This window comes from Ovis canadensis, chromosome 18 (genome assembly GCF_042477335.2).
Source record: "Ovis canadensis isolate MfBH-ARS-UI-01 breed Bighorn chromosome 18, ARS-UI_OviCan_v2, whole genome shotgun sequence".
Taxonomy (NCBI): Eukaryota; Metazoa; Chordata; class Mammalia; order Artiodactyla; family Bovidae; genus Ovis; species Ovis canadensis.
In genome coordinates, this window is record NC_091262.1 from 33,313,870 (window position 1) to 33,428,648 (window position 114,779).

The window sequence follows — 114,779 nt, forward strand, 5'->3', positions numbered from 1 at the left end:
GTATGGGCACAGAACCAGCACTCAAATAATCTGGGAAGGATGAAGGAAGGGGTGAGTAATATTCTTTGAGCACCTACTGTGTGCCAGGCACTGTTCTGGGTGCTAGAATATAACAGTGAGCAGAAGAGGTAAATCCCTGCCCTCATGGAACTTGCATTTGGGGTCTGGGGGGTTGTTGACAAAAGCAAACACAATATGGGAATAGAATCTAAAAAAGAGTGGGCATATGTATATGTATAACTGATACACTTTGCTGTACAGCAGGTCATTACAGAGTATTGAGTAGAGTTCCCTGTGCAAGGTAATTCCACTAAAGTATGTCAGCAGGCAATTTCTGACCTGTTTAGATTATTTAACTTATCTGCTGTTCCTGTTTAGTCACTAAGTCATCTCCAACTCTTTTGCGACTGTAGCCTGCCAGGTTCCTCTGTCCATGCAATTTCCCAGGCAAGAACACTGGAGTGGTTTGCCATCTCCTTCTGCAGGGGATCTTCCCAACCCAGGGATCAAATCCATGTCTCCTTGTCTGAAAGATATCAATTAAAGATCTAGGGAAGGGCTGAACGTTTTGATCCTGTATAGTATCATAATATTTAACAAATCACTAAAGCTTTATGTATTAGATACATTGAATGCTGAGCTCCTTCCTACGACCCTTGCTACGACCATTGTCACATCATGGTAAACTGGCCCCCTCGTTACTGAGTAACAAAAATTTAATTTTAAAAAAGCAAGAACACAATAGATAAGTAAACTATATGGTGTGTTAGAAGGTAATAAGTGCCACAGAGAAAAATAAAACGGGAAGTGGAAGAGAGAAGGCTGGGAGTGTAATATGCACAGTGGCCAGGGAAGGGCACACTGAGGGCGGGAGGGAGAAGGAAGGGAGGGACAGAAGGAAGGAAGAAGATTCTTCTGCTGCCTCTAGTCCCAGCTCAGCCCTGGCCTTGGGGAACACGGCCTCCTCAGCAGCATTTTGCTGCTGCTGCACTTTTCTGAATGTCCCAGGGCAGCTGACCCCTTCACTGGCTGCCCTTGGTCTTAGTGGTGGACTGAGTTCTGGTTTTCCTTTGGGAGGCCAGCAGTTTCATTTCTGGCACCTCTGGGCGGGGGTGGAGGTGGGTGATGGCCAGTGCTCTAAAACCCTAGAGTAAATATCTCCTCCTGGAATATCTTCTCTCGGGCTGACATAAGGCCAAGTCAACAGGCTGCCCCAGCTCCGGCGAGAGCAGACGCTGCATAGTGCCCGTCCTCCTGGGTGACGGCAGGAGGATGGGAATTCCCTCCCTGAGCCTTTCATCCACTTTCTCCTCTCCTCCATCGACAACTCATTCACTCACTCACTCATTCTTTCTTCCTAGAGCTGGCCTCGCGTTATCTGCTGATTTATCTGTCTGTGATCCGTCTCTCTGCACTAAAATGTCAGTCCCCGAGGGCGAGGGCCCTTAGAAGAGATTCTAGCTCAGAGGAGTTGCTTGTTTAATGATGTTAATGATTTTTTTTGAGTGAATGAATGGATGAATAGTCTTTCATTTTATTTAGCTAATAAAATGTGCTGAGTAATGGAAGCTGGAGTCTTGCCTACAAAAACAGGGGGACAAAAAGGCCTCCATATCCAGCAGCCCCACAGGGTCGTGCCCAGCATTAATCATCCCTTTTCTTTTCTTTCTTTGTTGAACTATCACATTTGTTTCTTTTTAAAAAAGATTGATATACGCATTTCTTTTTGGCTGCTCTGGGTCTTTGTTGCGGCGAGCGGGGGCTGCCCTTTAGTTGCGGTGTGCAGACTTCTCACTGCAGTGGCTGCTCTTGTTGCGGAGCTCGGGCTCTGGGGTGCGTGGGCTCAGCAGTGGTGGCTCACGGGCTTACCTGCCCTGCAGCCTCTGGGATATTTCCAGACCAGGGATCCACTGCATTGGCAGAAAGATTCTTAACCACTAGACAACCAGGGAAATTTCTCCCTGCCCCCCACTTTTCTTTGATACCCCTCAGTCTTAAGGAGCATAGGATTCTTTCCCTTTTTCTTCAAGGTGCTGCTCAGGGCATCTCTTTCACACTTTCAGCAGCACCTGGCCACCTGCTTTGAAGGGAGGAAAGAGAGCTTCCAGGTGAGAGGGAGACCTGGCGGAACACAACCTGTTGAATATACTGTAAAATTTTACCTCCTGTGTTAGACATTTTCTCTTTATACTTTTAGGAGCCAAGTGTGCGTGCGTGGTCCGTCACTTCAGTCGTGTCCGACTCTGTGACCCCATGGACTGTAGTCTGCCAGGCTCCTCTGTCCATGGGGATTCTCCAGGCAAGAATACTGGAGTGGGTTGCCATTTCCTCCTCCAGGGGAACTTCCCCACCCAGGGATCGAACAGGGGATCCCCACCCATGTCTCCTGCAGCTCCTGCATTGCAGGCAGATTCTTTACCGCTAAGCCATTGCGGAAGCTCAGGAGCTAAGCATGGTCTCCTATATATCCTTTCATAAGGGCTCATTCCTAGTCCGTTTCTGGGGCCACTGGTATATGCAGAGCAATTTGTAAGACTTTTTTCCATTTTAGGCTTCCCTGATAGTAATTTTAGATGAGTTTTCCAGCATAGCTTGGTGAGAGTTTTCTTAACACTGTCTTTAAGAAGGGCTTTTGTCACTTGGGATGCTTTTTCCATTTTGGCTGAAAAGTCTTCTATTCAACCTTGATCCTTTCAAATCTTTAGCCAAAATCTTGTTGAAGAGGGTCAGGGAATTTTTAAATCCTTGTGGAGTCTGATGTATCTCAGAAAATTCAAGTTTGCCACAATACAGGAATGAATGCATCTGCAACGGCATCTACAATGGTCACCTAGTTTTACAAAACACAAAACAAAAACCCATGCACTGAAAACCTATTGCATACATGACTCAGGATTAGGCCCAAATAGTTGCACAAAGCTGCCCCCCCACCCCCCGCCCGCCGCCAGTTAGTACTATATAAGAGAAAAGTGAAAGTGAAATTCGCCCAGTTGTGTCCAACTTTTTGCAACTCCATGGACTGTCTGGAATGGGTAGCCTTTCGCTTCTCCAGGGGATCTTCTCAACCCAGGGATTGAACCCAGGTCTCCCGCATAATGGAAGCCGAAGAATACTGGAGTGTAGCCTATCCCTTCTCCAGGGGATCTTCTTGACTCAGGAATCGAACTGGGGTCTCCTGCATTGCAGGTGGACTCTTTACCAACTGAGCTATCAGGGAAGCCCAGAAGTAAAAGTCGCTCAGTCATGTATGACTCTGGGAGTTCATGGACTATACAGTCCATGGAATTCTCCAGGCCAGAATACTGGATTGGGTAGCCTTTCCCTTCTCCAGGGGATCTTCCCAACCCAGGGATCGAACCCAGGTCTCCTGCATTGCAGGCAGATTCTTTACCAGCTGAGACAAGGGAAGCCCAAGAATACTGGGGCATGTAGAGGAGACACAGGTACTTTGCCTGATTTGGTTAAAGCAGAATTAAGTACTCTCCCATATAGTTGATGGGGCTTCCCTTGTGGCTCAGATGGTAAAGAATCCATCTGCAATGCAGGAGTCCTGGGTTCAACCCCTGGGTTGGGAAGATCCTCTGGAGGATGGCATGGCAACCCACACCAGTATTCTTGCCTGGAGAATCCCATGGACAGAGGAGCCTGGCAGGCTACAGTTCATGGGATCTCAAAGAGTTGGACATAACTGTTTGGCTAAGTACATATAGTTGAGCAGAGCTTGCTGAGCACCAAGATGATCAAGGTTGGCTTCACGGAAGAGGTGACCCAATCTAGGATTTGTAAAGCAGTAAAGAGGTAGACCTTTTCCCCTTCACCCTCTGGCTTCCCTTGTCTTACCCATATCCTACCAGGTGATTCCAGGCCACCTCCCCATCTTGGCCCAGTATTTCCTCTTGCCTCCAGCAGGTGGGGATTCTGGGCGTCTCCTCTGAGACCAGGGTTCAAAAACCAGCTGCTCAAGTCTATCAGGCTAGGTAGGGGTTTGCCACAGGAACCAGCCATTTCTTCCTAAAACAAGGGTGCCTTGACAAGTGGATGGCTGGCATGGGATGGTTTCCTCCCAGCCAAGGAGAGGCAGGACGAGACAGGCACACAGGCAGGCAGGAGGGGGATTGTGGCTTGGGGGCAAAAGCAGGGAAGATCCCTGCTTCACTCACGGTGGCATGCTGAGGAGGCTGCAGAGGGACACTCACTGCCATTGCCCTGCCCTCCTGCCATCCCTCTTGGCATATCACCATCAGGACCCTTGGCATCTTTGCTTTTTTGTTGTTGTTTTTAAAAAATATTTATTTGACTGGGCCGGGTCTGGGTTGCAGCAGGCAGGATCTTTCGATTGTGGCATGCCGAGATCTATTATTATTATTATTATTTTAGTTGCAGTGTGAGAGATCTAGTTCCTCCCTGACCAGGGATGGAACCCGGGCCCCCTGCACTGGGAGCTCAGAGTAGCCACTGGACCACGAGGGAAGGCCCTCCTTGGTATCTTTGGCCTCAGTCCCAAGAGCAGCCTGAGGCTATGGCAAGGGCACCAGGCCAGGATTCCGAAGTTCTGGGGCCTACTCCCAATTCCACAAATTTGGCCAGAACATACAACTTTTCTGCTTTTATTTCCTCCATCTGCAAACGGGTACCTGCACGTCTTTCCTGCCTGCCACTGGATCTGCTGTGAAGCTCAAAAAAGAACTCAGAGCATGCTGCTTAGAACCTTGGCTAGGGGTTCAAAGGAGCCAGGGTTCGAGTCCCAGCACTACTACTTCCTAGCTGGGTGATCTTGGGCAAGCTGCTTAACCTCTCTGGGACTCCATTCTCCCATCTATCCATTGGGGTGACGGTTATACCCACCTCTCAGGATGAGTGTGAGGAGTAGAGCACTCTGAGGCATATGAAACTTTAACACAGAACACGGTTGGTGATTGAGGAGACTGGCTCTTATTTGCACCTGGAAATGAAGCGGGAAAGTCCTTTGTAAATTGAAAAGTATCATAAACACTGGGGTTGCCTCTGTGATGATGCATAATGACTTTCTCCTCTGGTGCTCTCTGAAAAATCTATTAAGGGGGAGCAGCCAAGAGAGTGAGCCCCTGTGCTCTCCCCGAGAACCCCGGGGCTGAAGGTGGGGTTGGGGAAGGTGCGGTTTGCTTCCACTGGGAAGCAGTTCTGGCCACACTCCATTCCCTTCAGTCCCTCAAAGGCACAGAAGGTGCCACCTCCCCATGCCCATGGGGAGGTCTCCAGTGTGGGTGGCCTGAGGGGCAAGAGCAGAGGTTGCAGGTTCCCGCAAAATTCTCTCCTCTATGACAACCTGTAAGGTCAAAAATAAGGTCACAGATAGTGGGACATAAAACATCTTGTGCTGCCTGGTGGGATGTTCTAAGCGCGTCAAACTTTTCTTCTGTGCTGTTAATGTACTGTGCTTAGTTGCTCAGTCGTGTCCAACTCTTTGTGACCCCATGGACTGTAGCCCGCCAATCAAGAATACTGGAGTGGGGTGCTAGGCCCTCCTCCAGGGGATCTTCCCAACTTAGGGATTGAACCCAGATCTCCCATTGCAGGCGGATTCTTTAATGTCTGCACCACCAGGGAAGTCCCCTGTGCTGTTAATATTCCTACCCAAACCTCACACCCTGAATTTAATCATAAATAACTAGCGTGCACACGTGCTCAGTTGCTAAGCTGTGTCCAACTCTTTTTGACACCATGGACAGTAGCCAGACTATCTCGAATTGAGGGACATTTATGCAAAGCAACTAGTCTAGATTCTTTTTTTTTTTAATATAAGTATCAGGCTTCCCTGGTGGCTCAGTGGTAAAGAATTGTACTGCCAGTGCAGGAGACATGGGTTTGATCCCTGATCCAGGAAGATCCTGAGGAGCAACTAAGCCTAAGTGTATGCATTTTAAGTTGCTTCAGCAGTATCCAACTCTTTGTGACCCTATGAACTGTGGCCCACCAGGTTCCTCTGTCCATGGGATTCTCCAGGCAAGACTACTGACGTGGGTAGGCCATGCCCTCCTCCAGGAGGTCTTTCCAACCCAGGGACTGAACCAGAGTCTCATGTCTCCTGCATTGGCAGGCAGATTCATTTACCCCTAGTGCCATCTGGGAAGCCCAAGTAAGCCCATGCGCCACAACAATTGAGCCAGCTCTCTAGAGCCCAGAAGCCACAAATACTGAGCCCTCGAGCCCTAGAGCCTGTGCTCCACAACAAGAGCAGCCCTCATACCACAACTAGAGAGCAGCCCCTGCTCACTCCAACTAGAGAAAAGCCCGAGCAGTGGTGAAGACCCAGCACAGCCAAAAATAAATAAATTTTAATAATCCTTTTTTTTAAAAAAACGTAAGTGTCCCAGATGACAAAAAAAAAAAAAAGGAGAACTAGGTTAAAAAGACAGGTTGTGCAACCCCATAGATGGCAGCCCACCAGGCTCCGTCGTCCCTGGGATTTTCCAGACAAGAATTCTGGAGTGGGTTGCCGTTTCCTTCTCCAATGCATGCATGCATGCTAAGTCACGTCAGTCGTGTCCGACTCTATGGCCCTATGGACAGCAGCCCACTAGGCTCCTCTGTCCACAGGATTCTCTAGGCAAGAATACTGGAGTGGGTTGACAATTACATACAGTGCTTAGAGAGGTCCTTGATCAGCTCCTGGATCAAAACAAAACAAAACAAAACAATTAAAAAAAATCACAGTTGGGACAACCGGGGAAATCTAAACAAGAACCACAGTTAGATAAGGGATTCATCAGCATCATGTGTTTTGAATATGATCACCGTGTTGTGGTTTTAAAGGAGAATGTCCTTGTTCTGAGAGGCTGCCTGGGGAAACATTTTGAGATCAAGTGTCATGATGTCAACTTTCAAATGGTTCTGAAAAAAGTGTGTGCATGTACACAGACAGGGACTTCTCTGGAGGCCCAGTGGTAAAGAATCTGCCTGCCAACGCAGAAGACATGGGTTCAGTCCTTAGGTCCAGAAGATCCCCTGCAGGAGGAAATGGCAGCCTACTCCAGTACTCTTGCCTGGAAAATCCCATGGACAGAGGAGCCTGGAGGGCTACAGTCCAAGGGGTCGCAGAGCCTGACAGGACTGAGCGACCTAGCACGCAGGCCTGTGTACAGAGAGAGATGAACCGAAAGAGGTGGATCCAGGTGAAGGGTATATGTATGCTCATTGCACCAGACTTGCAACTTTATTGTAGGCTTGAAATTTGCAAACAAAAAGTTTGGGGAAAATCCCTTGGGGAGCCCTGTCACTGGGAGCCTTTGACATCTGAGCGGAACAGTCAGCCTCCACAAGGCCTCGGGCAGAAGGCCCAGAATCGAAGGCTCAAGGAGAGTCCCACCCACACACTCTGCCCGATTACAGTTCAAACTCTGCAGGACCCCCGGGGCTCCCTGCGTTCCTCACAGCACTGGGAACAGCAAGCACCAGGGACTCAGCGCTTGGCACCCACCCCCCGCCAGGCCCCGCTCAGCCCCTGCCTCTCAGTGTGCACACACCCACCCCACGCCAGGCCCCGCTCAGCCCCTGCCCTCTCAGTGTGCACACACCCACCCCCCGACAGGCCCTGCTCAGCCCCTGCGCCCTCAGTGTGCACACACCCACCCCACGCCAGGCCCCGCTCAGCCCCTGCCCTCTCAGTGTGCACACACCCACCCCCCGACAGGCCCTGCTCAGCCCCTGCGCCCTCAGTGTGCACACACCCACCCCACGCCAGGCCCCGATCAGCCCCTGCCCTCTCAGTGTGCACACACCCACCCCCCGACAGGCCCTGCTCAGCCCCTGCCCGCTCAGTGTGCACAGTTCTCATTTCTCTCTGCAGCTCGCGCCGTGGCAGAGTGTGTTCTGCCTGCTGTCCTCGGTCGTGTCCAACTCTTTGCAACCCTGTGGACTGTAGCCCACCAGGCTCCTCTGTCCATGGGATTCTCCAGGCAAGAATCCTGGAGTGGGTTGCCATTTCCTTCTCCAGGGGATTTTCCCAACCCAGGGATTGAACCTGGGTCTCAATCTGACACATCTCCTGCATCACTCGGAGGCGAATTCCTTACCACTGAGCCATGTTCTGGGTATAGGAGTCCCCAGACCCACAGACAGCAGAGGTCTCGGGGAAGAGAGAAGCAGAGATTAGCGACAACAAGCTCTGTGAACTGGGCTCTTCTGGGAGCCAAGTACAGAGCTGGGCCTTCTCTGGGCATCGTTGTGTCTCCTTCTCACAGTGGCTGGCCAGGAAGAGGGAGTTTGTTTTTTTAATTTTTTTTCTAACAAGGTGGAAACTCTGGCTCAGAGAGGTCAAATCACTTGCCTAAAGTCACACAAGGGCTTCCCTGGTAGTTCAGCTCTTAAGGAATCCATCTGCAATGCAGGAGACCCTGGTTTAATTCCTAGGTTGGGAAGACCCCCTGGAGAAGGGATAGGCTTCCTACTCCAGAATTCTTGTGCTTCCCTGGTGGTTCAAATGGTAAAGAATCTGCCTGCACTGTGGGAGACCTGGGTTCAATCCCTGGGTTGGGAAGATCTGCTGGAGGAGGGCATGGCAATCCACTCCAGTATTATTGCCTGGAGAATCCCCACAGACAGAGGAGCCTGGTGGGCTACAGTCCACGGGGTCACAAAGAGTCAGACACAACTGAGTGACTAAGCACACAGCAAAGTCACATAGCTAAAGGATGGCAGATCCGGAAAAGCAGGTGACACGATCTCAGCCTTGAAGACGTTTGACAGGCGGACTTAATTTTTTGCTTGTCAGGCATGAAGTGGAGGGAGGAAGGTGTGGGCAGGGATCCTCAGCCTTGGCCCTGGTGGAATTTGGAGCCAAAGAATCCCTGTTGTGCGGCTTCCTGTTCATTGCAGGATATGGGGCAGCAGTCCTGGCCGACATAAATATTTAAAAAGCCAAACCAAAACAATGGTCGTAGTAGAGAGAGAGGCCTGTGCAGAGTCCCCTGGGGGCATTTTGGAGGGAGGGAAGGTCCGCATGCAGGGGAGTCTCAGAGGACTGGGTCTTGAGGAATAAGTGGAAGGTTGTAGGGAAAGACAAAGGGGGAAGGGAATTCCCAGAAGAGCGACCAGTATGTGCAAAAGAACAGAGGTCATCCATAGGATGTGGAGAGAAAATGTTAGAACTTGTATTTATGTTTGTTTTTTAAAAGGTTTTTATTCCTATTTCTTTATGGCTGCATGGGGGTCTTAGTTGAAGCACACAGGCTTCGCTGCCTTGAGGCATGTTAGGATCTTAGTTCCCCAACCAGGGATAGGACCTCATCCCCTGCATTGGAAGGCGGATTCTTAACCACTGGACCCCCAGGGAAGTTTCTTATATTCATTGTTAGTCTCATGTTTTTATATTTCCTATTTTATAGACATGCTAACACAGTAATACATATAATTTGGAGGGATTTTTTTTTTTGCTGAGCTGCTCAACTTGCAGGCTCTAAGTCCCCCAACTGGGGACTGAACCTGGGCCACAGCAGTGAAAGCCCAGAATCTTAACTACTAAGCCACCAGGAAACTCCCCTGGTTTATTTTTTAATATATGTATTTTGAGGCACACACCCACACATTTTCTACCAACGAATGATCATAACTGTCGCCAAGGGGCTTCCCAGGTGGCACAGTGGATAAGAATCCACCTGCCAGTGAGGAAGATCCCACATGCCCCAGAGCAACTAAGCCCATGCGCCTGCGCTCTAGAGCCCGGGAACTGCAACTACTGAGCCCACATCCTGCAGTTACCGAAGTCCCTGCGCCTAGAACCGGGGCTCCCCAGCAGGAGAGGCCACTGCAGTGAGAAGCCTGTGTACCACAACGAAAAGCAGCCCCAGGTCCCACAAGTAGAGAAAACCTGCACGAAAGCAGTTGAAGACCCAGTATAGTCAAAAAATAATAAACAAACTGTTGCCAAGGTTGGCTTGAGACATGTTGTGTTTGAAGGGCCTGTGAATGTCCAAGAGATAATGTCTAGGCTTGGAGCTAGATATGGGTGTGAGTCAGGGAGACAGCCTGGGGTGCCGGGAGTGAGGAAGAGAGAGGGGTTTAGATTGTGCGAGTCCAGAGAGACAAGGCAGAAAGGAGCAAGTGGTTTTTAGCCTGGCTGTACCTAGGGAGTTTTTAAAAAGTACTCGATCCCAGTGTCTTTGCCATAATCGGCTTGGAGTGAAGCCCAGGCATCGCCGTCTTTTAATCTCCCCAAGTGATTCCAATTGCAGCTAGACTTGAGAACCACTGCTCTAGATAAGTGTTCTTCAAATTTTCATGCTGTGTATCCCCTCAAGGAATTTTGGGAAACTACATACTCTCATATTTTGAAGTTGACATCTAAATTTTTTTTCGTAATTTTAATAGCAGCAAAAAATATAATTTCCTGCATGTTGTATATATTTTCTCAAGAACCTCAGAGTTGCAGATTTGGTTTATTTAATTTATGGGAAATGTCTGCTATATAAGCTAATTGGCAAAGCCAGAATTCATTGTCAAACAGTCAGCCCAATTAGACTTACTCTCTGTCAAAAGAAAAATCTGGATTCATTTTTCAGTTCAGATAAATGTATTAATACATAGCCTCATGACAACCATCTCACTTTCATATTCTAAGCTAAATAGACAATGCACAGAGCCTTGTCACCTAGAATTTGTCCCTTAGATGGAATAAGATGCTGTCCCTTCAGTATTTATAGCTGATGCTGTCTGTGCTTCAGAAGTGTGCACTCTCTAATTGCTCCTTTGTTTGGGTCTATAGTGCTTTGCACTTGTCTAGATGACAAACCATGTTCCCAGGGGAATTGAGTGAAAGGTAAGCCTTACTTGGAAAGTTAAGTGAAGTGGGAAAGAACAATTGGCTTGACGTTTCATTGCATAGGCAAATAGATCCATTTTAGAAAAAAAAAAAAAGACATACAGAAGTTGAGGATCTGGAAACTGATGCCTTTAAAGTTGTTCGTGGGGCTTCCCTGGTGGTCCAGTAGTTAAGAATCCACCTTGCTATTCATGGTACCCTGGTTCAGTCCCTGGTTGGGGAAGACCCCACATGCTGCAGATCAACTAAGCCTGTTGCTCCGCAACTACCGAGGGCTGCAAGCCCTAGAGCCTGTGCTCTGCAATAAGAGAAGCCACCAAAAGGAGAAACTCGTGCACCACAACTAGAGAGTAATCCACACACGACAAAGACCCAGCGCAGCCAAAAATAAATAAATAAATAATCAATAATAAAGTTGATTGTGATAGATCCATACATATATGGTAACTTCATTTACTATAAAGACATTTATGCAATTCTGGGGGAAAACCAATTTTTTTCTATGCATACTCATAAGGGGAAAAAAAATGAACTCTAACCCCTTCCTCACACTGTATAAATTAATTCAAGATGGATCATAAAGGTGACAACTAAACTACTGAAGCCCTGGGAAGAAAACATGGGAGATCTTCATGACCAGGCAAAGATCTTTTAGTGAGTGTTAGTTTCTGAGTCAAGTCCAACTCTTTGCGATCCCATGGACTATAGCCTGCCAAGAATTTGTCCATGGAATTCTCCAGGCAAGAATACTGGAGTGGGTTGCCATTTCCTTCTCCATTAGATCTCCCTGACCCAGGGCTGGAACCCAGGTCTTCTGCCTTGCAGGCAGACTCTTTACCATCTGAGCCACCAGGGAAGCAGCATATGCTAAGTACAAACAGGTGCTACGCCTGTTCCATGACCAACCATCAAAGACCGAAAAGTGGGCAGTGGCTCAATTCCTGGAAATCTCCATCCCTTCCCCCAAATAGTTAGAATAAGCCTCCCACTCATTACCTTATGAAATTATCCAGCCGATAAAAGCTAACCGTACCACATTTCAAGTCTGTATTCGCCCTCTGCGATGGCCCATACTCTGTGGAATGTATATCTCTCTAAATAAATCCACTTCTGACTTATCACTTTGTCTCTCATTGAATCCTTTCTGTAGTGTGACATCAAGAATCTGAGCTTCATTAAGTCCTGAGACTGGGTGTGTAATCTCAGTTGGAAGATCATGGGATGTGGCCAGGTTCAAGGCCCGGACATATGAGTTCAAGTCCCAGTCTGAAGCGAACGGATTCAGTATGACTCTTTTTCCTGAATATAAAGGAAAGAAAGCTCACAATTACCAATACAAATAAAGGAAATAATATAAAAATGGGCTGAAATCCCAGAGATAACTATTGTCAACATATTGCTGCATATCATTCTAGAATTTACATAAATATATTTAAATATTTGTATATGAAAATATGTAATATATTTTTAAAGCAAACAAAAATGGAATAATACTGCACACAGCAGTTTGTAACCTCCTTTTTTCCTTAGGTAATGCCTTAAGGACACTTTTCCTTTATTGAAAGTGAAAATGAGACTTGATGAAAGTGAAAGTTGCTCAGTTGTGGCCGTCTCTTTGCAACCCCATAGACTATACAGTCCATGGAATTCTCCAGGCCAGAATACTGGAGTGGATAGCTATTCCCTTCTCCAGGGGATCTTCCCAGATTTTCGACCTGGGATCAAACCCAGGTCTTCTGCATTGCAGTTGGATTCTTTACCAGCTGAGCCACCAGGGAAGCCCTTTCCTGTATTAGTAAATAAAATTTCACATCATCATAGCTTTTTTTATTTAATCTTTTTGGACATTTAGAGATTTCCCCCTCTTTTTTTTTTTTTTTTTTTACTGTTAAAAATAAGTTTGGGGAAAACTTAGCCCTTACAACATCATTTGAAAAATACACATACACATAGACTATAAAACACAGTTGATTTTGAACCACAAGTTTTAGAAATAACTTTGTAAATTCACAGAAATATCATTCATTAAGTGCAATGTTGTGGGGAAAACAAAGAATTGGGCAATATCTGAGACTGAGATGATTGATAGTAAGCCATGGAAAGGGAGAGGTTTTGTCCTGAAAGGAGCACTGAAGATTTATTTTTCCCCAAAACTAGACCTCTCCAAATATAGTTGTCTTGAACAAGCTGTTGCAGCAGCTGGAGTCAAGGAGTTCCTAGGCTCTGACTCCCTGCTACCCACTCCTTGGGAATGAGATGCTTCTCACAAACAGACCAGGATGCTGGCATCCCCTGCCTCCTCTTGCAGCTCCTCCATGATAGCCTGCCCCTCCCTGAACACCACAGCACAGTACACACACCTTCAGGCGCAAGGTGTCAGGGCTGTTCTTGAATCAGGCAAGTTTTAGATTTGTTTCCATTAGGCTTGAAGACAGCTTAAAGGTCACCTTGGGAGGGATTGGGGGCAGGAGGAGAAGGGGCCAACAGAGGATGAGATGGCTGGATGGTATCACTGACTCAATGGACGTGAGTCTGAGTGAACTCCAGGAGTTGGTGATGGACAGGGAGGCCTGGCGTGCTGCGATTCATGGGATCGAAAGAGTCGGACAGGACTGAGTGACTAAACTGAACTGAACTGAACTGTCTGACTGACCCGGCCCACTGAAGACTGATTCTGCTCTCTGATCCCTCTCCACCCTTTCAGAGGACACTTAAGTGGCAAGAAGCACTTTACCTCTCAGTTCATCACCACCTCCCGGAGTCCACCCAAACTCATGTCCATTGAGTTGGTGATGCCATCCAATCATCTCATCCTCTGTCATCCCCTTCTTCTCCTGTCCCCAATCTTTCCCAGCATCAGGGTCTTTTCAAATGAGGCAGCTCTTCACATCAGGTGGCCAAAGTATTGGAGTTTCAGCTTCAGCATCAGTCCTTCCAATGAACACCCAGGACTGATCTACTTTAGGATGGACTGGTTGAACCTCCTTGCAGTCCAAGGGACTCTCAAGAGTCTTCTCCAACACCACACTTCAGAAGCATCAATTCTTCGGAGCTCAGCTTTCTTTATAGTCCAACTCTCACATCCATATGTGACTATGGGAAAAACCATAGCCTTGACTAGATGGACCTTTGTTGGCAAAGTAATATCTCTGCTTTTCAATATGCTGTCTAGGTTGGTCATAACTTTCCTTTCAAGGAGTAGGCATCTTTTAATTTCATGGCTGCAGTCACCATCTGCAGTGAATTTGGAGTCTCCAAAATTAAAGTCAGCCACTGTTTCTACTGTTTCCCCATCTGTTTGCCATGAAGTGATGGGACCGGATGCCATGATCTGAGTTTTCTGAATGTTGAGCTTCAAGCCAACTTTTTCACTCTCCTCTTTCACTTTCATCAAGAGGCTCTTTAGTTCTTCCACACTTTCTGCCATAAAGGTGGTGTCATCTGCATATCTGAGTTATTGATATTTGTCCCGGCAACCTTGATTCCAGTTTGTGCTTCTTCCAGCCCAGCGTTTCTCATGATGTACTCTGCATATAAGTTAAATAAGCAGGGTGACAATATACAGCCTTGACATACTCCTTTTCCTATTTGGAACCAGTCTGTTGTTCCATGTCCAGTTCTAACTGCTGCTTCCTGACATGCATATAGGTTTCTCAAGAGGCAGGTCAGGTGGTCTGGTATTCCCATCTCTATCAGAATTTTCCACAGTTTATTGTGATCCCCACAGTCAAAGGCTTTGGCATAGTCAATAAAGCAGAAATAGATGTTTTTCTGGAACTCTCTTGCTTTTTCCATGATCCAGCAGATGTTGGCAATTTGACCTCTGGTTCCTCTACCTTTTCTAAAACAAGCTTGAACATCTGGAAGTTCACGGTTCACGTATTGCTGAGGCCTGGCTTGGAGAATTTTGAGCATTACTTTACTAGCGTGTGAGATGAGTACAATTGTGCAGTAGTTTGATCATTCTTTGGCATTGCCTTTCTTTGGGATTGGAATGAAAACTGACCTTTTCCAGTCCTGTGGCCATTGCTGAGTTTTCCCAATTTGCTGGCATATTGAGTGCAGCACTTTCACAGCATCATCTTTTAGGATTTGAAATAGCTCAACTGGAATTTCATCACCTCTACTAGCTTTGTTTGTGATGATGCTTCCTAAGGCCCACTTAACTTGACATTCCAGGATGTCAGGCTTGAGGTGAGTGATCACACCATTGTGATTATTTGGGTTATGAAGATCTTTTTTGTACAGTTCTTCTGTGTATTCTTGCCACCTCTTCTTAATATCTTCTGCTTCTGTTAGATCCATACCATTTCTGTACTTTATTGAGACCATCTTTGCATGAAATGTTCCCTTGGTATCTCTAATTTTCTTGAAGAGATCTCTAGTCTTTCCCATTCTATTGTTTTCCTCTATTTCTTTGCATTGATCACTGAGGAAGGCTTTACCAGTCGCTCATTAGATACTGCTGTTCAGTTATCTATTCAATCAAATGGTCCGTATTGAGTGCTGTGTGCTGAGCACTTACTATGCACTAAGAAATAAATCAGTGAGTAAAACAGACAAAAGTCTCTGCTCCTATGAAGCTGTCATTCTAATGGCATGGAATGGGGAGGACAGACACTACAGAATTATTGCATGCTAGAAGGTAATAAATGCTACAGAAAAAAAAAGTGGGGGGAAGAGTGCTGAAATGGATCAGGATGACAAGGATCAGATTACAATTTTAAATAATATTAAAATGTTAATGTATGGGGAATTGCTGATCAAGAGGCATAAAGTCTCAGTTACTCAAGACAAATAAGATCTAGTAATCTGGATATCTGCTGTACAACATTGCTCTTCTAACAATAAAGTATTTTACACTTTAGATCCAAAAACACAAATAGCTTGAAAGTGAAAGGATATAAAAAGATAATCCGTGCAAATAGTAACCAAATAAATGGGCAGGAGTGGTTATAGTAATATCAGACAAAACGGGCTTTAAATTAAAAACTATTCTAAAAGGCAAAGAAGGAGTTATCAATCAAGAAAAGGCTTAATATAGCAAGAAGATATAATAATTATAAACATATGTATCTAATAACGGATCATCAAAGTATGTAAAGCAATGGAATATTATTCAAGCTTACAAAGGAAGGACATTCTACATAACATGGATGAATCTTGAAGATTCACTGAGTAAAATAAACCAGACACAGAAGAACAAACACTGTTTCACTTGTATGAGGTACCTGAAATAGGCAAATTCACAGAGACAGAAAATAGAATCTTGGTTGCCAAAGGCTTGGAGAAAGGAGGACTGAGAAGTTATTGTTTTAATGGGCACAGATTATTAGTTTGGGAAGATGAAAACCATTCTGGAGATGGATGGTGGCGATGGTTGCACAAGAATATGAATGTGCTTAACGCCGCTGAACTGCACACTTAAAACTGGTTCCAACGGTCAATTTCATGTTATGTGTATTTTACCACAGTTAAGAAAGTAAATTTTAAAAACCTAAAAGGAAATGAAAAACCTATGGCACCATATACAAGGCGCTATTAAGATGAGCTGGAGAAGGAAATGGCAACCTGCTCCAGTATTTTTGCCTGGAAAATCGTATGGACAGAGGAGTCTGGCAGGCTACGGCCCATGGTGTCACAAAGAGTCGGACATGAGCACCTAAACCTCCACTATCATTAAGATGACTGTCTGGAGTGGAGGTGGGGAATGAGCTGGAAAGTAGGCGGATAGGTAACAGGGGTGGGAGCAAGACTTTCACTATGTTCCTTTTAATAGTTTTTCAATTAATGTATTGCCTATTGAAAATATTAAAAATAGAAAAAAAATTTTTAAGTTCTTTTTGATATTGGGCCAAAATATATCCCCCAGCTGTGTTGAACAAATCAAATTCTCCTCTAAGCGACAGCCCCTCAAGTCCTTAAGACAATATCCTGCTCCCTCTGAGAGTCTTCTTCAGCTTTCTATTCTTCCTTTTCAGTACTGGGGGCACCGATAACTGCAGAGGTGTGTCTGAGTCTGTGGGCTCTCTGCTGGACACTTTGGGGATCTCCAGCACCTTCTTCCCCCTGTCCTATAGCACCCTATGTCTGTTTGAGAGAATCTCCCCGCTGCGTTGGAGGCTGGAGCCCCACTGTGTAGTCTTTGTGGAGAACAGCCCAACTTGTCACTAGGAAAGCAAAAGGTACCAATGAATCCTCTCTGTCTACACTGGCCCCACTCAGGAGGAAAGCATGTGACTCAGCCTGTCAACTTGACTTTCCTGGGCTTTGCCCTTTAGAGTGCTGCAAGGAAGCTGAGTGCCAAGGGATTGTATTTATCTGAGCAGTGGTGGGCCAGACTCCTTAGATCGTACAGTTCTTATGTTCCTCCTTTATGTGAATACCTGTTGCCCAGGCCTCCAGACCTCCTTGGTTCTGGCTTATTTGACAATCCTGGCCTTCTAGCCTCCATCAATTCTATAAATCCTAAAGGAGTCCAATTTTTTGCTTAAGCTAACCAGAGCCAGCTCCTGTACTTTGTGACTTGGAACAGCCCTGATTTCCATATGAATTGGGGAGAATGTGGCAGACTGTATTTTCCCAAGATGGCCTCATCAATTTCTCCCAACCCACACACTGATCAATAATGTGTGTGTGTGTGTGTGTGTGTGTGTGTGTGTGTGTGTATGTCAGTTGCTCAGTCATGTCTGACTCTTTGCCACCACATAGACTGTGGCCTGCCAGGCTCCTGTGTCCATGGGATTTCCCAGGAAAGAATACTGGAGTGGGTGATGATCCCTTTTCTGGGGGATCATCCCAACCCAGGGACTGAACCCAGGTCTTCTGTCTTGCAGGCAGCTTCTCTACTGTCTGAGTCACTACAGTACTGACATCTTATACCCTGTGACAGGCGGAGACTCAGTTGCAGGTGATTTAATTGTTTGTCCAAAACATCATATAATAAGGACATGCAGGCTGAAGAAGTGTCCCCCTGGGGTAGAAAGTGGCTGACAGGCAGCAAGACCCTGCTGGCATAGAGCCCTGAGCAGAGACACAAGCCTAGTGCCCTGGGAGCAGGACCTAGAGAAAGAGTTGGCAGAATATGGGGTTCCCAGAGGCCATGGACGTGGCCATACCCTCATCAACCTATTGATGGGGCAGAACCCCCAGGGACCCATGTCTCCCCAGGCTAGAAGAGGCCTGTCTCATTTAACTCCCCCAATTCAGAGGTGAGCAGTGGCAGCCAGAGAGGACTTGCCCAAGGCCCCCCTGCGTGTCAGCAATAGGGCAGGACAAGAGCCCATATTTCTCACTCCTGGACCAGTGCTCTTTCAGGGTCACCTTCCCTTAGTTCTGGGGATCAAGCCTGGGCTCTAAGGTGACCCTAGTTATCATCCAAACCAGAGTGAGAGGGGGCATTATTAATCATTACACCAGGACGGCAGGTGTAAACAGGACTGCCCGGGGCAAGTGGGACATATGATCACCCTAGCATGACAGCTGAATGCCACCCACTTGCCCTCCAGGAAAGCGTCTTTGTAGGCTTATGGCTGAAGGAACCTGAAAACTCGTCATCACCCTCAACACCCGGGGAGGGGCCAGAAGACAAAGCAGGCTTGAGGGTCTGGCCTTCCCACAGATTATCAGGGTGCCCTAGAACTGGCTGCTCCATAACAGGCCTCCTTGCCGCCTGGAGCTGTGTGTGCATAAACAGGCCCCATTTGTAGTGTTCCCACCTACCAGAGATCAAGTGCCTTGCCGAAGCCAGCAGAGTTCTGGTTTCGGGTGCTTCCCTCTGGGTGATGCCCATTGGACCAAAGCCCTTCTCACGGCAGAGTCGTGATCATGGGGCCCTTCAGTGGGGCCCAGGGCAGTGGAGGAAAGGTCTCTTCTGGGCTAGTAGCTAGATCACAGTAGAAATTTTAGAACTGAGGAGCACATCTGAATGTCTTGGGCTAGCTGTGCTATTTCCTTCCCTCTTTCTTACACTTCTACCTTCTCTCTGATAGTCACAAGCTTCTCAAAGATTATAGTGCACACGAATGGCTTGCTGAAATGCAGCTTCAGCAGGCCTAGAACACAGCCCGGGTTGCTGCTTTTCTAACAAATCCCAGGGGATGCTGATGTTGCTAGTCCAGGAACCACTTTGAGCAGCAAGACCCTAGATGTCCTCCTTTCAGTCCTTTCCCTGCATTCATGTGGCTACTCCTTTAGCGCATGCATGCTAAGTCACTTCCGTTGTGTCCAATTCTCTGCAACCCCATGGGCTCTAGCCCACCAGGCTCCTCTGTCCATGGGATTCTCCAGGCAAGAATATTGGAGTGGGTTGCCATGCCCTCCTCCAGGGACTCCTTCCTTACACATCAGTGCAAATGACACTCCTCAGAAAGGCCTGCCCTGATTGTCACCTAAACGTGGTCCTTCCCATGATCCTCTCACAGCATGCTGATCACTTCCTTTAGAGCCGTAATCCAAACCTGTCATTGGTTTATGCATTTGCTACTGATTGCGGGAGATTATTACTGTCTGTCCCCAACTGATCATGTCTCTCCATACCCACATTCTTGGGAAGCCTCTCATTGTAATGATTCTGAGCCTGGCCATGTGATCTGTTTGGGACAATGGCACATTAGCATGATGACACAGTCACAGGCTTGAAAACCACATGCGCTGGACTTCCCTGGTGGCTCAGTGGTTTAAGAGTCTGCCTGCCAATGCAGGGGATACAAGTTCAAACCCTTGTCTAGGAAGATTCCACTTGTCAAGGTGCAACTAAGTTGGTGTCCCACAACTACTGGGTCCGTACTCTAGAGCCCACATGTCACAACTTCTGAAGTTCATACTCCACAACAAAAGAAGCCATTGTAAGAAGAAGCCTGTGCGCCAAGGCTAGAGAGTAGCCCCTGCTCATGCCGCAACTAGAGAAAGCCCGTGGGCAACAGTGAAATTCCATTGCAGCCAAGACTAAATAAATACTAACTTTAAAAAAAAAAAAAAGACAAGCACATGTGCATTGGGCTTGCCTTCTTCAAACGCTGCTGTCAAGTAAAGAAGCCCAGTCTAGCCTGCTGAAGTGCCTGGCCCAGTGAATGACAACGGCCAGACCCGGTAGGAAGGTCACCCTAGATCATCTAGCTCTAGGTGCCCCACAAACTGGCTGAAGACATGGGGGGTGAATCCAGAAGAATCAGTCAACTGAGCCCAGCCCAAACTGCTGACCCACACAATGCTGAGCAACTAAAATGGGTGTAGTTTTCAAGCCACTGAGTTTGGGGTGGTTTGTTACACAGCATTAAATACACTAATTTAGTTTCTCCATTAGGGATGGGACTAGGTCTGTTTTGTTTGGTATTTTCTATCCATTGCTTTGATCCATGAATGAATGAACTAACCAGGATCTGATTCTAAAGCCCATGAGTTTCTGCTCCATCACTTTGTTCCTAGACAAGGCGCTCATCCAGGGACTGGTGGAGTCAAGGATAGAACGTGTAATCTAGCTTAGGTCAGTCAGTGCTTTCTAGCTCACAGTGATTGGTTAAGGGGAGTGTATATGGCCTGCTGCTGCTGCTGCTGCTAAGTCACTTCAGTTGTGTCTGACTCTGTGCAACCCCATAGATGGCAGCCCACCAGGCTCCCCCGTACCTGGGATTCTCCAGGCAAGAACATTGGGGTGGATTGCCATTTCCTTCTCCAATGCATGAAGGTGAAAAGTGAAATTGAAGTCACTCAGTCCTACTCTTAGTCACCGCATGGACTGCAGCCTACCAGGCTCCTCCATCCATGGCATTTTCCAGACAAGAGTACTGGAGTGGGTGTATATGGCCTAAGCGAGTGTAATCAGATTGAGACTCAGGACATTTGCTGAGGATGCTGGGGAAAACACCTTCTCTTTCCCCAGACAATACAGAGAAAGTATAATTAGGGAGAATTTTCAAAATCTGACTAGTCAGAGCAAGCCAGTGCAGGAAGCAAGGGTTTCAAGGCTCTTGGCTACACTGGGCATTAACACTTCAGTCGCATTTTAGGGAGGCTCAGGGTGGCTACATGTATTACTCAGGGCTTTCCAGAGGAAAACAGAACCAATATGATTCATAGATATAAGAAGAGATTTATTATGAGGAATTGTCTCACATAATTAGGGAGGCTGAGATATACCATCTGCAAGCTGGAGACCAGGAAAACCAGAGGAGCCAATAGGACAAATTTCAGTCTAAGAGCGGGAAAAGACTGATGTCCCAGCTCAGACTGGCAAGCGAGAGGCAACAGGGGTGAATTCCTCCTTCTGCCATCATTTTGCTCTACTTAGTCCTTCAATGGATTGGATGATGCCTACCCACATGGGGGAGTGGGGCAGGAAGAAACTGGACTTTACTGAGTCCATCATTTAAACGCTAATCTCATCCACAAACACCCTTACAGACTCACCCATAAATAATGTTTAATCTGGGCACTGCTTGGTCCAGTTAAGTTGAATATAAAATAAACCACCACACATGGGGGTGGGCTTCCTTGGTGGCTCAGCAGTAAAGAATCTGTCAATGTGGGAGGCACAAGAGACATGGGTTTGATTCCTGAGTCGGGAAGATCCCCTGGAGGAGGAAATGGCAACTCACTCCAATATTCTTGCCTGGAAACTTCCACTAACAGAGGAGCCTGGCAGGCTATGGTCCATGAGGTTGCAAAGAGTCAGACACACTGAGTGCATGCACACACACACACGCACACACACACACACACACGGTGCTACTCAGATGGCTTGAGATGGTGCCTATTTATCACTGAGTAGAGAAATGTTCTAAAATTCTGTTTGTATCAATGTAAGCATGTGTAGCGCTGTCAGTTCTGAGAACTGTTGAATCTGTCTGAGTATGAAGCCAACACCCAGGAACTGGTCCTCAAAATGTAGAAAGAAACCAGGCCCTTTTCAGAGCTCTTAAGTCCTAGGTAAAGCCTTGCGTGTGTAGTCACTCAATCATGTCTGGGTTGCCATTTCCTCCTCCATAGGAGCTTCCCAACCCAGGGATCAAACGGAATCTCCTGTGTGTCCTGGGTTGGCAGGTGGATTCTTCACCGCTGAGCCTTCCCGGAAGCCCCAGGTAAAGCCTTGTCTGATCCTAAAACTACCGCTGATCTTTTTTGGTCACAGGAACCCAGAAATGTCATTTTGTTTTAGCCAGTAGGATTAAAGTTTCGGTTGCTTGCAAGTGTTAGGATCCTAACTGACAGGTCCTTTTTCTGGTAATACAGCTCTCTTTGAAGGTCAAGCAGATAATCCAATCCAGATACTTTAAAACTAAGCCCAGTTTAAACCAGATCAAACAGGGGATGAACTCCAGGGCATATACTCCACTCCCTGCAGACTCGCCTTTATTCTGCTTCGCCAAACAGAAATGCTGTATAACACTTGGCCCTGAGTCCATTGTAAAGCTGTTATTGAAGGGGTGGTTCCCTACTTTACACAAGGTCATTCTGGTCTTTTAACTCTGCTTCTGCTAAGTAGTGGATTCATTTTTTTCCCACACCGAACCCTGTGAAGTATGTAAATAACTAGATATCCTTTTTTCTCTTGCCTGCCAGGAAACCCAATACTTGCAGCAAAAAATATAGAACTCCATCGTGTTTTTTTTTTTTTTAATAGTAGCCTTGTTCCTGGTTTAATTTTATGTTCTTATCCTTGTTTTCCCTGTCACATTCTCACTTACTTTTTATTTATACAATCCTGCTGCATTTCATGTACCCCTATATGGAAATAGGAATTATAAATCTAAAAATCATTGCTTTGATTTAGGTTTGGTTAAAATGAAAAGATACTCCAGGGAAGAGTACTGTTGTATCAATTACTTTGAATTTTAGGAAAGGAAAGGGAAGGGGGATGGAAGAATATTTAAATTCCAGGGATCTCAATAACATAAGGAATCAAGACACCAGATAGGTGGGAGGAAGATCCTATTTACATTTTAACCTCTGTCTCATTTACATTCTGCCAAGAAGCAAGAAGTCTCCTGAGCAGACTAATACAGAGTTCCTCCTGAGATGGTTATTTACTGTTAAGTATAGAGTCTCCACTTGGAGTATAGACTTCCACCAGGAAGTATAGACTTCCCTGGTGGCTCAGACGGTAAAGCATCTGTCTACAATGCAGGAGACCCAGGTTTGAGCCCTGGGTTGGGAAGATCCCCTGGAGAAGGAAATGGCAACCCACTCCAGTACTATTGCCTGGAAAATGCCTGGAAAATCCCATGGACAGAGGAGCCTGGTAGGCTACAGTCTATGGGGTCGCAAAGAGTTGGACACGACTAAGCGACTTCACTTCACTTCACTTCACTTCATAGAGTCTCCACAGAGCTTCTCCAGTGGCTCAGCAAAGAATCCACCTGTTAAGACAGGAGACGTGAGAGATGTGAGTTCTACCCCTGGGTCGGGAAGATCCCCTGGAGGAGGGCATGGCAACCCACTCCAGTATTCTTACCTGGGAAATCCCATGGACAGAGGAGCCTGGCGGTCCACAGTCCATGGAATCCCAAAGAATTGGACATGACTGAGAGTGCTTGCACACTTTAGAGTTTATGGAAAATGAGATCCAAAGGAGTCAAAGTTGCCTTGAGAAGTGGATGTCTAGGTGTAAAAATGGGTAAAAGGATTTTGGCTGACACTGGCAACACTGGTTGCCTTGTCCTCCTCCAGGGAATCTTCCCAACCCAGGGACAGAACCTGTATCTTTTATGCCTCCTGCATCAGCAGGCAGATTCTTTACCAGCTGAGCCACAGGGAAGCCCCTAAAATCTATTCTCAAAACACCAGCGGCACCTGGAAGCCTGTTAGACATGTGATATCTTAGGCCCTGTGGTATTCAGGATAATGGCCCCTTAGAGATATCCTCATACAATCCCCAGAACCTGTGAAGAAGTTGCTTTACATAACAAAGGGGATTTTGCTGATTGACACAGGGGGATGATCCTGGATTAGCTGGGTGGGCCCAATATAATCACATCATCACACAGATTCCTTCTGTTTTTAAAAAATGTTTTGTTTTGTTTTGTTTTTTTCAGGCAAGAAAAGGAAATTTATTAGAGGGAAACAGGAAGGTGATTGGCCCTTAAGGAGAACCAGTGTCTTCCCTTTCTGACAGGGTCTTTTGTATACCCCACCAATGAAAAATTCTGAAGGGATGGTTAACTTTTAGCCTGCAGTTGAGTCTTGGGGTCACTTGAGAACGTAGGAGCCCTCAGGAAAACAGAATGTTGTTTGGGCAATTTGGTCAGTCTCAAGGGTCACTGTGATTTTATTCTTTGTTTGTGAGGTCAACATAATGAGCCATTTCTACCATGAGCCCCCATGTGGGCCTGATCAGCTCCCAGGGGCACAGTTTCCTTGTTTAGTGTTTGGATATGACTGACAGTCCATCATATATATGTGCTGAAGCTTTAATCTATCGGTGAGGATTTTGCTGTTTATGGGTGTTGCCTCTTGTAGGTTGTGCTGCAGTGCTTGTTGGGGTGCTTTTAAAAAATGTTTTGACGTGGGCCATTTTTAAAGTATTTATTGAATTTATTACAATATTGCTTCTGTTTTATGTTTTAGTTTTTTGGCCCTGAGGCATGCGTGTGGGTCTCAGCTCTTTGACCAGGTACTGAACCCCCACTCTCTGCATTGGAAGGTGAAGTATTAGCCACTGGACCACCAGGGAAGTCCTTACACATAGTTTCTTTATAAGTGAAAGAGAGAGGCAGGCAAGTCAGGGTCAGAGAAGGAGATATGATGGCGGAAGGTTAGTGTGATGCAGTTCCTGGCTTTGAAGATGGAAGAAGGAGCCTGTCTCCTCCTTTGAAGAAGGAGCCTGAAGCCAAGGAATGTAGATGGACTCTAGAAGCTGGGACAGGCAAGGAGCAGCATTTCCCCTAAAGCCTTCACAGGGAACTCAGCCCTGTTAACATCGTGATTTCAGCCCCATGAGATTCACTTCTAACTTCTGACCTCAAGGGTCTAAGATATTAGATTTGTCTTGTTTAAATCATTGTTTGTGGTGATTTGCTAAAGCAGAAGTAGGGAACGACCACAGGCCACATCCCAGACCTACTGAGTCCAAAACTCTGAGGGTGGGCCCTGCACCTCTGTTATCCACTTCTCCTCCCACCTTCAATCTTTCCCAGCATCAGGGTCTTTTCCAAGTCGGTCCTTCGTAGCAGGTGGCCAGAGGATTGGAGCTTCAGCTTTAGCATCAGTCCTTCCAGAGAATATTCAGGGCTGATTTCATTTAGGAATGACTGGTTTGACCTCCTTGCCGTCCAAGGGACTCTCAAGAGTCTTCTCCAACACCACAGTTCAAAAGCATCAATTCTTCCGCACTCAGCCTTCTTTATGGTCCAACTCTCACATCCGTACATGACTACTGGAAAAACCATAGTTTTGACTATATGGACCACCATCGGCAAAGTGATGTCTCTGCTTTTTAATAAGTTGTTTAGGTTTGTCATAGCTTTCTTTCCAAGTATCAGGTGTCTTTTAATTTCATGGCTGCATCACCATCTGCAGTGATTCTGGAGCCCAAGAACATAAAGCCACTGTTTTCACTTTTCCCCCATCTATTTGCCACGAAGTGATAGGACCAGATGCCATGATCTTAGCTTTTCAAATGTTGAGTTTCAAGGCAGCTTTTTCACTCTCTTCTTTCATCCTCATCAAGAGGCTCTCAGTGCCCTGAGGGCTCAAGAATTCCCATTTGGAGGGCTGGAATCACTGATTATTGTGACATCCATGTTTACAGATATGGTAGGAAATGCTCCATTTCTCACAACAAATAAGGCACAGAGCCTGAGCCTTCTGGTTGGAAGCCACTGTCCTTCACTCCCCCCTACCTCACCCCCTCCACAACCTCTTTCACTCTGACTCTGTTCCTTGGGGTGGAAAGTATCCACAGAAGATTCCAGGAAAGAATCTGGCTCTTTAAAACCATCCCCCACTTCCAGGCAGAAGGGGGCCTGTTCAGTGAGCTAGCACCAAATCCCATGTAGGTGACCTTGGGGGAGGGGAGGGTGCTGAACAGAGAGATTCTGATGGCCAGAGATAAGGGAAACCTGCGGTGGGGGAGGGGAGGCAGCCAGCTGAGACTCATCTGGAAAGCAGAAAGCCCAGAGCCCTGCTCCCCACCACCTACCCACCACCCTAGGTGGGTGGGGAGGGGAAGCTGGTGGGGAGGGGAGGAAGAGACACAGTTCAGGGACTAAGGTAAATAGCTCCATCCCCACTGCAGCCCCATGCCCACCCAGAGCTGCTGGGGAGGGGAGGAAGAGACACAGTTCAAGGACATGAGATAAATAGCCCCAACCCCTCTGCAGGCTCATTGGGAAAGACCCTGATGCTGAAAAGATTGAAGGCAGGAGGAAAAGGGGACAACAGAGGATGAGATGGTTGGATGGCATCATCGACTCAATGGATATGAGTTTGAGCAAACTCCAGGAGATGGTGAAGGACAGGAAAGCCTGGCATGCTGCTGTCCATGGGGTCACAGAGAGTCCGACACAACTTAGCAAAGGAACAAGAACCACTGGGCTGACAGAGGCCTAGTCTGTGCCTCTCTTCTGCTGCTGCTAAGTCACTTCAGTCATGTCCAACTCTGTGCAACCCCATAGACAGCAGCCCACCACGCTCCCCCGTCCCTGGGATTCTCCAGGCAAGAACACTGGAGTGGGTTGCCATTTCCTTCTCCAATGCATGAAAGTGAAAAGTGAAAGTGAAGTCACTGAGTCGTGTCCAACTCTCAGCGACCCCATGGACTGCAGCCTACCAGGCTCCTCCGTCCATGGGATTTTCCAGGCAAGAGTACTGGAGTGGGGTGCCATTGCCTTCTCCGGTGCCTCTCTTCACCCACCCGCTAATACCTGCAGACCCTTCCCTCCCCTAAAGGATGAGTTGAGGGAGGAGGCTTGGGTGGGGAAGGGACTAGGCCTGGCTGCCAAGTGTGCAAGATTGGGAGGAGGGCAGCAGTTTGGTGTCCTGAAAAGCACAGGCAGCATTTGGAGTCACCTAGTGAAAGTAAAAGGAAGAAAATGTTAGTTGCTTAAACTTGTCCTACTCTTTGAGACCCTGTGGACTGTAGCCCACCAGGCTCCTCTGTCCATGGGATTCTCCAGGCAAGAATAATGGAGTGGGTTGCCGTGCCCTTCTCCAGGGAATCTTCCCGACTGAACCCAGGGATCGAACCCAGGTCTCCTGCATTGCAGGCAGATTCTTTACCATCTGAGCTACCAGGGAAGCCCTGGGAATCATGCAGACGCAGATTCAAATCCTAAATCTGCCACCTCTTTCAGCTTGGAGTGTGACCTGGAGAAAGTCTGTGAGCCAGGTTCCCTGGTAAAATAGCAGTAACAATGCCTAGTCCTTGAGAGGATTCTGAGAAAACACACACGCTGTCAGGTGATTCTTCTGCTGCAAAGACCACACTTTGAGTGGCATAATCGGGGAAACTTCACACCGAGCCCCTGAGCTATGCCAGGCATTGCGCTTGCTATTCTCTATACATTTACTAATGGAATAATTTCAACAATCCTCTGAAATGGAACTTACTGCTTGTACTTTCCAGAATAGGGGGCTGAGGGTCAGAAAGATGAAAGAAAAAAGAAATGGGGGTGCCACCTTTCAGCTTGCAGAATCTTTAGCTCCCTGATCAGGCCACCGCAGTGGGAGTACCGTGTCCTAACCACGGGACCACCAGCAAATCCTCAGAAAGATGAAGTATTTTACAAAGTTAGTACGTAGTAGCACTGGGCTTTGAACTTGGGTCTGTCTGACTTTATAGCTCATACTGGGCCTCCCAGTCAGCAGGACTGCTGTGGACTGGACTGTGTCCCCCGCCAAATTCATATACGGAAGCCCTAACTCCCCGTGTGGCTATATGTGGAGTAAGGAAGTAATTGAAGTCATAAGGGTAGTACCCTGATCCAGAAGGATTAGTGTCCCCATGAAAGGAAACATCAGAGAGCTCATTCTCTTTCACTGCCATGTAAGGGCACAGTGAGAAAGGGCCATTAGTCCACACTAGGAACTGAATCAGCTGGCACCTTGATCTTGGACTTCCCAGCCTCCAGAACCATGAGAAATAAATGTCTGCTGTTTAAGCCACCCAGTCTGTGGTATTTTGTTATGGCAGCCCAATTAGACTAAGACAGGAGCTCAGCTGCTGCAGAGCAGCCAAGGATGCTGATGAAAATGAACAGCTCTCCTTCTATGGAACATTGCTCTGCTCAAAAAGAGCAGGACTGAGGGAGAATCAAAATGATGCTCATAATAATTCACACCCAAGCCGAAGCCACCTGTACCATTCACAAGTGAACACACACACACACACACACACACACACACACACACAACAAGCTCAGAACAATAAGACCACCCCAAACCTCACAAACTAAATCCAAACATTTTCCTTGAGAAGACAAGAAGTGGCATAGCAATCAGGTATTTATTACCCACTAATTTGCCGCACATATTGAGATGGCTGAGTCTCAGTCTTATAGAGTGGACAGGTGAAATGAATAAACTAAGCCCTGGCTCTTAAACTTTAGCAGAGCCCCCTGTGCCTGCAGGTCACTGGACAATGTGAGTGTGGTAGATTAGATATCTGAATGATTCTCCCAGTGAGAAAGTGAAAAAACTGAATGCTGAATAAAATATTAAACAAAATATCTTTTTTTTTTTTTTTGGCGGTGCCGCATGGAATGCAGGATCTTAGTTCCCTGATCAGGGGTTGAACCTGTGCCTCCTACAGTGAAAGGACAGAGTCTTAATTTACCACTGGACCACCAGGGAAGTCCTCTAAATATCTTTTAAAATGTATCACTGAACTGACACAAAAATGAGTAATCTATAGATATCAAAACTGGGGGTAAAGGAGTCCCAAGGCCAGCTGGTACTCTGAGGCTTTCTGCTGGACACTGGAGGCTTTGAGCTTGCACTTTGACAGTTGCTTCAGGTGAGAGATCAGAAGACAAATCTTAGGGTCCACCCAGTGATGTGGGAAAAAAATGCATGCATATATATGTACGTAAATTTTACTGACATAAATTGATTTATGGCTCTAATTTACAAATAATAATAAAACACAAAACACCTTATTGTAAATTCTATGTAGAAAATTGATTCCTACAAACACTTGCTGATTTTTGCCAAAATGTTTCATCCATAGCCAACCTATGGTTGTAATTCACTGTAGCTCTAACATGAATGTTGGCTAACACTTCTTTATGTTAAGGAGGAAGATAAAATGAAACAGGACATATGTTGGCACTTTCTTCATTAGCTAATAATGTAACCAACCTCTTTACTCAGTCAGATAATAATTTTAAATACTGGAAGAGTACTTCTTCACTTTTTCTGTGCTAATCTCAACGTAATGGCTACAGACACAACATACTTTTAAGTTTAACTTAAATTATTAATATTTTATCACTTTCTTAAGGATAGACAATTAATAAAACATTAAAGCAAGTCTTCCTTCATAGGATTTGCTGATTTTCAGGTATAAATACTTTCACCATGGCTGATTTCAAGCTACCAATGTGATTTCACTGAACATGAACTTGGGAAGAGATACACAATAATATTATTAATACATAGGCTTTTCAATAGTGAATGGTTTAAATCAGAGGTTAGCAAACTTTTTCTTCAAAGTGCAAGATAACAAATATTTTAGGCTTTGTGGGCTACATAGGTCTGTCAAACAACATTATTTGGTTTTCTCCACAACACACTAAAATATTTCAAAAAAACATTCTTAACTTGAGGACTATATAAAAACAGGCTATGCACCAGATTTGGCATACACGCTATAGTTTGCCAACCTCAATTTCAAATAAAAGATTAGATATAGCATAAGAGAGAATTAGTTAACTAGAGAACTAGTGAATTAGCAACAATTGAAACCTGAAGTTGGAGAAGGCAATGACACCTCACTCCAGTACTCTTGCCTGGCAAATCCCATGGACAGAGGAGCCTGGTGGGCTGCAATCCATGGGGTCGCTAGGAGTTGGACATGACTGAGCGACTTCACTTTCACTTTTCACTTTCATGCATTGGAGAAGGAAATGGCAACCCACTCCACTGTTCTTGCCTGGAGAATCCCAGGGACGGGGGAGCGTGGTGGGCTGCCGTCTATGGGGTCACACAGAGTTGGACACGACTGAAGTGACTTAGCAGAAACCCAAAGTGGGTGAAATGACATCTTTAATTTGCTAACAGAAAATAACTGTTGACCTATAATAATTCTATACCTAGTGAAACTAGCTTTCAAGAAGAAAGATGAAATAAAACCATTTCAAACAAAAGCAGAGTGTGCTGCCAAAATTTTTTCAGTAAAGAAAATCTAAAGAATGTACTTCTGATATCCTGGATAGAAGAACTAAGTTAAAAAAAAAGAAGAAGAAATGGTGAGCAAAGATGTTAGCCAACATGTGTATAAAACTAAACACACATTGTCTGTATAAAAATATTAAATACTGTGAAATTTGTATGTCTGTGAAAAGGGAAACAGGCTAAAATACTGGGTGAGAATATCAAATAAATTAGGAGACTGTGATTGGGATGAAAAAATTCTAAGACCCTTACATATTTGGGAAGAATGCACAGATTCTGATTGGACTTTAGACTTCACTATGTTAGGTATGCTACTGGAGATCAGTGGAGAAATAACTCCAGAAAGAATGAAGGGATGGAGCCAAAGCAAAAACAATACCCAGTTGTGGATGTGACTGGTTGATAGAAGCAAGGTCCGATGCTGTAAAGAGCAATATTGCATAGGAACCTGGAATGTCAGGTCCATGAATCAAGGCAAATTGGAAGTGGTCAAACAGGAGATGGCAAGAGTGAACGTCGACAATTTAGGAATCCACGAACTAAGATGGACTAGACTGGGTGAATTTAACTCAAATGACCATTATATCTAGTACTGTGGGCAGGAATCCCTTAGAAGAAATGGAGTAGCCATCATGGTCAACAAAAGAGTCTGAAATGCAGTACTTGGATGCAATCTCAAAAATGACAGAATGATCTGTTTGTTTCCAAGGCAAACCATTCAATATCACAGTAATCCAAGCCTATGCCCCAACCACTAATGCTGAAGAAGCTGAAGTTGAATGGTTCTATGAAGACCTACAAGACCTTTTAGAACTAACACCCAAAACAGATGTCCTTTTCATTATAGGGGACTGGAATGCAAAAGCAGGAAGTCAAGAAACACCTGGGTTAACAGGCAAATTTGGCCTTGGAATACGGAATGAAGCAGGGCAAAGGCTAATAGAGTTTTGCCAAGAGAATGCACTGGTCATAGCAAACACCCTCTTCCAACAACATAAGAGAAGGCTCTACACATGGACATCACCAGATGGTCAACACCGAAATCAGATTGATCATATTCTTTGCAGCCAAAGATGGAGAAGCTCTAAACAGTCAGCAAAAACAAGACCAGGAGCTGACTGTGGCTCAGATCATGAACTCCTTATTGCCAAATTCAGACTTAAATTGAAGAAAGTAGGGAAAACTGCTAGACCATTCAGGTATGACCTAAATCAAATCCCTTATGGTTATACACTGGAAGTGAGAAATAGATTTAAGGGACTAGATCTGATAGAGTGCCTGATGAACTATGGACGGAGGTTCGTGACATTGTACAGGAGACAGGGATCAAGACCATCCCCATGGAAAAGAAATGCAAAAAAGCAAAATGGATGTCTGAGGAGGCCTTACAAATAGCTGTGAAAAGAAGAGAAGTGAAAAGCAAAGGAGAAAAGGAAAGATATAAGCATCTGAATACAGAGTTCCAAAGAATAGCAAGGAGAGATAAGAAAGCCTTCCTCAGTGATCAATGCAAAGAAATAGAGGAAAACAACAGAATGGGAAAGACTAGAGATCTCTTCAAGAAAATTAGAGTTACCAAGGGAACATTTCATACAAAGATGGGCTCGATAAAGGACAGAAATGGTATGGACCTAACAGATGCAGAAGATGTTAGTTAAGAGGTGGCAAGAATACACAGAAGAACTGTACAAAAAAGATCTTCATGACCCAGATAATTACAATGGTGTGATCACTCACCTAGAGCCAGACATCCTGGAATGTGAAGTCAAGTGGGCCTTAGAAAGCATCACTACGAACAAAGCTAGTGGAGGTGATGGAATTCCAGTTGAGCTATTTCAAATCCTAAAAGATGATGCTATGAAAGTGCTGCATTCAATATACCAGCAAATTTGGAAAACTCAGCAGTGGCCACAGGGCTAGAAAAGGTCAGTTTTCATTCCAATCCCAAAGAAAGGCAATGCCAAAGAATGTTCAAACTACCACACAATTGCACGCATCTCACACGCTAGTAAAGTAATGCTAAAAATTCTCCAAGCCAGGCTTCAGCAATATGTGAACCGTGAACTTCCAGATGTTCAAGTTTGTTTTAGAAAACGCAGAGGAACCAGAGATCAAATTGCCAACATCCTCTGGATCATGGAAAAAGCAAGAGAGTTCCAGAAAAACATCTATTTCTGCTTTATTGACTATGCCAAAGCCTTTGACTGTGGGGATCACAATAAACTGTGGAAAATTCTGAAAGAGATGGGAATACCAGACCACCAGACTTGCCTCTTGAGAAATCTATATGCATGTCAGGAAGCAACAGTTAGAACTGGACATGGAACAACAGACTGGTTCCAAATAGGAAAAGGAGTGCGTCAAGGCTGTATATTGTCACCCTGCTTATTTAACTTATATGCAGAGTACATCATGAGAAACGCTGGGCAGGAAGAAGCACAAGCTGAAATCAAGATTGCCGGGAGAAATATCAATAACCTCAGATATGCAGATGACACCACCCTTATGGCAGAAAGTGAAGAGGAACTAAAAGGCCTCTTGATGAAAGTGAAAGAGGAGAGTGAAAAAGTTGGCTTAAAGCTCAACATTCAGAAAACGAAGATCATGGCATCCAGTCCCATCACTCCATGGGAAATAGATGGGGAAACAGTGGAAACAGTGTCAGACTTTATTTTGGGGGGCTCGAAAATCACTGCAGATGCCTTTTTCAGCCATGAAGTTAAAAGACGCCTACTGCTTGGAAGGAAAGTTATGACCAACCTAGATAGCATATTAAAAAGCAGAGACATTACTTTGCCAACAAAGGTCTGTCTAGGCAAGGCTATCATTTTTCCAGCGGTAATGTATGGATGTGAGTTGGACTGTGAAGAAAGCTGAGCGCCAAAGAATTGATGCTTTTGAACTGTGGTGCTGGAGAAGACTCTTGAGAGTCCCTTGAACTGCAAGGAGATCCAACCAGTCCATCCTGAAGGAGATCAGCCCTGGGTGTTCTTTGGAAGGAATGATGCTAAAGCTGAAACTCCAATACTTTGGCCACCTCATGTGAAGAGTTGACTCACTGGAAAAGACTCTGATGCTGGGAGGGATTGGGCGCAGGAGGAGAAGGGGATGACAGGGGATGAGATGACTGGATGGCATCACCGACTCGATGGACATGAGTTTGAGTGAACTCTAGGAGTTGGTGATGGACAGGGAGGCCTGGTGTGCTGTCATTCATGGGGTCGCAAAGAGTCGGACACCACTGAGCGACTGAACTGAACTGATGCTAGGTATGCATTGTTTTTCAGATGGGTGGTGAGTATATAGATATTCATTCTATTATTTTTCTTTAAAATAGTTCAATTTTTAAATAAACTTCGTACATATTAAATATTTTATAATTATAATTACAATGATAATTTTTTTTCAAGAAAGAAGGAAAAGGTAGTTGTAAAGTCAGTTTAAAAATAGACTCTGCAAAGGACCCCCAGCATGCGGGTGAGCCATGCTGAGTGCCCTGCTTCAGCATCTAGGTCTGAAACTGGAGGAGAATTTAAATGCAGCCTCGTTTGCTGTCCTGTCCACTTCGGTCTCCATAGATGGAGACAGTGTCTTCTCTACTCTCTGACCCCATAGTTCCTTATCCCATGGTCCAGGTGGGGCCATTGCATACCCACTCCCATTCCTTACTGGCTTCTCCTTCTCTCATACTTTTCACTTGTCTTTTGTGATTCCCAACAGCAGGCCAACATTCTGCAAGTGTTTGTTCAAGTTCAGTTCTGTCTGGTGACCTCTGTCTCCCTTAGTCTTTTTTTTTTCTCCTTTAAATATTTATTTATTTGGCAGCTCCAGGTCTTAGTTGCAGCGTGGTGGATCCTCACTGAGGCATGCGGGATCTAGTTCCCTGACCAGGAATTAAACGTGGGCCCCCTGCGTTGGGAGCTCAGCATCTTAGCCACTGGAACACCAAGGAAGTCCCTGCCTTCTCTCAGTTTTTGGTGGTTTCCCAGTCTTTTGTGGGAATAGGAAGAGTTAGGCAGCTCAGAGTCTCTCCACCTGTCCTGTACTCATCACACTGAATGTAACTCTGGGGTGTGGATATGGAGAATAAGGAAGACAATACATCTAATAACTACAGTGAACATTTATTTAATCTGTAAAAGCACTCTGCATGCATTATCTCAATTAATCCTCACAGCAACTCCATGAGCTGAATAGTAGTAGTAGTCCTAATTTAGATAAGGACATGAAGGCTCAAAGAGGTTAAATGAGGCTGCGCAGTTGGTCAGAAGAGAGCCACACAGTCCTACTGAGACGCCACGCTCCTTTGGCTCCTTAGGTGTTCTTGTCCGGGGAACTGACCACCCAGGGGAGCCACTGAAAACCCCTGAGGATCATGAGAAGTGATCCCTCGTGTGTTCACAGAAAGCCTAGAGAGATGGCCTCATCCTCCAGACATTCTCAGCCTCTCAGCCTCAGCCTCAGAAATTAGGGCACCCTTCTAGAAACTCACTTCTCACTCTGCTTCTTTCGCTTGTGAGTAAACAGAGTCTGTGACAGAGATGACGTGCCTTCGGGCAAGTCACTTACCCTCTCTGTGTCCCATTTAAATGGAGAGTATAATGACACTTACCTCATGGAGTTGCGAAAATGAAATATTAATATGTATGTGGTTCTCAGGACGGTGCTTGGCACTTAGTAAGCACTCACTGTTGGCTGTTATTACATTACTAATATCTGCAGTCCAATCATCCAGTCACTCCACCTGAGTTTCGGTGTGGCTGGCCGCCTCATTGTCTCCTCATGTGCCTGCCGAGTTAAGTTCCTGTCTCAAAGGCCAGAGGGAGGCAGGAAGGTGGGCAGACCCAGGAGGTTACCGAAGAGATTGGGTTGGGGCAAACTGAAAAGGCAGGAAGTCATCAGGTGGTGGAAATCTTCCCCTTTAGCTCACTGTATGCAGTGAGGGCAGCCCTGGGTGATGGCTGGGGCCCAGGATGTGCATGGGTCCCGTTCCCACAATGGTACCAGGAGGGCTGAATCAGAGAGCATTGTTTAAATATGGCTGCTCCCAATCATTTGGTGAACTGATCTGGATAATTCTATGTACTGTCTCTCAATATTCTGAATTTATGACTGTGGTTTTCTTTTACTATTCACTGAGCTCTGGGAGCATCTGAAAGAAGTATTCATGATAGGAGATCCTTCCATGTAAAACAGGGCCAAGAGAAAATCTACTAGGCTGGCTTGAAGAAGTTTAGCCTCATCTGATTAGTGACACTAACTCTTCCAAGCCAAGAAACAGGAAATTAGTTGCCAAGGTAGGACAACGCTCTTTTTGGAGACTTCAGCAATGGACAGCGACCCTCCCCCCCCCCCGCTCCCCCCCACCACCCCCGCCGCCGCCCCAAGCCCACCACACTCCCAATGCCCCACCACTGCAGCGCCTCTCTTGCTAATTCTTCCACAGCACCCTGGGACTTCACATCTCATCGGGGGTGAGTGTGGGGGTTGAGGGTCAGGGATGTCTCCCAAAATGACTCAGGGTTTGGGGAACTGGAGGACTTGGATGAAATGGCTCTGACTACATCCCATGCATGCATGCTAAGTTACTTCAGTCGTGTCTGACTCTGTGACCCCGAACTGTAGTCTGCCAGGCTCCTCTGTCCATGGGGTTCTCCAGGCAAGGATATTGGAGTGGGTTGCCATGCCCTCTTCCAGGGGATCTTCCTGACCCAGGGATCAAACCCAAATCTCTTACGTCTCCTGCATCAGCAGGCAGGTTCTTTACCACAAAAGCCACCAGGGAAGTCCCTGACTGCATACCAGGCAATATTATCTCCTTCCCTCTGCAGTCACAAGGGGAAGAATCCGAAGAATCCATTCTGGCCAGCTTAAGCAGAAAAGGCTTAAGATACCTCTAAGAATCTCTTCTCTGATAGCTAAGCTTGTAAAGAATCTGACTGCAATGCAGGAGGCTCCAGTTCAATTCCTGGGTCAGGAAGATCCACTGGAGAAGGGATAGGCTACAGTATTCTTGGGGTTCCCTGGTGGCTCAGCTGGTAAAGAATCTGCCTGCAATGCAGGAGACCTGGGTTCAACCCCTGGGTTAGGGATATGGCTACCCACTCCAGTATTCACAGAGTCAGACATGACTGAGTGCCTTTCACTTTCAACAATCTCTGTGAAGGCTATGTTTGGCAGCTGTAAGGAGATACCATTGCTACCTTGACTGAGTGTGGGCCAGGTGCAATCCCTGGCAGGACTGATGCTGGGCTCACCCTCTGCTGCTGCCACCTCTGGAAGCAGGACACTTTCGGACCACCCATGCCAAACTGGGTGGGGCTCAATTCCCAAACAGGTAGGCTCTGAGGTTGCATCTGATTGGTGGACACCACGTCACATGTGTGGGCCCTAACTGCAAAGGAAGCTGGGAAAGTGCGACAGGGGTTTCTACTTCAGTGGAGGCGAAGAGTGAAAGGGGGGCAGACTTTCTACAAAAGAAGAGTGTTTGGGGATGCAGGAAGAATGATGAACATTCACATATAATCAGGAACTTTAAAATTCACAAGACTAAGAATCCTTCAGAGGTAACCATACTGCTTTGAGAGAGATCTTTGAGCTCTGATCTGCTATGTGGGTGTGAACCCACCCTACACTCCCTCAAATTCTTGCCCTGCTCCAGGAGTCCACAACATATGGGTGGATGCCCCTCCTCACCTGGGGCCTTCTTCCCTGTGTATCTCAGGAGCAATGGTTTAATCCTTGCTGTTTTTATGGTTGGTTGGGCCTTTTTAGGCAAACTCAAATGCCTTCAAGGGCCAGGCAGGTAAATAAATGGGTGAAGTGAGCAGTGGGAAGGGCAGGGAGCCGGCAGGAGTGGAACTGAAAGAATTGCCACTTCCTTGTTTACTGGAATTTCTTTCACTCCCCAAGATGACTTTAGATGGATTGTTCAAGCCAGAATCCAATAGAAGACTAAGAATTGAATTTGGTTGTTCTGGGTCTTAAGTATCTTTAATCTAGAAGAAACCCTGGGCTGTTTGTTTTGCTGTTTTTGTGTGTTTCTGCTGACAATGATTTGAAGAAGCCACGCCAGTGTCTTGTTGCCTGTCTAGATAAACGTGTGTTTCCTTGTGACGTCTGTCACTTTGTTTCCTTAATCCTTGCATTTTCTGAAAACTGAAAGTTAGAGCTAAAGGCTTGATTAAATTTGGCAAGAATATATCCAGGTGATGCTGACTCTGCCTACTTCATCACCTCAGAAAGCAGGGGACAATGTCCTACTAGTAGTGATGAAATGGAATAAGACCTTCTGGTCCTTGCCGCCACCCCCACCCCGCCGCCCCCCGCCCCAACCATGACCTCTGTCTGCCTTTTGTCTGTGAAAAACTTTAATCAAAGAATAAGTTTAATCAGAGAAATGAGACATGTGGAAACAAAGGAGAACAGGCAAAGGAGACTAAATAATAGCAATGTAGTCATTAAGCATAGTCAAGCCCTTTTGTTCTTTCTCAAGGGCTATAGATAATATTCTGAGCCATATCCTGTGAGCTGTCTTTTAAATACTAAAACACCAGATGGAAAAAGTGAACTACGTGATGGCCAGACTGTACCCACGACTTGAGCTGCCACGATTCTGAAGAGTGGCTTCAAAAAAATGGAAACAAACTGACCCTAGAACTGAAGATTAACTGTACCTAAAACAATCAAGATGGTGTTGGTCAGATCACTGATGACCAGTCTGAAGATGACTGTCAGGGCTGACTATGTTGTTTTTATATGCAGCCCCCTCCTTCTGTCTATAAAAGCTCTTGCCCCCCTGGTTGCCATTGTGTGTGGGGGAATTGGCCTTTGGACAGATATCTGCCCTCCCAAGTTGGTGGCATCTGAGATAAAGCAAACTTTCTTTTCCACCAAGCTGGCCTGTTCATTGGCTTTCAAGTGGCAGGCAGCCAGCCCCACACACTCTTTCGGTAACAGTGATGCTAGATGAAGGACTAGGTTTAGAAGACCCCTGCAGTTGTAACTCTGTTTTCTTCCTTAGAAAAATCACTTCCCCAAGAAAGCTTTTACCTAATGATTTTAGCATTCACTGACTCTCCTTTCCTGAATTAATTATTTCAGTAGGGATTGCAAGAGGGTGTTTTTCTAATGCTATAATTTCTTCGGTATTTATTAGCTGGGATTCCCGGTAGCTCAGCTGGTAAAGAATTTGCCTGCAATGCAGGAGACCCCGGTTCAATTCCTGGGTAGGGACTGATCCCCTGGAGAATGGATAGGCTACCCACTCCAGTATTCTTGGGCTTTCCCAGTGGCTCAGTGAGTAAGGAATCCACCTGAAATGTGGCAGACCTGGGTTCGATCCCTGGGTTGGGAAGATCCCCTGAAGGAGGGCATGGCAACCTACTCCAGTATTCTTGCCTGGAGAATCCCCAAGGACAGAGGAGCCTGGCGGGTTGCAGTCCATGGGGTCACAAAGAGTCCGACACGATTGAGCGACTAAGTACACAGCATGTTCTTCTGTAAATAAGAATTTTCTTAATCAGCTTGAACTATTTGGTGATCCTGAAACAGGAACTACTGGTTCCTAATGGACTGCATTGTCAGGAACCAAATCACAGGCTTCCAAGAGGTTATCTTTGAGTGATTATTTCAATTTATTCAATTTGTTTATCTAAATCTTCTATGCTAAGCAAATATCACTTTTTAATAAGAAATAATATTTAAGGAAAGAAATCAGGATAAATTCACAAGGACACTCAAAGAGTAGCCCTACTAGTAAAGAAAGTAAGAACTGGACTGACCCAGGACCATGCCTTTAAAGTCAGAACTACTTAGACAGGAGGATACCAGGCCTGTAGGTACTTGCAAAGATGTTACACACCTATTCGTCAGCCCTGATGCTTGCAGTATTCACTGTCATCCTCATCACTCACAGCTACCACACTAATCACAGGGTGGGGATGGGCAGGATGGGGTGACCAGGAAGGATGCCATAGGCACTTAGCTGGAAGAGTCAAGTCATCTTTGTCTTTGAGAGCCTTTAGATCATCTGGCCCTTCCCCAAAAGAGGGCCTTTCCCAGCTATTCCTACCCGACTCTAACCCCTGCCAGTTCTGGCAAGAACTACCCAGGCTGGTGCCATTGTTCCTAGGTCAACTGAGCAGTCACCCAATCTAGTAGCAAAGCCAGCAGGCCAGGGAGCAGGATGGTGCCGCAGTGATCTGTGGTTTTCAGTCTAACGATGTGCAAGACTTACATTTGTTAAATTTCGCCTTAAGTATTTTCTGTTTTGTTGTTGCTGTAAATTGGATTGCTTTTTCAATTATCTACTGCTAAAAAATATGGAGGGGCTTCCCTGCTGGCTCAGCAGTAAAGAATCTGCCTGTCAATGCAGGAGAAGCAGGTTTGATCCCTGGGTCAGGAAGATCCCCTGGTGTAGGAAATCGCAACTCACTCCATTATTCTTGCCTGAAAAGTCTTATGGACAGAAGAGCCTGATGGGTTACAGCCTATGAGGTTGCAAAGAGTTGGACGCAACTGAGTGATGAAAACAACAAAAAATATGGACTGCTTCACAAATTTGCACATCATCCTTCTATAAGGACTAGGTTAATCTTCTGTTGTTATAGTTTTGGTATTGAGTGAGTGAGTGAGTGAATTGCTTAGTCATGTCCAACTATTTGCAACCCCATGGACTGTAACCTACCAGGTTCCTTCACCCATGAAAATTTTCAGGCAAGAGTACTGGAGTGCATTGCCATTTCCTTCTCCAGGGTATGTTCCCCGCCCAGGGACTGAACCTGGGTCTCCCACATTGCAGGCAGACGCTTTACCATCTGAGCCACCAGGGAAACCCATGTTTTGGTATTAGGCTCGCCAAAAAGTCATTTCTGTAACATCTTATGGAAAAACCTGAATGACCATTTGGCCAACCCAGCATATGGGCTGTCAAAGTGATGTTATATATGTTTTAAGTAAAAACATAATAAGATCCACTCTTGTGAATTTTTAAGTAAAACTCCAGGCAGGTAAGTCCCTTCTTTCCCGAGGCCTCCTGTGCTCCTGCTCAGTCGCTTCAGTCGTGTCCGACTCTGTGCAACCCCACAGACGGCAGCCCACCAGGCTCCCCCGTCCCTGGAATTCTCCAGGCAAGAGTACTGGAGTGAGGTGCCATTGCCTTCTCTGCCTGTGCTCCAAGGACATTGCAATAGATGGCTACCTGGGGCGCACGGGATCTCAGCTGAGAGTGTACCTTCTGCTGTATCATTATCTGGCTCTTTCAGCTTAAACGCAGCCTGTGTTCCCCACTGCAAACTTCACACACTCACACCAGCTGAGATTCTGTAAAATGGTTCAGCAGTCCTCAAGCAGGCTACAGAAATGCCAGGGCCTGGCTCATTGGCTCAGCTCTCACATTCACCCCCACATATTACTGGAAAGGAGACAATCCCATCTCAAGGATCTAAGGACAGCCAGAACGAGTGAGAAGGGAAGCACCTCTGTCAGGTTTTTAAGAATCCATTTCTAGGGACTTCCCTGGCAGTCCACTGGTTAAGAATTTGCCTGCCAATGTTAGGGGACATGGGTTCGATAACTGACCTGGGAAGATCACACATGCCGTGGGGCAACTAAGCCCATGCATCACAACTACTGAGCTCACGTGCCCTAGAACCCGTGCTCCCCAACAAGAGAAGCCACTGCAAGGAGACGCCTGCGCACAACTGGAGAGTAGCCTCTGATCTTGGCAAATAGAGGAAGCCTGTGCACAGCAACAAAGACCCAGCACAGTCAAAACTAACTAACTAAATAAATAAAAATTAAGAAAAAAAGGAATCCCTTTCTAAACTCATGGGCAGGTCATTTCCAGCCTTGTGGGAAAGACAATGCCTTCCCTGGAACCTGCAGGTGCTTCTGGAAACCTCTCTTGAACCTCAGATGAGACTGGTGCTTTCTGATCTGATGTGCTTTCTAAACTAAACACTGTTTCACCTCCTGTTGTTGTTGCTTAACTGTAATAAGGGCTTCCCTGGTGGCTCAGATGGTAAAGAATCTGCCTGCAATGCAGGAGACCTGGGTTGGATCCCTGAAGAAAGGAATGGCTACCCACTCCAGTATTCTTGCCTGGAGTAAAATACATACAACATAAAATCTACTATTTTAGCCAGTTAAAAGGATAGTTCAGTAGTATTAAGATCGTTTACTTGGTTGTACAACCATCACCACCATCCATCCCCGGAATGAGTTCATCATCCCAAATCAGTTTCCTCTTATTAAAATATTTTTATCTGACCTTAGGCTTTACCTATTTGAATATTTATTTATTTAAGAACGAACTAGGGACTTCCCTGCAGTCTTCCAGTGGTTAAGACTCCACACTTCCAATGCAGGGGGAACAGGTTCGATCCCTGGTTGGGGAACTAAGATTCCATATTAAAAAAAAAAAAAAAGAATGAATTAAAAGCAGGCTCCCCAGCCCTTCACTCGCAAACGACCTGGCAGCCCCGAGATGAAGGTGTGATAGAAATCTCTCCCCTCGTCGCTGCTATTAGCTGGTTCAGGACTCGCTGGCTTAGTCCAGCTTGGGGCTGTGAAAATGCAGCCCCACCCTTCTAAGCAGAAGAGTGGGTGGATGGATCCCCAAGGGGACAGGCCCCTTGGTTAGCTCCAGCCCTCCCCTCTGCTCTGGCCATGGCTCCATCAGAGAGGCTGCAGTCCTGTCCACCCTGTAAATTGTCTGGGGTTTGCGTTACTTCTAGCTGACCATCCCAGACCTCACAGCTTCCCTGAGCCTCTACAAGGCTCTCCAAGAGTTGTTTAGTCACTAAGTCGTGTCTGACTCTTTTGAGACCCCACAGTCTGTAGCCCGCCAGGCTCCTCTGTCCATGGGATTTCCCAGGCAAGAATACTGGAATGAGTTGCAATTTCCTGCTCCAGGGTATCTTCCCGACCCAGGGATTGAACCCACGTCTCCTGCAGTGGCAGGTGGATTCTTTACCACTGAGCCACTTGGGAAGCCCGCCTCCAAGAGCAGGGAGGGGAATGTGTGCTCCTTCCTCAGAAGCCAGGCTATCTGGCCTTGGGCAACCCTGAGGCTGACGGCTGGTCGTCAGGGTAAGGCCTGCCAGAGTCTGTGAGCAGCGGAACTGGCTTCCAAGGAGTTTGATCTTAGGAGTTTCCACTTTGCTCAGTGGTTCCAGAGGCCCCTCATTCGCTTCAGTCCCATCTCTTGACAGGTTTCCCCGAAGTGCCTGGGCTGGCTCCCCTGGGGACCTTCCTTTTGTCCTTGGGTTCTCACCAAAGTGAATGACCCAGTGTTCCAGGCCATTTCCATAGGACTTGAGGGAAGGGTTTGTGGGCTCTGTGTGGTCCTGATAAGGCAGGCCTGGACAGGCTTCGCTGGCTTTAGTCACAGCTAGGCTCACTTTGCCAGAAAAGGGAAGGCCGGTCCCACAGGGCACTGGGATTATACCGACCCTCAGACAGGGTTTGCCCAGGGACCATGGCTGGGTAGGAGTAGGGGCGGCGGTAGAGCAAAGCAGTAGGGGTCCCAGGCCTCAGATTGGCTGGGTTCAGAGAGCATGGGACAGAGGTGGGGGCAAGCCCCACCCAGCCTTGTTGTTCAGTCTGTAAGTTGTGACTTATAGACGCTGCGACTCCATGGACTGCAGCACACCAGGCTCCTCTGTCCTTCACCATCTCCCAGTTTGCTCAAACTCACATTCATTGAGTCGATGACGCCATCCAGCCATCTCATCTTCTGTCGCCCCTTCTCCTCCGGCCCTCCATCTTTCCCAGCATCAGGGCCTTTCTTTCCCACCCAGTGTTACCCCTCCATTTCTGCACTCCACACCCTCCTCCTCCATGTCCCTGAACCGCCATCGCTGCCCCTCCAGTAAGTGGAGGGACCAGTCAATCAGCTGTGTGCTGTCCAGCAACTTATTTAAGTTTTCTAAGCTGTATTGAAAAAAAAGGCGGTGGGGGGCGGGGTGGGGGTGGATTCTAAAAACACTTACCCAGAGGATTTTTGGAAGGTTAAATAGGAATGCTCCTCGTATAACACCAGACACTCAGAGAGTGTGCAATACACATCGCTTTCCTCTCTGCTTTCTTCTGACAGTTTTGTGCCCATTGCTTTGCTCTATCAGGGAAGCTAGGCAAGCTGGCAGTTCCCCACTGTTTTCTCTTTGCGCCCAGAAATACTGCTACCAATGGATGGCTTCCCCCCGCACAGGTAACACTGGAGTATTGTGACCCCGGGCAGAATGGATGGATGGACAAATGCTGTGGAGGAGAAACAATGTCCCCAAAGACCTGCCCTTTACCCAGACCCACCAAGGACACCTATTCTTCATGTCACTGCCAGTAAAAATTTCCAACCTGCAACCTCAATCCAGTTCAGTTAGAATCTGTGGGGGTACGGCCAGCTTTGGGTATTGTTTAAAAGTCCCCAGGTGCTTCTAATGTGTAACCAGGGTTAAGAACTACCGGTCTAGTCCAACCTCCCCATTGCAGAGATAAAAACACACAGGGGGGAGAAAAAAGTAATATCAGAAGAGTTAAAAGTAATAAAATATTTAAAGGGACAGGCAGAATTTAGTATTAAGTAGGACCCCCAAAATCTAGCACATTCGTACTTAGTCATGTCTGACTTTTTGCGACCCCATGAACTGTATGTAGCCCATCAGGCTCCTCTGTCCACAGAATCTTCCAGGCAAGAATACTGAAGTGGCTTGCCATTTCCTCCTCCAGGGAATCTTCCTTACCCAGGGACTGAACCCTGGTCTCTTGCAGCGGGGTTTTTTTTTTTTTTTTTCACCACTAGTGCCACTTGGGAAGCCCACCCCAAAGAGGGAACCAATTATTATTTCATTATTTCTATTATTGCTCTAGATAGAGCTGGCATCAGGGACAAATGACTTGCAAAATCACACAGGCCCTCATGCTTAGAAGGGTCCTGTGTTGGTTTAATGCTCTGTTGTTGCTGTTTTGAATTAAAAAAAATTTTTTAAAGGGGTCCCACATTTTTGCACTTTGCACTGACCCTGGCCCAAGATCATACAGCTCTTAAAAGCAGAGTGGATTATCACCCCATTAAATAAAGAGGAGGAACACACTTGAAGCAAAGAGGCTTGTTGGTGTGGGGCTGGTCTGGGTCCACTGCCCAGGGAGGTTCCTTCTCTTGTTCTTTCCATCACAGGGAGGAGGCTGGCCTTGCCCCTCTTGGAGGAAGTAGGGTAAGAGCTTCAGAACTTCCTCTTACTAGCTGTGAGAGGCCTTCTGAGCCTCAGTTTCTTCATCTATAAAAGGGAGGGAATAATGCCTGTGAAATATTGCGAGGCGTGTCCCTCTAGATGCATGACCGTCCCTCTCAGTTCAGTTGCTCAGTCATGTCCGACTCTTTGGGACCCCATGGACTACAGCACACCAGGCTTCCCTGTCCATCACCAATTCCTGGAGCTTACTCAAACTCAGGGGCTTTTCCAGTGAGTCAGTTCTTCGAATCAGGTGGCCAAAGTATTGGAGTTTCAGTTTCAACATCAGTCTTTCCAATGAATATTCAGGACTGATTTCCTTTAGGATGGACTGGTTGGATCTCCTTGCAGTCCAAGGGACTCTCAAGACTCTTCTCCAACACCGCAGTTTAAAAGCATCAGTTCTTCAGTGCTCAGCTTTCTTTATAGTCCAACTCTTACATCCATACATGACTACTGGAAAAACTATAGCTTTGACTAGTTGGACTTTTGTTGGCAAGATAAGGTCTCTGCTTTTTAATATGTTGTCTAGGTTGGGCATAGCTTTTCTTCCAAGAGCAAGTGTCTTTTAATTTCATGGCTGCAGTCACCATCTGCAGTGATTTTGGAGCCCAAGAAAATAAAGTCTGTCTCTGTTTCCATTGTTTCCCCATCTATTTGCCATGAAATGATGGGACCAGGTGCCATGATCTTAGCTTTTTGAATGTTGAGTTTTAAGCCAGCTTTTCCACTCTCCTTTTTCACTTTCATCAAGAGGCTCTTTAGTTCCTCTTCACTTTCTGTCAACTCTAGATGCTGGAAATATATAACTCCTCCCCATGTGCTCCAAGTGCAGCTTTGTCAGGTCCTTTTCTTTCCCCCTGTGAGGCCCAAGCACATTAAGGTCCCAGACTTCAGCTTTTCTCACACAAACTAAGACAGAAGCAATTGTGGGGAAAGTTTTCATTCTGGAGCAGGGTGTGTAGGCTTCAGAGCCCTTAATGAAGTGTTGCTGCTACTGCCCTCTGGTGGTAATATATCTGTATCTGCACAAATTCGTAACATCCTTTGGGGAAGTACAAAGATGCTTGATAACATACTGCTGCTGCTGCTGCTGCTAAGTTGCTTCAGTCGTGTCCGACTCTGTGCGACCCCATAGATGGCAGCCTACCAGGCTGCAAACTCTGTTTCCATCCACAATCCCATTAAAAAAAAATTGATGTTGATGTTTGGTAGAAACCAACACAATGCTATAAAGCAATAATCCATCAAAAATAAATAAATTTGAAAAATAAAAGGGAATAGCACAGTAAAAAAATAACTGATTGCTACTCTTCTAGACACTAGGGATGCAAAGACAAATGAAACAGTTCTTGCCCTCACCGTAGATGTGAAACAAACTCTGAAAGAGATAGCTTAAATACAGTACAACAGGGCTTCCCTGGTGGCTCAGTGGTAAAGAATCTGCCTGCAATGTGGGAGGCCTGGAGTTAATCCCTGAGTCGGGATGATCCCCTGAAGAAGGGAACGGCAAGCCACTCCAGTTTTCTTGTCTGGAGAATTCCATGGATAGAGGAGCCCAGCTGGCTGCAGTCCATGGGGTCAAAAGGGGTCAGACACAACTGACAGACGAACACTTTCGCTTTTCAAATACAGCACAATGTGATGTTTTAATAAAAACAATGACTCCTGACTTCTGGTTCCAGACAAAATGGAGTAGACATATTTATTCCTAGTCTCTGACTAGTAAAAGCTCAAGTTCCCCTGGACATTCTATATAAACAAACATAAGAATATCCTGAGAGTTTGCAAGAAGAGGCAGACTGGCCAGACCTCTTGAGACCCAAAAAATGACACAGCAGTGTGTACTCTGGGTTTCCTTTATGCCTTTTATATTTAACTGGGTACTGGAGAAGTGGCAATCTAATAGACCAAAGGATGTAGGCCAAAAACCCCCAACAGCAACAAAACCAGCTCTCTCTAGTCAAAAGACCAGGAAAGGGGCAGGCTAGTAAGAGAGAAAACTTTTAGGCAATAATAAATCACTTCTGTCTGGCCAGAATTTAAAAAAAAACAACCACAAAGCAATGGCTTAGCCCCATAAGAAAAGGCTGAGTGGGAGTCTACAATTCCAGACTTGGACATGATGAGGGGGCCCCCTCCTTGGTCAGAATGGCATCAGAGAAGGCCAAGTGGGGAGTGGATTTTTTTTTAAGGGCATGAGAGGATGTTTCTTTATTTACTTAGGGCTGCGCTGGGTCTTTGTCGCTGCATGCAGGCTTTCTCTATCTGCAGCGAGTGGGGACCACTCTGTGTGTGTGGTGCTCAGGCTTCCCATTGTGGTGCACTCTCTAAATATGTGGGCTTCTCTTGCTGCCATATTGTCTTACTATAGAGAGAGGTTGTCTCCCTCCACTTTAGGTCGATATTCAATGCATGTATTACATTCTTCCTGCTTTAAATACCTAGCAGGTTCCTGCACTGAACCCTCAGCCCTTCTTTTTCCAGGCTTCCCAGGTTAACCTTCATCACCTGGGTTTTAACCCCTTACAGCTCCGTATTTCCCCTAAGACCCCATCTTCCACCCTTCCTTGACCCCCTACAGTGTTTGCTGGAATGGCAGTGTACCGTGAACAAACTTCTCTATGTCCTCAGATCTTCACCTTCCTGCTGTTTTAGAAACCCGGCTAATGCCTGCTGACACTATTTCCAATGTAGTTTCCCCAGGTACGGGCCGTTTTCCCTCTCACATCACTCATTCACCTGGCCTGCAGGTGGGGGGAAGCTGTCCTACTTTAACCCCAGGCTTTCTGACATTAAACCATACCCTACCTCCTTGTCACAGTCATCTGTAGATCCTTATCTCGTTCACTGAGCATTTGGGCCACAGGCTCTGTCTCTCTCTACTACTGCCCGTCATCATTCTTGGTAACTTCAGCATCTGTGAAAATGATCCATCCAACACAGACCTCTCAGTTGGTCTTCCCAAGTTCCCCAGGCTCCCTCGCAGCTAGAGGTAGTGCTGTGTGACCCACTGAGATTGAAGTCTAAATCTGATGGTGGGATGGATTCTGTGAAAGCTCTGCTTTCTTGCCTAGGGATCTGCTCTCTTCTTCCGACCTTGAATACAAATGGGGTATATTGGCCAACCCAATAAAATAGTAGAAGACAGGGAGAGAAAGAGAAACAAATATTAAAGAAAGAAACTTTAAGGGAGATTGTTGAATGCAGCGGGGAGAAGAAATGCAGAATAGCCAGATCCCTGTCATTGTTTTAAATGAAGCCCTAACCAATCAACTTTACTCTTAAAAGTATTCTGTAATAAGCCCCTCCTTATGAAGCTGATTTTTCAATCTAGGTTGCAAGTATTGTACCCTGGGAACCTGCTTTTTGGAATCTGAATTTGATCCCATTTGTGATTCTGCTATGTATAAAATCATGGAGACTCTTCAGTTGCTCTGAGCTTCAGTTTCCTATTTGTCAAAGCAAGAGTCTAATAATAACTCTTTAGAAATTAGCTTGGTGAATAGGGAGCAAAATTCTGTCCCAGGACCTTTACACCTGCTCTTCCCTCTTCCTGAAACACTCTGTTCCCCGATGTTCACAGGGCCTCTCTCCCTTTGTGTCCAAGTGGCTTCCCTGACTGCCCCATTTGAAACTGCATACTGCTACCTACTCTATGTTACTTTTTCCTCCTAGTTCTACTAGTTTTTATCACCACCTAACATATATGTTACTTCCTTCTTTGGCTCTCCCTACTGGAATGTAAGCTTCCCAGGGCAAGGACAGTTAGCTCTTTTGTTCCCTGTAATGATTATTTACTGAATGAATGATGAACAGGTGTGCGTACTTTTAGTAAGCAAGATCCTCTACAGAAGTGTTTGGCTACCCACTCCAGTATTCTTGCCTGGAGAATTCCATGGACAGAGGAGCCTGACAGTCTACAGTCCATCCGGCCCCAAAGAGTCAGACAGGACTGACTTTCACTTGACACATTAACAGTAAAAAAATGTTTGTTGCTCTGACAGTTGATGGATCGGGAAATGTCCAGGAATGTATCTACAAAGCATCATTGGTGGTCTTTCTTGAGACAATTGGCTCAGAGACTCTCAGGATTGGAAGACTATTTAAGGTAGCCCAGTTCTAGCTAGAAAGTTTAGATTCTCCTCCGCTGTTAGAACCAGTAATAGGAATCTCTAGGATCTAGAGCCACAACTTTTTTTTACAATTGAGGATTCTGCTATTTGGAACAGAAGAATCCTTTTAAGAATATTCTCCCTGAGAAGGGACATATGTATACCTCTGGCCGACTCATGTTGATGTATGGCAGAAACCAACACAGTATTGTAAAGCAATTATCCTTCAATTTAAAACAAATATATTAAAAAAAAGAATATTCTCCTAGAATGTAAAGGCAAAATAAAAAATATAGAATTGTAGAAACCTTGGAAAATGCAACAAAAAAAGCCAAAACAAACCATTAAAACCATCACCATCTTATTACCAGATACACTTAAATTCTCCCTACACAGTATTAACAGTTTAAAAATATATATGTAGGTAGACAGAAAATTTTGGGATCTCATTGCATGTGTGGTTTTGCGGTCTTTTTCTCCATTTAACATTACGTATAAAAACATTAAAATTTGCATGATGTTCCCCTTGGAAGTGTACCATAACTTAATTAATCATTCTCAAGCTGTTTCCTTTTTTTCCCTCAAGTTAAACTTTTATTCCAATCTTCAATTACCTTCTTCAACAGAAACGCCTAGAAACTAGGGCAAAGAGACTGAACTTTTAATTTATAATATTTTTTCCTGAAATTAGAGAAAGCTTGTTTTCGTCTTCAGATCCCACTCCATAGAAAGTCTAGGTGGCTTACAAATCAGTTCAAACTACCCCAAATTATCTTCCCCTACTATTTTCAAGGTGTTAGTAAATACCTCCCGCAGAAGCACTGCTGCTGCTGCTGCTGCTGCTAAGTCGCTTCAGTCGTGTCCGACTCTGTGCGACCCCAGAGACGGCAGCCCACCAGGCTCCCCCGTTCCTGGGATTATGCAGGTAAGAATACTGGAGTGGGCTGCCATTTCCTTCTCCAATGCATGAAAGTGAAAAGTGAAAGTGAAGTCGCTCAGTCGTGTCCGACTCTTAGCTACCCCATGGACTGCAGCCTACCAGGCTCCTCCATCCATGGGATTTTCCAGGCAAGAGTACTGGAGTGGGATGCCATCGCCTTCTCCGCCCGTACAAGCACAGTGCTGCAGAAAATGGAAACGTAAAGACACAGGCCGCAGGCACCACCTCTTTAAATTTTAAAACGGAGGCTCAGGCCAATGAACTTTAAGATTTTCCCGGAACAAAGAGTCCCGCCCATAGTCCCGCCCTCCACCAATCAAGCCGAGTACTTCTCCATCGCCCTTCCAATCAACGCCAAGGATGAAAGTTACTCACGTAACTTACGTAAGGCAAGCGACCAATTGGAGCTGAGTTTGGGAGTTAGCTCCACCAATGCCAGCGGCCCTTGGAGAGCGCGGGAGCTTTTCGACCAGAGTGCCTGAGAGAAGCGGAGGATGGCGCTGGTTCCCTGAAGCAAGGGCCTAGGAGAGAGCGGCGCAGGTCCGGTCTCGAACCCTGAGGCAGTGGGGCGGGAGACATGGCCTGCTGCCACAACGTAATGCTGCTGCTGGACACCGCGGAAGGCGTCGCTGGTGAGAGCCTGGTCCGGCGAGCCGCCCTGCGCCTTCTCACTTACCTGAGTTGCCGGTTCGGCCTGGCCAGGGTCCGCTGGGCCTTCAGATTCTTTGACTCTCACGGGGCGCGGAGCCGGCCTTCCCGCGTCTCTGACTTCCGAGAGCTGGGGGTCCGCTCCTGGGAGGACTTTGAGGAGGAGCTGGAGGCCCGGCTCGGGGATGGCGCCCAGGGCGCCCACCTGCCCGGCCCGGCGCCCAGGGCCAGCCACACTCACAACGCGCTCATGGAGACGCTGCTAGACTATCAGTGGGACCGGCCCGAGATCACGTCGCCCACCAAGCCGATTCTGCGTAACAGCGGGAGGAGACTGCTGGACGTGGAGGGCGAGGCCAGGGAGGCCGAGTCTGCGCTCGGGGGCTTTGTGAACGCCGTCTTCCTCCTGGCCCCCTGTCCTCACTCTCAGAGAGAGCTGCTGCAGTTCGTGTCCGGTTCCGAGGCCCATGCCCAGCGCCTGCCGCCTACTCCTAAGCAGGTGATGGAGAAGTTGCTGCCCAGGAAAGTCCAGGAAGTCATGAGAACCCGAAAAGTCACCCTCTACTGGGTGGATACCACCGACTGGCCAAAGGTAAGATTAACCGGTGAACTGGTTCTAATGAACCAGAACTTGGCAGTGTCTGCCGAGCAGCCCCTGAACCCAGAAGGAGACTAACATGACCAACAGGTATGCCTTCCGAAGGAAAGTCCTGGAGTCACAACACATCCCTACAGTCATCACACCAGAATAGGTAGGCCCTGAATACCTACCGAGTCAACTCATTTGAGGACCTGCACTATTTAGGTCCTGTCTGTCTTTCTAGACTTCATTTTTTTCTACACAGGACTCATGTTCCAGCCTGTCTGAAACATAATCTAGTTGCCCAACAGATCTTCACAGCTTGTTCTGTCTTAGTCACTTGAAATGCCACTGCTCTTTTGTGCCAGTTTAAAGACCCAGGTTCCATCCCTGGGTCAGGAAATCCCCTGGAGAAGGAGATAGTAACCCACTTCAGTATTTTTGCCGGGAGAATCTGATGGACAGAGGAACCTGGTGGGTTACTGTCTTCTGCTGCTGCTGCTAAGTCGCTTCTGTTGTGTCCGACTCTGTGCGACCCCATAGACGGCAGCCCACCAGGCTCCCCGTCCCTGGGATTCTCCAGGGCAAGAACTCGAGTGGGCTGCCATTTCCTTCTCCAATGCATGAAAGTGAGAAGTGAAAGTGAAGTCGCTTAGTTGTGTCCGACTCTTAGCGACCCCATGGACAGCAGCCCTGGACCAGGCTCCTCCACCCATGGGATTCTCCAGGCAAGAGTGCTGGAGTGGGGTGCCACTGCCTTCTGTCTATGGGGCGTCAATAAGTTGGGCACGACTGAGCGACCAACAGTTTCAGTCTTTCATCCTTTAGGGCCTTTGCCACATGGCAGCTTACTCAATCTCAACTTCTGAATTTCCAAACACTTTTGTGGCACTTACCCTTTCTCTATTATATGTTTGCAGGTCACCCACCTTCCATCGAGTGCAGGTGTGCAGTCACCCACCTTCCATCGAGTTTAAAAATAACCTCAGAGGCAGGCACACATCTCTTTCTTGTCTCCTGTGTTAGAGGTGTTCAGGAAATATTTGTTGGCCAAATGAACAAATTCTTACCTACTTACAGTCCTAAATGGCTAGTTTGAATTTTCGGTGAGGCAGTGGATCCCCTGCCGTAGTTAAGTGCTATGATAAGTATATATTTATATGTCCATCATTTTCTTCCGATCACTTCACGTTGTCAATTAATAATTTAATTTGGGGAGTCCCTACATTGTGTACCCACTACATTGTTTTAGCTGCTGGGCAGGTGGTGGTCAGCCAAGTGGAGTTTACCTTCTAGGGGAAGAAATATTACACAGGGAAGGTTAACAGATGAGCAAGTAAGTGATAGGGTTTCAAATGATGCTCTCAAGAGAATAAAGCTGAGTAAGAGGCTGAGGTAGAAGCTGGAGGCAGTGGTACATAGGTTAGTAGTCAGGGAAGACTTTTTTGAACAGAGAATGGAATGGTGAAGGAGGAGGAATGTGATGTTGGGAAAAAACATTCCTGGCAAAGAGAACATTCCAGTGAAAAGATCTGAGTGGAAAACGAGCCTATTTTGTTTTAGAAACAGGGAATGCCGAAACCTGGTAGGCAAGGGGCAAGCACCAGAGTAGAGGAAGTTAGAAGGTAGCAGAGGCCTATCTGTAGGGCCAAGGTAATAAATTCAGATTTTGTTCTGATTGGGAAAGTGGCTTAATCAGATGAAGGATGTGATTGCATCTATTGGAAACATGTCACTGAGGTAGAAGTGCAAGGCTGCAAATGGGAAATGAGGAGATACTTACCACAAATAATAATATAGTGGGTTAAAATTTCTGAATTACTTTCACATACAAAGCCCAAGAAAGATGTAGCAAATGCCAAATAAGCCAGCAGTGGCTTGTCAAAGAAAAGAAAAAGGCAAAAGTGTTTAAGGGGATGGTAAACATTGATAGAGAAGATGGAATCCTAAAAGTGTTTGTGAAGACAGCAAATTAAGTGTTGGACACAGTACACAACACATTAGTGCTTGATTTGGGATAATTGATACTAAATCACATCAGAGATGAAATTGTATTATATCAGATGTTGGCTAGAAAGAAGTCTTAGCAGAAAGGGCTTGAAGATTCTTTTTCTTTTTTCAGAAATATATTAAAATAAGTAGATTGACAGTGTCTAAATATTTTTCCAGGTTTTACATCCCATCACCTGCAGAGGTGGATCTTCTCTGAGCCTTCTTGCATTTGTTGTTTCCTGTGAGAAAAAGTCCATCAAACAATCTTAAGCTTTTCTGGAATTTTTTTTCTAGTGTAGATTTAGTTTTTCTTATTCAGAAGCCTCTGCTTCGCCATACTGCAGAGGTGAAAGGGAGACTTGCGTTCTGTCCTTGGGGAGCTCGCACAATGAGAGTAGAAAGAAGAGAAATTCCAGGGCCTGCCTTGTGGAGTTTACAGTCTGGGAAGTAAAACTGGGAGAAACAGACTCAGGGAGAAGGGAATCCAAGCACACAGAATCTTGCAAAGACATCAGTTAGAAGGGAGCATGAGAGGCCCTTATCACATTTTCAATGTTATGCTTCTGATTTGCTTAACGCATACCATGCTGGACACAGGAGCCTGGAGGGCTACAGTCCACAGAGTCAGAAGAGTCGGATACAACTCAGTGGCTAAACCATACCACCACCGTATGCTGATATGCTGAATACTAAGTGTACCATTTGTGAACCAGACAGATGTAGTCCCTGCTGTCTTGGAGCTTATAGTCTTGTGCACATTTATAAATTTCTAAGTCTGAAACTGCCACTAGGACTTGTCTGTTACTTAGTCCATAATATGCATAAAAATAAAAAAACATTGCCATATTCTATATGTATACTGGTTGTGTTTTTTCTTTAGTCACGTACATCAGTTCAGTTCAGTTGCTAAGTCATGTCCGACTCTTTGCGACCCCATGAATTGCAGCATGCCAGGCCTCCCTGTCCATCACCAACTCCTGGAGTCTACTCAAACTCACGTCCATTGAGTTGGTGATGCCATCCAGACATCTCATCCTCTGTCATTCCCTTCTCCTGCCCCCAATCCCTCCCAGCATCAGGGTCTTTTCCAGTGAGTCAGCTCTTCGCATGAGGTGGCCAAAGTATTGGAATTTCAGCTTTAGCATCAGTCCTTCCAAGGAACACCAGGACTGATCTCCTTTAGGATGGACTGGTTGAACCTCCTTGCAGTCGAAGGGACTCTTGAGTCTTCTCTAACACCACAGTTCAAAAGCATCAATTCTTTGGCGCTCAGCTTTCTTCACAGTCCAACTCTCACATCCATACATGACTACTGGAAAAACCATAGCCTTGACTAGACGGTGCTTTGTTGGCAAAGTAATGTCTCTGCTTTTGAATATGCTATCTAGGTTGGTCATAACTTTCCCTCCAAGGAGTGTCTTTTAATTTCATGGTTGCGGTCACTATCTGCAGTGATTTCGGAGCCCAAAAAAATAAAGTCAGCCACTGTTTCCCCTGTTTCCCCATCTATTTCCCATGAAGTGATGGGACCAGATGCCATGATCTTTGTTTTCTGAATGTTGAGCTTTAAGCCAACTTTTTCACTCTCCTCTTTCACTTTCATCATTCGGGTATGATCTAAATCAAATCCCTTATGATTATACGGTGGAAGTAAGAAATAGATTTAAGGGACTAGATCTGATAGAGTGCTTGATGAACTATGGACGGAGGTTCATGACATTGTACAGGAGACAAGGATCAAGACTATCCCCATGGAAAAGAAATGCAAAAAAGCAAAATGGCTGTCTGAGGAGGCCTTACAAATAGCTGTGAAAAGAAGAGATATTCTCATTTGAATGCAGAGTTCCAAAGAGTAGCAAGGAGAGGTAAGAAAACCTACCTCAGCGATCAATGCAAAGAAATAGAGGAAAACAACAGAATGGGAAAGACTAGAGATCTCTTCAAGAAAATTAGAGTTACCAAGGGAACATTTCATGCAAAGATGGGCTCGATAAAGGACAGAAATGGTACGGACCTAACAGAAGCAGAAGATATTAAGAAGAGGAGGCAAGAATACACAGAAGAACTGTACAAAAAAGATCTTCACAACCCAGATAATCACGATGGTGTGATCACTCACCTAGAGCCAGACATCCTGGAATGTGAAGTCAAATGGGCCTTAGAAAGCATCACTACGAACAAAGCTAGTGGAAGTGATGGAATTGCAGTTGAGCTATTTCAAATCCTGAAAGATGATGCTGTGAAAGTGCTGCACTCAATATGCCAGCAAATGTGGAAAACTCACCAGTGGCCACAGGACTGGAAAAGGTCAGTTTTCATTCCAATCCCAAAGAAATACAATGCCAAAGAATGCTCAAACTACGCACAATTACACTCATCTCACATGCTAGTAAAGTAATGCTCTAAATTCTCCAAGCTAGGCTTCAGGAATACGTAAACCGTGAACTTCCAGATGTTCAAGCTGGTTTTAGAAAAGGTAGAGGAACCAGAGATCAAATTGCCAACATCCTCTGGATCATGGAAAAAGCAAGAGAGTTCCAGAAAAACATCTAGTTCTGCTTTATGAACTATGCCAAAGCCTTTAACTGTGTGGATCACAATAAATTGTGGAAAATTCTGAAAGAGATGGGAATACCAGATCACCTGACCTGCCTCTTGAGAAACCTATATGCATGTCAGGAAGCAACAGTTAGATCTGGACATGGAACAACAGACTGGTTCCAAATAGGAAAAGAAGTAGGTCAAGGCTGTGTATTGTCACCCTGCTTATTTAACTTCTATGCAGAGTACATCATGAGAAATGCTGGGCTGGAAGAAGCAGAGCTGGAATCAAGATTGCTGGGGGAAATATCAGTAACCTCAAATATGCAGATGACACCACCTTTATGGCAGAAAGTGAAGAGGAACTAAAAAGCCTCTTGAAAGTCATGTACATATATGTGTATATTTTTAGTATTTCTCTATTTATTTTACTGCACATGGTCTTAGTTGTGACATGCAAACTCTTAGCTGTGGCCTGTGGGATCTAGTTCCCTGTCCAAAGATCAAACCTGGGCTCCCTGCTCTGGAAGTGTGGAGTCTTACCCACTGTACCATTGGGGAAGGCCCCATGTACATATATTTTTAACCAAAGCTAATGTCCTTCTGAGCTCCTTTTTAAAGTTTTACTTACTAAAAGTTTTCATTTGCTAAGAAAAAAATTTTTTTTCCTGGCTGGTCTTCTGGCTGAAACAGTTTCAACACATTTTTTGTTTCCCTTTGGCAGAAAATCCTAATCAGAATCTATGATACCTGAACTAGCTAGCACTCTCCCCCTTAGCCAGTGAGCAAGGGTGTGGCTGCCTTGGTGGTAACATTAAATAACAATTGATTAGTCTATCGCAGCATTTTCCAAAGTGACAGGCACAACCAGAGCAAAACATTTGCAGTACATTGCTTAGCTTCACTATATGTGATGTGTTCTGTTGTGCTCTGATTATTTTCTTTCATGGTTTTTTCCCTTTAACTACTGATCCTAAACGGTTCAATCTGTTCGTCCAAGTCCATCAGGGCCATGACCCCTACGTTAAGAGCTCTGTCAGGAGAGTCCTGGGTTCTTGGACTGGAGTGTCGTTGCCTTGCTGTGAACCTGGGCGCCCTTGTGCCCTTCTTTGAACTTTGATATAATGGAAAGTGTGTAGATGACCTGGAAGGCCCTTCTGGTTTTAATTTTTCACATTCACATATCAATTTATGGTTTACAGTTGTTAGCTCATCTGTGGAGTAGGCAAACCAGCATGATCAGTGTATTCTAGGGGAGGTGCTCTTTCATGTAACAATGTGTGTGCTAAGTCGTGTCTGACTCTTTGTGACCCCATGAACTGTAGCCTGCTAGCCTCCTCTGTCCATGGGATTCTCCAGGCAAGAATACTGGAGTGGGTTGCCATTTCCTCCTCCCAGGGATCTTCCTGACCGAGGGATTGAACTTGCATCTCCTGCATTGCCAGACAGCGGATTCTTGCCACCTGGAAAACCTCATAGTGCCTGAATATTGTACCATATATTGTAGTTCTGAGTTAAATTTTACATGTTATTGCTGTTTTACTCACCCCATGCTTGGCTTTAAGATCAACAAAGATAGGATGTTTTGCTAATTCATGGAGTTATCGACCTGGGTCCTTGGACTCTGTAATCACCAGAAATTGGTGAGAGGCCAGATGAGAAATTCAGTCTAGGTTTTGTTGGAACTCGTACTGCTCGAGGGAGCAAGAACAAGAAACAGGTGCCCTTAGGAGACAGGCAGGGATCTGGTTTCTTACATGGGGTGCCGTGGGAGCAGGTGGGTGGGTTGGGTGGAGGTATAGCTTGGGTGGACTGTCCACCCCCCCAGGTGGCGCTGTGTACGGGATCATGGTCAGTACCCTGCTTTTGCTCTCAACACCTCAGAAATGGCAGTTGATTTGTGGCCTTTTTGTATCGTGTTGTTCATAGTTGCCCTGGCTGCATACAGCTCCTTGTAGTCCCTCATAATTTCTCTGAATTCGTCTGTCCAGGTGCACTCACTCTAATAAAGGGTCCCAAGTCCTAGCCGGTCTCAGTGGCACATATGGTGGCTCAATAGAAGTTTGTTAAAGTTGGATGAAGAGTCAGCTATGTGTGATGGAGTAAGGAATGCTTTTACAGCGACAGCGGGGTTTGAGCTAGATGATGAAATATAATGAGCATCCAGTTGGTGAAAATGGAAGGGGAAGACACAGCAAACAGAACCAGCGAAAACATGGAAGCGTTATAAAATATGGCATGTTCAAGAAACAGCAAATGGTTCAGTGTGCCTGGGATGTAGGGACGAGTGAGGGAAGGATAGTGTCTTTGCAAAGGTTGTTTAGAGCTGGGTTTAAAGGGCTCTATCACCATTACCGTAGGGCAGTGGGAAGTCTTGACAGAAGTAGCATGATCGAGTATGTAGTGTTTAGAATACTTCTTAAAGGAGGAAAGATTGGAGGCAGAGTATAGACTCTAGGCTACAGTAAGAGTCCCAGACTTAAGTGAAAACACTGAAGATAGGACTGAGAAGACCTGTTTGTTCTCCACGCAGACCTGTGGGTGGTAACCCTCTAAGGGAGGTGCTCCTGCCTCACTCTGGTGACACTTGACTGTGGTTGTGTGGTGGAGGACATGATTGTTCTCTTTTATTAATGTGTAATGGTTTTGTATTCCTTCTAACATTTTATGATTTGTCCCTAGTGATTTGCATCACTTCTATTCCTTGATAGAAGATAGAACTTGAAGTGCTGTTTTCACTGAATAGGTGCTTTCTTAAAGGCCTATTATACTGCAGTTATTCCTGGGCTGTGTACTAATGGGATGTGTGTATGTTAGTCGCTCAGACGTGTCCAGCTCTTTGCGACTCCCATGGGCTATAGCCCGCCAGCCTCCTCTGTCCATGGGATTCTCCAGCCAAGAATACTAGAGTGGGTTGTCATTTCTTTCTCCAGGGATCTTCCCAACCCAGGGAGCAAACTTGCGTCTCCTGCATTGCAGGCAGATTCTTTACCAGCTGAGCCACAAAGGAAGCCATGGTAATGGGATGCTGGCCATTATTTATGTTTGGTTCAACCAATACATGAATCATATAATTTGATCCTTTAATGTACGTATCTACTTTCTCCCAATTTCCCTTACTTTCATGAATGCCTTTTGTTGTTCAGTCACTCAGTCGTGTCTGACTCTTTGTGACCCCATAGACTGCAGCACACCAGGCTTCCCTGTCCTCCACCATCTCCCAGAGTTTGCTGAAACTCACATCCATTGAGTTGGTGATGCCATCCAACCATCTTATACTCTGTCATCCCCTTCTCCTGCCTCCAATCTTCCCCAGCATCAGGGTTTTTTCCAATGAGTCAGCTCTTTCCATCAGATGACCAAAGTATTGGAGTGTCCGCTGCAGCATCTGTCCTTCCAATGAATATTCAGGGCTGATTTCCTTTATGAAATTGGTTTGATCTCCTTGCTGTCCAAGGGACTGTCAAGAGTCTTCTCCAATACCACAATGAATACCTAATTTACAATAACCCAACATTCTTTGTAATTTTCATTTTAGCTCTTGGAATCCCCAGACCACCTTGGCTACTGGACAGTGTGTGAACTGTTCTACCATGTGGGAGGCACCATCTTGCCATTTGAAAGTTTCAGCCAGGATTTTACCAAAGCTGGGGAAACACTGCTCAGTGGTGAAAGAAAGCTGTCAAGGAAACCTCACCTCTCTTCATGGATTTCAACTCTGCCAACTGATTCCACTTTAAACTGTTTGCTCTATAATTCTCCTGAGTATGAAGCCTCATTTCCACGGATGGAAGGAACATTATTTTTCCCTGTCGAAGGTAAGCAAATACTGTTTGGGGCAGGGGTAGTGTGGGGATGGAGTGGTTGGTCTGGATGTCATTCATTTCTTCAAGGCAGGCTGATGAATTCTTTAGAATTTAGAATTTCTAGCAGCCTAGGCCCTCTGTTAATGCTTGTAATTAAAAGATGTCTAAGCCAAATCAGAGATACCACAGGAAAGGACTGAAGTCTGGTATACTGTAAGCCCATGCAAAAAGGACAACTGAGTGATTTTAAAGAGTTCCAACTTTTTGCAGAGTTGTGAGGTGCCCAAGCAAATGAGTGGTAAGGTTTCACTGTCTCATAGATGAGATTGATAAATTGAAGACCCTAGAAAATCAATAATTGACTAAGAAGACATAACAAATTAGTTGAAGTAGGAAATGGTGTTTATTACCATAAAGAGCCAGCATACAGGAATCTTCATAAATTTGCTTTATTATATGATTTGCTATATAGTGAATTGTAATTTCTGAATCATTATATATTCAAGCAATATTATATAGAGATACACATAAACTGTATTTTACATGATGGGCAATTTAAAGAAATTTCAAGAGTATTATTTAAGCGGGTTTGTCTGACATGGTCTTTAGAATTTAACCTCATAAGATAGGATGTGCTGTGTTTTATGGATTTAAAAAGCAGCAGATTTCGTGTGTGTGTATTGCTTGAATACTTATTTCTAAGTCATAATTATTGAGTTCTGACATTAATCACAGCCTTATAATTCCTGTCACATACAGCTTTTCCTTACAGAATTTACTATGATAGCCTGTTGACGGTAGAGTTGGGGTTGAAGTGTGAACTAAGTGATAATACTGGTACCTTAGCTGGCAGTGTAATTTTTTTCTTCTTAACCTTGAATCTCTTTTTAGGAACTACTTCTTTTATTAGAATTTCAATATCCTTTATTCTTCACAGGCAAAGAGCTTCAGGAAACATGGACAGTCACGCTAGAGCCCTTGGCCATGCATCAGAGACATTTTCAGAAGCCAGTCAGAATTTTTCTAAAGGGCACAGTGACCCAGTGGGCCCTCCCAACAAGTGAAACTTTGGGCACTGATAACTGGATGCTGCAAAGTCCCGATGGAGACAGATCAACTCAGAGGATGTTATTTCAGCAGCTGGTAAATAAGCTGAATGCTGAAGAGTTACATCTGGTAGGTATCTTCCAGGTGGTAAGTTATTCTGGTCTAATAACACGGGTAAAGTGAAATGAGTGCATTTATAAAATGCCAGGGAGCCCCCTACGTAATACAGTATCAATGAAACAGATGCTGTTTTTGCAAGTAATATAGAATCATGACAGTGCTTATTATTAAAGAAACAGCATATAGAACTGCATATAACCTTGAATCCAATTAAACTAAATTATATTCACATAGGGAAAAGGTGGTGGGCCAGATGGAATAATTACATTAGGGAAGTGAAATGATAGGTGGTTTCTCATTGTTTTTAATACATTGTATTATGTATTTATTACTTTTACATAAATTCATTTTTTAAAAAAACTCTACATTGTAAAATTAGATATAATAGTGTCCAGTAGTTATGCAGACTTATTAATGTCTTCTGAAGCATAATTCATGTATACCCAGATTTGATAGAAAGGTGATGGAATTTTTTAACTCTAGCAAATTCCTTACTTTACTTCATGTTTTGCCTTTGTAAGCTCAGAAGGTTTCTATCTTCTGGATTCCATTGTGAAACATTCCAGAGGAAAACTGGGTAGTCGTTTGGACGGGTGGTGTTCTAAGAGTTGTGTGCTCTGACAGAGCACTGGGGTCAGAGTCAGATGACCTGGATTAGATCTCAGCTCGGCTGCCCACCATATGATCTGAATAAATCCCCTCAAGTGATAGGACTGATTTCTGGTTAAGAGCATGAATTTTGAATTCAAACACACTTGACTTCTGCCTTCTATTAACTGGGTGACCTTAAGCAGGTTGCTTATTCTTCAACCGCAATTCCTCCTCTATAAAATGGGGATTAGTTTGTGTTTTTTTTTGACCACACTGTACAGCATGTGGGATGTTAATTCCCAATTCCCGGCCCAGGGATGGAACCCAGGCCGCCTGCAGTAGAGGCTTGGAGGCTTAACCACCAGACCACCAGGGAAGTCCCAATAATCATTTTTACTTCAGTGGTTATGAGGATTCTGTGAGTTGCAGTAAGTACATAGTAAGTGCTTAGTAAATACTCCTGGTAACCTAGGTTTTTGTCTGTAAATTGAGGGATTGGGATTATAGGATCAGTAAGTTCAGCTCCAGCACCAGTATCCCCCAAGTCCCTTTCAGTTTTCTCCTTTATGTTACTCATTGGATGACACGGTCATCCTTTTACTAAACCACATGCTTCTTTAGACACTTGTTAACAGTATTCTCAACTAATTAGAACTTCTCACGTAGGTTGCCAGTGTGGACCCTGGCGAAGGCTGGCCCCCCATCACTGGAGTTATTTCTCCCTTCTCCGTCAGTGCTACAGTTCTCACCTTGTTCCGCACCAGGGAGACTGAATCTCAAAGACATCTTCTCCAGACGGTTGTGGCAGAGAGCCCCCAGGATTCAGCTTCCCTTTTTTCTGAGGTTGTGGATGGTGTACTGAAACAGATTGACAGTTCTCTTGAAGTTCCTGCTACCTCAGGTAAGCTTCTGAACCAGTAACTACCCTACTCCAGGTCAGTGGTTCACCATCATTTCTAGGATCATAACCTTTTTTTCAGTATGCTCTTAGTAGAACTTAGCATCCGTTATAGAACAGGTGAAAGTCAGCTACAGTATTTCTGGCAATTTTAAATCATCATTTATAAAAATCCTGAAGCACTTCTGAGGAGGCCAACGGCTCTGTAAAACATTTTTGAAATTGAAAGTATAAGAGGAAACCTAGTTTTTAATATGTTTAATAAAGTGCATGTAAATCTTAGGGTTCTGTCTGCCTTCTACTTTATTGCATTGTTACTAATAGGGCATAATCCTTTTTTATGCCAAATAGATATAAATAGAATCAGTTTGGTATTTCTTCCATTCATATTTACTCAGTAGATATTTATTGAGTGCCTGCGTGTCAGGCTCTGTTCCAGGTGCTAGGAGAACATCAGAGAACAAAGTAAAGCTCTCTGTTCTCATGAAGCTTACCTAGTCAGGGGAGACAAGGCAGTAAATGCCGTAAGGAAATTATGTAGTGTGTTTGAAAGAGTTAAGTGCTGTAGTAATAAAGCAGAGAAAAAGGAATGGGGAGTCTTAAGGGATGGGAAGAGTTACAGTTTTAAACAGGCCTTGTTGAAAAAATGATATCTGAGCAAAGGCGTTGAAGGAGGTAATAGCAGCAAAAGTCAGTCCTGAGGCTTGTGTGTCCAGTGTGTTTGAGGAACAGTGAGGAAGCCTGTATTTGCACATTGATCATAGACAACAAAGGCCTGTTGGGATTGGGTGTGCAGTTGAAGGAACGTCATTAATGCTGCTGCTTTGGAATTCCTCTGGAAGAACGCAGTCAGTTGAGAGGAGGAGCAAGCACTTGGGAGTCTCTGCTTTCTTCTAATGCCTCTTCTGTTCCATCTGCTCGTTTCTATAGACCTGCCTGTCCCAGAATGGGCCCAGCAGGAGCTTGGCCGCAGTGCTCCCTGGACTTCGGCTGTTGTGGAGAAGTGGTTTCCTTGCTCTAACCTCAGTGGAGCCAGTTCAAGTTTGATGGAGTCATTCTGGTAAAACTTATTTATTTCTCTGGGTTTTGATAATCGAAATCAGCTCTCAGTTGTCTGCATGTAAGTTTGTTGTTGTTTATAACAAGCCACATTGCCTGATTATAGCCCAGTAATTTTAAAAACTAGTTACAGATGGAGAATGTTGTTTACCAGGTACAGAGTTTCAGTTTTACAAGGTGAATTCTGGAGCTGGATGGAGTTGATGGTAGCACATTAGGAATATCCTTAATACCACTGATCTAGGTGGTGATTAAAAGTGATGAAGATGATAAGTTTATGTCGTGTATTTTACCAGAATTAAAAATTTAGAGAAGGTTAATTACAAAAATAAAATACTCTCATAGATGTCAGAAAATATTTAGTATTAAATCTCAACAAAAAAGAAAAACAGCAAACTGGTGTGATGCAGCTAAATTTATACGTAAAAATTTACAGACTTAAAGCATCTTCTGAAGAAGTAAAAACTAGTTAGATGAGACACAAAGTCGAGAGCACACCAAAAATTTAAAAAGCAATACTGAAAATAAATAAAACCCTAGCCATAGACTTGGGTGCCTCTGGGAGAAAGGAATGGGGAGAAGTTGGGTTAGGCTTTCTCTGTGTCTGTCATGATTGATCTTCATTTAAAAAGTAATCTGAAGCTCTGGTAAATTAACAGGGAGAAAGAAAGCAAACCTTTCTCACTATTAAGGAAATACCAACACACTTAGGGAGAATTAGGCTTTTTCGGGCCTGCTGCTTGTATGAACTAATTCAACTAATGACCATAACTTTCTCCTACTTTTAAATCAGATGATATTAGATAATAGAAGATAATGAAATAGAAATTATACATTTCAAAAGTTGTGCTATTTTCATTATTTCCTTAGTGACTATAATTTAGCTCTTGGTGGTAAAGCAGTTAATAGCTAATCTCCGTGCTCTACTTCCTTCCCTGCTCATCAGTCCCAAATTAGTTTACTAGAGTGTGAAAGACTTATTCAAAAGTTACTCTGATACTCACTACACGGTATTATATCATCGTGTACTTTAATGTATGGACACTGGGTAAGGACTATGGAAGCCCAGAAGTGAGTGAATTAGTTGCCATAATTAGACATGAACTCTAGGATATGAAGAATCTTATTAATGAAAGTCAATATTGGGGCTTCCCAGGTGGCTCAGTGGTAAAGAATCCACCTGCCAATGCAGGAAACATGGGTTTGATCCCTGGTTGGGGAAGATCCCTTATGCCATGGAGCAGCTAAGCCTGTGTGCCCGCAACTACTGAGCCTGTGCTCTAGAGCCTGGGAGCTGCAACTACTGAGCCTGTGTGCCGGAACCACTGCAAGCCCAAGCGCCTAGAGCCTGTGCTTCACGGCAAGGGAAGCCACTGCAATGAGAAGCCTGCGTACACAAGTAGAAAAGAACCCACGCAACAACGAAGACCCAGCACAGCCAAAAATAAATAAATAAATTGTGTGTGTGTGTGTGTAAAGTCAATACTGGATGCCCTAATACATTAATGGTTTTGTGAACAGGTAACTTCTGTCCTTGAATTTACTCAAATCATAAATGATAAGAGGTCCCTTGTGGGGACCTCTTTTGAGTAGCTTTTAAAAGGATAATGAATATTGTCGCTTTGTTTTTAAAGCATTTTGGAAAATCAGAATGTTGCCTTTATGCTTGACATCTTAACTTACTCACAGGTTACTACAGGCTGCCTCATCTACTAAGGAAGAGCCTTCCAAAACTGAGAGTGACTTGACACGGGGTCTCTCTGAGCTGTACCAAAGAAAGTCTCGTGAAGAATACAGTGTATCCAAACAGGAAGACAGCAGAAAGAAACGTAAGCATGTAAATAGGCTGTTTCTTACAGTCTTTTTTGGCACTGTATATTGTAAATATTATTTATTTGTCCGAGCCGGCTCTTAGTTGTGGCATGTGGGATCTAGTTCCCTGATCAGGGATGGAACTCGGGCCCCCTGCATTGGGAGTGCCAAGTCTTAGCCACTGGATCACCAGGCAGGTCCCAACACTATATGTTTTAAAAGATTGATATTCCCTAAAATGAAGTTGAAATGGTAACTGAATAAAGGTCAAGTTCTTCTATTTAACATCTGAAAATAATTCCATTAGTACAACAGTGATTTTAAAAGTCACCCACAATCCTACCTTCTTAAGGAGTAAACCATTTTTGGTTTTAGTTGTAACAGAAATTTAAATGCAACTTTGTGTGCTGTGTATACATACTTGCTCCTCTGTTCCTTTGTTTTTTTTAGTTACTATTCTATCTCATTGCTTTAAAAAGTGGCAAATTCCTTATGTTGCTGAACATGTAGATTGTTTTCAGGTTTTACCATTGTAAATACTATAGTGTATATCATGCATGTGATTTATCCTCTGAGTGATTTCCTTGGCATACATTTCCATGAACAAGTTACTGTATCAAAAAGTGTGGAAAAGGGAGCTCTGGGTGTAGACTGCTGGATTGCCTTTCAAAAGAGTTTCATTGCAACTCTGTGACTATTGGGTAACACCAAAATGAGTCTGTTTGGCATTAGAGGTAAAAATCATCCAATTATGTTGAGATATTTAGCTCCTAAACTTCAAAGAGCGCTTTCCACCCTATGTTGTAGCAAGAATTACCCAATTCAGATCATTCTGAAGGGATATACTTCATCTCAGTATTCTTTTGCAGAATATTTAACCTGAATTAAAGTAGTTTTTGATCCCACGGAAGTAAAAGTTATTTTACTTTTCTTCCCATGATTATGTTTTGGTAGGAGGTGTCCCTCGCACTCCAGTGAGGAAGAAGATGAATACCATGTGCCGTTCCTTAAAGATGCTGAATGTTGCAAGACTGAATGTAAAGGCTCAGAAATTACATCCAGATGGCAGTCCAGACACAGCTGGGGAGAAAGGGATTCAAAAGACAGCCAATGGGAGAACAGCGGATAGATTGGAAAACAGAGGAAGAACACTGAGAAGTTCTAAACCTAAAGGTATTCCTTAATTCCATTGGATTTTGATGCCTAAACTCATGTTTACTCTTCCATACGCTCATATTTTTAAGCTGTAATCATATCCTTCACTTAATGAACATTTATTAGATTTCTGCTACATGCCCACAAGTGTGTTATGGGGAGTAGAGTAAATTCTTCTCCTTAGATTTATGATCCTGTTACAAAGAATAATAATGAATTTATATATATATGTGTGTGTGTGTATACATACACACATCTCTCTACACAATGAATTGGTAAAATGAATATAAGAACTAAGAGTCTGCAACTGAAAATACTTCTTCATTTTAGAAGTAAAGGCATACTAGGAGTTGAGAAAGGGAAGGTCATTGTAGGGAAGAACAGGTTGAGAAGGCTTTTAAAAACCCAGTGGAGCCCAGGTTAGACTTTGAAGAATAAGCAGAGATTAGAAGGCAGAAAGATAAAAAAGAAGTGTGTGCCCGATGAAGGATTAGTATAAGCAAAGTCACAAAGGAGGTCTGTGGCCTGGCCATAGGACAAGTGGTTAAATGAGTTTTATATATTTGTGAATAAAGAGAAAGGGAAAGGTTTTGTGAATAATCTAGGGTTGGACTATTGGGGTCTTTCAAAGTTGAGCAGAAGAACTTTGGGCAATAATTGCATGATGTCACCTCTGAGTTCTTTTGAAAATTCTGGGATAAAAGTTATCTGCTTCTTTAAGCAGTTTTTCCCCTATGAAATACTAGATCATAGATGATGGTCAGTTTGAGTGAGATAGAACATCCTTTGTGAGCTATTATGGTATACTGGAATGCAGATGGGAAAGCAAATTAATTGTAATGTAAGGCAATGTGGCATTAGCATAATGTCTGAACTAGATCTTTTTTCCGTAAATAGACTAGCACAGCAGTGCCCCAACAATTCAGCGGGACAAGGATAATCTTCAGTGGGTTTGGAGGTAGTATAGTTTATTTCTTCTCTGTTACTGGTTACCCTTGAATTTATAACATGTACACTTGATGTGCAAACCCTTAAAATTAATCCCTATCTCTGTACTACTTCAGCCTCTGCATTTTTGACAATTTGGACTGGATAATTCTCTGTGAACCATAATATGTTTAACAGCATCCCTGGCCTCCACCCATGAGATGCCAGTGGTATCCTTACTCTCCCCACTAGTCACGGCAGCCCAGACAGAACCAGATGTTCCCTGAGCAGCAAAACCTCCCGGTTGACAACCACTGGCTTAAATAAAAGACAACACCTTCCACTGGGTCTGGTGATCAGTTTCACTTTTTTTCCCCCCACAGATTTTAAAACTGAGGAAGAGCTACTATCTCACATACACGAAAATTACCAGAAGACTGTGGCCGCAGGAGACACCATGCTGTATTCATGTGCTCGGAACACCGTCTCAAACATTAAAGCGTTCCTGAAGTCCAAGGGGACCAAGGAAGTAGAAGAAGCCAGTCTGGAGGTTGTCGTTTGTCATAACTATGTTGCTTACTTGTTGGGTCTGGCTCACGTGTCTTGGAAAATGTCTCTTATGCAGTGCACATTTTAGAAATGATGAGGGAGAAGGGTGAGTCCAGTCAGTTCTAGGTCTTGGAAGGTGGATATGGTCCACTGGGAAGGCGAAAATCAAGGAAAGGGGCCAATTAGGAATAATTACATGTACTTCTCTTCAAATGGAAGCTTTGTCCTCATCCGAGCTGCATGTTAGCTGCATGAATTAAAGCAGTAGCTGTTAACCCTGACTGCACTTTAGAGTCACCTGGAACATTTCTTTAAAATGTTGATGTATTTTGCTTAGACTTCTCAGTCACTACTTAATGAAATCTTCCTTTTATGGAAGTTAAAACATGCAGACTTGCTGTATCCATGCCCACTTGCTCTCAAATGCTTTCAACATTTTAAAAAAATGTTCTTTTAAAATATATAAAAGAAGAATAGTATACTATTTTTCACTCAAATGAAAGAAAGAACATGTACTTCCCTTCTTAGGGCATTAGAAGATTGTGTGAAAATTAGAAATAATGATAAGCATTAATACTAATATTCTCCTATGTAATAATTTTATATTTTCAGATGAACTGCCTGTATCAAGTAAGAAACAACTTCTTGAAAACTAGCAAAAGTCTTCGACAGAACATAGGAAAACTGGATAAAGAAGGCAAAGTCAGAGAGTAATTAACTACCTTTTCTTTTAAACAATTACTCCAAAAACAGAGCTCTCAAGATTTGCTTGTATTGATTTTAATATTTTTTAAAAATTCTTTTTATTATAGGATATTGAATATAGTTCCCTGTGCTACACACTAGGACATAATTGTTTACCTATACATAATAGTTTGTATCTGCTAATCCCAAACTCTCAAATTATCCCTTCCCCACCTCCTCCTCTGGCAACCATGAGTTTTTTATATTTGTGAGTCTTCTCATAGGTAAGTTCATTTTGTGTCATATTTCAGTTTCTACATATATGGGTGATTATGGGATATTTGTTTTTCTTTTCCTGACTTCACTTAGTGTGATAATCTCTCAGTCCATTCATGTTGCTGCAAATAGCATCATTTCTTTTTTTTCTATGGCTGAAAAAGTATCAGTTTAAAATAGATTGCCTACTGCTTGAAGAGGCTTTTGTGGCTGATTCTTTGTAATGTTCTCATGTGCAGTCTTGGAGAAGGAAATGGCAACCCACTCTAGTGTTCTTGCCTGGAGAATCTCATGAACAGAGGAGCCTGGAGGGCTACGATCCATTGGGTCGCAAAGAGTCAGACACGACTGAGCGACTAAACCACCACCACGTGCAGTCTGCACCACCTATTTACCTGATAACCCTATCACTATTTAGAAAGCCATGGCTCGTCTATGTTTTGGTTGTTTCTTCTATAAACAGATCTCTACATAATGAAGGAATTTTCATTTTAGTTAGGTGACTCTCGAAGTAGATATGACTGAGTGTTTTTTTTCTCTCAAGGTGCCAACTTCAGGTGCTTCTTCGTTTGGAGCTGTGTCTGCAGTGCCCTTCAGTGCATGAACGTGGAGAGGATCTGGAGCAAGTAGTGGATGAGGCAAGTGTACTGCTTAGTGCCGCTGGGACATGCTGTATACAGATCGTTTCAGCTTCCCTGAGGAGGCCATGTGGTAATTTTCTAAAATTTTCAGGTGACAGATTTGCTGCGCATGGTGTGTTTAACTGAAGATTCAGCATACCTAGCAAAGTTTCTGGAAGAAATTTTGGAATTGTAAGTTTGATGACTAATTTAAAATTTACATTACTTTACCAAGTACTATATAGGTATTGTCTCAGAGCTGTAGGATTGTAAGGGCTGTTTCTCGTCCTAGGTGAGGGAGGTATTAGAGACGGTGGAATGGTGACTGACTGTTCCACATTTAACCAACCTCTTCCACAGGTATATTGACTCAATCCCAAAGATACTGGGAAATCTTTACGACAGCCTAGGATTTGTGATTCCTCAGAAGCTGGCTGGTGTCCTTCCTGCAGATTTTTTCAGCGATGACTCCATGACCCAGGAGAGCAAATCACCCCTTTCTGTGCCTCTTCCATCAAACGCGCATAGGTCATTGTCTGGCGGCACTGAATCTGACCAACTGGAGGAGCTTCGTACCAGATCAGCTAAGAAGAGAAGGTAGGAGTGCAAGGATTTAAAGGTATTTTCTTGCACTGTTACCGTCCTGGCATAGGGCATGTTTAAGCCCACAGTCCAGTTGTCTTTGTCTATAATTTATTGAATTAATAGTTGCCTTTGTGTCTGAATCACAGAAGCCAATTATTAAGAGTTCTTAGCAAGGAGCATCTGATGTGCTTTATATTATCTTGGGAACATACAGTGCAATATGTATTGTGTAGCCATAGTCTTCTCTTGACTGTCCATATGAGGTCTTCAAGAACTAGGAGCCTTCCATGAGATAAGCTTAGGGTTTTAGCTTTTTATTTTCCATGATGCTATTCACTGTTCTTTACTTAAATTTGTAGTTGTTACTTTTAGAAATCGGGGGTTGACTTGTTTTGCTGTTAAGTTCAGGCCACCCTTAAGATAATTGACTTTTATTTAGATGTTTTATTTTAAACTCTAGTTCCATTCTAATCTAACTAGTTGTCACCTGTATTGAGTGTATATTGACTGTTTCTTTCTATTTTTAAAAGGAGAAATGCAATCAGACATAAAAGCATCACAGAGGTTTCACAAAATCTGCGACAAATTGAAATTCCCAAAGTTGCCAAGAGAGCTACCAAAAATGTAAGTCATTTCCAGGAGATAGAAAGTGGTGCTATGCCAGAGTTGTTCCTTTGGGCATGAATTGATGCAATAAATAAGAATGAAAGGCAGTATCTTCACTTTTAAGAAATGAATGTTAGTGGATACAGAACTAAAATTAGGTATTTTTATGAATGTGTGGTCCACAACCGTGGTCTAAGGAGTAAAGACATATAAATTTGTTAAAGATTAATCATTTTTCCCAAAAGTGAGGTAATATTAAAGGGAGAAAAAAAAACACTAGTAAAGTTAGGGATAAGTTAATTAGAAATCTTTAACATAGTTAAGAAAACTCATGAAATGATAACTAACATAAGCAAAGAGGCCATTGAAAAAGTAATATGCAATCATATTAGGACTCTGTGTACAAGAAAGTACTTTTCAGTGAATATGTGTTACTTCAATAACAAGTTAAAAAAACAAAACATGTGAAGCCAGGTGGTAATTATTTTTCTGTGTCAGTAAATTTAGGACTTGTTGGTTACCAAAAAAAAAAAAAAAGAAATCCAGCTGGAGTCTATTTACTGAATAGAATTAATGTCTAAGAAGAGAGAGACAAAGAATGCATTGAAACTTTTGAACTGCATGAATTATGAGGAGAGTTAGAATTCTAGGAGAACTAGCTTTGAAGCATTAGTTATTACAGTAGTGGTTTGTTTGAGATTTATAGCTGTGCTTTAGAATAGGAAGTGGGGTTTCTTTTGAAGAGTTAATGGTGTTCACTTTGTTGTTGTTTAGGTGCTAAAAATTCATGTCTGACTTTATTGTGATGCCATGGACTATAGCCCTCCATGCTTCTCTGACAGTGGGATTTTCCCGGCAAGAATCCTGGAGTGGGTTGCCATTTTTTCCTCCAAGGGATCTTCCCGACCCAGGGATTAAACTGGCGTCTCCTACATTTGGCAGGCAGGTTTTTTACCACCAAGGAAGTCTGTTCACTTTCTTAGTATACCTTAATACATATAAGTGAATAAGATTCAAATCTTAGATTTTGTTTGGAGAGTGTGAAGTCTGTCAGAAGATTCTATATGATAGGTCTTTCTGAAAACTTTTGTTTCAGATTGGCCTAGAAAGTGTATTTCTTTAAGACCAGGTTTATGTGATCAGGATTTGATTTTGGTTAAAGAGTATCATTTGTTAAGTTTTTGCTCTACTATGACTTTCCTTCTTCAGTGATTACAGTGGCATACTTGAAAAAAGGCAAGAAAATCTTTAAAAACAATTCTCTCATTTAGATGCCATTTGATCTTGGGTACTTGAATCCTCTACTGCAAATAAATAGCAAGAGTTTTTTTTGTTTTTTGGCAACACCACATGGCATGTGGGATCTTGGTTAATTCCCTGACCAGGTATGGAGCCCAAGCCCCCTGCAGTGGAGGCGAGGAGTTGTCTTAACCACTGGACCGCCAGAGAAGTCCTCAAATAGCAGTTTTATATGGAGACGTTCCTCAGAGTATAGCCATCCTCTAATGAGGTTTCCCTTATATTTTAGTTATAAGAGGTATACAGAAACATTATTTCAAAATTGAAATTAGGGACTTCCCTGGTGGTCCAGTTATTCAGACCCCAAACTCCCACCACAGGGACTGCAAGTTCAACCCCTGGTCAGACAGGTAAGATCCCATCTGCCGTGCGGCCAAAATACAAAATAAATGCATTAAAAAAAAAAAAGAAATTATATGAAGTTAAATGTTAGTACTTCACCATCCATTCTTCGGAAGTAGTCACCGATGGCAGTTTGTTGTGTATATTCCCAGACTCTGTTTTTGTCCATTTTACAACTGTTTCTGTTACAGATTCCTACAAGTGAAATTGCAAGGATCAATGGGCTTTTTTTGTGGAATTCCTGTTCTTTTAAATGAGTACCTATTGAAGTTTTCTTATTGGATTTTCTCATCTTTCAGGAGAATTCTCACCCTATCCTTCAGCAGCAGCCTCCTCTCCCAGTGAAAGACACAGTACAAGGTATGCTTTGGTTTCCTTGTCATAGCCAATGACAAGTTTACTTTGATTATATATATTTAAGCAGCTGCATGTAGTATATATAGTTTCGTAGTGTATATAGTATATAGTTTTGCAGTTGCATGTAGTATATATAGTTCTGTAGTATGTATAAGTATATAGCTTTGTAGGTGCATGTTGCAACTACATGTTGCAGTATATGTGATACATAGTTTGGTATAATTATCAGCTAATGAAACATGTCTGTGTGCTAGGAGACTAATGTTCACATGGTCTCAAAATACTGCATTTTGTAAAATAACTGGCTGAAATATACATATATTTGAAAATGCCATTCACATGAAAGCCCAAAAAGAAAAGAGGCATCAGAACTGATTTAGATAAAAGGAGTTCAGGTGTGGCATTCGTGTACCACGTGACCCCTGCTTAGATCTTAAATTTAGGGCAGAAAAGCTGTGAAGGATGTTGCTGTGTGATGAGAGAGGGTGGGTTAGATAGTGTGCCCTTGTTCTTCGGAGATACCTGCTGAAGCACAGGAAGCTTCAGAGTTGTGATGTCTGCAGGTCACCCCACAGCGTTTTGGGATGGGCAATTGGATAAACATAGAGAGAGAGGACGAGGGAGAAAACGAATGTCCACAGTTGATAAATTTTAGTGACGGTTCTGTTTGTTGTATTCCTTTTTGAAATTTTCTATCAATATTTTTCCAAAACTTGGGAAAAACAGAAAGTAATAGATCAAATTTGGCAGTCAGATCATAGATTAGTTTCATAGAATAGCCTAAGGCAGATAACAGAGGCTTTCATAATGGAGATAGAGAAACACTTTTTGGAAACTTTGTGTATTATTGATATTCTTAATGTTTATGTTGTTGATGGGTAAACAAAGAGGCTTCTTCCAGTCTGAATCCTGGTTTGTTTTTTTATTTAAATGACTTGCTCTTAGAAATTTTTTTTAAGATAATTTTATTTTTGGCTGTGCTGCATCTTCGTTGCTGTGCACGGGCTTCCTCTAGTTGTGGCGAGCAGTGTCTACTGTCTAGCTGCTGTGTGCAGGCTTCTCATTGCGGTGGCTTCTCTTGCGGAGCACGGGCTCTAGAGGGCACTTGGGCTTCAGTAGTTGCGGCTGGCAGGCTCTAGAGCACAGACTCAATAGTTGTGGCACAATGTTTTATTTGCTCTACCTCATGTGGGATCTTTGCAGATCAGGTATCAAACCTGTGTCTCCTACATTGGCAGGTGGATTTTTTACTGCTGAGCCACCAGGGAAACCTGATCTTAGAATTTTTTTTACCCTGAGTGAATTTTTGAGTATAACCCACTAGGCCATCTTGCTTAAGTTTAAGATGCCATCCTACTCGCCTTGTCAAGTATTTCTTGACTCTTAAGCTTTTTTTTTTTTTACTAACTTTGGGTTTAGGTGGTTGCAACTCTTATGCTCTGGAGTTAGGAAGAGGATTTCAAATATAGTAGTTCCCCCTTGTCCACCCTGATGGCTCAGACAGTAAAGAATCTGCCTGCAATGCAGGAGACCCAGGTTCGATGCCTGGGTCAGGGAGATCCCCTGGAGAAGGGCATGGCAACCCACTCTAGTATTCTTGCCTGGAGAATCCCTACAGTCCATGGGGTCACAAAGAATTGGACATAACTGAAGCAACTTAGCATGCACATAATACATGCCTAGGATAAAATTTAACTTATAAATTAGCCACGGTAGGAATTAATATCTTATAAACTAGAACAGTCATAACAAAAGTTAACATGCATTTGGTCTCTTGCTCTCAGAATATCTTGTACAGGTTTAATGCCTCTTCGATCCTAACTAAACACTTTCATGCATAATTTTTGCAGTTTGAGATGTGACAGCAAAACTAGCATGAATTTTTCCTTCACCATTTCGCAGATGATTCATTCTTAATCATAAATCGTAGCAACCTCAGCATATAATTTTTTTTTCTTTCCTTAAGTAGAGAAACTTTTCATTTAAAGAAAGCACTTTGCAACTTCTTTTCGGCATATCCCAATTGCCAGCATCACTACTTTGTTCTTTGGGGCTCAAGAGATATTTGGGTAAAATAAGGGTTACTTGAATACAGCACTCCTATATATTGCGATAGTTGATCTGATAACCCAGATGGCTGCTAAGTGACTATTGGAATGATTTATGTTTTCTGTGGGACAGAGCAGAATGGCATGAGATTTTATCATGCTATTCAGAAAGGCACACAACTTTAATCCTTATGAATTGTTTATTTCTAGGATTATTCATTTGATATTTTCAGACCATAATTGGCTGTGGATAACTAGAAACTTGGAAAGTGAAACCGTGAATAGGGTGGGGCTACTGTTACCCAGCAAACTAGTAAAATACTCAAAAGAAGAAAAATGAAATCTTTTCTAATTTAAGTGATGTCGGCCTTCCGTGTATTCCCAGAAGATTGGGTTTAAATTAAATTTATAAGAGTAAATAGTTTTGATATACCATGTGAGTGTACTATTTAAGGAAATCCTGTTACTAAATGTAAATATATAATAGCAGTCAGTCTGTAAAATAGTTTCCTCAAGCAGATTCTCTGTTTTGGATATCTTTCTTTTCTCATATGTGGCATTTATTAATGATAATGTTTGACTTTTTCTTTTTTTAATGCTTTCAGAAGTAACCAAAGTTCGAAGAAATCTCTTCAACCAGGAAATGATTTCTCCTTCAAAGAGATCTGTAAAGAAGGGGTTGCCCAGAAGCCATTCGGTGTCAGCTGTGGAAGGTCTGGAGTATAAATATGACGACTTGAAGAGGACCAAAGGTACCGTGCTGCAGGGCAACCAAGAGAAGGGGTTCTCGATCTCAAGCCAGTCTCCAGGCTCTGCGTTGCAGGAGCTCATTAATCTCATGTTTTCCTCTCCTCTGTGGTTACCGTCAGTTAATTTTCCACTTGGGATCTCTCTTCCTCCAAGCTTAGATGAAGAATTAATCCTGGTATTTTTCTCATTCCTCCCTTCAGAAAGACAACAGACAAATACCTGTTTTATAAAACCAGTTAAACAGAAATGAAAGATGGTGTCTAGCTGTTTTCTAATCTTGCGGTGTGTTTATTTTTGTTGTTGCTTGTTTGTTGTAATTGAGGTAATTCATGTATCATAAAATCAACATTTAGTGGTTTTCAGTATGTTCCCAGAGTTGTGAACATCATGACACATTCCAGAACATTTTCATCATTCCTGAAAGAAACCCTGAACCCGTTACTAACTAGTCACTCTCCATTTCTCCCAGTCCTTCCAGCTGTAGGCAACCACCAGTCTGCTTTGTATTTTTATAGATTTCTTATGGGTATTATAAGAGGAATCATATGGTCTTTGTAACTGGCTTCTTTTACTTTTGCATAATGTTTCCAAGGTTTATACATGGTGTAGTGTGTCTCAGTATTTCATTTCTGTCTGTTGGCAATAATATACCATTGTATGGATAAGCTCCATTTTACCCATCCATTTATCAGTTGGTGGTCATTTAAGTTGTTTCTACCTTTAGCTATTGTGAGTGATGCTACTCTAAACATTCATGGACAAGATTTTGTGTAGACATGTTGTTAATTCTCAGGCATATGCCTAGAAATAAAATTTGCTGGGCCACATGATAGCTCTGTTTAACTTCTGAGCAATTAGCAGACTGTTTTCCAAAGTGGCTATATTCCCACTAACAACGTGTGAGGGTTTTGATTTCTCTACATCCTTACCACTGCCACCCATTGTCCCTTTTTGATTCTACTCATCCAGTGGGTGTAAAGTGGTGTGTAACTGTGATTATGAATTGCATTCCCTTGATGACTAATGTTATTAACCTTCTTTTCTTGTGCTCGCTGGCTACTTGCATAGCCTCTATTTTTTTTTTTGGTCTCACCACTGCACAGCATGCAGGATCTTCGTCTCCTGACCAGGGATCAAACCTGCACCTAGTGCAGTGACAACACAGATTCTTAACCAATGGGCGGCCAGGGAAGTCCCCGTATAGCTTCTTTGGAGAATCTTTGCCCATTTTTAAATTGGGTTGCTTTCCAGTCCTCTATAATGAAAAGGACATCTTTTTTGAGTGTTAGTTCAGGAGGTCTTGAAGGTCTTCATAGAACTGTTCAACTTCAGCTTCTTCAGCATTACTGGTTGGGGCATGCTGCTGCTGCTGCTAAGTCGCTTCAGTCGTGTCTGACTCTGTGCGACCCCTTAGATGGCAGCCCACCAGGCTCCCCCGTCCCTGGGATTCTCCGGGCAAGAACACTGGAGTGGATTGCTATTTCCTTCTCCAACTCATGAAAGGAAAAGTGAAAGTGAAGTCGCTCAGTCATGTCTGACTCTTAGCGATCCCATGGACTGCAGCCTACCAGGCTCCTCTGTCCATGGGATTTTCCAGGTGAGAGTACCGGAGTGGGTTGCCATTGCCTTCTCCAGGTTGGGGCATAGACTTGGATTATTGTGATATTGAATGGTTTGCCTTGGAAACAAACAGAGATCATTCTGTCATTTTTGAGATTGCATCCAAGTACAACATTTCAGACTCTTTTGTTGTCTATGATGGCTACTCCATTTCTTCTAAGGGATTCTTGCCCACAGTAGTACATAAAATGGTCATCTGAGTTAAATTCACCCATTCTAGTCCATTTTAATTCACTGATCCCTAAAATGTCGATGTTCACTCTTGCTGTCTCCTGTTTGACCACTTCCAGTTTGCTTTGATTCATGGACCTAATATTCCAGGTTCCTATGCAATATTGCTGTTTACAGCATCACACTTTACTTCCATCACCAGTCACATCCACAACTGGGTGTTGTTCTTGCTTTGGCTTCGTCTCTTCATTCTTTCTGGAGTTATTTCTCCACTGATCTCCAGTAGCATACTGGGCACCTACCAACCTGGGGAGTTAAAACTCAACATTCAGAAAACTAAGATCGTGGCATCCAGTCTCATCACTTGATGGCAAATAGATGGGGAAACAATGGAAACAGTGAGACTATCTTTTGGCCTCCAAAATCACTGCAGATGGTGACTGCAGCCCTGAAATTAAAAGATGCACTTGCTCCTTGGAAGAAAAGCTATGACCAACCTAGACAGCATATTAAAAAGCAGAGGCATTACTTTGCCAACAAAGGTCCATCTAGTCAAAGCTGTGTTTTTTCCAGTAGTCATATATGGGATGTGAGAGTTGGAGTATAAAGAAAGCTGAGCACTGAAGAATTGATACTTTTGAACTGTGGTATTGGAGAAGACTCTTGAGAGTCCCTTGGACTGCAAGGAGATCCAACCAGTCTACCCTAAAGGAAATCAGTCCTGAATATTCATTGGAAGGACTGATGCTGATGCTGAAACTCCAATACTTTGGCCACCTGATGCGAAGAACTGACTCATTGAAAAAGCCCCTGATGCTGGGAAAGATTGAAGGTGGGAGGAGAAGGGGAGACCACAGAAGATGAAATGGTTGGATGGCATCACCGACTCAATGGACGTGAGTTTGAGCAAACTCTCGGAGTTGGTGATGGGTAGGGAAGCCTGGCGTGCTGCAGTCTGAGTTCACAAAGCGTCAGATGAGACTGAGCGACTGAACAGAACTGAAATTGGATTGTGTGTCTTTTTACTATGAGTTGTAAGAGTTCTTTATATAATAGTCTAGATACTAATCTCTTATCAGATGTGATTTGCAAATATTTTTACCCCAATTTGTTGGGTTTGCTTTTTGTATTCTTGATAGTGTCCTTGATATATAAAGTATTTTTAATCTTGCTGCTATCCAGTTTAACTAACATATTTTTGTTGTTATTTGTGCTTTCGGTGGCATGTCTAAAAATCCATTATTCAACCCAAGTTTTATGGCTTAAAATCTTAAATTAGGTCTTTGACTCATTTCCAGTTAGTTTTTATGTATTGTGTGAGGTGAGCACAGTGTCATTCTTCTGCCTGTGGTTATCCAGCTGTACCAGCCTCATGCGTTGAAAAGACTGTTCTTTCCTCCTTGAGTTGTCTTAGGTGCTTTTTGAATTGCTTAGGTGTTGCTGCTGCTGCTGCTGCTGCTTCTAAGTCTCTTCAGTCGTGTCCGACTCTGTGCGACCCCATAGACCGCAGCCCCCCAGGCTCCCCGTCCCTGGGATTCTCCAGGCAAAAACACTGGAGTGGGTTGCCATTTCCTTCTTCAATGCAGGAAAGTGAAAAGTGAAAGTGAAGTCACTGAGTTGTGTCCAACTCTCAGCGACCCCATGGACTGCAACCTACCAGGCTCCTCCGTCCATGGGATTTTCCAGGCAAGAGTACTGGAGCGGGGTGCCATTGCCTTCTCCGGCTTAGGTGTTAGGGTGTTAATTCTTGTTTTAATGTTAGGTAGAATTCATCAATGAAGCCATCTAATCCTTTTTTTCATTCTGCTCAGATTGGAGGATTTTGGTTGTCTTTAGCTTCAAGTTTATTGATTCTTCTGCCTGCTCAAATCTGAGGGTGAACCCCTCTAGTGAACTTTTCCAGTTATTATACTTTTCAGCTCTGAAGTTTCTGTTTGGTTCCTTTTTATAATTTCTGTTACGTTATTGATATTCTCACTGTGTTTATCCATTGTTTTCCTTATTTCTTCCAGTTCTGTGTTCATTTTTTTTCCTTGAGCTCATGTAACATTTTTAACCAGTGATTCCAATATCTGGGATTTCTCAAGGGTACTTTCTGTCAAATTCTTTTCTTCCTTGACACACTTTCCTGTTTCTTTGTATGCTTTGTAATTCTTTGTTGAGAGTTAGGTATTCTGAATATTATAGTCTGTTGACTCTGGAGATAAGATTCTCCCACTCCTGTGAAATCACTGATCTTTGCTTATTGAGACCCTGTCCATTTGTGCCTTTTCCCAGCTCTTTTTACAAAGCGTGCATTCCCTCTTGTGTGGTCCCTGAAGTTTCTGTTGTGTTGTTTCTGTGATTAGCTGGTAACCTGAGAAAGATTTCCTTACATGTCTGGCTCCAAAAAGGGACAAACAAAAAGGTGTTCCTGTCCTTTTAAGTCACCTGTTGGATGCAGTGGAGGAAAGCTGCTGGCACCCCAGGGCAGAAATCAGGGCAGATGTCTGCTCCGGCCCCACAGAGCTCCACTCTCTAAGCATGCTAACTGAACCTTATAACCCAGAGTTAGAAGACAGGGTCCCCACTGTCTGCTCTGCCACCTGCCAGCTGCTCCTAGGACGTGGGCCACTCCCCCAACAGCTGCAGCAGGGCTGAGGAAAGAGGGCTGGTGGCTGTTCCGGGCACATCATCCCCACTAAATGTCAGGGTCTCCCTTCATTAGGCTCTTGCCTGGTTGCCATTAGTGCCAGTTAGGTTCTAGAAATTCCAAAACAGTTTACTTTGATCATTTTTTTCTAGTTTACTGGTTGTTTTAGGGGAGGGACCAAACCCTAGAGCTTCCTACTTCACTGTTTTGTATGATATTTCTTTCCATGGGGGTTGCAATTAATTTCTTAATTTATCCAGTGGAGGTTAATATCAACTTAATTTCAGGAGTGCAACAAAAACTTTGCTCCTCTGTATAACTATTTTCTACCCCCTTCTGTGTGCTGTCTTGTCATACCAGTTACATCTTGATACATTGTATGCCCATCAGCACATTTATAATCCTTGCTTTATCTTTAAACTCAAAGGAGAAAGATACAGAAATAACAATACTTTTATTCTGTTGTTGGCATTTATTTGTATGATTGCCTTTACCAGTGCCTTTAATTCTTCGTGTGGACTCATGTTACTCTCGCCCCTCCCTTTCCACCTAAAGGTCTCCCTGTAGTATGGGTATTACTTTCAGGGCTGGTCTGCCAGTGTCAGATTCTCTCGGTGTTGCTTTTTGGGTGTATCTTTGAGGGTGGGGAGGATGTGCTCATTTCTCCTTCATGTTTGAGTAATAGTTTACAGGATTTATTGGTGGTGGTGGTTTAGTCCCTAAGTCGTGTCTGACTCTTGGAACCCATGGACAGTAGCCCTCCAGGCTCCTCTGTCCATGGGATTCTCCATGCAAGAATACTTAAGTGGGTTGCCATTTCCTTCTCCAGGGGATCTTCCTGATCCAGATATCAAATCCCCATTTCCTGCTTTGCAGGCAGATTCTTTACTGCTGAGCCATCAGGGATTCCCTTACAGGGTATGTTGGGTGGGCCAAAAAGTTCAGTCGGCTTTTTCTATAAGATGTTATAATAGAATTCTTGATTAAATCTTTTTCTTTCATCCCTGTGCCTTTTATCACCCCGCATTTTTGTCATTCTGTGTTTCTGAGGAGAAATGGGCTGTTAATCTTATCGAGGACTGCTTGTACATGACAGATCACTGCTTTCTTGATTCTTTCAAGAGTCTCTCTTCCCCTTTGACTTCTGACGATTTGATTGTGATTTGTCTGGTGCGGATCTCTGTCTTTATCCTACTTAGGTTTATTCAGCTACTTGGCTATGGAATGTCTTTCATCAGACATCAGAAGTTTTCAACTAGTATTTCTTCAAAGTTTTCCACCTCTTTCTCTGGAACTCCCACTATGTCTTATGTTATTATGCTTGATTGTGTCCCATGGGTGTCTAAGACTGTTTGTTTTTCTTTCTGTCCCTCAGATTGGATAATCTCAATTACCTGTCTTCAACTTTGATTCTTTCTTTTGCCACCTCATATCAACTTCTAGGCCCCTCTAATGAGTTTTTTATTTTAGGTAGTGTACTTTTCGATTTTAGAATTTCTACTTGGTTCTTTTTAACGACATCTCTCTTTATTGATATTCTGTACTTGGCAAGTCATCAGGCTCGTACATTCCTTTAGTTCTTTAGATATTATTTTTTCTTTTTTAGTTCTTTGAACATATTGCAGATAGCTGATTTAAAGTCTTGTGCTAATGAATCCATGTCTGAACTTCTTCAGGAACGCTTTCTGTTGAATGGGTTCCCCCACCCCGCCCGTGTTTATGGGCCATACTTTATTTCTTGTCTCATATTTTTTGTTGACAACTGGACATGTTAAATATTGAGTCAGCTCTGACAATCAGAGTGCCACGGCTCCAGGGCAGAGTTTGTTTTTACTCTTAACTGCTTTTGTTTGTTTACTGAACTAGTTCTTTCAAGTCTGTATTCTGTCATGTGTAGCCACTAAAATCTCTGCTGGTTAGCTTAGTGGTCAGCTAAGGGTTGGACAGAGATTTCCTGCCATGCCTGGAACTAGTAAGTTTCCCAGCTTTTGCTGAGGGGCCCTATGTGTGCATTGGCTCACGTCTTCAATACTTAGCCAGACATTTTACAACTCTTTCTGTTTTCTAGAGCCTTGGGGTCAGCCAAAGGTGACAGCCAAGAGGAAATGTAACCTACTCCAGTATTCTTGCCTGGTGAATTCCATGGACAGGGGAGCCTGAGGGCTGCAGTTCATGGGGTCACAGGGAGTTGGACACGACTGAGCACACTTGCAAGGGCTTTCTTGGGTCCATCCTGGGCGTGCACACAGCCCTCCCACACGTGGACTTGCAGGTTCCCGGAGCGTGCACACAGCCCTACCACACGTGGACTTGCAGGTTCCCGGGAGTGTGTCAGAAGTTAGCAGCGGCCCTTGTGGAGGTCTCATGCCCCAGTTTTCACATCCAGACTTTGGGTTATCTTGTCTGCCCCAAGAGTTATCACCGCCTCAGGCAGCTGATGTTTACAGTTGCTGCGGATTGTTTGTAGTAAATGGCTCCCCGGGAAAAAGTTGTTTGCATTGGACGAATTCTGAGTCAGGTCAGATAGAGACAGGCCAAGTGAGTGGGATTTTCCAGGGAACCACCAAATAGGCCAAATAGACCGTTATCTGGGAATAGGGCTGTAGAGGAGCTTAGACACCATTTGTTCATCCAGGGGCCGCTGGGCTGTTGGTTCTCAAGGCTGCTGTGGGGCCAGGGAGAGGAGGTCGGGGCCAGAGAAGTTAAAGTTGTGCAGGGCTTGCTATTCTTAATGAGATACAGCTGTTTTTGTTGAATAACTACTCCTTGGATTACTCCAAACTGGTTAATTTCCAGAGTTCTGGAGAAGTTGATGTTCACTTTTGGTCAGTGTTCTCATTTCTTTTATGGGGGAGTTTTCTCAGAGGTCCTTACCCCCCATTCTTGCTGACATTAGTCCTCTTCCTAGTCATTTTTGTCTCACTTAAAACCATTCCTCCCATGAGTAACTTGTCTGCCCTACGCTATTAAGAAAATTTATGCCAGAGCATAAATTAGATTTATCTTTGTATTAAATATCTTAACATTGTATGACAGATCAGCATTTTCACATGCCTTATTTAATCATAAATGCAATAATTTAATCATAAATAAAAGAACCACCAACTAGGTGGACAGAAGTATTAGCCCTAATAAGTAAGAACTTTTTTTTCAGGATCATTATTTTAAATTTTCATTATATTTTATATTGGATTATTTATTGTTAAACTCTAATAGTGCTGATAAACTGTAGTTATGTTAAGTCAAATCTTATGATTAGACCTTGGTCCACGAGACCATTAAGAGTCACTCTGGCTAAATGTTAAACCGTATTTAAGTTCAAATTGCTTCCATTGCCTTGCTGTTCCTGCTTGATAAGATTATGTGAAATTTATCCTGTTTACATTTTAGGTTATCGCAAGCTGCTGACCAAGAGTGTGGCCGAGACGCCAGTACACAAGCAAATCTCCGGAAGGCTGCTTCATAGGCAGATCAAGGGCAGGTGAGCAACATCCTTGTCTAGCTTCTTCATGCTCCCACACAGCCCTCCTGATCTTATGGGCCATGCATACCTTCTCATGACATTTGTGACCCGGTCTCAACCGTGTTGCCTGTCACCAAAGAGCATTCTGAAAATTCTGAGGGCTGGAGAACCATACAGAATGCACTCTGGTGTCCAGCCTCTTTCATTTGGCACAGTTATTTTGAGATTTATCTGTGTTGTTGTATATATCAATAGTTCGTTCCATTTTATTGCTGAGTAGTATTCTATTGAATGGATATTGCCTCATTCTATAATCTGTTCATGTGTTGACCTGGGGAAGGAGGGAGTCTCGCTGCCAGGCCTGGGATGATCCCAGCTGGGCCTGTTTAGGCGTGTGGTGAGGCCACAGGTTTCCATGGCAATTGGTTGGAGTAGGGCAGCTCTTGCTGAATGTTTCTGTCTTACTTGGCTGCCCCTTTCCTGGTTCTTTGTCTAAAGAGAACTAACTTTGCTCAGGGCAGTTTTGTCTGCACCTCTTGGTGTACTGGGGTTGTCAGCTTGTTGAGCACCTGATCCAGGATCTATGAAGCACAACAGGGAGTTCCCAGAGCTCACTGCCCTGTGTCTCTTCAGGTCCTGAGGTCGTAAGTCTTCTCTCCACCTTTGAGAGCCTTCTGCTTGCTCTGTATATAACACACCCAGGGTTCTTAACTGTACATGAGAGGATGAATGGCAAGAAGTACATCTACTCCTCCTTGTCAAGGCTACATCTGGACGTTATTTGTGTGTGGATTTTACACACTTGTTCTCATTTATCTACAGGATAAATTGTAAGAAGTGAAATTTGTGGATCAAATGGTATACAAATTTAACTTTGTCAAACTGCTTTCAAAAAAAAAGTTCTTACCCTTTCACTCTTGACAGTAATGTCTGAGAGTGCCTGCCTACAGTGATGTCATCAAGACCATTTGTGGTCTTTGTTACCTTGTGAGGTGAGAACCTGTAGGTCTGTGATGTGCATTATTTATGAGTGATGCTGAATAGTCCTTGTACCTGCTGTTCCTCAAGGTCCTCTGATCCTGGTCCTGATATTGATGTCGTTGAAGAGTCCCCAGAGAAAGGAGAAGATGGTATTACCTACTTTTGTTTGTTTTGGGGTTCTGGGCTTTTGTGTTTTCTCTACTTTCCATGAAAACTTTTCTGGGCCTGTATTCTTGCTCAGCATATCCATTATGACAGCTCTGGGCCCACAGTGTGTATCAGTACATGTTAACTGGTGAATGATCTGTTACACAGAGTGTACTGAGAGTTTCTGGAGAAGAAATATTTTTACATAATAGAAATGGGATTCAGAGTGAACGCTAAACAACTACGTTAATATAAGGTACTATGGGGCTTCCCTGGTGGCTCAGTGGTAAAGAATGTTTACCGCAGGAGACATGGGTTCTATGCCTGATGGGGAAGATCCCACATGCTGCGGAGCAGCTAAGCCACATGCCACAACTATGAGCCTGTGCTCCAGAGCCCGGGAACCACAAGAGAAGCCTGTGCAGCGCAACTAGAGAGTGGCCCCCGCGTGCTGCAACTGGAGAAAAGCACGTGAAGCAGCAAAGACCCAGCTCAGCCAAACATTTAAAAACAAACCAACCTGTGGTTTATTTTTAAAGTATACAGGAAGGAGGGGTTTCCAAAAATATATTTTTTTTAAATCAAGTAGTTTATTCTAGAAAAATTAGAAAATATAGAGAAGCCAAAAAATTAACCCTTGGTAATCCCACAAATCAGAAATACGTTTAGCTTTAATAATACTCTTACAGGTGTTGTTTCTGTACAAATATATGTAACATAAGTATGAAAACCGTGATTTAAAACTTTTTAATCAAAGCCACACTCTACAAACCTTTTTAATCACTCTACATAATGCTTCAAGGTGGCAGTTCATAATACTTATGCAGATTACAGTCTGGAGGGGTCCGGTTTGTTTGTTTTTTGGGGGGAATTTTGCTGGGGCCACATATGATAGCCCTCTTAGCTTTGTCACACTTAAAGGATCTCCAAACCAAGAGCTTGTTGGAAACCAAGTTTCCATCTTGTACGTGAAAGTGTTAGTTGCTCAGTCATGTCCGACTCTCTGCAACCCCACAGACTGTGGCCCACCAGGCTTCTCTGTCCATGGAATTCTTCAGGCAAGAATACTGAAGTGGGTAGCTATTCCTTTCTCTAGGAGGATCTTCCCGACCCAGGGTTGGAACCCAGGTCTCCTGCATTGCAGGCGGATTCTTTACCAACTGAGGCACCAGGGAAGCCGCTCTTGTACATGGTGTCCCATAGATCTTACCCATTTCATACGGGAAACACCGAGCTTGCATTTCTTCTTGGTTACTAACTGTGATTCTGGTCTTACAGTGGTGAGTTTGAGACGAAGTCCTCGAATCAAGCAGTTGGCGTTCAGCAGGACGAACTCTGCTTCCTTCTACTCTGTGTCTCAGCCAAAGTCTCGAAGCATCCAAAGGGTCCACTCATTCCAGCAAGTGAAGTCAGGTAACACATTCTGCCTGCCTGTCTTCAGAGGTTCACACAAACTTGGTGGGAAAAGAATGAAGTTTCTTGGGAAAAGAATGAAAGTTGATATTGGAGAAACAGGCCAGGTACAGTAAGTTGCCTATGTGTGAACCTTCAGACTGTGAGCTTTCAAAGATGCTAACATGCGTTAGAATGTCCAATCATGTAAGTCCACGTGTCTGGTATATGTTGTCATGTGCGTGCATCTTCTACAAGCGGTTGTATTGTATGTACTTTATAGTACTGTATAGGGTGTAATAGTACAGTATCTTTATTTCAAGCCCAGGATGTCTGGAAGCAAGCATAAAAACAGTGGTGATGTAGCTGGTAGTTGTTGCTTGCTGCCAGCTGTTGTACTGTACTTTGCAAGGTACTGTACTCCAAGGCTAAGAATATTTTAATTTTTGTGTGAAAAATATTACAAACCAATTATAATACAGTACCACATAGCCAATTGTGTTAGCTGGGTACCTCGGCTGACTTTGGACTTACGAACAAGTTGGACTTAATGAATGCGCTGTCAGAGTGGAACTCGTTTGTATGCGGGGCACTTAGAGCATAAGTAGGTGAGGTTCAGAGTGATGCCCAGATGAACGGGTGACTGCGGCCACCAGATCAGAGTCACCCCTTTGGCTTTCTCTGGCCGGCTGTCCACACTGTCCTTGTAGGTACTTCCATTCATTCAAGAGGAAATGACCTGTAATTTCCTCCATGCATTCAGATACCATGGGAAGGTATCCCCAGGTTGAAGGTACTGTGTGACCTTCATTCTTCTATCCATTGTGAACTTAGCTCAGATGTATCTTTTTATACTTGTCTTTTCAAATTAGTTGCCCACACCTCCTCACATAGGGTCTGGGCTTGATGATGCAGTCTCACAATGCAACAAAGCAGCACTTGTTACCACTGCTGGCATAACTAGGTGGCATTTCCCCCCATTTGCTCCCAAATTGTCATCTTTCTTATAGAGACTGGCTGTTTTATGAGTATTGGGTGGGGGGTGAGAAGGCAGGAATTGAGAAAGAATTAAATATTGTCACTGTTTTTGACTTGCAGACCAAAGAGAAAATTCTCCAGTCCAAAGTATTCGGTCTCCCAAGAGACTTCTATTCGGAGCAATGTCTGAGATGATCAGTCCCTCAGAGAAGGGCTCAGCACGGATTAAAAGGCCTTCAGGAAACACTCTGGGTTCTGCAATACCTACAGCCTATCAGGTATAAAATTACTATGATGTTTAAAATAGTATAGTTTGGGGAACATGTAGACTTGGGCAAGGAAAGCCACTGAGGCCAGTAAGGAAGAGACGGTAATAATAGAGATTTGAGGTGGTTGAGGCTGACTTGATGAATGATTATTGGGTATATGGGGACTTAAGGTAGCAGCTGGACTGAGCAGATAGATCTCATCTACCTCTTGGGTTATCTCCATTTACATTGGACACTAGGTCTGTCTGTCTGAAATGTGCAGCAGCATTCTCACCTGTTCCATTGATTGCCCACTCGATCCAGTCACCCATGTTAGAAACCTGGAAGTCATCCTGGACTCCCTCTCCTCAGGCCTGGCTAAGCCATCGGTCCTGCCCATTTTATTGGGAGCCTATCTGATACCCATTCCCTCCTTTCCACCCCTTCAGTTCCTACCCCAGTTCACTTCTGCCTGCAACACTTCCGTAGCCTCTTCCCTCTCAAATCCGTCCCACCCCCAGAGGTTGGCGGGACCTCTGTGACCCCCTCGGGTGCTCCTCTGACTACCTCACTGTGCTGGAAGATCTACAGACTTTGCCCCAAAACCACTTAGGGGATTGGGGAGACACAGGAAGCTGTGGGGAAGGGTCCATAGGACCGTGTTCCGTCTCCTCCCTGGACAGGCAAGGACCTCCATGATCTGATCCCTGCTCGCCCATCTCTGCTTCACACTCCACCTTCCCGGCCGCCTTAGGAGGCACGTAGCTGCTGTTTTTCACTTTTGTGCCTTTGCTTACACTGCTGTCTGTGCCTCAAGTTCCCTCTCCCGCACTGTCCACCTTGTCTTCACCTGCCGACACCCATTCTTTTAAGACCTGACTCACTGTCTGTTGCCTCCCCAAGCCCCAGCTGGGTTAGACAGCCAACCCTTCTGTGCTCCCAAGTGTCCCATGCACGCCCCATCATTACATCAGCCCGAGTGTATTATCATCCGTCTATGTGCTAAGTTGCTTGAGTCATGTCTCTTTGCGACCCTATTGACTGTAGCCCACCAGGCTCCTCTGTCCATGAAATTCTCCAGAGAATACTGGAGTGGGTTGCCGTTTCCTCCTCCAGAGACTCTTCCCCTCATCTGTCTATATGCCACATGAAATGCCAACTGGACCAGGACTCTTGAGATAATAAGATTAACTGCAGTTTTTGCAAGAAGGGAAGTTGTTTTGTTGGGAAGGTTCCTCTCTGAGATGTTGTCTTTGTTGCTGTGTATCCATAGGGTCCATGTTTCACCTCCTCCTCCTGCCCACCCCGGCCTTCCGCACACATTTTACCTGACGCACATCAGGCACTTAAAAGCACATATTGAAGGCAGGTGAATAGCAGGTGACGTGGCTCGTAAAGGTTACTTCAGGCAAAGATCAGAAATAGTTTTCTCTTTAGAGGAAAAGACAGCTGTGAGTAGTGAGTGCAGTGATACAGAGGCAAAGCATATTTTCACTGTAGTGTGCAAATTATTAAAACAATTTGTCTTAGAAGAAATGAAGCTTGGATATAGTGCTTAGTGCTAGAAAAAGTTGACAAGTAAAATCTGGGTCATGTTTTGGAACTGGAAACATGTCACTGTATGAAATCCAACTTATCATTCCTTTGGCTGATAAGAAACCTCCCACTGGAGTTTTTAATCTTCTTAGAGATCATTAAAACATTTCCGAGACTATGGGTTATGATGTTCAAAGCACTGAAATAAGCATCTTTCTTTACAGACGCCTGAGAAGAGTTACTGGAAGTCTCCAAGTTCTTATAAAGCCACACCAAGAAAGGTCCCTCGGACACCACAGACTCCACTGCGCACCCCGGAAAGGCTGCAGAAATCCCCTGCGGAAATGACCCCTGCCAAACAGGTCATTTTTAAGGAATTCTCGAAAGACTTCTCTCCACATGGCTGGGATTCACCATCGCAACCAAAAGTCACCCCTCGGAAAGGACACTCCCTGGCAGAAGGTGCCTCTCCTCTTGAAAAGGTACCGAGAACTCCCCAGAGACAAGGTGGCCAGCCCCCCAGATTTTTGCAGAATTCTTCTTGGCCACGCTTGGCGGACTCCAGTCTGGAAAGCACCTCCTGTCCAGCAGCCCTGGTTTCATCAACTGCCCAGACCAGGAGTGTCTGTCTGACCCCTAGCAGATCCTCTGCTCAAGCACCTCCCAGGACAGCAGCCTTGGGGCTCCAGAGACAAGCTGCTTCCGAGGGCACATCTCCAAGTCAGAAACACCAGCTCCCCCGAGGCTCTGGAGCACCCCAGGCAGAGAAGCTGCCGCAGCCTTGCAGTAACAAAGCTGTCAAAACCCCAGAGAGACCAGGGAACGCAGCTCTGACTTTTCCAAAAAAAGCTATTACCTCTCCTTCACGTGGTATTTCCAAAAAGAGTTCACTTGGGGAATTTCCCATGGCATCTCCTTCGTCTGGACAAGTGGGCTGGCAAGAGGTCCAGAAATCACCCAGCATCACCACACCTCCCTCCTGTTCTGCTCCCTTGACACCCCCCAGTGCCTCACAGGTAGCTCCGTCTGACCTCTGGCCCCCTCCGCCCCCTTCCAAACATGGGAAACGGCATAAAAAGACCTCGGGAACAGAACGAGACTTCCTGGAGGGCCAGCCTGACAGCTTGGCTGCTCTGAGGGTTGCCATAACTGACAACCCAGCTGCCATCACAGATGCTGGAAAGAACCAGAAGGCAGCGACCCTCTCTTCTCCAGCTTCGCCTGAACTTCCACCTTACCCTGGAACTGGCTTTGGGAGTGACTGGCATACATCCTCTCCCTTGCTTATTGCAACAGACTCGGACTGTCTCACTCTCCTGGATGAAGCTGAGCACCATGGCCATGATAACTTAAAAAGCAGCATTTCACCCCTGGACGAAGATGAGGGGTTAAGGACGGGTACATGTGAGAAGCCGTCTCCGTGTGACCCCGGGATTCCTCCCACCTCTCCTTCCTCTGAGTCCCGCTCTCCCCTGATGCCCCCCTACGACCTGCACTGCATGGCAGACACAAAGCAGCGCCAGGCGGCCACGCAGCTAGAGGACCAGCAGGCTTCAACCTGGCCCTGTAGAGCCCCTGCCAGCTCGCAGGCCTATGAGGTTGAGCTGGAGATGCAAGCTTCTGGCCTCCCCAAGCTTCGAATTAAAAAGATAGACTCCAGCTCTTTGTCAGAAGCCGAGCCCCCACCAAGGGAGGAGAGCTCCCTCCTGGGTCCCAGTGTGCCCAAGGCCAGCAAGTCCTCAGGCAAACCCGAAGCCACCTGCCTGTCGGCCCCCTGCCTTCGTCCCTCGCACAGCACCCCAGGCAAGAGTGGGGGACAGACCTATATCTGCCAGTCATGCACCCCCACCCGCTGCCCCTGCGGTACCCCCTCTCCGTTCCAGACAGAGGTTGGGGTTCCTTGGACCCCATCCCCCAAGCACAGTGGGAAGACGACTCCTGACACAATTAAAGACTGGCCCCGCAGAAAGAGGGCGGTGGACTGCAGCCTCGGCCCCTCTGCTGGGAGGAGCGAGGTCAGTGCCGACCTTCCCGGGCGACTGTCACCACTGGAGTCAGAGGGCAAGGAGCGAGGCCTGGAACTTGGCATCGGCAGACCCCCCATCCTGGGGGATTTTGAGCTAGAGGGCGTGTGTCAGCTGCCAGACCAGTCGCCTCCCAGGGACAGCGCGCCCAAGGCTGAGGAGGCCTCCTGGGGACAGTTTGGGTTGGGGTCTAGGAAGAGATGCCTCTCTGCTAAGGAGGAGGCTGAACGACAAGTGAAGAGGGCCTGCGACCTGCAGGGAGACTCGGAAGAGCGGTCTCCAGGCACAAGCATTCGCCAGTTGCCCTCTGCGGCAGACGACGAGGCGTCCGTCCCAGGTGAGTTTGCTGTGTCGAGCTGTGTGGGCATGGCGGCACCAAGGGGACGCGGCGGGAAGGCTCGGGCTTCCTTGTCGGGGCCGTGGGCTGCACTGACCGTGCTATCGCTCCAGGTGCCACCCCGCCTCCCGGCTGTGCTATGCGGAGCTGCCTCTCTGCCAGCGGGCTGCAGGCGCTGACCCACTCTCCACTGCTGTTCCAGGGGAAGACACCCTCCTCTCAGCGTAAAGACGCCAGAGGTAATTTGTTGGAGATCTGTCCTTTGGTTAGCTCGATCTCAAGTTACCTCCGGGGTTTTCAGGCAGTTGAATCGCGGAGGGGTCATAGGGTTAGGGTGGTTTTACCCCCCGCGTTGTCATGGGCTCCCAGAGAAGTACCACTTTAGAACTTACGTGCTTTGAAACCACCACCACCAAAAAAACAAACCGTCAAAATCCTACCAGATTCCTTTAGCTTCTTGAAGACAGCGACAGAAGTGGGCGCACAACCACTTTCTGCTCGTCTGGGTCCCTGGGGTCAGAGGGGCGAGCAGCCCAAGTGGCTGTGTGTCGAGCCAGCCAGCCGTTTCTCCTCAGGTTACACCCCTGGGTTTCTGTCCATTTGGTCTGAAAAAGGACTGGCTATTATAATCCCCCTTCAGACTCGAGGACTCCCCTCGACCCCACCTGGGAAGAATGGGATTGAACCTGCTAAGTGCACCGCGTAGCTAGAATTGTTGAGGGGGGTGCAGGAGGCGGGGGTCTTCAATGGTTCTCCTCCCTCAAGACCATGATACAAATCATGCGAAATAGCAAAACCTCCACAACCTGAGACAAAAAGAAGGTGCAGAAAACTGGAGCGCCACAGGTTTTCTGCATTTTCAGTTACTTGTTGCCATTTGCTCAGTGCTTACATTAAGAGTAGAGGGCCTGATGAAACTGTGGGTAACGAATGCTTCCACGGGTGAGAGCGCCTACAAGCAATGTTGGTTTTCTTAAGTCCATCTTCATGCGTAACCCTCTGCAGGTCAAGCCCACTTTGCTCTGTTGTGTTCTCGGTTACGTCCTGCATGCTAAGTCTTTCCACCTTTTTCTAGATGAGGATGTGGATGTATTTTCCCCCACGGCAGAAGACTCTCCTTTCAGCCGAGCATTCTCCAGGAGACGCCCTATTGGCAGAACTTACTCACGGAAGAAGCTGCTTAGCTAGTTAGGATGGAACCGCCTGGGGGATGTATAACTACAAACACTACCGACTTTGCCCAGAGCCACTGCACTTCCTCACAAAAGTGCTCTGAGAGCAGTTTTCTCTGGACACGCACGGAATTCCAGACGTGCAGAATAAACGCATTCTTAGTCATGTACCCAGAAACCTGGTCCATCTGAGCCAGGGCCCTGTGGTCCACTCCTCATATGTAACCCTCAGCTTGCTGCACAAAAACAGGAATAACCAGGGCTTAATGGAACAGAGGAAACTTAAAACATGAAGGTGAGGCCAGCCAGGTCCCCACGGGCAGAAAGAAACTGGTGGCCTGGTCCCAAGCCTCTTTTACCAGGATCAGCTTTCAGAGTCCCAGTAGAATGCCTTCAAGTTTTCAAATCCCCACTTTGGAATCCGCCCAGCCCTAGTCCACCACACCTGCCTGGCCTTAGTGAGGTGGTATGCTGCTGCTAAGTCGCTTCAGTCATGTTCAACTGTGTGACCCCCATAGACAGCAGCCTACCAGGCTCCCCCATCCCTGGGATTCTCCAGGCAAGAACACTGGAGTGGGTTGCCATTTCCTTCTCTAATGCATGAAAGTGAAAAGTGAAATTGAGGTCGCCCAGTCATGTTCGACTCTTAGCGACCTCATGGACTGCAGCCTACCAGGCTCCTCTGTCCATGGGATTTTCCAGGCAAGAGTACTGGAGTGGGGTGCCATTGCCTTCTCCATATGAGGTGGTATAGCTGGTAGTATAACTCAGTGGCAGCCTGGGTGTCCAGAATCAGACAAGGAACTGTAAGGCAGGATCCCATTCCAGCCCCATGTCAACAGTGACCATGGCAAATTCAGAACACTCTGTCACCTGCAAAATGGGAGAAGGACCCCTACGTCAGTCCCTCCAGTTGCTATAAGGCCAGGATCCCAAGACAGAGGCAGCACTTGGAAGCAGCATGCACAAAACAGAAGGCTGAGTTACAGGGGTAGATAGGTTTGCATTCCCTGTGTAACAATAAAATCATCTCTAGCTATTTAGCATTTGGTGCATTTCTGTGTAACATTCCGGCCTGAGGTTAAATTTGACCACAGTCCAGCTCTAGTGGTTTCCAGAGCAGCCATATCTCAAGGTCTGCCCTGGGAGCCGGCCAGTCCCCAGCACGGTTCCTGTCCTTCACAGGGAAACTCACCTTAGTCATGGAGCAGGGTCATGGTCCAGGGCACCCCGCTGCCCAGCTGGCTATCAAGTCCAGGCAAGGGCCTTGGCTAACAGAGCTGATTCAGAACCATTTCACGGTCTCTGAAAAGCTTTCAAGCCTGTTGTATTTCCAAATCTGAGTCCTACTATGATCTTATAAATAAAACCCATTGTTTATTCCCTCCAGAGGTTATTTTCATTTATTATAAAACGGTTTTCTGAAACTCAAGCCAAAAGGTGGCAGAGAGAGAGACAGGACGGGGGAGCAGAAGGACTTGAGCTCGTCTCCTCTCGCAAACACCAAAACCACAACTGCTGCACAGCCATCAACAAAAAGGCTTGAACCTACCAAAAAAGACACTCTACACCCAAAGACCAAGAAGAACCACAAGACAGGAGGGCCGCTTTCACGATGTGATCAAATCCCACACCTGCTCAAGTTCTCCCACAGGAGCGAGTTCTGAGCTCACGTTAGGCTCTCAGCCTGGGGGTCTGGCATCGGAGGGAGGAGCATCTGGCTTGAGTGCAGGAGCTCCACAGGGCTGGGGGAGACGGGGGAGACAGACTCCACTCTTGAGGGCACACACGAGGTTTCATGAGCACTGGTGCCCAGGGCAGAGCCGTGACTCCATTAGAGCCTGAACCAGACCTACCTGCAGGTCTTGGAGGGTCTCCTGGGGAGGCAGGAATTGGCTGTGGCTCACCATGGGGACAAGGACACAGGTGGCAGACACCTCAGAAAATACTCACTGGTGTGGGTTCTGGAGGTCACCGCTTTTGCACCAAGACCTGGCCCCACCTGACAGCCTGCCGGCTCCAGTGCTGGCACGCCTCAGCCCAAACCAACAGAGTAGAAACAGTGCCTCCCCTCAGCACACAGGCTGCCTAAAACAGGAGCCAGCAGCCGCCTACAAACACCCCTCTACAGGCAGGGGGACAACCCCACTCCACCCACCAGTGGGCAGGCACCAGTCCCCCATGGGAAGCCTGCACAAGCCTCTTAGACTGGCCTCATCCACCAGGGGGCAGACACCAACTGCAATCCTGCAGCCTGAAGAACGGAGACCACAAACACAAAATTAGACAAAAGGATATGGCACAGAAATAGTTCCAGATGAAGGAACAAGATCATAAAACTGCGGAAGAACAGCTAAGTGAAGTGGAGATGGGCAGAACATCGAGGTGATGGCCTGTGTTCTGTAAAACTCTTAGAGGAAAGCACAGGCAGAACATTCTTCAACACAGATCACAGCAGCATCTTTTTAGATCCACCTCCCAGGATGATAAAAATAAATGGTACCTAATTAAAAACTTTTGCACAGCAAAGGAGACCACAAACAAAACAAAGACAACCCACAGAATGGGAGAAAATATTTGTAAATGAAGCAACTGACAAGGGCTTAATCTTCAAAATACACAAATAGCTCATGCAGCTCTGCATTAAAAAAAAAGACAACCCCATCAAAAAATTGGGTTGGCAGAAAAACTAAATAGACATTTCTCCAAAGACATACAGGTGGCCAGAAAACACGAAAAGATGTTCAACATCGCTAGGTATTACAGAAACGCAAATCAAAACTATAAGGCGTCACCTCACACCAGTCAGAATGGCCATCATCAGAAAGTCTGCAAACAGTAAATGCTGCCGAGGGTGTGGAGAGAAGAGAACCCTCTTGCACTGTCAGTGGGAATGTAAGCTGGTACAACCATTATGGAGAACAGTATGGAGGTTCCTTAAACTAAAAACAGAACTACCTTATGATCCAGCAATCCTACCCCTAGGCATGTATCTGGGGAAAACTATAGTTTGAAAAGATAAATACACGCATTCCAGTGTTCACTGCAGTACTATTTACACTAGCTAAGACATGGAAGCCACCTAAATTTCCATCAGCAGAGAAACAGGTACAAACATGGTACATATACACACTGGAATATTACTCAGCTGTAAAAAATGAATGCCATTTGCAGCAACACGGACCTAGAAGTTATCATACTGCGTGAAGTGAATCAGACAAATATGTGATGTCACTATATGTGGACTCTCAAAAAATACAGATGAACTTATTCACAGAAACAAACTCATAGACTCTGAAAACAAACTTATGGTTACCAAAGGGGAAAGGGAAGGGGAGGGATAAATCAGGAGTTTGGGATTAACATGTACACACTTGGGCTTCCCTTGTAGCTCAGTCGATGTACACACTATTATATATAAAATAGATAACCAACAAGGACCTACTGTACAGCAAAAGAGCTCTACTCAAAAACCTGTAGTAAGCTACATGAGAAAAGAATCGGAAAAAGTGCACATATGCACGTGTATAAACATTCTGCTTCCCATCTGAAACTAACAATGCTATAAATCACTATAAAATTTTAAAAACTGTATTAAAAAAAAGCCAAAACATGGCAACTGGGTGCTGCATCCTAAAGGAAGCGACTGGTAGAAATGTTCACCTTTTTTAAACAAGTGATTCAAGTCCAGTTCTGGGCAGTGGCCCGAATTTGTTGACTAACAAGAAAGATCAGGACCTGATTTAGAGCTTGAGGTAAGGACTCCTTCACAGAAGGGAGCGTCAACACCACACCTTTGGGCAGGCCCCGAATCTCCCAGGTGTGCCTACAGGGGGTTTTTCCTGACGTCGATCATCCCTGGGCTGACCCTCCGCAGTTCCCGCCGGGGCTTGGCCAAGGGCCCGAGGTTCCAGGGCAGACCCGCCTCGCCCACAGGCAGCACCCGTCCCACTGGGGGCTCAGCGGCCTCCCGCTGCCGCAGCTCCTCAGGGGAGCCCTGCTCCTCACTGCACAGGCTCGAGCGTTTCCACGTCAACGGTAACGGGGCATGGACCAAGTCCCGCATCTCCTCCCGTGGGCGGGGGGCCCCGTCCGTGCCGGTGGGCTGCCAGAGAGGCTCAGGCGCTGGGAAGAGCTCATCCTCGCTTCCAGGGGCTTGTCTGTTCTCCAGGCACAGGGTCCTCTTCTCCCCACCCATCACTGGCAATAACAACATTCTTGTCAGAAATGGAGGTAGCCAGCCACCCCTTCCTGAAGCCCTAGCCTTCTTCCAACACCCTCGTGCAATCAACAACATGTGAAATGACCCAAGAGCTGAAGGCAGAGTGGTTTCTAAGCTTTGCCCAGAACAAAGAAGACCTGGCATCAGGGCTGAGCCCCGGCCGGCCTGGTGACGGCACGCAGCAATTACCCCTGCTCTGGCCGGCGGCACTCAGGCTACTGAGCTTCTGCTTCAGCTCCTGGTTCAGCCGCACGTGGCGGCCCAGCTCCTTCTCCAGAGCTTGGATTCTGGCCTCGTACTGCCTCCTGCTGTCCGCCAGCCCTTCGCCAAGATGGTCTGGAGGGAAAAAGGCAGGAGGAGGTGGTGAGGCGCTGCGGGGCAGGCGGCGGCCCCCGCGGCGGGCCCGGGCCCCACCTCGGCTCTGCTGCAGCAGCAGCTGCACGTGCTGCTCATGTCCCCTCTGCTGCAGGGTCAGCTGGCGGTCCATCTCCAGGCGCTGCCGCTCCAGGGCCGCCTCCAGCCAGTACACCAGCCTCTGCTGCTCCTCCAGCTGCAACTCGAGCTCCGAGAAGGCCACCTGCTGCTGGTGCTGCTCCTCGCGGAGCGTCACCACCTGTCCCCAACAGCCAGGCTCAGCCCCCGGCGCCAGCTCCCTTCACCCGGGACTGTTCACACAGGGGCAGCAGGCATGTGGCCGGCCCACCGCCCGCGTCGTCCACCTCCCCCCACCCCGGTGGAGGCGGCGGTCTGCAAGCTCCGTGACCCACCTTGTCGAAGTACTTGCAGAGCAGGGCTCGCGTCTCTGAGGACGAGAGGTAGCTGAGCTTGGCCATGAGGTTCATCTCACACTGGGACAGCAAGGAGGCCGAGGCCCGCAGCACCCGCTGGCGGCACGTGATGGCCTCGTTCTTGTACTCGATGGCGGCGTCCAGGGCCTCAATGGCCTCATCCAGCTGGAACAGCGTCCGCTCCTCCTGCGGGGACACGGGGACGGGTGGAGGGGGACACCTGCCCCCTGAACACTGAGGTCCTGGGCAGAGTCATGACGGCCACATGCAGCCACAACCCAGCCCTTATGCGCCTGCTGTCCTCAGAGCCAGAGGCGCCCTGCCCACTGCAGCAGTAGCAGGGGCACATCCATCTCAGCCTCAGCTCGGGTGGGAGAGGCCGGGGCTCCACTAGGAGGCTGCTCTCTGAAGCTCACAGCCTCTGGAGTGACCTGTGCTTGGGAGACCCTGATCTAAAGGGAAGGTGTGGTGGGGCTGTAGTGGCACCCAGGGTCTGCTGGGGTCCATTTCCCCTTCTTTTAAATTTTAACTTTTTGGTTACACCATGCAACATGTGGGATCTTAGTTCCCCAACCAGGGATCAAACCTACGCCCCGTGCAATGGAAACACAGTCTTAACCACTAGACTGCCAGGTAAGTCCCCGGGGCTCCATTTCTCTAACACAAGCTCTCTCTGCTGGCAGGAGGGCAAACCTGGCTGTGAGGTGTGCTGACATGGTCCCGACTCGCGTCCCATGTTGGGAGTTGAGAGGTGTGAGCATGTGCTATACGCCTGAGGTCAACGTGATGCAGGACACAGGACGAGTCCCAAGTCCAGCTGGGGCAACCGAGGGCAGCGAGGCCCAGCTGTGTGTCCCAGGCCTGGGGGCTGGACCAGCGGCGGGAGGGCTAGTCCTGTACCTTCTGTGGGGACTGACACCCGGGAGGGATGTGTGTCCCGAAGCAGGGAGGCCCACACCCAGCAGAGAGCCGGGGCCAGGGGTGGAGGGGAGCAGGTGGCCGGGCTGGCCCGCAGGGCGCACCTCAGGCGAGAGCAGGCTGCCCTGCCTCAGCTTGCTGTCGATCTCCAGCCGCTGTTTCAGCAGTGAGTCCTTCTCCTGGCGCAGCGCGTCAATCTCCCCACGGATCTGCTGCTGGCTCTGGGCACTGCCCTGCCGCAGCTGCCCGCTCTTCTCGGACAGCTCCTTCTCGAGATGCTCCAGCCGGCTGGACACTCGCACAATGTCCTCGTTGAGGGCCTGGGGGCGGCACCACCGGCGATGAGGGAAGGGGCAGGCCTCACCCTCCCAGGGGCCACAGGACAGGCCAGCCCTGCCACGGAGGCTAAGGAGGTGTGCTGTCCAGCAGGAGGCCTGACTCGGTTCTGTACAAGCTGGGGAGTGGGGGCCTAGGGGACCTGAGCCTCTGAAGAGGGGCCCCCAGAGACGGCCCGGAAGGAGGACACAGAAAAGCTAAGGACAAGAGGAGCAACATGGGCAAAGGCAGAGCAGGGTGGTGGTGGCCTGTCACTGAGATGACCTGACTCCAGCTGGTGATGGGAAGGATGGGGGGTTAGTGGCCAAACCCCAAAGGCCCTTGGGGAACCTAATGTGGAAGGAAGTGAGGGTTCTAATGGCCAAGGGACATTCCAGAAAATCCAGCTGAAACGCTCTAGGACTCCATGACAGCAGAAGAGGGTCTGGAACCCTGTGGGCGTCTAGCCTAAGCACTGGCTCCTGGGACAGCTCTGGGCTCTGTGTGAAGTGACAGACTCCTTCTCTAATCCTCAGGGCAACACTGGTTCCATCTGAGAGGAGGAAATTTGGCTCCGAAACTTGCTACTCAAGAGGGAGCAACGAAGCCAAGTGGAGCTGGGTGGGTGGGGGCAGGTGCAACTGCCTCCAATCCCAGTGAAATCTCTTTCTCTCTGGCCAAACGACCTCTCTATACCTGTGGTTCCTCGTTCTGCCTGCACAGAGCAGGTAGGTAATGAGGTACAGTGCATTGGGGGTAGATACCTGGAGAGGCTCTTCTACCCACACATCAGAGCCTGCATCAGACACTCTGAAGATGCACAGGGTAGAGCCCAGGAGGACAGAGGCCTGGCTGGAACTCACCTGGCAGGGGCACCACCTAGAAGAGCCTCATCCGTCTAGAGCTCACCCGGCAGCATTGCCAGCTGGAGACATCTCACTTGGAAGGACCTTATCTGATGGCATCTCACCCGGCCGGGCCTCACCAGGCAGGGCCTCACCCGGCTGGATCTCACCCGGCAGGATCTCACCTGGCTGGCCCTCACCTGGCCAGGCCTCACCTGGCTGGATCTCACCTGGCTGGCCCTCACCTGGCCAGGCCTCACCCGGCAGGATCTCACCTGGCTGGCCCTCATCTGGCTGGATCTCACCCGGCCGGGCCTCACCCGGCCGGATCTCACCCAGCAGGATCTCACCTGGCTGGCCCTCACCTGGCCGGGCCTCACCTGGCCGGATCTCACCCGGCAGGATCTCACCTGGCTGGCCCTCACCTGGCCGGGCCTCACCTGGCAGGATCTCACCTGGCCGGCCCTCACCTGGCTGGACCGCAGCCGCTTGCTCTCCAGCCCTGTCTTCTCCTGCATCAGGGCCTCCTTCTTGGCCAGGATGGCCTCCCGCTTGTGGAGCTCCTCCCCCAGCTCCTCCAGCGCCCGCCGCTGCTGCAGGACCTTCTCCATTTCCTGGTCCAGCCACTTCTTCTGCTCCTCAATCTTCTGAGGGACAGCGGGGGAGGCGAGAAGGAATTCAGCTCTCCCCTCTGGCCACATGGGTGGTGTGGATGGCCACCCGGCTCAGAGGGGTAGAATGGCGTGCCCACCGGCTGACCCCGCAGGGCACTCTAGCAACCGGCCAGGCTGCCCGGGCAGGCTACGGGTGACCCGGGGGTGCAGTTCAGCCCGGACCCCACCTGCTGCTGCTCCAGGCTGACCACACAGCCGTTGCTGCCGCTGCGCCGCTTCCTCTGAAATGCCGCGATCTCTTCTGTCTTGATCTTTAGGATTTTCTGCTGCTGCTCGTGCCTCAGCTCCAGCTCCTGGGCATGAAGTTCAGGGTGAGTCCGGTGGGCAGGGCCCTGTGGGGTACCAGTGTCCTCCCAGAGCCCGCGATCCCCAAAGCCCACAGGAGTGCCTGTCCTGCTCCCAAGACAACCCTGCCCAGCACCCCCCAGCCTCGCAAACACAAGATTGCTGGACCCCTTAGCTGGTTCATCTCACTGAATTCTCACCCTAGCCCTGAGTTTCCTCTAATTCTCACTTTCAAGTGAAGAAACAAACTCAGGGAGGCCATGTGACCAGCCTTTTACAGTCACGTGGCGGTACGCGCTCCCCTCGGCCTCCTGGCTGGGACGCAGGCACCCCGCCAGCCAAGCACCCGACCTTGACACGGTGCTGCCGCTTGTTCATCTCCGTCTCCAGGCGTCGCTTCTGCTCTGTCTCCTCGCGAAGCCGCCTCTGCAGCTGCCCCTGCTGCTGCCGCATGAGCTGCACGTTCCTCTCCAGCTCCTGCAGCCGCTTCTCGCTCTGGGCCGACAGTGATGCCAGCCGCTCCGTCGCCTGCTTCTTCTCCTTCAGTACCTGGACCAACACAGCTTCCACTGGGCTGCTCATAACAGCTGCCAAGAGCCGGGCATGGCGCCTGGCACTCAACAAGGACAGGCAGGACAGAAGGACGATGAAGAGGGACAGACAAAAGGGAAGACAGGCCAATGGACAATAGACTAATAAAAATAGCAAATTATAAAAATGTCAAAATACTGTGACATTTACTACATACCACACAGTACACCAAGTGCTCTCAGTATATTAAGGGATCCTTAGAACCCTACGAAACAACTTTAAAGCTTTCCTACTTAACAGATTAGGGAACTGAGATGCAGAGAGGTTAGGAAACTTGACCCAGGACCCACAGCTAGTACATGGCAGAGCTGGGATTCAAACGCAAGCAGTCAAGGCTCCTGAACCTTCGCTCTTAATCACTCTACTGTAGTGGATGGACAGGTGCAAAGATGAATGGATGGAAGGGTGGGTGGACAGATGATGCGATCATATAAAGGCAAAAAACGGGGGACTTCCCTGCTGGTCCATGGCTAAGACTCTGAGCTCCCAAAGCAGGGGGCCTGGGTTTGATCCCTGCTCAAGGGAACTAGCGGAGAAGGCAATGGCACCCCACTCCAGCACTCTTGCCTGGAAAATCCCATGGATGGAGGAGCCTGGTGGGCTGCAGTCCATGGGGTCGCAAAGAGTTGGACGCGACTGAGCGACTTCACCTTCACTTTTCACTTTCATGCATTGGAGAGGGAAATGGCAACCCACTCCAGTGTTCTTGCCTGGAGAATCCCAGGGACGGCGGAGCCTGGTGGGCTGCCGTCTATGGTCGCACAGTCAGACACGACTGAAGTGACTTAGCAGCAGCAGCAGCAAGGGAACAAGATCCCACATGCCTACAACTAAAAGGATCCTGTGTGACACCTAAAGATCCCGCATGCTGCAACTAAGACCCAGTGCAGCCAAATAAAAAACATTTTTTTAAAAAAAGTAAAAAACAGGATGAACAGACAATGCAAGGATCGATAAACAGAAATAGAAAGACAAACGAACAGGCACATAAATAGTCACTCAACTGATAAAGGGATAACTGGACGGCTGGATTAGACAGGCACTTGGACTGGTGGGTGGATGGACAGAGGGATGATGGACTGGAGGGATGGATGAACAGACCGCTGGAAGGGTAGATGGAGGGAGGGGAGGGCTACAGGAGGGAGGGTCGGTTCCTTCCCATACCCTTGCCTCATCCTCGCTGGCCTCCTGAGGTGACCTTCAGGCAGGGCCCACCTCCCTGCCTCTGCCTCTGCTGTGTTCAAAGATCCCCAGCACTGCCAGCTCCTACCTAATACCAGCCTCACTGTGGAAGGCCAGGAGGGCATTCGCACCACCAGCCAGGGCTGGGGCAACCCCTGGTTCCACAGTGGGCGTGCGCTCTGGGGCTCACTCATGCCTTGATCCCAGGACCCCAGCCTGCGAGGCTGCAGCCACCACACCCGGGGTCCTGACACTGACCTGCACTTGGTTCTGAGCGGCGGCAACCCTCTTGCGGAACTCCTGGAGCTGCGAGCGCTCACCGGCGTCCTGGGGCTCCCTGCCCTCGAGCTCCCGCAGCTGCCTCTGGCCCTCGCTCAGCTCGGCCCGCACCCGCTCCGCCTCCCGCTCCAGCTCCTGGATGCGCTGGCTGTGCTGACGGTTCAGGGCCTGGGCGGCCTTCCCTGGAAGAACCGGGGTGCAGTTAGCACCGGAGACCCCTCCTTGAAGCATCGCAGCTCCTCCCTAGTAGCTTTCCCAGACCTGTCAGTCCCCGGCACCTACAAGGATTTCATGATGACTGCACCCTCCAGTACTGTGACCATTTACTACTTCTCTTTAATTTGACTTATTTTTTAAAATAGCCTTTTCCATAGCAGTGACCCAGAGAAAATACAGGTTAACTAGTTTTCCTGTTACCTAACACATGCTAAAATAAATATGTAACTTGAAGCAGCATACAACTAAGCCTCTAGAACTAACTTCCATTTGTAGGAGACAGGACAAAGTAACAAGCTAAATGACACCATAAGGAAGCTAAGAGGCAAACCCAGAATATCTGGGATCTGGAACATTCTACAGGATGACTGTGAAAAGGTGAGAGAAGGGAGATTTCAGAGACCTAATGAGCAAATGTGTAGACAAGCCCAGAGCTGCACACAGACACTGCTGAAGAACTGCTTCTGTTCAGAGCACTGTGAGGGCATCAGTTTAGTTAGATATGCTAATGGCATTTTGGTTAAAATATCCAAAAAGAGGCACACTAAAAGGTGCAGGAATGAAATGACATGAAGTCTCGGATTTGCTTCAGAATATTTCAGCAAAAAAAGGACTTCCCTGGTGGTCCGATGGCTAAGACTCTGTGCTCCCAATTCAGGGGGCCCAGGTTCGGTCCCTGTTCAGGGGGCTAGATCCAGCATGCCACAGCTATTAATGAGTTTGCAAGTTGCAAGCAAAGATCCGGCACAGACAATAAGTTAGAAACAAAAAATTTCAGCAAGGAAAAAAGGGAGAGATGCAAACGTGGGCCAAGCTTGGAAATGCTAAATCTGAATGATGGGTATGTAGGGACGCTCATGTCTGTCTGCAGCTGTTCCCAATACATTTCATAGTAAACTCATAGCTATTAAAATTAAAGAGCTTGACCAGTCACCACCTGAAACCATCCCCTGCTCACTCGCCTGTGTCACCAGTAGCAGACGTGCTACTATGACTGGGGGATGCTGTTTGCTCCCCAGGACCGCTGTTTGTGCCCGTGCAGTGTCTGACACACAGCAGGCAACTGATTAATAACAGTAAGAAAAAACGCTTCCTGAAAACCAGTCTAAGCATTTTATCTGAATTAACTCATTCCAACAACCTATGAAACAGGTGCAGTTACTATCTCTACTTCAGAGCACACAACGGTTATCCTACCTGCTCAAGGCCACCCATCTGGAAGAAGCTGAGTGGGCAAACATCTGGACCCCGCTCCTAACCACCCACCCTCAGGCGGGAGGCCTGGCCCAAATCCCCTCCCTCACCTGTGCGCACCAGCTCGCCAATGAGCTCCTCCTTCATGCGGATGTTGATGGCCAGCTCACGGATCTTCTGCTGGGCTTGGGCCAGTCGCCACTCAGAGGCCATGGCCGCAGGGGCCTGGTGGGGCTGAGCCAGGGCCTTGCTCCCACTAACCACTGTAACAGGCTGACGGTCAGGGCGGCTGCCACGACAGATAGTGGGGGAAGCGGGGGTGGGCGGAAGGGAGGGAAGGGGAGGAATGCCCTGGCCAGGGGCAGCCAGGGACGGTATGTGGACTCTCTAGGGTGGCCAGTCCAGGACCATGAGTGGGTAAAGGGGTCAGGACCCTCTCTGCGCCCCACCCAACTCACCTCTGGGTCCCGGGATAGCTGCACCCAGCTCCTCCAGGCAAAGCTCTAGGCCCTTCCTGTTGAGTGGACTCCCTGGGCAGGGCCCCATCCTCTGGTTCCACTTGCTAATCCCATTCCTGGAGGGCAGAAGGGGAGTCTGTACCCCTCCCCAGCCCTGCCCCAGCCCAGCCACCTCCCAGGCCCGGAGGGGAAGAGAGAACCCCAGGCCTTCCATCATCCCAGCGTCACCTTGACCCCAGGATGTCTGTCTGGTAGAACTCAGACGCCAGAGGCTGAGCTGAGAGGGTGCAAGGCACTGAGGGCCACCTTGGAGGCTGAGAACCAGGAGGCCGGGTCCATCCCTCAGCACACCCGCCCCAGCGAGAACGCTTGATTCAAAGCCCACAGCCCCGGCCTCCTCTCCCCAAGGGCTGGCCAGGCCGATGGAGGCAAGGGCACCCTGAGACTACAATGGGGTCCCCCTCTTGCCCAGCTGAGGCCCTGAGCCGGTCCTTGTCAGGTGGGCCACGGGTCCCACTCACCTTCGTCGGTGCAGGCTCTGTCGGGGCGGCCCCTCCTTCTCCCCCTCCTCTTCCTCTTCTCCTTCCTCTTCCTCTGATGCATCTGAAGAGCCACTTCCCAGCCTGTCTCCCTCTGTCAGAAACTTGGCTCCAGCCTCCCTGCCATTCTTTATCTGCTGGGGAATGCCAGGGTTTCCGGACAGGCTCCCGGGGCCTTCTCCATCAGCCATCTCCCCCAAGCCAGTCTTCGGCCCACCTTGCATGCTCTTCAAGCCCGACCTTAACCTTCAGGATCTAGCTCCAGTGATATCTGAGAGGCCTTTCCAGTCTCAAGTTGAAGCAGAAACTTCTCCCCTCCTTGTTCCTTCCTCTACTCCTCCTGTTCTCTTGCCCCCCACCACCCCCACCCTGCTCCAGCTCCCACAGCTGAACTAGCACTCCTCAGGGGAAAACCTCCCCTTTCCACCGTGTATATAAGTCATCTGCAGCAAGTCTTATCTCGCCAACAATGCCCCACCAGAGTCGGGGGTGGGGAGTCCGTAACAGGCTTCTTCCAAACCCACGTCCTCCCACCCCTCAGTGCCTCTGGCCTTTAGAACTCAGATGACCCAGAGCTTTCAGGCAGATGCAGGAGCAGCCTTTGTCCAAAAGGCCGCAAGTGACAGAACTAGAAACGAGACCAAGCGCAAGGAGATCAGAGCTCATGGAAAACTGAACTTGCAGAGGAAGGCATCCAAAGATGGTGTGTGTGTGTGCGGACTTCAGAGGTGATGAGCTCCCCACCCCTGGAGGCAGGCAAGCATTCCATTCCATACTGGAAGCCAGAATTCCCTCTGTAATCCTCACTCCAAGCAATCTCCACCTACTCCAAGGATGCTCCATGGCACCAGATCCTTCTGAGGGGCCCTACCCAAATTTGGGCCATTCCTCCAGGAACACCAGAAAGGGGCATTTCATAGCTGGTCCCATGAAACCACGAGGTGAGTGACACATTCCCCAGGATTGCCCCTCCCCTGCCTAAGCCTGCCCAGGTCAACCAGCAGACACCCAGCCTTGCCATCCTCTCACCTCTCCCCAGTTCTCAGGGCCAACTTCATCTCCAGGAATGCAGACGGGAGGAACCATGCCCAGCACACGGGTGTGGGCACCTCCCAGGGGGGCTGTGTGAGGCCGGGGCACAAAAGACCCCGGAGGTAAGCCCTGCAAGATCCCTGGGGCCCCCCAGCCTGGCCGCACCAGCTCCAGCCGCAGTCGCAGCTCCGCCATCTCCTCCTGCTGCTCACGAAGACGGTCACTCTGCAAGACACGGTCCAGGTGCTGATGGGAGATGTGCATGAGAGAGAGGTGGGGAGCCGGGGTGCTGACAGGCAGAAGTGCACGAAAATGAAGAACACACCTGAGACCACCCTGCCCTCTCTGTGCTAAAACGGAGGGCCAAATGCCTCTGACCACCTCTTGGTGTCCCTCTGAAATACACAGAACATTAGCTCAGGTTTAAACTCTCCCACCGGCCACATCACTGACTCGATGGACGTGAGTTTGAGCAGGCTCCGAGAGTTGGTGATGGACAGGGAGGCCTGGTGTGCTGCAGTCCATGGGGTCGCAAAGAGTCGGACAGACTGACCGACTGAACCGACCCTGCCCTATCACTCCCTCCATATTCATGCCATTTACTGCCACCAGGGGGCACCAGGAGCATCGTTGACCTGGTTTTGCACAAAAGGAAAAGCAGGGCTCAGGAGTCTCATGGGGCTGCCTCTCCAGTCCCAATTCCAACTTGCCCCACACACCCACTTGCACCAATCTGTTCCATTCCTCTGCACTTCTGCTCCCACCCCTACCCAACCTGCCAGAATCCACTCCTCTCACTCCGACACAGCTGTTTCACCTCCCGGCAGAAGTCTCCCCTCCCCACCATCACCGTGGCAGGGGGCACCCACCTGAAGTTTGTACTGCTCCATGGCGTCCTCCAGAGCGGCCAGAAAGTCTCGGTTTTCCTCTTGCAGCCGGGCCACTTGGCTCTGCAGGGCCAGCAGCTGCAGCGGCCCCTCATCCTCCTAGTGGGGCAGGGAGCGCAGCTTCAGGGGGACAGTCAGGACGAGCCTACCTGTCCCTGAGTCACCCCGCCGGCCCTGCTTGCTACTCTGCTCCAAAGCCTGCCTGTAACTGGGAAGGGGTCCAGACCCGACATGGCCTGCAGTTCCCTCCACAAGCCACTGGGCTATCTCTTGTCATTATTAATCATATTTTCATTAACAGTAATATCACCACCACAATTATTAAGAACTAGCCTTCACCAGCACTTATGACACCCTCAGAACTTACATCCAAAGGAGGTAGATACTCCTGTTATCTTTAACAGATGGAAACCCTGAGGATACATCAAAGGTCATCAGCAGAAATGGCTCTGAATCCCAGCATGGAAAACCTTCTTCCTCACCTCCCTGGCCCCCCGCCCACCCCCAGGCCACCCCTGGCCCCTGGTCACCTTTCGCACGCTGGGTCCATGGGTGGCCTGCTCCTCAGCAGAGGCGCTCTCGATGCCGCTGTCGGGCCCGGAGGCGGAGCTCAGGGCGCTGCGTTCGCCGTCGACGGCGCACAGCCAGTCGCGCACCTTGCGGGCGGCAGCGCCGGGCAGCCCAGGCTCGGCCTGGAGCTCGCGCAGGAGGCTGTAGGCGGCGTCGGTGCGGGCTCGGTAACGCGCGCACTCGGCACCCAGGCGGGCAGTGGCCGTGGCAGAGGCGGCGGCAGGGCCCAGGGCGCGCCGGCCCCGGTGGATGATGCGTGTCTCCGACCGATGCCTAGGCGGCCCCCGGGCGCTGGCCACGGCCTCCTCGGGCCCCCGCTCAGCCTCAGGCCGCCAGTTGACAGTGGCGCGGTTGCGAATGTTCTGGGCGCGGCTGGCATAGTTGAGGGTGTTGAGGGTCTCGTCAAAGTCGGAGGAGGAAGGGCTGATGCAGGCGATCATCATCGTCTTGGCGTTCCCGCCCAGGGAGTCTTTGAGGATCCTGAGGGCACCAGGGACATGTGTCAGGGGCCCCACAGTGCCACAGCCAGAAGTTCAGACCCCAAAGAGGGTTTGAATCTCTGTGTGGCTCCCTGTGGGCCCAAGGCTTCAACCAGGTGTAGACTGTGGCCCAGAAATCAGAGGGGGACCCATTTCTTGTCACCTCACCCCAGCCAGAGAGGCCAGATAGGAGCCAGGACAGAGTATGGGGCTCATGGGGCCTCTTCTCACTGGGCCAGCAGCAGCGGCAGCTCACCTGGTGATCTTGGAGTCCCGGTAAGGGATGTGGCTGCCCCGGCGCTGGGGATCACCCAGGGCACTGATGACGTTGCCTAGCGCCAAGAGGCTGCTGTTGATCTGGATGCTCTCCTTGAGTCGCTCTCCTGTGCTGCCTGTCTTGAGCACCCTCTCTGAGCCCGCCAAGTCCACAAAGTGGAACTTGGAGACAAGCAGCTGGCCGGCCGCAGGTCGGGGCAGGCGGCTGGGGGCACGACCCCGCTGCTCCAGGGTCACGGTGAAGATGGTGTGGGAGCGGCTGGAGAGGCGGTTGAAGTGTGTGGCTCCCATGTGCCGTGCTGCGTTCCCCATCTCCAGGAGGCTCAGCACCTCGTCCAGGCCCTCCACATCCACTTCCTTTACCCCACACAGCACTGTGGGCACAGAAGGCTGTGAGCCCAAGGCAGGGCAGCCTGAGGCTGATCAGCTAGGAGGGCAGGCTGAGCAGGACTGGTCCTCTAGAGCTCTTCCTGACTCAGGGGCCCCTTCTGCATGCCCAGGGGGTCCTGCCCAGCAGCAGCAGCTTCCCTGGTGGCTCAGGTGGTAAAGAATCTGCCTCCAATGCAGGAGACCAGGGTTCGATCCCTGGGTTGGGAAGATCCCCTGGAGGAGGGCACAGCAACCTACTCCAGTATTCCTGCCTGGAGAATCTCATGGACAGAGGAGCCTGGCGGGCTACAGTCCATGGGGTTGCAAAGAGTCAGACATGACTTAGCAACTAACACTTTCACTTTTTTCAGCTTCTCCTGTGCCCACCTCAGTGACTCTCACTCCGGGTACACCAGTGTGTACTGAACTCACTCTGGGTACACCAGTGTATACTGAACTCAGCAGAGACTGGGAAATGAAAGCAAAACTTCCCAGAGCTTGAGTTTCCTAGTTAGGAGGTACCCCTCTCCAGATAGGGTATCCACCCTAAGCAGGTGAAGCCTCCCCAAGCCAGGTTCCCCACTCCCAACCAGAGGAGGACCCAGGAGTTTCTTACCAACATTCCCACGATCGTCCTCCCGGAGCTGGATGTCCCGGCTGGCGGTGCCCACCTCCAGCAGGTCTCGGAACTCCTCCTTGTACACTTCCAGGTAGGACACGTGCACCAGACAGTCCAACAGGTCATTCTCATCAATCAGCTTGAAGGCCTCGGCCATGGCCCGAGGGATGATGCCCTGCTCGTCCTCGTGAAGGGAGGCTGGGGAGACACCGCAGGGCCACCCACCATGGTGCTTTCAGCTGGACATGGCGCCCACGGGGCCCAGAGGCTCCTGCCAGAAGCTGGCGGGTGGGGCTCCAGTGCGGAGAAGGTAGAGGCAGAGGCCAGCATGGGCTGGGCAGCCAGGCCAGGCTCCAGGGTGCTCAGGCAGAATTTCAGAGTTGGAAGCAACCCCTCAAGGTTCAACCAACCACTTTCATGATGTAAGCATCTCCACTACACCCCTGCCAGACAGTCAGATACCCTTTGTTTGATGACTCCTGGGGACTCATTATCATAGTCTACACTCAGTTATCTAAAGAAGCCCCTAACTTTATGCCAAGGAAGTAATAAAAGGATGTTCAGAACACACTCTTCCTCATAACTTAAAAAAACACAAAACATAAACACCCTCAGTGTCCATTGCAACATCCAAGAGGGGGTCTGATTAAATAAATTACCTTATATCCACAATGGCATGCTAAGCAGCCATTAAAGTTTTTGCTTGAATAATACTTAATGATATAGAGAAATGTTCATGATATTAATATATTGTTAAGAAAATAAAACAGGATACAAAAGAATGGTACATTGGTACCATGTTTTTTTAAGTATAAAAATTTTCACCAGGAAAAACTGAATGCTAACAGCGTGAGTGAAAGGCAATTATCAGAAAGTGTGAAAATGTTAGTCCCTCAGTCGTGTCCAACTCTTTGCAACCCTACAGACTGCAGCCCACCAGGCTCCACTGTCCATGGAATTCTCCAGGCAAGAATACTGGAGTGGGTAGCTATCCCCTTCTCCAGGGGATCTTCTCAACCCAGGGATCAAACCTGGGTCTCCTGCATTACAGGCAGATTCTTTACCATCTAAGCTACCGGGAAAGGCAGTTATCAAATAAGTCTTCTGTGGATGTGCTTTTCTGTATTTCCCTAATTTTCTACAACAAACATGTACACTTTTCAAATCATGCTCCTTAGAAGCGGGCAATCCCTTCAATTGGCCCAAAGCATCTCTTGCAAAACTCTGCTCCAGAGCCTCATGGAACCAGCCTGCTTCCCTGTTATGCAGCCCCCAGAGCATGTCTCTTCCAGGACAGTCTCCCTTCCTGCCATCCTGACCCTTGACAACAGTCTTGACAACCTCCAGAGACAAGACAACTTCCCATGCCCTTCCTCCCCATGAGGTCCCCAGAACCAGACAGTATGATCCCATCTCTATGGACTTGAGGGGGCCACTAACCTCCGAGGACTCTTCTTCCTGCCCGACCCAGTCCAGTGACACAGCTGACCCTACCCTGGGCTGCAGATTGACTTAGGAAACCCGCCCTCCCTCCTCCATCCTCCTCATCTTCAACAGGATATGGCAGAGGCAGAAATTCAGATGTTTGAGGCCCCTCAATGAACACAGGGGGTCTCAAGCCAGGTCACTCACCCACACTGGCCTCCCCCATGGTGTATGTCTTCCCAGAGCCCGTCTGACCGTAGGCAAAGACGGTGACATTGAAGCCTTCAAAGAAAGCCTCGAGGAGGGGCTGCACACAGGCCTGGTACACAGCCTCCTGCCCGGCGTCCTCATCCAGCACCACGTGGAAGCCAAAGTGGCGGTCTCGGCCCAGGGTGACCCGGCTGCGCCCCGGCTCCACCGTCAGGCAGCTCTGGTGCCCGTGCAGCAGCTCCTTGCGCAGGAGTGGGCGCACTCGAAGGGCCACCCTCACGGGGGCCTCCTCGGCCCCTGGCAGCCTCTGGGCCTCCAGCCCCATGTTGAGAGACTGATGCTCCCAGCCCTGCGGAGAGAGGAAAAGGCCCCAGCTATCAGCACCCGGACTCACCTTGCAGGTGACCTGGAGCCAGTTCCTGCAGCTCCTGACCTTAGAGGGATTAAAAGGGAAGGTGGTCAAAATTCAAAACATCCTCTGTGCCCTAACCTGATGCCCAGAATGCTGCAAGGGCCACAACAGAATCCTACATGGTAGCATTTCACGGCTCCCATCACTGACAAAATGAGGCCCTAACTCCTCCACTCAACACCCAAGGGCATCTGTGTTCTCGCTGGGACCCCCATCACCTCATGGCAGATAGATGGGCAAACAGTGGAAACAGTGACTTTATTTTCTTGGGATCCAAAATCACTGCAGATGGTGACTGTAGCCATGAAATTAAAAGACACTTGCTCCTTGGAAGAAAACCTATGACCAACCTAGACAGCGTATTAAAAAGCAGAGACATTACTTTGCCAACAAAGGTCTGCCTAGTCAAAGCTATGGTTTTTCCAGTAGTCATGTATATGGACGTGAGAACTGGACTATAAAGAAAGCTGAGTGCCAAAGAATTGATGCTTTTGAACTGTAGTGTTGGAGAAGACTTGAGAGTCCTTTGGACTGCAGGGAGATCCAACCAGTCAATCCTAAATGAAATCAGTCCTGAATATTCATTGGAAGCACTGATGCTGAAGCTGAAACTCCAATACTTTGGCCATCTGATGCGAAGAACTGGAAAAGACTCATTGGAAAAGACCCTGATGCTGGGAAAGATTGACATGGTTGGATGGCATCACTGACTCAATGGATGTGAGTTTGAGTAAGTTCTGGGAGTTAGCAAAGGACAGGGTAGCCTGGCGTGCTGCAGTCCACGGGGTTGCAAAGAGTCGGACACGAGTGAGTGACTGAACTGACTGCCTTTGTCACCTCACACTCCCTGCTCCACCTTCTTAAAAAGTCAGCACATCCTTTGAGGCCAAGCCCCTACCACCAGATACTGCCAATTCCATCTCGTAAATATCAAGTATACCCGCTTCTCTCCATCCTATTACCCAAGCCTGGATCCCGCTCACTGGACAGAATATTTACCAACCTCTTCACTGGCTTCAGCCTCCCTGCACCTTCCTATGTGACAACCAGGGGCATCTTTCAAAAATGCAAATGTGACCACACCACTCTCCTGCTTAAACTGCCCCCCAAACAGGCAAGAGGGGCTCCCTAATGCTCTAGATTCAAAACCTTAACAGGAAAAACAACTTTTAATGGACCCTGCCTACCTTGATGACTTACCCACTAATACCCCACATTTCCTCACCTTTCTCTGCCTGCAGCACACTCAGCTGTTATCAGGGCCACCTCAGGGAGTGCCCTCCCCTCCAAAGAGGGGCGTCTGCTCTGTGGCCCCCCACCACTCACCCACCCACACCCACCGCTCTAGTTCTCCCATCAGCCACTGAACACTCCCTTGCCTTGCAAAAGCCAGATTATCCACTGGTCTCCCCTCACCTCCCAAACTGGGGGCTGGGAGGCAGGGACCCACCTGTCTCCTTCACAGTGTATCTCCAGTACCCAGCACAAGGTCCGACGCTGAGTAGCTGGTGAGTAGTAGATGGGGAAAGGGAACTTTCCCCATGCCCACTCCTCGCCCCCACCCCGAGGGTCACAGCTCTTTATTTTTCACTACTTCTCTCGGCACCTGTAGTCGTTCGCTCGTTCGTTCAATCAACAGTCCCAGCTGGGTGTCCGGCCCTGGGGCAGCAGCGGTAACTGCCACGCAATACTACAGGCGCCTTCGGGCATCCCTGAGTCACAGCTTTTCCAGCCCCGCGGTCCCGGCTTCTCCGCGCCCGGGCTCGGGGCCCAGTGCTCTGCGCACCGAAGGCGCCCGGACAACACCGAGGGTTCCGGAGTCGGAGGCGCCGGGCACGGGACAGGAGCTCCGGGAAAGTGGGAAAAGTGATTACAAAGGCGAACCCGACTCTCGCAGCGTGGGTGCTCGCTCCTCCTGGCCAGGCCCGGAATGCCAGCCTCAGGCCCCGACTTAAGGAAGGGGAGTCTCCAGTCCACTCGGAGAGGGGCCTGGAGGAGGTTAGCAAAAATGGGGAGGGAGGGAGTGGTCCTCGTGCTCGGTCAAGGGTCTCCGGGGTTCCGACGCCTACTGCCACCCAACCGAGGCCTGCACAGGCAAGGGACGAGCGCACGCCTCCTCCCTCCCACCCTCCTCCACCCCTCCCCGGCCCACATCAACCTACTAGGGTGCGAGCGTCGTCTCCCCGCGGGACACTGAGGCTCGGAGCCCCAGCGCGGCGCGGTCAGATGCCGTCACCGGGACCCCCGCCCACCAAAACATCCCGCCCCTCATCCGCAACTCCTCCCGCCTGGGCGCTCCGGGGCGGAGGCGCGGGCTGCGCGGCGCCGCGGAGTCTGTCCGCAGACGGGGCGGAGCGGGGGCCGGAGGGGCGGGGGATCGGGCGTGGCCTGGGCTGAACGGCTGGACCACAGGCCCCGCGACCCCCAGCACCGCCCCGAGTCGCGAGCGCTGCGCGCTGATACTAGCATCTACTCGCTTAAAGCTGGAACACAGCAAGCAACAAGGCCGCCTGGATTTTCCGAGCTGGAAAAGCCCACCAGCTGGTGGAGCGGAGCATCTAGGTTTATGATGCAAGTTGTAACAAGTGGTAAATGAATACTAACTAGGAGACTGTTTCGTTCCACAAGCATTTTCTAACCCTGAGACTCCGGTTAACAGTACCCTAAAAATCAATTCCTGCAGAAGGAAATGGCAACCCACTCCAGTATTCTTGCTTAGGAAATCCCATGGACAGAGGAGCCTGGCGGGTTACAGATAATGGGGTCGCGAAGAATCGGACACGACTAAGAGACTAACACTAACTAAAAACCAACTACTGTAGTTTGATTGTACATTCAGGCGCAGAGACCTTTCCCCTTCCTTTCTATTGCAGCCCTCCCCAAGCCCCGTCAAAGCTCAGCAAAGGTCACCCTTCCTAGACCCCAGGAAGCCTCCAGCCTTGTTTTTATCTGATTTCGCTACCTCTTCTAAAGCCGAGAAGGACTCATCCGCTCTGAGATATTCGGGATTGGGATGGTGTGGCAGAGGCCCTGGCTGCTCCTTGGGCACTCACACCAGGAAGTCATCCCTGGGCCCCTTCTCTGCCCCAGAGCTGGGGTGACCTAGGGGTGGATGGATGAAAGCACTAGGGAGCTCCTGTTCAGGCCTTCTAGCAAGCTGGGCAGAGAGCAAGATGGCCTGAGAAATCCTGGCCCCACAGTTCTGGCTCATAAGTCCCCAGTTTGAAATGGGCATGGGATTCACTGGTGGACCACACTGCCCCCCAGCCTTGGGTTCCTGGCTGGACAACTGGCCCTAGAAGAGGCTAGTGGGAGGTCTGGGCTGCCACTAAGTTCTTAGCCTCTCCAGTTGGGGAGGCAATTTTGTGGGTGAACAGTCAGTGGAAGTCCTGCAGAGGGGGCTCATCATGCATATTCCTGAGCAGGAGCTGTCCAGGAAACCACCCTCAAACATCTCTTCCAGCATGCCCCGCACCATCCACCCCATCACTCAAGCCATATTTGACTCTTGTCTTCTCCAATATACCACCAAGTTTCAATGTTTAGGAAAACTATGCTTAATACAATGAGCATTAAAACCCAAGTTGTAGGACTTCCCTGGTAGTCCAGTGGTTAAGAATCCTCCGCCTGCGTTTGATGGACATGCATTCGATCTCTGGTCTGGGAAGATCCCACACGCCGGGAAGCAACTAAGCACGAGCACCCTAGAGCCTGTGCCCTGTGGCAAGAGAAGCCACTGCAATGAGAAGCCCAAGAGCCACAAGAAAGACCTAACACAGAAAAGAAAAAAAAAAACCATGATAAATGCATGTTATTAAGTGTAACGACTGTTTTTCCATCTCCAAAACTGTGATTCAGTTGGAGGTGCATTTTGTGAGCTGCAACAGAAGAGAGGGAACAATGCATTTCTCTGGAGAGGGACCTTGGCATCCCAGCATGAAGGGGAGGTCTTCCTGAGGTCCAGAGTGTGGGTGAGCCATCACACCCACATGAGCAGGAAGGCCAGCCAAACTGATGTCTCTCAGGAGAAAAGCCCCACATCCAGCCTGGAGCTAATGAAGCAGATTTCTGTCATTTAGAGGAGATGCTTCATTTCTCATTTCTCACCAGAAAGTATTCAGAAAGACAGGGCCAGGTTCAGAGCACTTTGCTATCTGTTTAATGATAAAAACAGAATTTTGGGGACAAGCTGTTTGCCTCCTGGGCTGTCCTGTGCCATATGCTGGTTCCAGCACCCTGGTTGGGATCCAGGACAGGGTGAGGGGTCTGGGTCTGGCCAGTGGGTGTGTTGACTTCTATGGCTCTCCTGGCAGGAGGGGCCCCAGGGCTATGGAGGAACAGACAGTAAGGAGTGTGGATTCCAGAACTCCAGGAAGAAGGCGGTGTGGACAAGTGATGCCCAGGATAGCTGGGTGTTTCTATCTACACCATCAGGCCTGAGGCCAGGTCTCCCACAGCTGCCCGTGGGGGCCCTGCCAGGGCTACGCTGGACTCTGTCTTCTTAGGCCTCTTAAGCTTCTAAAGGCCTCACTTGCCAGATCCACATCCCCCCTCCCCAGGAAACTGCTGAGTGTGCTGTGGATTGTGA

The 114,779-nt window shown here is 46.9% G+C and overlaps 2 protein-coding genes across 7 annotated transcripts; one reads left to right on the forward strand and one right to left on the reverse strand.

Moving 5' to 3' along the window:
* Positions 1-49,884: 49,884 nt before the first annotated feature.
* On the forward strand, positions 49,885-92,795 carry TICRR (TOPBP1 interacting checkpoint and replication regulator). Its single transcript, XM_069560289.1, has 22 exons — positions 49,885-50,653; positions 58,713-58,992; positions 59,918-60,156; positions 61,405-61,639; positions 62,567-62,696; positions 64,385-64,524; positions 65,462-65,680; positions 66,973-67,139; positions 67,751-67,848; positions 68,643-68,736; positions 68,831-68,910; positions 69,079-69,315; positions 69,834-69,927; positions 71,850-71,910; positions 74,561-74,707; positions 82,519-82,609; positions 83,660-83,721; positions 84,998-85,132; positions 86,210-86,367; positions 88,098-90,234; positions 90,348-90,473; positions 91,310-92,795. The coding sequence occupies exons 1-22, from the start codon at positions 49,991-49,993 to the stop codon at positions 91,420-91,422; spliced, it is 5,706 nt and encodes a 1,901-aa protein (XP_069416390.1). The 5' UTR covers positions 49,885-49,990; the 3' UTR covers positions 91,423-92,795.
* KIF7 (kinesin family member 7) lies at positions 92,780-112,512 on the reverse strand. Of its 6 annotated transcripts, none has more exons than XM_069560293.1 (19): positions 112,354-112,512; positions 109,777-110,128; positions 108,142-108,342; positions 107,137-107,530; positions 106,362-106,881; positions 105,814-105,930; positions 104,942-105,169; positions 103,895-104,046; positions 103,374-103,489; positions 103,026-103,178; positions 101,485-101,687; positions 99,805-100,002; positions 99,336-99,461; positions 98,965-99,141; positions 97,439-97,654; positions 96,396-96,602; positions 96,043-96,241; positions 95,818-95,964; positions 92,780-95,606 (listed from the first exon to the last, which is right to left on the reverse strand). In XM_069560293.1, the coding sequence occupies exons 2-19, from the start codon at positions 110,102-110,104 to the stop codon at positions 95,233-95,235; spliced, it is 4,056 nt and encodes a 1,351-aa protein (XP_069416394.1). In that variant the 5' UTR covers positions 110,105-110,128; positions 112,354-112,512; the 3' UTR covers positions 92,780-95,232. The 6 variants fall into 6 exon arrangements, with proteins under 6 accessions (XP_069416394.1, XP_069416393.1, XP_069416396.1 ...); XM_069560292.1 differs by having other exon boundaries at positions 112,350-112,498; XM_069560295.1 differs by having other exon boundaries at positions 98,965-99,138; positions 112,350-112,444.
* Positions 112,513-114,779: the final 2,267 nt, after the last annotated feature.

Bases quoted from the DNA above. Each gene is read 5' to 3' on its own strand.
- TICRR (XM_069560289.1), top strand. From the start codon at position 49,991: ATGGCCTGCTGCCACAACGTAATGCTGCTGCTGGACACCGCGGAAGGC. The intron at 58,993-59,917 runs GTAAGCAAATAC...TATTCTTCACAG, and splicing joins ATTATTTTTCCCTGTCGAAG to GCAAAGAGCTTCAGGAAACA. The intron at 67,849-68,642 runs GTAATTAACTAC...TTTTCTCTCAAG, and splicing joins AAAGAAGGCAAAGTCAGAGA to GTGCCAACTTCAGGTGCTTC.
- KIF7 (XM_069560291.1), bottom strand. From the start codon at position 110,104: ATGGGGCTGGAGGCCCAGAGGCTGCCAGGGGCCGAGGAGGCCCCCGTG. The intron at 107,531-108,141 runs GTAAGAAACTCC...CTGTGCCCACAG, and splicing joins GGACGATCGTGGGAATGTTG to TGCTGTGTGGGGTAAAGGAA. The intron at 95,965-96,042 runs GTGGGGCCCGGG...TTTTCCCTCCAG, and splicing joins GCTGCTGCAGCAGAGCCGAG to ACCATCTTGGCGAAGGGCTG.